Below are 144,179 nucleotides of genomic sequence, written 5' to 3' on the forward strand. Positions count from 1 at the left end.
CAAGATGATAACACTAGTTTCAGTCTTACACTGAGTAAAGGATGTGGCTGAAAGCCAAATTTGATGGATTATAATCGTATTTGGCAGTGAAGCAAACTGATGTATAAAAGGTTCACCTCAACACTCCTACAAACACAACTTAACCTTTTTGCTGGCATCATGCTCGGTCTGCAGAAATTTCTGTTTGTCCATGTTCTGGCATGCCTCGGACGACTTGGTAAGAACTGCAAGTCTTTGTTATTATACTCCAATTGTTTAATGGAACATTAACTTCATTTTGGTTTCCTTTATTCTACTTTTTTCAGCACATGGAAGTGACATCATAGATGGTGAAAAAGCCCCAGAGAGCTCGATGCAGTACATGGCCTCTGTGCAGAACAACGAGGGTCGACATATTTGTGGAGGATTTCTCATCAAGGAGTACTTTGTAGTCTCGGCTGCACACTGTGATAACTAGTAAGTAATCAAACATCTTCTGCTGTAATCTCTGACTCATGTCATTGAAACACATTTAGAAAATGTATTGATTTCCTTTCATTGATCACTCCTTCAGCAACCCCACACACGTTGTTCTCGGCAACCACAATCTCAAGAACGGCAATCATCAAAAAATAATGATTGAAAAAATGTTCAAGCCTAACTCTTATCAAAACATTGGACTTGGTGATGACATCATGCTGATTAAAGTAAGTACATGTTCATGTTCACAACAGTTTTACATGACATATTTGCGGTCTTATTATTCTAATTACATTGCAACAAAAGAGCAATCATATGAAAACTGGCATTTTTACTTTATGTTGTTTGTCTCCAGTTGTCTAAGAAAGCTCATCTAGGCCACATGGTACAAATAATTCAGCTTCCACCTGCTGAAATATACCTTCAAGAAAACCAAGTGTGTCAGGTGGCTGGATGGGGAAAAACTAAAACTGATGATGATAAACCTGTTGACGAGCTGATGGTGGTGGACGTGTCTGTCATTGACAAACAATTCTGTGAGGAACAATGGTCTGGTCTTCCTGCTAATGTTATCTGTGCAGGTGGATACAACACAACCAAAGGATTCTGTCAGGTATGTTTTCTGTCCTTTCAGTGTAAACTGGCTCCTTGATCACAAATATATAAAAACTGAATAAAAGCTGGTAAATTAAAATTCTTCCTCCTCACAGGGAGATTCTGGTGGTCCTCTGGTGTGCAACGGGTTGGCTGTTGGTGTCATTTCTTTCAACTATGAAAAAAACTGCAATTACCCCAATAAACCCAACATCTATACGGACATCTCAAAATACCTTCAGTGGATCAATGGGATTGTGATATCCAGAAAATATGATGAATAAACCTTCACTGAAAGTTTTGCTTGTATATTATTGAAATCTCAGCATTTCTAATTCTTGGTCAGTGTAACCAAAAATAAAAATATACCCAGCATTAAACATGTGATTTCCTCATTTATTTTGACACGTACATCATAACATGCACATTAAATAAATGCCGTTTAATCTTTTATACATCAGCCTTCATTGATATAATATGTATATGTCACGGGGTGCCGAGGCAGGCCGTGTGTGAATATAAACGGACCCATGCAGATGCAGACTGCGTAGTTGTGAGCGAGCTTTAAGAACCAAAGGAGTGGAGTACAACACAAAGAAGGGGTGGCGAGACACAGAACTGAAAATACTCTAAACTGGGAAAAACTAGAACTTAAACAACAAAACCAGAACACGAATGAGAGTACCTTTGCAGGGAGAAAGTCCAGGAAGACGGAGGAACAAACACAGACGAACCAGCAACGAGGACGAGGTAACACACACTATAAATACACACGCCAGGAATCAGGGGATGGGAAACAGGAGGGGAACACACCTGGAAGACATCACAGCTGACGAAGCAGGGGAAACGTAAACAGAACACTCACATAAGACGCAGACCTTCACAATAAAACAGGAACCTACACATGCAAGGACACAGACTAAGAAACGCGGACTTAACAAAGGAAAACATGGCAGAACACTAAGCAGACTAAACAGAGGAAGAACAGCACCAAAATCACAATAAAAGAAAACACAAAACGCTGGGTCAAAAGGACCCAGGATCATGACAGTATAACTATATAAGTGTACACCTACAATACAAATATAACTACATATACTTTGCCAACCAAAGGTCACTTTGCAGATGCAATAGAAATTAATTTAAATAGCTCAAATTAATGAAAATTATTTATTTCTCCACCCAATATAAAAATTACACACTCTGCTCTATTTTATTGTCATCTTCAGAAAACAACAGATGATTATCACCAGACACAGTCTTCTCAAAGTTTGCAGAGTAGTGTACACTTAAATAATATAAATTAAACATGCATAAATATACATCTGTAATGTTCTGTGTGCCGCATGTGTATATTCCAGCATATGCACAGTTACACACGTTATTTTAAAGTGAGTGGGGAGTGTGTTATGTAAATGATGCAAACAGATATCAAGAGAATTTGTGTGGCAGTAGATTGATAAGGGAGACTACGTGATGCTAGAGGTGAAGCAGGAAACTGCTTCGTGTAACTCATCACTGAATTCAAAGAAATGTTTGTTGATAGGCGAGTCACCAAAACCCAGATAGAAATATGCTGATGGCTGCAAATCGTTACACATCTGTAAAAGTGTTTTCACTGCATAAACCATAGCACACATAAGTGATATCACATATGATTGAATAACCCCAGCTGTTATGAAAGCAGACAGAAAGGACCCAAATCGGACACCAACAGATTCAGTTTACATATCGATAAGGAGTGGGAAGAAGTGCACGCCTATTTCATCCCACCACTTCGCCATAAGTTATCAGTTTTTAATTATCTTTATTGTTATAAACCTCAACAACAAGTATAAGCATACTGCTAATTACACATTAGCAAACATAAGATGCATAAAATACAAAATATTGTCACATTATCTTGTTTTTAGAGCTTCATGATTACATGAACACATCAAAGCAAGTGCCTCCCGTTTTGGAATGTTAATTTAAAAATCTGAATAAGTGTAACTACAGGGGTCCAACAAAGAATGGCCACGCATCATACTGATGTCTTCGGAAATTTATTTCTCTCTCTCTCTCTCGCTCTCTCTCTCTCTCTCTCTCTCTCTCTCTCTCTCTCTCTCTCTCTCTCTCTCTTATTGTCTTCAGACACCGTGAAAACTGAAGAAAACACAAAGTTTTCAACATAAATGTCTTTCATCTTATCAAAGTCTCTCGTGTTAGTGTCCATAAACATTCTTGAGCCAGCAGAACATAAAAAAATGCAAAATAATGAATATTACTAAAAATGTTCTCTTATTGCCAATGAAGAACATGTATGCAGCATTATATAAACAATATACATGAAAACAATTACTGTGTGGACCACATGCAGAATAACATTAATGTTGTGGCTGTAGGCGCATTCGTAGCTCTATATCCACGCTACTTCTGACCCACAATGCCGTGGTTGTGCTCTCAGCCGAACTCTGGTCATGTGACCATTACAAACTCTACCTAATACAAACTTTACGTCTTTAACAAACTCTTATTTTGTAACCACATATTTTAGACAAGTTTTTTAATCTACATGTGTATTATCTTATCCAATAAATGTGTTATTCTGTCGAACAAATAAATGAACTAAATTAAGCATGAATCTATTACAGAAACATATGTAATAAACAACTTTATTGTAACTGTCTCAGGGACAGTTACAATAAGTATGAAGTAGTAAATGAAGACATCCATCCATCCATTCATCAGTTCATCCATCTTTCCATTTCCTTCCCCTTATCTGGAAGCCCAGACTTCCCTCTTTCCAGCCATCTCCTCCAACTCACACCGGCGTTCCCAGGCCGGTCAGGGGTTGTAAGCTCGCCATCATGTCCAGGGTCTGCACCAGGGACTCCTCCCAGTGGGACATGTCTAAGACACCCCACCTAAAAGAGGGCATCCTAGGCAGATGCATGAACCACCTCAACCGGCTCTTTTTGCTGTGGAGGAGAAGCAGCTCTACTTTGAGCTCCTCTTGAATGACTGAACTCTGCACCCCCTCTCTGAGAGAGAGGCCAGCCCCGCCTCGGAGAAAACTCCATCGCTTGTATCCAAGATCTCATTCTTTCAGCCACTACTCAGAGCTTGTGACCGTAAGTGAGGCTGGGGATGCAGATCAGCTGGTACACTGAAAGCTTTGCTTTTATACTCAGCTCTCTCTTCATCTTTGCCATTGATCTCTTTCTCTTCTTTATATCTCATTAAAACTATATAGTTGTACCTCATCTTGAACAGCTCTACACTCAGACCATTCCTTTCACTCCAAGCACAGAAACACAAAAAGTATAATTTTCTTCTCTCTCAACAAAAATCACATCCAATAAACTGTCCAATAAAAGTCCATGAAAATCCCAAACACACTGTTTTTGTTGCCTGTGGAGTTTCTGACATATTCTACTGATTTTGTAAATTAAATCTCTTAACACCTAGTGTAACATATTTGATAAAAATTTTCCCCATGGAAAACCTTAATAAATTACACAATACATTTTTAAACAATTTCGTTAAAAGCCAAACATGATGGAAATTAAAATGTAATTAATTTTTTAGACAAATTTGTCAAATGGTTCAATAATATCTCCATTTTCAAAGAAATTTAATTTTCTGACAAATACATCATATTTCAGGCACTAAGGAGTTAAATGTAGAGAGATGTATAAACACACAGAGTGAAGAAGAAACATTCTGTGGCGGACCACCAGATGGCTCCACTCACACCCAAGTTGAAGGGAAGAGCTGGGTGGAGATTTTGGCGCTTACTGTATCTTAAGTTCTGAGAGACAGTGTGTGAATAAACAGTTGGAGTGAGACACAGGGACCTCTCGTGTCGTTATTTCTTACCTCCACATTGGTGACCCCAGTAGCGAACATGCTAAGGCTCGACGACGAAGCCAGCTCCGGCCTGGAAGCATCGGCTGCCGCCGGATTTGCTCCTCCGCCGATGGCTGCGTTTGCTGTGGCGCTTAAATTGCCGGATTTTTGGCTTCACGATCCCCCTTCATGGTTCGTGCACGTAGAAGCTCAGTTTGCTCTTCGTGGAGTTTCAGCCGACGATACTAAATACCACCATGTGGTGGCTTCTCTTGACCCGCTGTCAACCCGCCGCGTGATGCCGTCGACTGGTGTCCAGAAAGCATCCAAGCGTTTTCTGATGCTAAGTCAGCGTTAGCTAATGCTGCCCTTCTGGCCCACCCGTCCCCCTCAGCGCCGATTGCGTTGACCACCGATGCGTCGGACATAGCGGTGGGTGCGGTGCTGGAACAGCGAATCTCGGGTGTCTGGCAACCGCTCGCCTTTTTCAGCCGTACGCTGCGTGACAGCGAACGCAATTACAGCGTTTTTGACAGGGAGCTACTCGCGCTCCACCTGGCGACTCGCCATTTCCGTTTTTTTCTCGAGGGTCGTCACTTTACCGCATACGTGGACCACAAACCCTTGACGTTTGCCATGTCCAAGGTTTCTGATCCATGGAGTGCACGCCAGCAGCGCCAGTTGGCAGCCATTTCTGAGTTCACAATAGACATTCGGCACGTGGCTGGTAAATCCAATCATGTGGCTGACTGTTTGTCCCGTGCGCTGGTTTCTCCTGTCTTTCTCGGAATAGACTACTCCGCCATGGCTGCCGATCAGAGCGGTGACCCGGACATCCTCGAGCTTAAATCCACCCAGACGGGCCTCATACTGGAGGACAGACCCATGCAGGACGGTGGTCCTTTCCTGGTCTGTGACGTTTCCACTGGCCGCCCTCGCCCAGTGGTTCCCGTTTCCTGGCGTCGTCGGGTTTTTGACTCGGTACATGCTCTCTCTCATCCGGGGGTCCGGGCCTCTGTTAAACTGGTCAGCTCTAAATTTGTTTGGCCAGGCCTTCGCAAATCAGTTAAGGAATGGGCGTCGGCGTGCATTCCCTGCCAGCGTGCGAAGGTTCATAAACACATCAAGGCGCCTCTGGAGCAGTTCTTTATACCCGGCAAACGTTTCGATCATGTGCATGTCGATCTGGTGGGTCCTCTGCCGCCGTCACAAGGTTTTACGCACCTTTTGACAGTTGTTGACCGGACCACCAGGTGGCCGGAGGCAGTCCCCCTGGCATCCACTACTGCAGCAGTGGTGGCCAGGGCATTTTTGTCAACCTGGGTCTCGCGTTTCGGCCCGCCCGCGGACATTACGTCAGACAGAGGCCCCCAGTTCATTTCCGAGCTTTGGTCGGCCATGGCTGATGGACTGGGGGCTAAAGTCCACCGCACAACCGCATACAACCCGCAAGCTAATGGGATGTGTGAACGGTTCCACCGGTCGCTTAAGGCTGCTTTTCGTGCCTCCTTACAAGATGGCAATTGGGTTGACCGCCTCCCGTGGGTTTTGCTTGGGCTGCGCTGTGCGGTTAAGGAGGATCTCGGCGCTTCCCCAGCTGAGCTCGTGTTTGGTCAGCCCCTCCGCGTGCCTGGAGAATTCTTGCCTGAGAACCCTCCCCCCTGCTTCGATCCATCAGTGCTATCGCTCAACCCACTTTTGCGCTCGCTTCGGGTTCCTGGTCCTGTGCACCATTGCGTGCCTGACACTTTTGTTCCAAAGACTTTAGAGACTGCTAAGTTTGTTTTTGTCAGGCACAATGCCCACAAGACACCGCTGCGGCCGCTGTATGACGGCCCATTCCGGATTATCGAACCGGGCCAGAAACATTTCGTTTTGGATTTTGGGGGTCGAAGGGAGACTGTGTGTGTTGACAGACTTAAGCCTGCACATGTTCTTCCGGACAGTAATGTAGTGCCGGCCCAGGCCCCTCGCCGTGGCCGCCCTCCTTCAATGGGGTTGACAGACTCTGGTTTCCCCCGCAGGACTACCCCCGGACCACCAACGTTTGAGCCTCCTTCTGCCTTTCCTGCTCGCCTTCACCAGCCTCGTTCACAGGATGGGCCTTCCTCTGCCTGTTCTCTCCCTCCCAGGTTCAGTCGTTCGGGTCGTTTGCTTAGGCCCAGGGTCCTGGACTGAATAGAGACCTAACTGTGTGTTCAAGGGGGGGTATGTGTGGCGGACCACCAGATGGCTCCACTCACACCCAAGTTGAAGGGAAGAGCTGGGTGGAGATTTTGGCGCTTACTGTATCTTAAGTTCTGAGAGACAGTGTGTGAATAAACAGTTGGAGTGAGACACAGGGACCTCTCGTGTCGTTATTTCTTACCTCCACAATTCAATGCATCATGGGTCACCTGATCCAAAACTAACTAGATGCTTTAGCAAAAAGGAAAGTTTGAAGCCTAATCTTAAAAGTAGAGATACTGTCTGTCTCCTGAATCCAAACTGGAAGCTGGTTCCCCAGAGGAGGGCCCTGAAATCTGAAGGCTCTCCCTCCCAATCTACTTTTAAATACTCTAGGAGCAACAAGTAAGCCTGCAGTGTGAGAGCGAAGTGCTCTAATGGGGTGATATGCACTATAAGATGATTAAGATATCATAAAAAACTGATCACAGCTGCTGGTTTTTTATGTTATACAATTCTATACAAGTGTTTTCTTATTGTTCAGCTCCACCTTACATGTTGTGTAGTGATGCGCCACCTACTGGAATGGAAAGTAAATTTCATTGGAGTGTGGCTCCTGAGCAAACCACTCCTGTGGTCTTGTGTCTTTGACCTACAGTGATCCGTTTCCTGTATTTAAGGTTGACTGTTTGCTGATGCACCATGTGGATGCTCCCGTTATTCTAAGGTGGTGTAAAGGAAATATTAACTACTGCTGTTAGCTTCCTTTGACAGTATTCCTTCATTGAGTGTTACAGCATAATTCACCATGATTACACACAATCCAGCAGGTGGAAACCTGTGAACAGTTATTGATAGGCCTGAACTAAGATGAATGCTTAAGGTGAAGTAAGTTACTGTGTGTGTTTGTGTGTGTGCGTCAATGTTCCCTCTAATTTTTCACGTGTCTGAGCGAACACACAAACTCCCTGAGCGGTCCCTTGGACCACTGTGAGCGACATCAGACGTGTGCACTGTGGTCACGCCACCATCTAATCCATCCAAGTTACATGGTTTATTAAAATAATCAAATTACAGCATTTACATTTATGTTAGACTACTTTTAATTAACTGCTTTAGCCCACTTACAATGAAAATGTAAAAAAATCTACTCATTGACCTGTGCAGTATGTTAACACTATTGGAAGTAAAAATAACTTGAACTTTTTAACTTTATATATATATATATATATATATATATGTATATATATATATATATATAAAGCTCTGACTTGTATTATGAGTATGAGCATGTGGTCTGGTAGCTGCAAAGTTTTTTGCAGCTATTTTTTTTTTAAATGCAGCCAATGCGCTTTTAAACAAACATTTCAAACTATTTACAGAACAATCAGGTGTTCTGCATTAAATCTGATGCCACACAAATTATTTGTGCCACTCCAAAAAATTATTTCTGTCCACTATGAGATAAAGTAGAACAACAGCCTGATACCTGCAGGCCTGACAACAGCAGATGTATCACTCCTGTAACACCTGTAACATTCAGCAGTCGCCTCATTGTTCTGACACACACAACAAAACTATTGACTACACTACACACTAACTACACAAGATTTGCGCTAAACGTCTCAAATCACTCACATCTCAAAACACTGCCGTCACTGCTAAAACTTCCCCCCGTTTCTTAACAACTAAATGCCACGTTGCCATATCATTTTTTGATTGGTCGACATGGTACTTTTTTCGACCAATAGGAAAGAGGGGGAGGCGGGGTGGGGGGGTGGTGGTGGTGGAGGGAAGGGGGGGTGGTTTTGCTCACAGGCGGAGAGCGCTTTCGAGCGCTGTTTTTACCGTTTCTTCCCGCAGTAAATATAAACAACGATAGTATTCAGGAAGAAAACCAAACATTGCATATATTTTTATCATAACTGTGGTTTTACCTGACCTATCAACACAAAATCAAAACTGGTATAAAGTCCACACTTTTTCCGTCAGTTGTTCCGTCTGTCCTGCTCACATCGCCAATGGTTGTACATGTTGTCATTAACGTGGCTTCACTCCACATCAGCCACACCGCTTTGCTAGCTATAAAACCGGTGTTGGCACGTAAGGACGCTGTCATAGCCTGTCAACAACGTTGATTAGCTGCATATATACGAATGTGAATCTTATTATTGGCTGGACTATGGGATAAGGTGGCATCGTTCTAATCCCATACGGGAGCAGCCAGTCACTTACTGACTAACACTGTAAAACAGAATTGTTAAAGTATTCATTTTAATTTCAATTCAGGTTAGGTTTTTTTTTTGGTTTTTTTGTGAGCAACGCAGATTTTCTGTGTGTGTGTGTGTGTGTGTGTGTGTGTGTGTGTGTGTGTGTAATTATATCTTTGTAAGGACCAAAAATTGGAAGTTTACTATACTTTTGGGACCAAGCCCTTATGACGAACAAAATCCTGCTCCCCATAAGTTTAAAAGGCATTTTCTTGACTCAAAATGTGGTTTTAGCATCAGGGTTACAATTCATTCATTTTTAATGGTTTGGGTTAGAGTTAGGGATGGGTATCATTTAGGTTTTATCCGATACCGCTGTCAAACTGGTACTTTTGAAACGGTACATGCATTAATTTAATAACATGGTTAGCCTACGCAACGTAAATTACACAGAACAACATTAAGCTGCTCGCGCAGAGAAGAACGACTGCTGCTGCCATCATCATCCGTCATCATTTCTGCTACACTGGCAGGGCTAGGGGCCAGGACTCTACTCTTCGGGTTCTTGGGGGATGTTGCTAACTCCGGGGCCGATAACAGGCACCACACCCACAGTAGATGTGCTCGGTGTGAGGTCTTGCAGCAAGCTATCAAATACGGCGCATTTCTCGGCTTTTAAAAAAACGCTATGTGTCGCCAGGTGTTTCATCAGATTCGAGGTGTTACCTCCTTTGCACAGTATCACCTTAAAGCACTTGTTGCAGGCTGCTGAGTTTGCATCTTTTGCTGTGAAGTACAGCCAGACTTTTGACCGCTTCGCCTTGGGCATTTTTAATCTGTAGCTCTGCTCTAAAAGAACGTACGTACCTGGGCCCGCCTACTATCCTTGGAAACGCAAAATGATTGGCTAGAATCCAAAGTGTATGACATCTCAGGAAAATAAAGCACCGAAATAAAGCACCGAAATGTGCGCTGCTTTTCGGTCTGGTTACTACTGTTTATGATAGAACCAGTGCCATAATGGCACTGGATACCGGTACCCATCCCTAGTTAGAGTAAGGGGTTAGGGAAAGCATTATGTCAATTCCCACAAGGTATGAATACCCAATGTGTGTGTGTGTAATAATAAAAATTAATAATGTATACTTTATTGATCCCGGTGAGGAAATTATTCTTTCTGCATTTAACCCATTCACTTAGTGAAGCAGTGGGCAGCCACCAATCCAGCGCCCGCAATGCTACTCGATACTTTGGGATGAATACCTCATTAACAAGTGTTTTCAGCTAAGTCTCTCATCTGTTATTACCCCAAGAAAGCTCATCAATCAAGCTAAAGCATCATGTTGATGTCACGGTACTGGGTCTGTGAGCCAGTGGTTGAGTTTTTTGGTTTAAGTTATACTCTTTGAATTACTGTTTGCTGTATTATATTTATAGTTCCTGGTTTAGGTTTCTGTTCTGTTTCTGTGCCTCCCCTGTGTTCCTGGTGTCATGGCTCTAGTGAAGGATTAGTTCCATTCTCCTTATTTGTCTCCGTATGTTGTATGTTTAGTCTTAGTTCTGTGTCACTCTGTCAATGTCTGTGCATGCATTTCTACTGCATGTCTCCTGTTGTATTTCTCCACGTTCCAGGTTCCATGTTTCTCCTCACTGGTCTTCATGTTCCGTGTTTCCTCGTCTCAGGTTTCTAGTCACAGGCTTTTGTTCCTTTGTATTATTCTTTTCTCCTAGTTTAGGTTTTGATAGTTTAAGTCACTGCCATGCTCTGCTTTTGTTTGCATTTCTCTTTCCAGTAAAAATAAAACTCACTCACAGTTAATCATTAGTGCCTGCATTTGGTTTCACACTCCTCACCGCTCCACAGTTATGACAGTTATTCATTTTGGTGCTCATCTCATCCAAAAAATTTGGGAACAAAAAATATTAGTATAATGGAAAAAGTATAATTTGTTACTACTTTGCGCACAATACACGTCATTGATATATATGTTAAATAATTTGGTCCAACATTGACCAATATAATCAGTGAGTTTCATTAAATCTATTTATTTATGATCACAACATTGTTTTGTAATGTTGTTTGTCTCGTCTGCAGCTCAGTTTAAAGACACTGATCAGCTCTGAGTGCACTAAACTTACTCCAACACATGTGTTTCAGACTGAAAGAAACAGGAGCAACACTCAGTTTATTCCAGCATGGTTCACTAATGGGCCTGTTTCTATCATGTCCTCCGCTCCCTCCTCTTAAATTCTGTTTATTAATTTTAGGTCATATAAGTCACTCTGAGGATAAACACAAGCATCCAGCAGTCAAGCTTTCTGAGCTGATCAAAGATGAGACAGGTTTGCATATTTAGGAAAAAATAACACAGCGATGTTTGGTTACTGAGCAGCACCTTTTAAACGATGACCATTACCAGGTAACGTGGGCGTGCAGACACAGCAAAGATCAGAAGGATCCTTCCTGTTCAAGCATGTTTAGAGTCCTGTCAATTCTGTTAAATGCATATCAGTTCATATCAATACTATTTAGAATGTCCACTATAAATTTAAGTTTTGGAAAACGCACAAAGCATCTGTGAAATGGGTGTAAATCGATTTTTTTAAATTACCCAGACAGTTATGATTTTTCTTCCCTACCTGCAAATTTGCTCACCTGGTCTTCCCGCTTTTGTATGATCTCTGCATCCTCCTCACTCATTCTTTGCTCTAACAATCACACAAAAATGATCATAACAAAAATGATCTGAGCTATTATAAGAGCAGGTTGGAGATCTGCATTTGATAACAGTGCAAATCGCTGCTTAGTTATGTGAAATGATCATCATCAGTGAATGTGGGCAAAGCACAAGGTACCTTGGCATTATAACTGTGCTTCTGACTACATGTCCACTCTTACCTCTCAAGCTCTGTGCTGTCACACAAATGGTAAATGTAATAGTGAAGCAGAATTTATTACAGCATTGTAATTGACTGGGAGCTGCTGCTGACAGGTAACGGTTTTAAATTCATGTAGAAAGAAAAGTCGGGGTTTCTGTCACTAACTATAAATGTGCTGTAAACAGACCATGAAACTATAACAAACTATAGCCATAATGCTCATCAGCTCCTGGGCTGATAACTCGTGATATTTCAGCATGAGAATTTGCTCTAGTCTATATTAACTGTCGTTAATTAAAGAGCAATAAGCAGACATGTGTTAGGTCACATTAATGACCCAGCTTTATCAAAAGAGTTTGCACTTTTACTTGGTAACGTTTCAGGTAAAATGTGTTTTAAATGCACTGAATCATACTTGTTATTAATCTCTGGGTCTATTCCACTGAGCATGTCTTTTATCTTGTCTTCCTTTTCTCACCCCAACCAGTCATGGCCGCCCCTCCCTGAGCCTGGTTCTGCCGGAGGTTTCTTCCTGTTAAAAGGGAGTTTTTCATTCCCACTGTCACCACAAGTACTTGCTCATTGGCGATCATATGATTGTTGGGGTTTTGTCTGTATGTATTATTGTAGGGTCTACCTTACAATATAAAGCGCCTTAAAGCGTCTGTTGTTGTGATTTGGGGCTGTATAAATAAAATTGAATTGAACTGAATGAAATCTGCACCACTGATCGGTCTCTTCTTCTTTCAGTGGCACACTGCCACACTGCTGAGGCATGCACAGCCTCTGTGCGAGTGCACTGTGGCATTCTGACATGAAAAACTCTGCATGTTTAAACATGTTTTCATTCATTTACCATCTCCAAAAGACGAGTTGGTTAAATTTGACATTAGGATATTATTATTAGGATTACTGGAGATATTTAAGGGATGCTATGATGGAATTTAGAGGACCCCCAGAAAAGGTCTAAACTCGCAATTTATTATTATTATTATTATTATTATTATTATTATTATTATTATTATTATTATTATTATTATTATTTGTGAGACGTTAAAGTAGTGTAATGATAGCGACCACTGACAGATGGCGTCAAAATGGGAGGGTGGGGAGAAGCCATGGAGGGCGGGGCTTTCCGACATAAACGCAAACACACGCCGCGCGGCTCAGTGCTCAGTGCGTTACCCGCCGAGAAGCTGCCAACAAGGTGATCTCTCCCAGCATGAACATCGTGATTGTCTCCGTGTGCGGTGAGTTGTCTGTCCCTCGGACGGGCTCTGTGTGTGATCTTTGTTTTAAATTTTCCTCCTTCGCTTTCTTTCTTCTGTGAACTATCCGCGGGCCACAGTCAGGGTTTCTGTCTCACCTGCAGCAGGTGAACACAGCGGACACACTTTGACGCACTCCGATAGCCGGTGCTGTGCCAAAAAGGGATTTCCGGTATTTAGCAAAAAATGACTGCTGGAATTGAATCCATCATAAATAACTTGTTGTTTTATAATGGGCCAAAAAGATCACGAGTATAAATTCCGATCATCAGTCACTTTTACTGTAACACCTCCTCTCTGTGTAACAGAGGACTTCAGGGCGGGGCAACGGCACACAGAGACGCTCATCTAACCTGTTATCATTCACCGTGTTACCTGTTAACCTTATTAAACCTGCAAAGATCAGAATTTATGTTAAGATTTGCTCTGAGAGCGAATCAAAATTAAAGTTTCATTAAATAATGACGTCACTCTTGTAGTTACAGCATATTACAGTGCCTGCTGCGCTCAGTGATTAAAAACAGAGTAACAGACATCATATTTTTAATGATGGCTTCAGTGTTTTCAGTTCTTCTGCACACGCAGCTGTGATTTAGTTAATGTGAAGTGATTTCCTGGAAAGTCCGGCGCTCAGAGGAGGTGTTTCTTGCTCCTCCTCAAACAATCCTGTTTGTCCTGCTTTGACCCTCACATGTGTTTCATGTTGCTTCCTTTGGGGGGAGGGAGATGGTCTCCATCCTTCAAACAAATACACAAACTGATCAATCAGCCTGAATAATGGAACAATTTGACACTGATGACCAGTCCTCTTATCTTAACCCGCTAAATTATTATGAACAGCACATTCCTTTGGTTACTGTTTTATATTCCTGAGCCCTGTGTCTGTTTGCCTGAAGGGTGAATGTGATTGAAACAGGCAAATGACCAAGAAGAACCTGTGACAAATTTCTTTAAATCTGTGAAATGGACATATTTAAAGCACTCTGCAGTGCTGATTTCCCTTTCATGGAGTCTCACAAGTAAGAACAGGTGGAGCCTGGAAACAGCAGCCTGCCCTTTGACCTACAGATCATCGGTCTGCACAAAAACAGTGAACGTGAGGGGAAAGTCAGAGATCCGGCTGGGCTGTTGGGGGACTTTTTGTTGGGTGGAGTTTCAAATCCACGCTGCAGTAATGAAACCAGCTCAGCTCAAACGAAGGGAAAAAAAAGACAAACAAACAGCCATCAGAGCAGCTGACGTCACTCCGAGCGCAGGGCACGAGTGTCAGAGAGAGCATAAAATAAGATTTCTATTTTTTGTAAAGCCACTCTTTAATCAGGTGGTTACAGCGTCCTATCAGTAAGAGTTCTGAAAGATGTCGCGGTCACACGAGCTTCTGCTTTGCTTGCTCTTTCAGATTGTTATCAGGCTGCTAATAACGAGGCATGGCGAGGAAGTGAGTATGACTCATCTGCCTTTGTTACTCTCAAAGGTTTCGTGGTTCAGTAAAGTCCTCCTTTAGATCTCTTCATACCCTGTTTTGTGTGTTGATGGTTTAAGGCACTTGTTTTCACGTTGGTTGCTGACCGATCGTCTCTGATGTTCGATGTGGTTTCATTTGGGGCTGATCGCGGGAATCTGATCATGAATGGAAGCTAAAGTTTGTTAGAAGCCGTTTGTGAGCCTTGTTTCCTGTCACATGTTGACCTTTGCAAATTACAGCCAATCAGAACGTAGCCTGGACATTTAGATGAGAAATGGTCTCATCTTTGTCGTTTCTGAGTATTTTCTTCATGTTTAAGGGTAGTTTGTTCACATCATGACAAACTTCCTCTTTCCACTGCTTCATGCTGGATGAGTTCATCGGATGTTCTCTTTCTAACTGCGTTACCTGCGAGATTCACACGTTGACCTTTGTAAATTACATCTGAAGAAACGTTTCATTCAGCTGAGACTGAAGAAGTCACCTGGATGAGTGACAAAATGTTTCTTTCACTGAAAGCATCACGTCCAGATGAAAACAATCAACCTTTTGAGAATCCCAAATAGAGTGAAACACAAGGTCACCTGAACTGTGATGTATTAATGTGTCATTGGTGAGTTTAACTGCTTCAGATTCACCTGTTTGCTTTCCTGAGTGTTTCTGTTGGTAAAGAGGATAACAGGTGGAGGTTTGTGGTGTATTCACAGGATCAGCTGAGTTTCTGAAGCTGAAAGCAGACGAGTTTTCCTTTAACTGAACCTCGTTTGAGTTTGTTAGTCCCACCCTGGCTCTGAGGTTGTATCTGTGTGAGTAAATCCCTGGTGTTTGTGTCATTACGTCAGACGGGAGCTGGTCAGGAAACCACAGATTCAGATAAGAGTCTCTTGGACTTGTTTTCCCATTGCTGAGAGGAGCCAGCAACGGGAATCTGTTTTTTAACAGATGTAAGTGAAGTGAGATCCTGCAGTGGTTTGTGACTCCTGTGAAACACACAAACAAGTTATCCGGAATGTTTTCAGGATGAGGACTGGCTAACAGGCTGAGGTCGGAGGTTTCACTGACGGAGGAAGGAAGTTTGATGGTTTTTTGCATCATAAAACATGAGAGTGACTTTCACAGCCTGAAAAACTTTGAACCACAGACTGTTAGTCAGCTGATCAGAGCTGGATGTTTCCATGGAAACGTGTTTGTTGTGAGCTGTTGTTTGGGGATTTTCACTCTGTACGTTTCCTTCTGTCAGGACACGCTGTGATAAAAAAGCAGAAGGCTCGCCGAGGCTGGCACACTTTAAACTCTGACACAGTTTTAACGTGAGGCAGCGTGCTGGAGTGTGTTTCATAGCAACACACGAACACGTCAGGAAGAGGAGGAGGAACTCTCCTAATGGCATTCACCTTCGTGGTTAGAATCTAACAGTGGCAAGGCTTGCAGTGTACAGGTGAAAGTATGTCAGTGGGAGTGTCCTTACACTCACAGCAGAGAAACAGCTGAATGAATGAAGGCTCACGTTTGTTACAACAGCAGCACAAGGACTTTGCAGACATTTCTCACTGAACTTTCCCAGTGATGAAAAAATCTTTGAAACTCGTCTGGAGGAACAGCAGAGATGGTGTTTTGGCCGCCACCCTGTTGGCTTGTCAGTGACCAGAAGTGACCATATTTGGGTGAGAGGGTGGAACGCTAAGTTATCTTTTAATACTACCTAGGCTGGTTATCAGTCTGCACTTACAGACGTTATGGGAGCATCACACAAACACAGATACCTGCTGATTAGAGTTCAGTCACATCCAGGATAAATCCCAGAATTTCACTCAGCAAAGCTGGAGCTCAGACTTCTCAGTGTGTTAATACAGTAACCTCACGCCAGACATATTAATGGTCAGATAATGTCATTAAAATGCTCCAACAGCACAAATATGGTCGGGAGGTCCAGTTCAGGTGAAGCTAGCAGACAGCTAGCAGTCGGTTACTTACTGAGTTAAAACGTCGCCGAGACAAAGCACTGAATCGGTAAAGTAAAAATGACAAATACAGGTGACACAGTGGTTAACACTGTCGCCTCACAGCTGTGCAGCATTTACGTGTTCTCCCCATGTCTGTGGATTCTCCCCAACTCGGGCCAAAGATGGGTTAATAAGGTAATTGGTGATTTTTAAATTGGCTGCAGGCGTGAATGGTTGCCTTTAGGCCTGCGATCGAATGCCAACCTGTCCAGGTGTACCCTGCCTCTCGTCCTGTAACAGCTAAGATAGGCTTTAGGGCGTCTGTGACCCTTCAATAAGCAGAAGAAAATGGATGAAAAATGACAAATATCACAGTCACATATATACCAACTCAACAGTACAGCCTGCTGCTTCAGGGGCAGGTCCAGTGGTGGGCCCTGCACCTAACATGTTATCTAAAGAGCTTTGCAAGAAAGCTACTCATTTCATTTATTTCGGCTTAAAGTTCAAACTTCAGGAAACTTAAAGAAGTCCAGTCGCTTTCTTGCTAAGCTCCTTAGCCTTCCATGACCTGGATGATTGAGAACCTACAGACATACTAACATGTAGCCCTCGAGCTCAACAGGAAGAGACTGGAGAGTATCCCCGATGTTAGCGGCAGCACTTCTCTTCAGTTTTTAGAGCTTCTGTTTTATCACGCTCAGATAAATATTCCTAACTCATAAATACAGCTGCGATGTCAAGAAACCTCACATAAGGTTAAACCTCTGTAAACCACCCCTCTGAAGTAATGCATCATAAACAGCATTTTTTCTTTGGGCCTCAGCTATCAGACCTTTTAGAACCTTTATGATCTTTATAACTTACAGAGCAAATGTAGGGAGTTTTTCCTTCCCACTTTCACTAAGTGTTTGCTCATAGGGGGTGTTTCTCTGTATTATTGTAGGGTCTTTACCCATATTAAACACCTTGAGGCGACTGAGGTTGTGATTTGGTGCTATAGTACTAAAATTTAATTGAAGCTCAGCTTTTAGAAATGTTCTGGTAATCAAATCGAAGACCTTAAACACAGTATGTAGTCCCACAGGGCTCTATTAGTGTGTCCCTACAGTTTAAAATATAGTATCAGAGCACTGCTATAAATTTGACAGCTGACTTTAGATGTAAACATCTGGAACAGATCCAGTCGTTCCACTTTTGCTGCTGCGTTATACAGCAACAAACTGCCGTCGTAGCTCTGAGACCATCTTTAGGTGTTAGACTGGTCCAGTGTCAGAGTTCTAAAGTTGTGTGACCGTGCCGTTTGTTTACTTTCAGTTTTCGCCCTCGTGCTACTGCCTGGTCTTCAGCCTTCTGCAGCAGAGTCTCCATCAAGTCTAACCTGTAACTCCACACGGCTCTCTAATGGGTCGGTCCTGTTCCAGCTGTCACACAGGCCCAGTTCATCCAGCTGCGGCACCTGCTGGGAGGATCAGAACGTGAGTCCACCACACTCAACATGATGCCATTGCTGTTACTGCTGCACACATGCTCTCAGCGTTAGATCAGCCAATCACAAGAAATTACACACTTCACTTTCACAACCTGCTCCTATTGATCAACACCACGATTACATCATAGATTTTGTTCTTTTAACTTCCTTGTTTGGAGACCTCTGAGCTCTCCTGGTCCTTTGGTGTGTCAGCAGAAAAAAGGCATAAACACACTTTTATGACAGAACTATGTCTCTGGCTTTTACACTTCAAACATTGGGCAGGTCATTGGACTGGCTGTGAGTCTGACTCAGATCACAAAGAGAGACAAGCACCTCAGAGAAATCCACAAACAGACGAGGAATGTAAACCTGAGTGATCACAGGCACTCAAGGTGACTCGGCTGTTAGCAGCAGTGAGGGGCAGGGGTCACACAGAACAGGTGAAAATCCTCACACTCACAGCCGAGAAACAAATTAATTGATAAAGGCTAAGAGAAGAACAGCATGTTTGCTCCTAGGACACATCTTCAGGTACATTCAGGCTTAATGTTATGTCTGTAGCTCGTTTTCAGAATGCTCACTGAGTTTGAGGTGCTTCTGAGGCTTGAGCAGGACGATCTCTGAATATATTTAAGCATTCAGGCTCTTCTGCTGTGCTTAAAACTGTATGGCAGACACATTGAATAGCGTCGATTCCAGACGATGATTGGGAGGAAGTCTCAAAGAGATGCGGTCCAATGCAATGTCAGATCCTGCCATACATAAATACCTGAATGGGTATCAAATCTAGTCCTTCCAGTTATAGTTCCTAATGCCTCGGCTGCCATGTTTTGGGTGTGGCCATCCTCAATTGCTTAAGTGTTTTCTTTTGATTCTCAGACAAAGCAAAAATCAGCTGGCTGAGTGAAAAGTTGATTTTAGTGATCATGAAACAGATCCTCAGATCAGAGGAGAAACAGTAGCTGCTGCCAGTGATGGTGTGAGCCAGCAGGAAGCTCTGAGGTGGAGGTTTGTGGTTTTCACAGAATCAACTGTCTTTGAAACTGAAACCAGTTTTCATTAACCTGAACCTGGTTAAATGAGTCAGCCTATACTGTGAGGTTGTATCTGTGGCAGTAAATCCGTCACGTTTGTGTCATTTAAGTCAGACCGAAGCTGATCAGGAAACCAGATTCATGCTGTGTTTGTGTGATGCAGACAAGTAAGAGATACTCTGCAGGCAGAAGGACTGAAGTCAGACTCTGGGACTTTCTCCAATTGCTGATCGAATGCCAAACGCCTGTTTGTGAGCACACTGAAATATGACAACGGTGGGTCTGATCCCAGGCAGATTATCAGGAATGTTTGAGAATTTCTGACAGAGGCTGAGGGTGAGGTAATCAGACAGGAAGCAGGTTTGACTGCTGTATTACATCATAAATCATCAAAGCGACTTTCACAGGCTGTGGCGCAATGCGCTGTAGGGAAAAAGGAGTCGCCCGGCTCAGTCAAAAGACGGGTTAATGGGTTAGTTTAACTGCCGATTATAAATTGGCTGTAGGTGTGAACCCATTCAACCTCACTGAACGCTTGTGGGATCAGCCTGGGCGTGCTGTTTGTGCCAGAGTGGCCAACACAACCACACTGGCTGACAAACGCTAGTTGATGAATGGGATCCATCCCACAGCAGTGTGTGACCAGGCCACTGACCTGCATGAGGAAGAGGTGCCAGATGCCAACAAGCATTGTTACAGCAAAAATAATCAACCAAACACAAATCTCCTTACTTTTGGTGCCGTTATATACAGAGAGTTGTAGCTTCTTTTTTTTTTATTTCTCATCTATTGCTTATTTTCTCTATTGTGGCATCTATTTTGTGTTTCATCCACAAATCTATTCTGTATTTTTTTGGAATCCTCTTGACATTCCCCTTGGATGCTAGGACTCGGTGAATCTAAGTATAAAGTCGGTGAACAGAGTTTTAAAAAGAGAAAAAAAAGCAGGAGGACTTTCCCCAGATTTCCACTGGACTTTCCCCGTGAAGTGAAGCGGAAGAAGAAGAGCAGAAGAAGTTGTTTGTTTTCTTGGTCTACAGCTCTGATGTAACTCAGTCACAAAATTATTAACATTCTTTGCTTTGTTAACCTCTCAGTGAAAGCTGGAGGCTTCGTGTGGTTGTAAAGTTGTGGCTGACGGCATCGCATAGAGTGTGTGTGTGCGTGTGTGTGCGTGTGTGTGCGTGTGTGTACGTGTCTTTGCTCTTTTGTTTTTCGTTTTGTTTTCGTTTCTCGTTGTTCAGTGAAAACTGAAACTCGGAGGGTTCAGGCAAATGTTACACAGCAGTAAAGTAACGTTTTCACTTTTTAAACTCGATTATGGAAACAACACAGTTACAATAACAACATTTAGTGGCAACAGCGTGAAAAATGAAACAAAAAGTAAACCTTGCCGTGGAAGATCTGGAATCATTTGTCACCTCCAGTCAGTAATGTTTAGTCTGTGAACTCTTCACTCAAAAACACAGAATGACCCACTGGACCATACTGGGGTGCACTAATAGTTTTGGGATGTTTTATAATCAGATTATCGATCTGCTGCATTCAGGTCCTAACACTGAGTGCTTACAGTGCAGCTGAAGATCTTCTTATTGCCTTTAACTGTGTTTGTAACATCAGCCTGTGTCTCTGTTCAAACCAGATGCACTTTCTAAATCCCAGAGCAACAAAGTTTGACCTGTTGCTGGTGCTAGATGAAAGTTGAGAGAGTCTACCTCTGTGTTCTGGTGATCAATCATTACAACCTTGATTAGCTGCTGAAGAATTACAATAACCCCCTCCGTGAATCGCCACCTTATCGTGGTGGAGGGGTTTGTGTGCCTGTGTGATCCCAGGAGCTATGTTGTCGGGGGCATTTTGCCCCTGTTAGGGTCTCCCAAGGCAAATTGGTCCTGGGTGAGGGGCCAGACGAAGAGCGATTCTGAGACAGTTAGGGAAAGGTCAACAATGGGTGTTACCTGAGTCGGCCAGCTAGGGGGGTTTAGTGTCTGTCCAGGACATCTCCTGGCTGGGGATTATGTCTGCCGGATGGTGTGGGAATGCGTTGATGTTTTCAGAGGTTGCTGAGAAAGGGAGGTCTGAGAGTCTCTGTTAGACTGCTGCCTCCGTCACCTGCTTAACCGGGAAGGATGGACAGTAATAATCAAGCATTTTGTTTCTTTCGCAGAAAACTGTCATGGCACTCAACTCAGACTTTCTTAAAGGCTTTGTCCACAGTCTGACGGACAACTCGATCATCCTGGCTGACTGTCGTCCCCTGCGCTACATCCTGGAGTGCTCTGGGGTAAAAACAAGCTTCTTGCTCAGATTCAGACCTTTCTTCTGTTGTTTTATTGCATAAAGACTAAAACCTTCCACTGCTGAGCTCAGACCTGAACTATCAGTGTGCAAAGTTTAACGGTGATATTTTAACTTTACAGAAACAGAGTTCATCCATTTCAAAACACAGATTTATATTTCAGTGCGTGCAGCTGATTTCCCAGAACACTTCTGTGTCACTGACTGAAAAACAAACTGTCCATTTCTGTATCTTATCCGGGGTTTTTTTTTTTTTTTTTTTTCTGTTTAACTTTTATGACAGGAAATTTAAACATGTTATTTTTTTAAATTATGGAGCTGTTAAAAGCAAAAAAGGAGCAGAAGAACGTGAGGACATGGGGCGGGGTTACACATTGATTAACAGGTTGCAAATGTGAGCATACTGTTTCTTCAGTTTCTCAGTCAGAGGAAATATTAGCAGAAAAATCAGATCATCAACCACACACGAGTAGGGTTAGAGCAGGAAAGGAAAGGTTCAGGAACAAACAGCTGGAATAAACAGAAAAATAATAATATAATAGAAAAATCACAAAGGTGCTGAAAAGAAAGATGGGACTTGAAAACTATGAGAAACATGAGAAGTGACCTTCAAAGAAGGCAAGCAGGACACCAGGAGGATGTGCCCCTCTCATGGTGGCGACAGTGAAGATACTCAGCTTAAGGCTTCATAAAAGAAGGCTTCATCTTTCAAATGATGAAGCTCAGATGGTTATTACAGATTTTATAGCCCCTTCAGCCCCCTGTCAGGGTCACATCTGCCACTGATTCTTTTCTTTTTTTTTAATTTGTAGTGTACCCTGTTAGTGAGAGTTACAGCAGTGTGGCATCCAGCTGTCTGAAACATGTCCGGCCATGTTCAGCGAGAGCTACAGAGTTCATCTCTACAGTTTGACAGGGCGACTGTTTCCTGTTCCTTGTATGCTCTCAGAAAACTATTTTTAGCTCTGACCTCAACTTTTTTTCCCCTCAGATGCGGCAGGAGATCGACTGCGCAGGTGAGAGCTGTAAAGTATAATTAATAATTAATTTATACAGGTGTTTCCACACTCAGCTTAAAAGGTTTTTTTTTTTTTTATGTTCATTCGTTTTTCCGGCAGACAGGAAATGCTTTCTATCATCAGCTGTTTCATTCACAACATTTCTTCTTCTCTTCTAGTGAACTGCAGTTCTCACCTGGACCCTGCCTCACCTTCCCGTAAGTCACATGTTTCCTGAACAGGTTGGGGTGTTCAAGTCTCCTAACTCTGCTCTGACATGAACTGCAGCCTCACAGAGTGTCAGTAAACGCCACACCGCCTCAGCTCAGAGGAACACCTGGAGACTGTTTCTTTAAAGTAATGGATTACTTCGCATATGTACTCCCTGGAGAATCTAACTGGTTATTTTGCATTAATAACCTGAGTGTTAGTTAAACATCGAAGACTAAACCGTTCATATCTGAGGAGAGCAGACAGGAGAAGCCACAGATATCAAACTTCTGCACGTTTCTTCACTCAGTTTAAATCGATGATCTTATAAACTTTTTCCTGACGCCCGTTCACCTTCACCTGTGCCACATGACTTTGGTTTAGGAGCACAGGCGCGTGCATGGTCCACATACAGGACGTCTTTCCTGGGCAGGTTGTTTAAGTCTTAGTATAAAGCTAACAGCAGAGCGGGCTGAGGGTTATATCTTAGCATTCCTGGGTCATTTCATACGTAAGCTCCTCCCAGCAGAGCTTAATGAAAACAGGTCCAGACTGTTCTTTGCGTTCTGTTTAATCGCTAATTCTTGACAGTCCACCTTCAATTAAATTTGCCTCATTAACAAACACTAAACAAATTCTTCTTGTCCTTCCTACGGCCTCATCAGATCGCTCTGCTTTCAGCACACGCTCATTTGAAATATTTTTCGCCTCTATCGACTCTGCTGCGCTCTGTAGAAACGGAAGACTTTAAAAAAAGTCTGTTTCTGTCAGGGAGTCAGATCAGCGCCTCACCATCTGGACCACACCATCACCATCCAGCAGGATGTTTCTGTTCGAGCTGTGAAAATAATAATGATACTGAGAATACCCTCATGTTTTTGTCTCCTCAGCAAACCCCACCCACCAAGACAAGCCGAAGTGGACAACCGGAGCCATCGTCGCTGCTGGCCTTCTGTCGTCTGTCATCTTCATCATCGTTGTCATGCTTTGGTGCTTCTATAAGAAAAAATGTTCTGTGACGACCCCAACTGCTTTGTACACTCCAGCTCAAACTGTTTAAACACTGCAAACAAACCCGTTGCACGGCTCCATCATCAACAATAATAATAATAATAATAATAATGATAATGATGATGATGATGATAATGATAATAATAATAATTGACTGTTAAATAAACATTAAGTGTATTATTAGATATTCTCTTTAAATATAGATATGTTTAAAATGATGATGGAGCCAGATGTAAAGATAAACGTTTTGTTTTAGTCCAGGAGCCCCAAACAGATCCAGCTGTTTTTAAAAAAACAAAACAAAACAAAAAACACTTTTTTTGCTTTTTAGCAATAAGTTCGTAGATTTCGTGGATTCAGTCCGACCAGAGGTCAGGGCTAGACAGCTACCCTCAGGATAGACAGAGCTTCTAAACAGGGAACGATCACAGATGAATCTGAGCGAGCAGCCAGCTGTGACTTCACTTCCTGTCCATCAAAGCAGCGTCGACATCCCCGTGTTAATCAGAGAGAGGCTGTTAACCCTGTAAAGCCTGGATCATGAAATAATTACTCCAAGCATTCACATTTTTTAATCTTTAATTAAACCTGACAGACTTGTTTTTATTTAATATCAGTTTGTTTATGACTTTTACTTTATAAGCAACTGCACAAAAATGTTACAAACTTATTGTTCCGTTTATTACGGTTGCACAGGAAAAAAATCACGCTGATAAAGTAGAGGCCTCAAAGTCATGTTTCACGTGATCCATTTGGCATTACAGGGTTAACTGCTTCTTCAGTTCCTCACAGGTCATCCAAACCCCACCCCCACCTCAATCACTCACCTGCTGCACCAGCAGACGTTCCCGCCTTGAGCAGTTCTTATAGAAACGTTACAGGAACTGGGCATGAATTCATTTTAATGCAGTCAGGTTAGAAATTAATGTCTCGGTTTTCTCACTAAAAATTTCTGTATATCCTGCCCGCACCAGTTTTACTGCCGATCCAAACACACACGACAGTGGACTCTTCCTTTGTTTATCCAGTGTTTGGGGTTAAAGGTGACCTTCAGGTCCCGATAGTTTATGTTCTCGTGTTAAAACGAGCCTGGAGATCCAGTCTGAGGTTCTGCACAGAGATGGTTTCCTTGGTGAAACAGATCCTGGAGCAGCTTCAGGTCTGGCTCTTCAGGTTACAACATAAAGCTGCGTGTCTGTAAGCTCTGAAGACCAGTGGGTCGTACGTGATGCGTTTACTCACCATGTGCAGCATCATGTTACTCATGATGAATTCATTTATACTTGGATGTTCACGCTGTCAGTCCCACTGTGTCCAAACCATCACCTTCATCCCAACTTCACAGTAAGATTGTGCTGATGCACACCGCAGGTGCAGGTGCCCCGTGATTGTGTTCACGGCACAGCTCACACCTGATGATCCAGACTGACATCTCCTCACGAAGCTTCTAGTTCGGAGATGTCGTCTGAACGTTAAAAAAAAAAAGTTTCAAGAAAAGCTTCAAAAAAAGAAGCAGGTGTTACGACCGGCGTTTTTTCCGTCCTGTCTTACTCATCCTGGTATATGGACCTCCGTGTGTTATTCACCTGACGTTCGTAACCACATTCAGTGCCCCGACACACCAAGCTGACCTCAAACGACCCTGAAACCCACGCTGCCCACATCAGAGAAAAAAGCTTCATGGAGAATCTGGCCTCTGCTTAAATCTCACATGAATGTCGCAGGAGCTCTGCAATGTTCATGAAATCACTCTTTAGTTTCCTTTAAGATCCGATCCTCTGGACGTCCAGGTGGAACAGAGCTCGGCTTGGTGCATCGGGGCTTTTGGCTCCTGCAGCCAACAACAGGCTTCGAATGCCGAATCCTACTAAACGTTATAAACCCGACAGTCTGTTACATATCGCCGCGTAGGACGCAGAGCCATGGTTTATAAACGAGGAAACGCAATGAAGCAGATACTTCAGAAAGTAAATAGAAGTATCACATAAAGTTTTCAAGTCAGCAGCAGAGACACAAGCTGTGTTTCAGCTGCTCCGACTGGTCTTCCGCTGTGGAAGTTGGGAGATTTTAATCATATATTACTATAATATAATAAATATATATGAGCTGATGGTTTTCATATTGCACACACAGGCATGCAGTTTGTCTGGTTTTCTGCGTCAGGGCTCCTGGACTTAGGTTCCTATATTGTATAAACATTGATGTAAAAATCAGGCCAGCTGGTGTAAACATGGTTTGATTTTCTTTTTTAAATTCGTCTGCTCTTTGCTTTTTCTGTGGTTTGGTGTCATAGGTATGTTATGTTGTCCCTTCTTTGACAGTAACCGCAAGAACCTGCAGGGTTTCTCTCCTTTAATGTTGCAATGATTGCTTTAACCTCTAGGTGACGGTTGTTGTGATTTGGCGCTATATAAGTAGAATAGGATTGAATTTATCAGCCTCTGCAATGCGATTGGTGGATAAAGGTTTTGTCTGGTCTGATGTTCATTTTCTCTCATGTTTAATAAAGAAAAGCATCAAAATTGGTCTTTAAATTTGAAATCTGGCAGTGAATGTCTGCAGAACCGAAACTAGGAGCTAAAAGAGGCTGAAAGGCTTCAGTAATTAATGCAGCTTTAAAGACTGAAGAGAAACTCGTCTGCTTTTCGAAAATTGTTTTTTGTTTTTTTTAATGATCAGGCTGTTTCTCTTCTGCAGTGAATTATCACGTAAAGCTTAGAATCTAATCGTATTCTGATCATCTGAGCTACAAAAATTAATTTTAATGAAAGATGATTGTATTGATCTGTAAATCGGTGAGGGGGTTATTGATTATAGCTTTATGGTTATCTCTGTGCTTTCCTATAAAATAAAGTCTTTGAAAATGATTCCCTGGTGTCTGTCTGATGTTTATATTCTTCTCTGTGATGAAAGCTTTAGTGTTTTATGAGTTTCCCCTTCACATGTGTTTAAATGTCTTCAGTCAGGAAAAAAAGGTGATCACACTGAATACGAACAGGAAGTGATGACATCAGCATCACGAATGTCGAGTATGTGGCACACACTTTAAATAATGAAAGTTAGAATAAAAAGGTCGGGTAAGGTCAGCAGTGAGAGGCTGCAGAGCCTGAGGAGCTGTACATGATTAAAAAAAAACATAACAATGCAGTTCATTATCAAACAGGTAAAGTCATTGTGCCTGTGCAGTAACAGCAGTTCACTTGCGTGGCCCAAAACCTGATTTGGCCACTTCAAATATCTTTATCAAACAGCAATGTTATGTTTGTTGCAATTTCTGCTGCTCTGTTGGCCACATCCTTCATATGAAAAGACATAAAATGTCTTTTTTTTTTTATTCAAAGGGTAAAAGTCACTTTTGCCAAAAACTGACAGGACAGGAATGTCCTTTCTGCCTCAAAGTGACTTTATATCCTTCATCACAGATATGTTTGGCAAAGCTTTGGCAGATTATATGCCAACAAGTCATTTACAACACTTTTTGTCACAACACCGGCTCCCAGACACTGAGTGAATAAATTGAGTCACAGCACCATCTACTGGACATATACTCTAAGCAAGGCTGAAATCATGGGAAAAGCTTTTGAATGAAATAAAGTTTCCATCAGGTTCACTGTCAGGTTCTACAGTGGTTTCTCTGCAGGCATCATGCAGGTGAGCATTTTCACCTGTTCTGTTTCAAATGTTGGATCATTGCAGCTCCTTATAGTTTGTGTCATAATGTAAATGTTTAAAGAGCGCACAGATTCATATAAAGACTGAGGCAACGATGTGTAGAAGGATACAAATGTGCTGAAAAATATAGTTTCTGTGAGGTGTGTGAGGTCAATTTTGTGGGGTTCTGTGCAGATGCCTGCATGGTTGTAGGTCTGTTGTAACTGCGTGGTCTAGACTGCAGAGGCTGCGCTACAAGGCAGATGCCCTGCAGACGGACTGCAACAGGAACTCTGCTCTGTGAGTGTTGGGGCAGCACATCTTTCTACTTGTTCTACTTGTTTATTCAGTGAGCTAGTTTCAGTCATTGTGTAAAAGTACTGTTTATAAGGTTGGGGAAACCTGCAGTCAGCTGAGACTGAAGAAGTCACTTGGATGACTGATGAAACATTTCTCCCACTGAAAACGCTATGTCCAGATGAAGATCATCAACCTTTTGGGATTTACTTACATGGATGATTGAGCATTCATGAAGACATCTCTTTCTACTGATTTCTCTGAGTGGAGTTGCAAGAAGAAAGGTGGTCAGTCTGAGAGTGGCGCCCCCTGGCGGTGGCCCCTGGAGGCTGAGGGGCCTCTGTGGTGAGGAGGTGAGGTACCCGCCCTGTAACAAGAAGATTGTAAAGGTGAGCTGATAAAACCTGTCTGGTTAAACACCTTTCATTTTTCTGAGTAACAGAAACAGACATCAGCAGGTCACATGTCCTCAGGGAAGGACAGGTGTGGACCGAACCACTGTCAGGTACAGATGGGGGGGCAGCCCCGCCCCCTGCTGCTCCACCTGTTCTTACAGCACTGCACCATCTGCATGTGGATCAGAGATCCCTCAGCTGATGTTTCTCACAGTGTGAATCTGCAAGTGAAAGGTTTGTGTCTGCCTCCTGCTGCTGAGGATGCTGATGCTGAAGATGAAGAAGTTGATGATGAAGATGATGATGTAATGAAGATTATGAAAATGATGTGATGACGATGAGATGATGTGATGAAGATGATGAAAATATTGATGATGAAAATGATGATGATGATGTGATGAAGATGATGATGATGAGGAGGAGGAAGATGATGAGATGATGATGTGATGATGATGATGATGAAGAGGATGAAGAGGATGAAGAAGATGATCATGTGATGAAGATTATGAAAATAATGATGATGGCGAAGATCATGAAAATCATGTGATGATGATGATGTGATGATGATGAGATGTTGATGTGATGAAGATGATGAGAATGATGATGATGATGAAGACGATGGTGATGAAGTGGATGAAGATGATGATGGTGCAGTAGCTCCAACAGGCTGCTGTCCTCGCGCTCCTTCAGCCTCCTCCGTTGTTATGAGTCATCGCGCGCAGCGTCTGCGGAGCGGCGCGCTGTGATTGGCTGAGGAGGAGCCGCCTGCGCACGCACGGAGCCGCTCGTTGACCGTGGAAGAGCCGCTGCTGGCGCGTGAGGAGCAGCAGGAGTTGTGTGCAGCATGTCAGCCTGCCGCCGTGCGTGAAGCAGCTGCGCGCGGACAGATTCAGACTCTTCAGCTCGTTTCACAGCAAACATCCGGTCTGCACGCGCCTCCTCCTCTCCCCAACACAGGAGCCACTGCTGAGAAGACACGGATTTTATCTGCACACCGAGACACCGAGAGAGCGTCCGATCCGCCCAGCAGAGGTGACACACACGGACACACACACACACATACGGACACACACACTGATCCAGAAACGTCGGTCACACCTGCACCGGTGCGACACCGGGGCTCGTGCATCTCTGTGATTTTCCTCCAGCCTCATCATCATCTTCACATCATCGTCGTTGATCGATGGCTTTGATCCTTCTCTAATCGATGGTTTGTATTTTTCGACGCTGAAGCTTGATGACGTCCATGTGGGATGATGATGATGGTGATGATGAACTCAGAGGTGCAGCTGGTCTGCGGGGATTCAGGCTGCTCCGTGGCTTCTCCTCCCTGCGGAGGCCCTATTGGAGGGATGGCTGCTCATTCTGATTATCAAACAGCACCTTCATCATCTTCACCTTTCATTTAGCGATAATAAGCGTGCTGATGTTAACCTGGTGATGATCAGATAATCCTCTCTGGTATGATGCTTCTGATCAGGAGAGCTGCACGTGAGCTCAGACCTGCTGGGTGTGATTCTGTGGTCCCTGTTTGGTCACACACGTTTTACATGATACTTCATGAAGTTTAAACCTCTTTTGTTCGTTATAGTTTTCAATCATTTTTATCCAAAGATGCGAAAACACGACTATTTCCATTGGCCTCTGCAGCATCTGTGTTAGTCATTGCACCCCATACAACGAAGTGACTGTTGTTGTGATTTGGTGCTATAGAAATAAAATAAAATTGAATCATTTTCTTATTCAGCTGAAGAGACTGTCCCAGCTGTCATAGGCTGACAGGCGGGGCACACCTGCACAGGTATCACAAGGTTAACAGAAAGAGAGACAACCATTCACACCTACAGCCAGTATAAAATCACTATAGTGATTATTGATTCATTAAACCACCAATCGTTACTTCTTTAATGTGTTTATGACTTTAATGTTGCACCTGTAGATATTAATGGGATGATGTGTCAATTAATTTATATTTTAAAATCTGCAGAAGAAGAGGAAACAAAGTACAACGTCCAAAATAATTAAAGTAGCTGAGATCAGAAATACTTCAAGAAAGTATAAGTACATTAACACTGTATTTAAGTAAAGTACTTGAGTAAATGTACTCAGTTACATTATCTACAGTATGCTCTCCACAAGTGGTTGTTTTGGGGGGGGGGGGGGGGGGGGGGGCAATCATATGGCATTATGACATGCACTAATGGAAGCGGCACGAGATGGCTCGGGTTCACCTTCACCTGATGGATATTTCCAGTTCGGGCTGAATCCTCTGCACCTGCAGTTCTTCTCTTCCCGCTACACATAGTGCTTCCTCATGCTGTGATGTAACTTCCAGACCTTTGACCTCTGAATGGACCAAGCTGTGATGTGTCCTCTCCTGATGGTCGCCCTGATGGATCTGCTTGCTGTTTGCACCCTAAGGACTTCCTTTTTTATTCAGCTCCTTCAACCACACCTTCAAATCAAACACCTGGAATCATCTGCACATCTTTGACGATTTATGAGGAAATCAAGCCTGAATAAGAAAGAAGGCTGTTTATAACTGAGCCTGATCCACATGTGTGGAAGCAGAGTGTCTGTGGAGAGCAGCAGTAGGTCACATTTAAAGAACCTTTTCAGGTTTAACCAATCAGCAGTGAGCCTGAATGGACTGAAACGCTCATTCAGATCATGAAATCCACTCCATTAAAATCCACTCAGTAAAATTAGCAGACTGCAAGTTCTGAGTGTTAAACCCTTTAACATGTAAATCAGAGCTGCAGGTGCACCGATCTCAGACCGTATATTGCACCGCCTCACTCTGTGGAGTAGCAGGCAGATACTGGATGGAAAAAACGCTGTGTGCACACACCCACAGGCCGTAGAAAAGACTAATGCAGCTTCAGGTGTAAAAAATGAAGCCAGCATGGAAAATGCTTTAAAGCTGCCTTCTTTTTAATGGCCACCAGGGGGCGACAGCTGTGGCTGCAAACAGACTTCGGTCCTGTAGAAGTCTATGAGATCTCTGACCTCTGTGTGTTTTATGTGCTCAGCCACTTGTTTTACGTTGTACTGAATAAAACATGAAGTCATTGTTGGTTATTCTACGTTTCCTTTGTCTGCATGTTATGGACTCACCAGTGAGGCAGTCGCTTGATGTTGTTGGTGGTGAAGCTGACTGGTTACACTAGGTTAAAACGACGCTCACGCCACCATGAAATTTCCTCCTGTAGTCCACGCATGCATTTAGTAACGCTCTGCATCACACCTCAGAAACACCACTGAAATCATCAGTGCATCAGACCTGTACGAGGTTCAGGCACCATCAGAGTGAGTTTTAGGCGACCACAGACGTCTGCTGTTCAGGTGTTCTCTTCACTAAATGTTTAATCACCTTCAAAGATTTTCTTTACCCTTTTTCTATACATATATGGGTCTAAATAATCAACATAGTTTGGAATACTGAGTGAAAACACTGTAAGCAGACAGATTCTTCCCATCCCAACTGATCCCATCAAAGTAAAAGAGCTTTTGTACCACTGACATGCTCAGACTGTGACATAGGAAAATGTAAACCCTGCAATCTCAGGTGAGACTTAAAGAAGCTCTCAGTCTGGATGAATAGTCATGTTGCTGATTCTTGTGATTTTGTCCTTTTCAAATCTTCAGATGGCAAAGGCAGACCAGCGTTTCGGCCAGCGGGATGGCTCTGACCAAAACTTCGACTACATGTTCAAGCTGCTGATCATCGGCAACAGCAGCGTGGGGAAGACGTCCTTCCTGTTCCGCTACGCCGACGACTCCTTCAGCAACTCCTTCGTCAGCACCGTGGGCATTGACTTCAAAGTGAAAACGGTGTATCGCAACGACAAGAGGATCAAGCTGCAGATCTGGGTGAGGAAGGTTTGCTTGTCTGAGGTGCAGGAGACAGACTGGCGTGTGGAAACAGATGCTGATGTCACAAATTATGCACATGGTGTCCTGTTGCATCGATGTCTTCACTCTCTGCCTCTGTGATATTCTTTTTTTTTTTTAGTTATAAAGTAAAAAATAATAGAAAGAAGTTGGAAGGCTGGTGGTTAGATGTTAAACCTGGTTCGCTATGACGTCAGAGGACACCTGCATTGGTGTCAGTCCTCAGAAGCAGCCCCTCTGTTAGGAAAAAGTGGTTTCGCAACCACAAAATGTTTTAGTCATAAAATTAATTATTGATCATCAGATTATCAGTTTAAACTCTGTGTTTGTGTGTCTGTTTTTTTTTTTGTGGCTCTTTTGTTAATCAGGGAGTGCGATGGTAGTGTCAATTAGCAGTGACGAGTCAGCAGGAACTTCTCTTTGTTTATATTTTGTCTCATTTGCATCATCCTTACCTGGGCAGGTGGTAGGGTCCATGCAGGTAAGGCTGAGACGGTGAAAGGTGATGCAACATTACCGGGATTCTGTAACAGCCCTTTTAAAAGTTTTTACCAAACAATAACCTCTTTCCCTCATACAGACTCAGGGCTCAACACTGATGGTCATTCAGGGACGTAACACACAGTTTCTTCAATATCTCAGGATGTTGTTTAAAAGTGATGATAAAAGCATGAGATGCACCAATGGGTCAGTTGGACCTCGGACTTAATGCAAGCTTCTTATCGGTGTGTCGTGGTGACGATGAATGCTGAAGGCAGAGCTGGTTTACAGAAGGGTTTAAAGGGGGAATAATGATTTGATCCCAGTTGAAATGAAGAGTCTCTGTTTTTTATAGTGGTTTCATTTTAATGATGAGAGATGAATATCAACCAAAAATAAAAAAAAAACACATTACATAAAAATTATAAACTGACTTGCATGTCTTGTTGCCTTGTTGGCGAGCAGAGCAGTAAGATGTTTCTTGTTGTTGGTCATCAGGTTTGCTCACTTCTCAAGAGGGAAGTTGGCCCACTCCTCTGTTCTTGGCTATCAGTTGCCAACTCAAAGCCTTAGTAGCTTCACAGGACTTGCTTCTTCTTTAGCCACTCCTTTGTTGCCTTGGCGATATGTTTTGAGTCATTTTCATGCTGGAAGTCCCATCCTTGACCCATCTTCAGTGATCAGGCTGAGGGAAGGAGGTTCTGGTTCTAGTTTGGCTTCATACATCGGCCCCTCAGTGTGGTGAAATCATCATTTACCCTCAGCAGAAAAACAGCCCAAAGCATAATGTTTCTACCTCAGTGCCTGACTGTGGGGCTGCTATTCTTTGAGTCGTACTCAGCATTTCTCTTCCTCTAACCTCAGCAGGAGCCCGATTTTGGTTTCATCTGACCACAGGTCTTTCTCCCAAGCCTTCTCTGATTCATTTAGGTGTTCACTGGTAAACTTAAGATGGGCCTGAACATGAGCCTCCTGGAAGATTCCAATCCATTACAGTGTAACACGATACCATTATCAAGCTCATCCCATGGAGTTCTGGGCTGATCCACCACTTTTCCCATGATTATCCTCATCGCATGAGGCAAGATCTCGCATGAAGCTCCAGACTTAGACTGATTGATGGTCACTGAGATTTTGATTGATTGATTGATTGATTGATTGATTGTAATCTGTTTGCCACATGGCAAACAGCCAGTCTGTAGGAGGTTCTGGCTGGTTCGCAGAGAATCAAATACCTATTTCCCTCAATGAACATACAAATGTATTTATAACGTTTATGTAATGTCAGTTTCTGGATTTTCAAATGATATTCTGTCTCTGTGCATTAAAATGAAACTATCATAAAAAATAGAGACAGTTCATTTATTTGTAAGTGAGCAAACTTACACATTCCTACCCCACATATGACCAAGAGCTGTGGGCAGTGATGGCAGAATGAGACTGAGGATACAGGCAGCAGAAATGAGCTTCCTCTGAAGGTTGTCTGAGCTCACCAAATACAAAGTTAACCTCAGGTTACCCGCTCAGATACAGTCGCTGGAACAGTGACACATTTTCTCCAAGATCTCTCCTTTTTTAGACACATCTCTGTGCAAAAGTGAAGATGAACCATAGAGAAAGTCACAGTTTGTGAGCCAATCAGCCCCTCTTACAATGCTGAGCATCTCTGCTGACACAGCATCAAGTGAGCTGTTAACAAGGATGAAAGGTTTTCTAAGAGAGATCTTTCAGCTGAAAATGTTGTTGGGGAAATGGATGTCTGCTCATCTGCAGCCATTGGGGAAGTCTGGAGGTCGGGCCAGCTCCATGGACGCACCATGTTCCTCAACCTGTTCCTGGTGAGGTTTTGTGGTATGGCAGAACACGCTGTCCTGATGGGTCAGGAGGACGCTGACTGAGCTGACCCATTCTAAATACTGGAAATACTCCATGTGGTTTAGATGTTGAGCTGCAGAGCCAAAGTGCTTGAAGATGCACTTTTCACCCCTCGGCAGAAATTTGGAAACACTTTAAAGCACTTGTCTGATCGGATCTTATGTGATTTAACTTCCTGTTCAAAGGGAGTTCTTTCTTCCTCCTGTTGCCACGTCCTGCTCACACAGCAGATCGTCTGATTGTTGGTGTTTTCTCTTTATCTTACACTATAAAGCATCATGGGGCAATTGTTGCTGTGAATTGGTGCTGTCTGAATAAAACTGAATTGAACTGGAGCGGTTATTGTGAAATTAACTCTTTTTTTAAATTATTTTTTGCTTTCATGTCCACAAATAAAAACTGCATGAATAGAATCACGGGTCAAATGATCTCACATTAAGTCGAGATCAGACCACAGCTTTCATGCATGTTACACCAAAACAATCAAAAACCTTCCACAAACTGACCACAGACATCATCTAATGGTCATCTGACAGCCCAACGCTGATCTAAGGTTTGATCGAATCTTTAGCTGCTGCAGATCGCACTGATGCTTCCTGCACTGTGTTTTATTTGATTGGCTTGATTGATGTGGATTTTGAGCCTTTACTTGTTCCATTCGGGCAGTTTTTGTAAAATTGTCTGTTTATTCCTTCAAATTAAAGTTTAAAAAGCATCTTTTCCCTGCAGGTTAAACTTGTGCCTCCATCTTTGCTCATACTGAATCTCTCAGAGGGTTCAGTGATGTGTCTCCTCGTCCTTTAATGTCTCTGCTCTCGCTGCTTTAATACACTGCGACGAAACGTTACAATTCTGTGACGTCAGCTGTAATGTTGAATGTGCTGTGACAGAGCGCACGTCTTCATAAAGCGCAGTAATGATCAGCTGCATGTGTTTAAAGTGGATCAGCAGACTGAGCTCTGCTTGCAGCAAAAACACACTCACAGCTCCTTTTATCAGTGGTGATGTTGTTGCCATGGCACCGGCCCTTTACGCTCACACACACAGGCACACACACACACTCCGTTACTGTGTTGACTTTAGTGGCAATTAAAAGGAGCTCTCAGGGTGGAGAGGTTGAGACCTGGCGGGAGACGAAGGGCCCAGAAGGTGTTTGTGTGCGTGTGTGTGTGTATGTGTGTTGACATAATTGGAGCCAATCAGAGCCAGCTGATTTAAACTGAAAGCATCGTTGTGAGTAAAAATAGACTGAACAAAAACTGTTGGATGGAGCGCTATGACCAAAGCATCATGGGAGGTGTAGTTTATGGCTGTTAACTTCAACATATTAACACAGATTTTAGATCACTGGCTCTGCTTACAGACAAATGTAGTCACTAGGGGCGACACCTCTAGTTGTCAAAAGTGTGATTGGATAGAAGTTTAAGAAGAGATTGATCCTCCCGCTCAGCTGAGCTGAGTGCAAACCTCTGATGAGTTTATGGCCTCAGGTCTTTCGGAATAAAACGTCATATTTATTTTGGATGTTTTGGCTCTGTTAATGTCATACAGGAGTAGGCAGTAGGAGAGTGTTTCAGCTGTCTGCATATTTTTGAGGCTGATCATCCTCCATCATAAACACACACACACACGCCACAATCTGAATTAATTAATCGTATGCGAGCTCTCGCTGTGTCTCTCAGGATAAAGGCAGAATCAGGAAGTGTTGAGTCAGAGCTAAAATTAGCAGAGTGACTCGGGGCAGCTGTAGTGATACGGAGGATGAAGCGGTGGAGGACGGCGGCGTGAAAGTCACACTGTGGCGCGGCTGCTTGTTGCAGAGATCAATGGCCTGAGACTAGCTGAAAGAGTCTCTGGTGCTTTCTTAGATAATTTTTACTCATCGTCTTCAGTTTCCACAGTAATGATGTGTATTTAATCTCTCATATCACAAGTCAGAGTTATTAAAGCAGCACTGACACATATACAGTAGCACAGGGAGGGATACTGATCCCGTTAGCTGAATGACTGTTTTGCTTAAATATTAAAAACTTTTTATTCATCACCCTTTACTCTTCAGAAGTTGTTCTTTCAAGCCTTTGAGCTTCTGCAGAAACCCAGCAGGTGTCTAAAGAAACACTTAAGCTGAATCAACGCACTCATATTTTAGGTTCCAAACAAATTATCTATAATGAACCTGCTGTGTAGTTTATGTATTCGTGTATTTGTGAGGATGTTTGTTTCAGGAGTTTTTCCCCGCTGTGTCTCAATCCAGCATCTTCCTCTCTTTTTCTTCTCCTGCAGATTTACAGACAGTTTTACAGTTTTATTTCTGGAGCTTCAGCACTGATGGCTTCATCATGGTAGATTCATAGAGTGGACCTTAAATACGGATGCAGCCACGAAGTCTGGAAGTTTTGGAGTTTACTTTCGGCCTTCACCGTGCTGGGTTTTTTTGTTTGTTTGTTTCCAGACCATATTCAGACGAGAGGCTGGAATGCTAAGTTATCAGCTAATGCTCTTGTTATCAGTATGCATCTACAGACTGTATGGGTACATCACACAGACACAGATACCTAGAATTTCACTTCCTAGATGGTCTGTTAGTACAGTAACCTCACAGCAGCCATATTATTGGTCACATAATGTCATTAAAAAGGCTCTAACAGCACAAAAAGGGTCCAGAGGTATTGACTGGTAGCAGCTACAGCCACTTGTGTCACCATTTACATGTCAGTCAAAGAGGCCACGCCTCTAATAATGCAAACTTTCCAGGGGAGTTCTAAAACCACTCCCCCCATACTGTTGTTATAAAGGGGGAAATATCAATAGAGACCAGACAAGTTTGTGCATCCAGCTGTAAATATGTTTATTTTTGCTGTAAACCTTTAACATCGGAGTCTGAAGGGACTGACTCACTGCTGGAGCCTCTGCTGGACGTTGGAAGAACTGCAGATTTTAGTAGTTAAAGTCTGTTTGCAGCTGGCACAGTCATGTGCAGTGTTGGTCAAGTTACTTGAAAAAGTAATCAGTAACTAATTACTGGTTACTTCCCCCAAAAAGTATTCCTGTTACTTTACTGATTAATTATTTTCAAAAGTAATTAATTACTTAGTTACTTTTTAAAAATATGATTTACAACCTGAATAGGTAATAAAGAAATAGCTCTTTCAGCCCAATTCTACTTTTTCTGCATAATCCATCATACAAAATGTAATCAAATGGAAACGTCTCTTTTCAAAACTTGTTTTATTAGTTTTAATCTTTTAACTTTATGCATCAAGCAAAAATTAAATTATATGCAACATTCTCTGACTGGAAGAAATTTGTTGAACATTTAAACCTATTTTCTGCACATTCCAGAATATAAAATAAAATAGTTTTTTGTGTTTACACTCACTCTTTCAAATAGATGCAAGTAAAACACAGCAGAAAATAAATAAAATCAAAGACTGGCGGTCCTGTTGCTCTATTTTCACCTGTAAAGCAGGAGTGGGGCAGGCGGAGGTTTGCCCTGGTACAGGTGCCGCAGCGGTCAGTAGAAAAATCCGCGAGTTTCTCTGTGAATTTCCCATTCCATGGTAGCGCACTCGGTGCTTGCTCGGAAGTTTAGGGGTTTTTTTCGCTGTAAAGAGAAGTTTTCTTCCCATGCAGTGAACAGCGGACGCTAATGTTTTTGTCACTTTTTACGGAATCAAACTCAAAGTAAGGTCAGTACTTCCACGCTTTAAACGCTGCACGCTCATACTCTCTCCCGCACTCGATATATTATCCATTCTTGATCAGCACACAGCTGTTGCCACGAACGTTGCACTCGCTTACGTCACTGTCATGAGACATTCTCGCAAAAAAATCACGGTTTTAGTAACGCAGTAACGCAGCGTGCTTACGGGAAAGTAACAGTAATCTAATTACCTTTTTTGCAATAGTAATCCCTTACTTTACTCGTTACTTGAAAAAAATAATCGGATTACGCGTTAGTGCCCATCTCTGGTCATGTGACTAGCTGTGTGTTTGTTTTCAGGACACGGCCGGTCAGGAGCGTTACCGCACCATCACCACAGCCTACTACCGCGGTGCCATGGGCTTCATTCTCATGTATGACATCACCAACGAGGAGTCCTTCAACGCTGTCCAGGACTGGTAGGTGATTGGCTGGAAGCTTGTGATTCAGCTCAGAAAGTGAAACTCAGCTCAGGTCATGTTGCTGTGTGTTTGCAGGGCCACGCAGATCAAGACGTACTCGTGGGATAATGCCCAGGTAATCATGGTGGGCAACAAGTGCGACATGGACGAGGAGAGAGTGGTACCCCCTGAGAAAGGAAAACACCTGGCTGATCAGCTAGGTGAGACTCAGCTCTCTTTCACCTCAGGTGGTACAGACAGCAGAAGAAACGTTTCTTCTTTAGCTTGAGATGGTTGGAGTGAGAGAAAAACTGCCTCAGGGCCCCAAAAAGGAACTTAAAGAGAAAATTATATATGTATATATATATACATATATATATATATATGTGCTTACTTAGTTTAACTATTCAAAGAAAAAGGGATGGCTCATCTCTTCCTTCAGCAGCTCTGTGCTCAGGCTCATGGGACATGTAGTATGTATGATGTAGTAAAAAAGTAGAAAAACCCATAGTGTGATTAAAATACATACACACAATCCATCACCCTCCTCATATGATCTAACATTTACCTGCAAACACCTGAGCGTGAAGGCAGTGCAGGAGAAGCCTTCAGACTAACAGGGATGGTTTCTGCAAACAGTGAGGGCAGGTGTGTTTTCACCAGGTGAGCCCTGTCTGCCGAAGAACTTTCTTTAAATTATACCTGTTGGAGGAAATCTGATTATAAGTTTATTTTATTTTTGCTTTTTCTTGGTCTGAACATTTAGAAAGTACTCAGTTTAGCTTTAATTTTTCTTTATGCACAAGAACATGAAGAACAAGAATATGAAAGCAGGTAAAAGCTGCGGCTCTCAGCACTGATGGGGCGAGTAGCTTTTTATTCCAGTAAAAGCAGCATTGCACTTTATTGTTGATAGATTTTATTAATGCACCACCCTACGTGAATTCATTTTCGCACACCGTGTGCCGACTGCAGAACAAAGAAATGAATATCTGATTCAGAGCGCCAGCATTGATTTTTCTTTGTTTGATGGTGTCTAGCCTGAAAATTATTATTAATTAAAGCACACTCATGAAAACACCTTCAAACTTTTCATTCTTACATTATGTGGCAAATAAATTACTATTCTGGTTTTGTTTGTTAGAAATAAACATTATCATGTCTGTACTTTACTGACATCAGACTTCACTCCCAATGTTTTTAGACGAGCTCAGGTGTTATTCAGGGCCCGCTGTTCAGGTCACATTTATTCAAAGCTGCTCTGAGGTCAGTCCATCAGAGAGCTGTGCTGACACTGAGCCGAAAGCCTGAAACACCTTAAACACACAAATATGGGATGAGATGTTTCACTCCTCATGGTTTCTGTCCTAATGCAGATAATAGAGCTGAAACTGAGCCTTGCTGCAGCTCTATTAACTGTTTAACTCACCTTTCATGTAGCCTGAGGAAGAGAGTGAATCAGATTCTCCACATCAGCTAAACGAGCATCTGTTCAAGTGTCTGCTTCTCACACAGTCTGATTAAAAAAAAAACAGAAAATCATTTCCATGACACGGGAAAAACCTACTCGAAAAGAAATGAGTAGGACCTAGTGTCTGTCTGACAGCTCTTACATGAACCAATGTTCGCTCTCCAAACTTTAAGCTTTATTATATTAAGGATCTCTCTGGTATCAAATATGGAGTTTATTCCCTTTCATTTTTAAAACTAGAGCAGACATTGACACGTAGCTGAATTTGTCTGTTTTCATAAAGCAAACAGACTTTTCCTTACAGTTCAATATAAACAGCATCTATCTTACTAAAGCTCTAAAGCCACTTAAAAGAAAAAAACTCTTCTGGTTCTTTTCCAGAACCACCTCATTTTCAGGGTTTTTTGTCTTTCCTCTTGCATTAATATTCAAGAATGAACTTAAAAAACATATATCTAAATGATCTTTCTTATATAGTCCTTTTCTACTCTTGCAGAGCACTCAAAGCCTTTCATACAACATGTTGTATGTGCTTAAATGCTTTCTGTCGAACAGTCAAACTCAGGTTGATGCGTCAGACAGCACGTGTCTTGCCCAAGCTGCAGAGTGGAGCAGTCAGGGATCAAGCCACCAACCTTCTGATTAGTAGATGACCTGCTTTACCTCCTGAGCTACAGCCACCCCATCTGAGCAATACAATACATTGTCATCAGCATAAAGGAGATTTTATGTTTCATTCATTAAATTAAAGAAATAAACCCATGAGAAAGTTGTTTTCCTGCATAAATTGGAAGGTGGAGGTGTTGGAAAGGGTCCAAATCCAGGACACCAAGGCAGGTAGTTGAAATAAAGCCTTTATTTGTTGGAATAACCAAAATTTTGCAATCCAAAGAAAACCCATGGAGATGCAGGGCAGCACAACACAAAGCACAGATAAAAACCTAATCTGACAAGAACACAGAGGGAGACAGGACTGTTTATACACACTAGACGTGGGAAAATAAGCCAGAGTTAAACATATTCAAGACAATCAACAGACAGGAAGTAAAACTCAACAGAACCAGAAACACCGAAGTAATGAAACACTACTGAAAGTGTGAACTGAAACTGAGTACAACCTAAAAACTAAAACAAATATCCATGAAAACACATCTGCATTACCACAAACTAACTTCAAAATGCTATAATAATAAAATCCAACAGAAAATTCAGAGAATTCAGGCATATAAAACACTAGGACAATGACATTTCCACTGAGTTTAAAAGACTGTTTATGAGCTATACAACATGGCATCATCAGCATAAAGGAGCATTTTCTTTATCACTAGTCTAATGTGATCCACTGAGTCCGACGTCTCTAAATGTTGCTGTTACTGCAGTGGTTTTTAAGTAAAACTCTTCTGCTTCCTCCTGCAGGCTTCGAGTACTACGAGGCAAGCGCCAAAGAGAACATCAATGTGCGGCAGGTGTTCGAGCGCTTGGTGGACATCATCTGTGTGAAGATGTCGGAGCGTGTGGACGTAGAGGCGCCGGCAGCTCCTGGTTCCAAGACCACCAGACTGACCGACAAACCTGCCCAGTTACCTCAGAAGTGCTGCTGATCGTCCGTCATCCCCCAAGCTCTCAAAATAAGAAAAAGAAAAAAAAATATAGATTATCTATTGTAACATTCCTCTGCACACTCGCTCTGCTTCATGTTTGTGAGCGGCCATCCATTACTACGCCTTCTCCAGGCCCTGCTAACTAACATCTATATAACCACTTTTACCATCCCAAGTGTCCATGGGAGGCCCTTTAGCTGTCAGCGTACTCCATGCTAATGTGGATTTGGCGTGCTTGAAAAGGTTATTGTGCTGCTGGTGGTGATATCACTGTGACCAGTGACTGTTTTCAAGGATTTTTCTCTTATGCAGAAACAAAAAAAAAGAACAAAGGCTTGATTATACTAGAAAGTGACACAGTTACAGACAGGCTAAAAAAGTGACATGAGGTACTTCCGGTTTGTTCTCTTAGCTGTCGCATGGATAATTAGCATCTGATGATGAGCATGCACGGTTTATTTCATAGTTGTGTTAGTTGAAATGCTGACATTCATATGTGTGAAGTAGAGCCTTTTACTGTGGAATGAGGAGTCAGAGGTCAGGACTGTGAGGAAGACTTTTGGTAAGTGAAGGGAATTTGTGAGTCAGGGGTGGAGAGTGGACTGTTTCTGCCAAGAAAAAAATGCACTGAAGGTGTTTCCAACAGGATGATTAGATCTGCGCATTTTCTGTGCTGGTGTGACTTCAAGGTGGAAACAAAATATGACTAAAAAGCTGCACAACTGGTAACCACAGACTCAACTTCTTGCAAGCATGAAAGCCAAATCCAACAGAAGCTGATCCAGAATGCTGCACAGATGTGAAACATCCAGCAGGAAACCACTGCAGGTCAGAGGGACAATAGGACCCATCCAGTCCAGCTGCTGCAGACACCAAACTGCAGATGATTGTTAACACTAGTAAAAGGCTTATTTCTGCAAGCCGCTGCCTGCCACTCTGTAGTGCAGACTTCTTCACAGAGAAATAACCATTGGTGATACAAAGTGGGTGGCTCTTGAGTTAAACTTTCCTTAACTTAAAGGTGAGCGGTTAAAGCAACTACCAGTGGAGTGAAGGACACCTCTGACTGACTTATCAGGGGGTGGTAAATACATTAGAGGGCTACCTAAGCAACCACAGCCAGGAACAGCCATAATCTAGCTGCCATTAAAATGATGCAAGATGAGTGAATCACTTCCTGTGTGGACGCCCCTTAAGAAGTGTGCTTCATTCGCATGCATCACAAAGATGCCGTCCGACTTCTCTTTGTTACCCTGAAGATGCTCTCTTTGATTGCAGCACTGTGATGTTGACCGGGACACAGAGGGTGAATCTTCTTACTCTGCCTGAGATTAGACACGATGATTGACACCTGCTTGTGCCGTGCTGTAATGACACGTGCAGTGAGGCAGCAGGCCTCTAACTGCGTAACTCTGCGGGTCAAGTTTAGTGTCTCAAACACGCCAAATGCACATTTAGTTGGAGTGTGATGTCAGCAGGGTCACAGGTCAGCACAGCACTGCCTCTCCTCTCAAAGTGTAGCACAACGCCACAGCTGCTCATGTGTTTACAGTCCTCCTCTGAGTCATCACTCATGCTGCTTCTCTACAGCTAGCGTTAGTTCCTCTGATATAACATGCCTATAGCCCACAAACTCTTACTGGCCTTACTCAGACAGACGCTTTAAGGCTGCACCACCAACGCACAACTCTGACAGGGCTGCAGTCCAGTCGCTCGGGTCAGAGGTGAAGAGACAGCACCCCCTGGTGGTTTAACAGGGTCTGAAGATAACTACAGAAACTTCAATGAGAAGGAAAACACTTGAAATGGTGTTACAACAAAGTATTACTGAGACAACACATAAGTTTACGTCCAAGAAAAAACCTCCATTGGGAGTTCTGATCTGTAAAACCTCAGATTAAATCATTAATTTCAAGAGTCATATCGGATGAACAGCTGTGAGTATTGATCACACCTGTAACCAGGTGTGAAACGAAGCTGAAACTGCATTGTGATTTTATGGATGTTTGTGTGATGATTTCAGTCTTGGTTTCAGTGATGCTAAATCCCAGAGCTGAAGACATTTTCTCTGCTCACTCTGTGGAAACCAAACTGAGATACACAGATGCTCTTTGAGCATGTGCAAACCATCCACTAAAAAAAACTCTGAACTCTGACTCAAATTGTCTGCAACGGGAAGATTATTAACAACAAACAGAACAAATATAAGTCTGATGTGAGCGTGTGCAGGAGCACAAACAGTCCCTGTTTGTTATCTCTGTCCTCTCTAATCTGCAGCCTTCAACAGGACTTAACGTGATGCTGCTTGACTTTCAGCTCTCTTTGCATGTCCTTCATAGCTTATACACCCTTCCTGTTTCTGTCTGATGAAGCAGTCCTTCAGATCTTCACTGTTCCGGCCCTCAGTCAGTGTTTCTTCTCATTGACAGGAAGCCCCAAAACGTCTGCCGCTGTACCAGCTGTTTCCATTGTGTTGTGAAGGTGTGGAAGGATTTCTAAATGGACCAATGGGGTCCAAGACTTCCAAGGAATCAGAGGCCTCAGAGCCATTTTTATTTCTAAAGCCCAGTGTGGGTGTGGCTGCTGGAGCCTGAGTTCAGGTGCATTTTGCTGTAATGTAAGGCTGTGCTCAGAAGTGAGATGCAGAGTTCCTGCCTTCACAGAGCCGTGAGATTCTTTAAATACACGGCAGAGAATCAGTGATGACCCCGAATGAGATATGCTTTAAACTGAAACGCTGTCCTTCCTGTGGGACTGAAACTCTGGATTCACCTCTCTGACCTCTGAGCTTTAATTACAGAGAAACAGAGCACGAGTTATGAAGACCGGAGTTATTTAAAGCCACTGAGACCTGACGACACAACCCAGAGCTGCAGCAGTCAAACCTTCCAGTAACACACAGCTTTTCTGGTTCAGGATCAAGCCAACGGACTCACATTAATGAAAGCTGCAAACAGCAACAGGAACTCCAAAGTAACCGACATGCAGGAGGTTTGTTTCTGAGGTTAACTGACGACTGTCTGACCGTCACTGCTGAATGATCATCCACTCCCTTTGGTGGTGTGAGCGTGCTCATAAGGGCTCAGTTCACATACAAATTCTGCTCCAGACAAACGGAGACATGCTTGGAGCACTTTTTGGCATTATTATGAAACAATCTGAGATGGTGAATGAGAGCATGAGCAAAGAGTCGTGTTTGCATTCACACTAATCATCAACCTTCAGGTGTGAAGTAAACCTGTTTGAATTGCACTTTGCTGGAAGCTGAGTCAGAGTTCACGAGTCATAGAAGAGTAAAAAGCATCCAGGGTCTCGCCTCTGGCCGGTGCTGGAGTGCGTGCTTGCTGTAGTTTTGGTTTCTATGTCGTGAACAGACTTCCATGTCTGCTTTTTTCCAAAATCACAGAAGAACAAAGACAGGAAAGGGGATCAGGATCAGAGACCCTGGCCCGGGCCACACTGAGCGCTGCAGCCCTGCTTCATGGTGGCAATCAGCTTTTGCACCGGCGACCGTGCCGCCAAGGCCACACGGAGACTGATTTTTAGTCACGCACACACGTGAGTGGAACTGATGAGTGAGGAGAGCACGTCTCTCGCCCCCTTTAGCAGGTGTAGTCGCACAGCCGCCGTGTTTGCAGTGTTTCCTACATGAGTGTGTGTGTGCGTGTGTGTTCGTGTTGAGTATCATGATATTTATTGCGTGTTCAGTTGTATGGGTTCTTGTGATATTTTGAGCTCCAGTGCGTGTGTTCATGGAAGACTTGAAGAAACATTTGTTCTTAAATATTCTGATAAACTTATATCCTGCCAAACTGTTGTATAGCAACCACAGCGCACGTTGGTGTGTGTAACTCCCTGCCGTGTGTCTTCATATGGATAAGAACTTACAATAACATGGACATCGTATTCATATGATTATTTTCTAAGTGACTTTGTAAATGATAGAGGTAGATCTGATCCTGGTGTTGAGTTTATTTTTCTGCAGTGTAACCATGGACTAATTCTTAGAGAGTTCCTGTAAACTTGTTGTCTTACGGTTTGCTCCTGTTCGGGGAGAAGCACAAAGTGATTGTACAAAATATTGTGAATGTTTGTATATTATAGATCAGATTTAGTATAATAAAAATCACAATCTTTAATCAGAATGCGTGTCGCTTTTCCTTGGTAGAATACATACGTATGCAGTCGTCACCAGAGAATCTTTTAAAAATTACATAAATCTGCAAACAGTTCTGAAAGTTGTGTCGGACCTCTGTGCGATTTGCTCCACAGGGGTCTGCTGTACCACTCCTGTTCACTTCATAATCCTCTGACGGTCACAACACCTACAGAAGAACTCTGGTGGTTCTGCAGAGGTTGGATATCAGTGATGTCCAGGAGGACGGTACAGAATGTGAATAAAAGCAGAGAGAGGGTGGTCAGCTTCAGAACGAAGATCAGGATGTGTATGTGTTGGAGAAGTATCTGAGTGTTCACATCAACAACAGGCTGAACTGGAGGGATGACATAAGAAGGAGACAAGCAGGCTCTGTTTCCTAGGGAAGCCAAGATCCTTCACTGTGTGTAGCAAAATGATGGACATGTTCTATCAGCCAATGAGTTCTGCTGGAGAAGCAGCGTATTCAAGCTGACATAGGGCAAGAGGCAGGGTATAGGCTGGACAGCTCGCCAGCCTGTGGCAGGGCTAACAGAGAGACAGAAAACCATTCAAGTCTAGTTCACACTATGGGGATGAAGCTAGAGTACCCGGACAGACATGTAACCTCCACACAGAACAACCTCAGAAACATCATGGATTTGAACCCATGACCTTCTTGCTGTGAAGCAGCAGTAATAACCACCACACGTGGTAGTTATTATCTGCTTTATTGTTTTGGCTGCTGTAACAGCTTAACTGTGGATTTTCGCAGGGTTAGAAAATACAATAAAATGAAAATACAATCAGCCCAAACGATGCAACTTTTTACTTATTTTAATGACAACAATAACCGAGACTGTGACAAACAGGAGGCATCTATAATTTATTAATTATTATATGACTACCGGTGCCCCCTCCCCAGCATGTTTCTCGCACAAGCTTTACAGCTCGATTAGTGGGAACCAATCAGACGGCCAGTCTTCTGTGATTGACGTGACCTCAGCCAATCAGAGGCCTTGTTTTGACCAGCTGGGTAGTACCGGGTTACTTCTCTTAAACTTCGGCGGCTTCAGAGACGAAGGTGAGTGTTTTATTCCTCCTGGCAGTTAAAAACGGCTCACATCGTCCGTATGTTGGAGTCCAGGTGAAGCTGCTCCCAGCTGACGGACACACAGCCTCCACCTGCCCAGCCGGGGCGGTTGGCTGACGCTACTTCCGAGTATCTGGAGTAGCTAGCAGTCCGCTAACCGCTGGGATTAAAGTATGTTGAATTTAATAGCTATGAAACGAGCCGGCGGAGACTCCACCTGAAGCTCACGGAGCTCGGTGTGTTTGTGGAGACGCCGTCGGCGGTTATATGAAGTTTACTGCATCGGTCAACCCGTTAGCGCCTCCGTTAGTTTCCTAACGGGGAAGCTAGCAGTTAAATAAACTGGATTTCACATGAGCTTCCGCTCAATTTAAATCCTTGTTAACGTTCAACGTTGTTCTCGCGAGAGACGATGCCGAGTCACCAAAATCCCCTCATAAAATCTGATATTTACCTTTTACCGAAAACCCTTACTTGCTGAAATAAAACCCGAGGTACTTTTCAAAGCAGGAGGCGTTGTTCTTCAATTCGGCATTCATTTAATCTGTATATAGTATTTTATTATTGGCTACTTGATGCTGATTCTTTCTGTAAATTAGGAGTTTAGTTTTATGTATGAAGTGATTCCAATAACATCCATGATTAAATGATTAAATGAGGTTTTTGATTAAATAAAATCTGCACAGTCTGGATTCATGTTTCTCCCACGCTGTCCTAAAGAAAAGTGACCAGTTTATACCGATTATCATAGTCAGTGCTGATACATTTATTTCCAGTGAATTACTCATTGATAACTTGTTAATGTGTGTGTCTCACTGTAGAGGACTCTCTAAAATGCCTCAGACCAGCAAGTCGATGAGTGGTGCTGGTGCTGCCAGTCCAGCATCTGCGCCAGACCAAGGTGAGCCTCCGCCCCCAGAGGGCGCCAGGGCTCAGGTGGCTGCTGGAGACGGGGAGGAGGGAGCCACTGTAGACGACCAGGGAGACCCAGAGATTGTCAAATCACCCAGTGACCCAAAGAGATACAGGTGAGTGACACAAGCATTTATTCAACCCATGATGAGGGTTCAAATGCCAGTGAACTGTTAGAAATACTTTGTTCTGGCCCCCCAGGCCGTTATTTGTGTAAAGTCCTCCTGAAGGTTCATTTTATTTTTCATTTCAGAAAATTAGTGTTCGTTTCTGCATTTCTTTCAGGCTTTGCACTTTGTTCCTCTCAGTTTAGTCTGACGCCTCTCTGAGAGGAACGTCAGTGTTTAAAGTTGTTACCTGAAATCCAGGTGTGACGTTACTTGAGCGTTCATTGTATGAACTCCTCTGCTCTCCTGCAGATACATTGAGCTGAGCAACGGCCTCCGAGCACTCCTCATTTCCGACTTCAGTGGGGCCGACAGGGAGGGAGGTGACGGAGAGTCGGCAGAGCAGGAGGAAGAGCAGGAAGAGGAGGAGGGTGGGGAAGAAGATGAAGGGGACTCAGGTGAGGGCTCAGAGGAGGAAGAAGGGGACAGAGCAGAGGAAGAGCAGGACAGCGACTTTGAAGAGCTGGAAGAGGAGAACCCAGTGAAGAAGAAGAAGAGCTCTGAGAAGCAGGTGGGTGTGTGAAGGCTCATCCTCTTCCTCCGAGTGTCTCTGAACAAAAACAGTTTAACTGTTAACTGGGGCGATCGTGGCTCAAGAGTTGGGAGTTCGCCTTGTAATCGGAAGGTTGCCGGTTCGAGCCCCGGCTTGGACAGTCTCGGTCGTTGTGTCCTTGGGCAAGACACTTAACCCGTTGCCTACTGGTGGTGGTCAGAGGGCCCGGTGGCGCCAGTGTTCAGCAGCCTCGCCTCTGTCAGTGCGCCCCAGGGTGGCTGTGGCTACAATGTAGCTTGCCATCACCAGTGTGTGAATGTGTGTGTGAATGGGTGGATGACTGGTTGTGTAAAGCGCTTTGGGGTCCTTAGGGACTAGTAAAGCGCTATACAAATACAGGCCATTTAACTACATCAGCTCTCTGTGACAGATCCACCAGCAGTGACCCTTGTGTGTTTTCAGGCTGCAGCAGCTCTGTGCATCGGCGTGGGGAGTTTCAGTGACCCTGATGAGCTGCCAGGCCTCGCACACTTCCTGGAGCACAGTGAGTGTGAACGTCATCGCAAACATCACCTGAGCTTGTCTTACAAACGATCACCCATGGTTTTAATTAGAATAAAGCTTTATTAATGAGATGTGATGTGATGTGAAAGTCAATGAACAGTCATCATCAGGTGTCTGTTTCCAGCGTCAAACCTACCCACCCAAATCTACCCACTCTCACGGTGCGCTCACACCAAACACGAAGCAATCGTACACCTCGCCTCACTCACATGAATACAGCTGCGTTGGCCCTCACAGCCAATGGGACAAGGAGGAGTCCAGCCGACAGCTGGAATCAAATTACACAACCATGTTCCCTTTCAGTCGATTCACTCGGTACAACACATAAGTATGGGATATCCTGGCTGAAGAAACCTTTATTCACGCCTTTAAGGCAGATGACGTGTGATGACACGCGCACGGCCCCGCCTGCACATATAGCCGCTGTCATCACAGTCATCCCTCAGTTCTTACGCTCTTCACCTCGCTGAGAACACCTCTGCTGAGTTGGGCTAGCTAGCTGCTGCTAGTTAGCTCCGTTGTCTGCCGACTTGAACTTAGCTTAACTGCCCCTGTTGGTGTTAGCCTCCACCGCGCTGTTGGTGTGTAGGCTGCCCGCGGAGTGCTAATTTCAAGTTTTCCTGTGCAGCGTTTCGCTTTGCGTTTTGGAATGGACTCCAAACCGAAGCGAGCAAAGCAGAAATCTTCTGTTCGCCCCTGTCCTCAGGGATGCGGTTTCTCTTTGCACGACAGCGACCAGCACGATGCCTGCCCTGTCTGCCTGGGGATCGTCCACGCAAGGAGAGCGTTGACGGAGCCCGAAGCCTGTGCGTTTTGCCGCCAGCTCCGGCGCTCGACCCTGGAAAGACGGGTGACGTTTGTGGAAAAAGTGCTGGGACGCTCGGCTGTCGCACGGCATGACCCTCTCCTTTCCGAGTCTGGAGCCCCGGCTTCGTCCGAGTCCGAAGACGAGGATTTTCCGGTCGATGTCCCCGCAATTAGCTGGGCTGACCACATGGAATATGTTGACGGGTTAGCCGATGACGAGCCGGAACCATGCAGGAGCGCTGGCGGGCTTCAGCCTGGGTTGAAGCCCGCCAGCGCTCCCCAGGAAGACGATGACGTGCTGGACATCGGCCTGGACATCCATGGTTTGTCGGAGGATGAGCAGGAGAGCTCATTGTCGGCCCAATGTGCCGCCGCTGCTGCGCCGGTCGGCCATGATGACGCCTCTCTTTTCTCCCTGTTTCGCCGTGCTGCTGAGAAGCTGCAGGTGGACTGGCCCTCTCCTCCGCCAGCTCAGAAGCCGTCGCGGTTCGCGGGTTTTTTCCTCCCACCGGAGCCCGCAACGGCCAAAAACTGCCTTCCCATGTTCCCAGACTTTGTCTGCGAGCTAACAGCATCATGGGACAAACCTCTGTCTACCCGCGTCACTGTGCCCGGCTATGGACAGTACATGGAGTTGGACGGCGCCGAGGGGGCTGGCTTAGCTAACCCACCCCCTATGGAGCCGTCTCTGGCTGCTTATCTGGCCCCGTCCCATAACCATGGTGTCGGCGGCCCCGCAACTCTGCCGTCCAAGCACTGCAGATTCTCTGCTTCGCAGCTGGAGAAGATTTATCGGGCTCAGGCCGGCACTGCTCGCGCCATGAGCTCCGTCACCATGCTCCAGACGTACCAGGCAATGTGCCTAGTGGAGCTCGGATCGCTGGTTCCTGATGACAGCCCGCTGGCACCTCTTCTTAACGAGGTCAGAGTCGCCACAGATCACATCCTCCGTGCGTCTCGCTGTGCAGCGCTCTCCCTGGGCAGAGGGATGGCTTCGACAGTAGTGGCGCAGAGGCACCTGTGGCTGACCCTCTCTGACGTCCCGGATAGGGACAGAGCTGTATATCTGGACGCACCAGTGTCTGCGGCTGGGTTATTCGGACATTCACTTGAAGCCATTCAGGCTAGATTCGATCTGAGGAAGAAGCAGACAGAAGCTCTGCGCGACATCATCCCCAGACGTCAGCCGAAACCCAAGCCCGCAGCTAGCTCTCACAGGCACACCGCTCCTCTGCCGACTGGCAAGAGATTGGCGCCCACTGCTGAAGTGGGTGTGCCGCCAGCGAGAGCACATCCTCCGGCCCGAGCTCCACGCCAGTCGGCCTGGAGCAAAGGCCCACCCTGGGGCCCCCAGCGGGACCCGACGCCCAGGAGGAAGAAGCCTCAGCCCTCCTAGCTGTGGTTTCGAGTGGAGAAGGGGTCCAGCAGCAGGGAGATGCTGCTTTTACCCCTCTGTTGCCGCACAAGAGGTGCCGCTTAAGTTCTGTTCAGGTTGTCAGCCCCAGAAGGCGCTGCACTTTCCTAACACTGTCTCCCAAGCACAAAACCCCTGCACACAAAATGCCTGTTCAGGTGTGTTAAATGTTCAGGTGACCACATCGAGTGTTCCCGCTGTTTTTCATTGTTGTGCCCCAGAAAAGGTGCCTTCAACAAACTGTGTGAATGTACATGTTCCCATGTTACAATCAATAAAGAGTGTTGTTTATTCTCAAACAATCACAAATGCTCAGCCTGCGGGCAGAATGAGCCAGGTCAGGCAGGTGATGCAGTCCCCTGCAGACACACTGGGGGGCGACAACGCCCCGCCTACGGTGCTGCAGGTCAGCCGGCTGGCTGCTCACTTCCCTCAGTGGCGCGCTTGCGCCCCCTCTCCGTGGGTGCTGCGAACCGTTGCCATGGGTTACCGGTTGCAGTTCCGGGTCAAGCCGCCTCGTTTCCAAGGAGTCGTAAACACGACTGTCAACACCGAGGCGGCCATGATACTCAGAGAGGAAATAAAGGCGCTATTGCAGAAAAGAGCAATACGAGTGGTCCCCGCTTCGGAGACAGACAAAGGTTGGTACAGCCGCTATTTTGTTGTTCCGAAAAGAGGGGGAGGGCTTCGTCCCATCCTCGACCTGTGAGTCTTGAACACGTATCTACGTACGTACAGGTTAAAGATGCTAACACTCAGACAGCTCTTGAATGCAGTCGGCCCGGGAGATTGGTTTGCGACAATCGATCTAACAGATGCTTATTTTCATGTGGCTATACACCCGAAACACAGGCAGTTTCTGAGGTTTGCATTCGAGGGCGTAGCCTACGAATACCTAGTGCTGCCGTTCGGGCTGTCGCTCGCTCCTCGCACCTTTACGAAATGTGCCGAGGCAGCGCTAGCGCCCCTCAGAGAGAGAGGCATCCGCATCTTAGCCTACCTGGACGACTGGGCTCTCGCAGCTTGTTCCAGAGAGCAGGCGGAGACACAGCTGTCACTGGTTCTGTCACACTTTCAAAAGAGCTCACTAATCCCGAGTCAGCAGATTTCTTTCCTCGGTTTGGAAATATGCTCGCTTTCCAGCCGCGCAAGTTTGTCGGATCACAGAGTGGCCGCGTTTCATCGCTGCCTCGCTCAGTTTCAGCTGGGACGCAGACTGCGTTTCCAGACGATATTACGCTTGTTGGGCATGATGGCATCTATGATCGCCGTAGTGCCACTTGGACTGTTAAAAATGAGAGCGTTTCAACGCTGGACTCTCTCTCACCGCCTGTGTGCATCGCGTCATCCCCGGAGGAGGCTGCCGCTAACCGCGTCTTGCATGCTAGCTCTCCGTCCTTGGAGGGAGCCCAGGCTGCTGCATCAGGGCTCTCGGATTGGGAGGGTGTTGTTTCGCAAGGTGGTGTCCACAGATGCTTCCCTAAGAGGGTGGGGAGCGCTGTGCAAGGGTGCATCAGTGAGAGGGATCTGGTTCGCAGCTCAGCGCCAGCTGCACATCAACCACTTAGAGCTGTTAGCAGTGTTCTTAGCTCTAAAGCATTTCCGTCCAGTCCTGGAGGGCCAGCATGTCTTAGTCAGGACGGACAATTCAACAGTGGTGTCTTACATAAACAGGCAGGGAGGAACACGCTCTCTTCCCCTGTTGAGGCTGTCTCGCTCTCTGCTGTTATGGTGCAGTGTTCATTTTCTGTCTCTGAGAGCCACCCATGTCCCGGGCCACCTGAACCTGGGGCCAGACCTTCTCTCCAGGGGGGGTCCTCTGGTGAGAGAATGGAGGTTACACCCTTTAATAATCAGCCTGCTAGCAGCGAGTTCTTGGCAGCTTCCTCTCCGCAGGGATCTCCTCTCTCAGGCGGGAGGAGAAGTGTTTCATCCGCGCCCAGATCTGTGGCGCCTTCATGCTTACCTGCTGAGAGGCTAAACTTGATTGCTAAGGGTTTGCCACCTAGTGTGATAGCGACAATTCAGAGCGCTAGGGCCTCATCTACTAGAGGCTTGTACGCTTACAAATGGCGAGCCTTCGAGCAATGGTGCCAGGACCGCCACACTCTCCTATTTCAGTGCTCTATTGTGGATGTTTTGTCATTCCTGCAGGAGCTGCTGGATAAGGGCCTTTCATTTTCGACAATTAAGGTTTATTTAGCAGCTATATCTGCTTGTCATATTGGCTTTGACGGGGTGACACCAGGTGCACATCCCCTCGCCATACGTTTTCTGAAAGGAGTTCGCCGGCTGAGACCCGTGCTTAAGTCCAGTGTCCCTGCTTGGGACTTGTCTTTGGTGCTGGAGGCCCTTTGTAGCCCCCCGTTTGAACCTATTGAGTCTGTGGATATGAAATTTCTTTCATATAAGACTGCATTACTTCTCGCTTTGGCTTCGGCAAAGCGAGTGGGTGACCTTCATGCGCTGTCTGTGCATCCCGCCTGCACACAGTTTTCTCCTGATGGCCACAAGGTCGTATTGCGTCCAAATGCTGCCTATTTTCCCAAGATCATGCCTGCATCTTATAGCTCAATGGAGTTTGAGTTGCTGAGCTTTTGCTCCCCTCCTTTTGCATCTGAGGAGCAGAGGAGGATGCATTCTCTTTGTCCAGTGCGTGTGCTACGCACCTACATTGAGCGCACTCAGAATGTGCGTTTATGTGACCAGCTGTTTGTCTGCTTCGCCAATCCAAATAGAGGTAGATCTCTGTCCAAACAGAGGCTGTCCCACTGGATTATAGAAGCTATCTCACTGGCATACAGCACCAGAGGTCTTGCTTTGCCCCACGGGGTGAGGGCTCATTCCACCAGGGGGATGGCAACCTCATGGGCTCTTTTTAAAGGGGTGCCTGTAGCTGATATTTGTGCGGCAGCTAGTTGGGCATCACCGCACACTTTTGTGCAGTTTTATCGGTTGGACGTTACAGCCCCTTCGGTGGCTCATACTGTCCTTTCTGCTGGGTCTACCACTCACTAAGGAAGTAGTGGCCCAATTCCGGTTCGGTGGCTGCTCTGTGGGGCGTGTATATATGTCCCATACTTATGTGTTGTACCGAGTGAATCGACTGAAAGGGAACGAATAGTTATGTCTATAACTTCTGTTCCCTGAAGGAGAGGAACGAGGTACAACACAAGGTGGCCCCACTGAGCAGTTTGGCTCGGTGAAGAGCGGCTATCGAACTGAGGGATGACTGTGATGACAGCGGCTATATGTGCAGGCGGGGCCGTGCGCGTGTCATCACACGTCATCTGCCTTAAAGGCGTGAATAAAGGTTTCTTCAGCCAGGACACGCGAGGGCGTGATATCCCATACTTATGTGTTGTACCTCGTTCCTCTCCTTCAGGGAACAGAAGTTATAGACATAACTATTCGTTTTCAGAAGTGATCGCAAAGTCCTCACTTTCCTCCACGTGCTTTCATTGTTGAATCGTGCAGCTCCAGCTGCCCTCAAACAGCGTCACTAAACCCCGCCTCACCGCCTCACAAGAATCCTCATGACGCAGCACGAAGAGACTTTATTACAGACGCTGAAATATTTGAACAAATGCAAACTTGCCTCTGTTAGCAGTGCCTACTGTAAGTTATGAGTAAATAACATGAATTTACTGAAATCACTGGAGAAACTTTAATATTAAAATGCTGCCAAAATATTAGAAACATGCTTTTTTCACTTGTATGAGTACTGCTGGAAAAAGAAGCTGTAAACGTGGTCAGTTCAGCCTGTGTGACTTCGATCCAAGCCTCCAAAAACTCATCAGGGAGTCCTCACTATAAAAAAATGATTTTCCCTTTGAGAATTTTTTAAAAAGCTAAAGACTTCCTGTTGCAAAGGGAACATCTGGGTGCACAAATCAGCACAGTCTGACTCTTACGGGTTGTTCTGACGCGTGGTGACATGGCACTGACTTTTTGAGGGGTATTTCCCACGTAGCTGCTTTCACCAGCAGCCTGAAATAATCCAGACGTCACTGTGAGGAGCCTCAAACATCTGAACGTTAACACGTTAACCTGCTGGACCTACAGATGATTACGTAGTTTAAACCCAGGATTGCGAGCTGCTGGCAACTTGAGACTGGCCAGCAGAGACATGCTCTGACCGCTCTGTGCTTCTTCCTCCTCCCCCTCAGTGGTGTTCATGGGCAGTGAGAAATACCCGGCGGAGAATGGCTTCGACGCCTTCCTGAAGAAGCACGGCGGCAGTGACAACGCCTCCACAGACTGCGAGCGGACCATCTTCCAGTTCGATGTGCAGAGGAAGCACTTCAGAGACGCACTCGACAGGTGAGCTCCTCGGGTTTCCTGTTACCTGCTGTTCGTGGGATCCACTGTGAGCTTTCAGGCGTGTGAAGGCAGCGCCCTCGCTGCGAGCGGACGGAAGCTCTTTGGGCCATCTGGACCTCTGATGGGAGGTCAGCTGTTCACTGCAGACGCTGTGAGGTCACATTGTCCTGAGGCTGTTTTTAGAGCAGCGGACAGACGGACGGCTGAGGACACGAGCGATCTGGAGAATGGAGAGGCTGTTATACCCACGGTTTCCTGACATGTAGATTTTTGAATTTGTGGTTCAGAAATTGTTAAAAAGTTCCCACAGTCCTCTGTCTCTGGGTGTACACTGCTAAAAACAGCTCTATTTGAAATAAGCCAAATACTCTTAAATCTGACAAAATTGTGTTGTTTTGAGAAGAACAATCTGCCAGCAGCGGTTGCTTGGCTAGAATCCTTAAAACTAGCAAATGAATCTAACTGTTGTATGCCTTTAACAAGACAAAACTATCTAAAATTTATGCTTAAAAAAATTGGACTTGTTACAAGGAAGGAAAATCTTTACCTAAAATGAGCGTTATGCTTTCTCGATCAAGCTGTTTTCAAGAATTATTTGCTTACTCTAAGATTTTACACCTTAATTTAGATTTTCATATAAACAAAAAAGCATTTTTTAAAAACCTTTTTTAAAATATTTTATTTTTGGCCTTTATTGATAGGGACAGTGAAGGATCGACAGGAAAGCAGAGGGAGAGAGAAAGGGGAAGACATGCGGCAAAAGGCTGTGGGTCAGACTCAAATCGAGGCCGGCCGCTCTCAGCCGTCAAATACAGTTCGTAAATTGAAAAGTTGTCTCATTCTTCCAGAATAAGATTATTTTACTTATTTAAAGAGTAAGGTTAGATTCATTTGCTAATTTTAAGGAGCAACGTTTGCTTTCCCCATTGGCAGATTTTTTTTGTCAAAACAAAACAATTTTGTCAGATTTAAGAATATTTGGCTTATTTCAAGCAAAGCTGTGTTTGCAGTATACCCTGTAACTGGTAAATAAAGCTGAAGATGAGCTGAAATATCTTATTGAGAAAAAGCTAGACATATTTTTCTAGATTGAGCTTAATGTTCTTGTGCAAAACCTGCTTGTTAAGAATATGTTTTCTTTTTAGACAAAAAAAGAAAAAAAAAGTCAGTAACCAAGGTTTTTTACATTCTTGAAAATCTTTTTTTGCAGTGTCATCAGCTTATTTGTTTCCCATGTCCTATGTTTGGCAGAAATTTCCTTAACATTCAGGGACAAATGTTAACATTTCAAATGAAGAGGGTCACCGTTTACAAAAAGGAGTAAAAGCAGCGTAACTGTTACTCTTCGGCCGCCTGATCGTTGTAAAAATCACACACAGTTAGTGTCATGAGCTTAAACTGTCCTATGACACACTGAGCTCTCCTGCCAGACAAACTTTTGGACACAATATTTAAACTACACATATTACTGCCTTTCTCAGTCTCAGCTGACACACCAGCTGTAGCTCTGACATGCTCTCTGGATTTCAGGTGGGCTCAGTTCTTCATCTGTCCTCTGATGATCGAGGACGCCGTCGACAGAGAGGTCGAGGCCGTCGACAGCGGTGAGTCCAAACATGTTTAAATATTAAAATCTACCATACATTACGGCACCCTCTCGCGGTCTTCTCCTCCTTCTCTTTACATCTCCCTCTGTGATGTCACTTCCTGTCCCCTGATACTCAGAGTTTCAGCTGGCAAGGCCGTCCGACTCCCACCGGAAGGAGATGCTGTTTGGGAGTCTGGCTAAACCGGGACACCCGATGAGCAAGTTCTGCTGGGGTGAGAACACACACACACACACACACACACGCACACACACACACAGGCTGACTCCACTGGCTTTGTTTGATGGTTCAGTCTGATCAGGGCTCAATAACAGGGAACTTTTCATGAATGTGCAGTAACACATATTTAACAGATGTCTAAATCAGTGGGCTTGGGCTCATAGCCTGTAGTCTGCGAGGTCTGTTTTCAGTTCTTTCGCTGCACCTCTTGCTGCATTGTGTTTCCTGCCCAGGCAGACCTGCACACACTTGTTGGTTGTGGACAGATTTTTGTGTTTAACAGGTGTCGTTTTGTTCCCGTCAGGTAACGCTCAGACATTAAAGCACGAGCCCCGAGAGAAGCAGATCAACACCTACGAGCGGCTCAGGGACTTCTGGAGGAGATATTACTCAGCTCAGTACATGACGCTCACTGTTCAGTCCAAAGGTAACAGTAGAACCGCCGCCATGCCGGTCTGTCACGTGTTTTCACTCCGAGTCTGTGGGCAGGGCTTGTTGTGCTGATGAGCTGAGTTCAGCCTTGCACCTGTTTATTCCTAATGTGTCACAGAAAGCAGCAAAAACACAAAGTGCCAACAGCCTGGACTGAACGCTGTTTATTTATAGAGTAAAGTTCAGCTTTAAACTCAAACAGTGGATAGAAATGAGCTCTGTAACAGCTGGATCACAGTGTTTGTGTTCTTCAGAGACTCTGGACACGCTGGAGGAGTGGGTGAGGGAGATCTTCATCAGGGTGCCCAACAAGTAAAGACACACACACAAACATTAAAGTGATGTCACATGTCTGCATCCAATCGCGTGTTGCCGTAGACACCCTGAACTTTGTTCTGTGTAGAATTAATAAACAGTGATCATCAGAATCTTAAAGCTAATAAATAATGAGTTCTTTCATCAATGAAACCTGTTGTTCAGCTTCTTACCTGATCTGTTTAAAGTGATAAGGTTTGATATTTATTGATATTGATTAGTGGACAGAGTGCTGATCAGACTGATCAGTAGTGGAAATTACATCAACATGCCTGTGTTTGTTTCCAGCGGTGAACCTCGACCTGACTTCTCTCACCTGCAGCAGCCATTTGACACGCCGGCCTTTAACAAACTCTACAGAGGTGACTCATACTGATTATTGATTATTATGTCATGTTGTTGTTATTATTAGCAGCAATCCTTTGGTTATGAATATGGAGCATGAGCACCTGCTGCTTTCAGGTGTGTTTCCTGTCCCTGCTGTAGCACCTGGTTATCACCTGTGGCTCAGCCTCAGGTCGTCCTTAGTAAAGCTGAGAGAGGCAGAAATCTGAAAATTGTCCTAAACACCTCACAGTCAGGAGGAGACCCACTGCCTGATCAATACAGTTTATCAGAATCAACCTGTAATCACTAATGTCAATCTCTCGGGCCAATAAGAACACTTCCCCTCTCTGACTGGCCAGTCTTCCATCACTTGACAGCAGAGTTACAGGAAGTGAAGCCATTCGGTTTCCTACCACATTGTTTCCATGAAGACGTCCTGAAACTCTGATGGTGATGATGTTTCAGTGAGAAATCGGGATTGATGAAGACTGCTTGTGTGTTGCAGTGGTGCCTGTGAGGAAGGTTCACGCTCTGACCATCAGCTGGGCCGTCCCGCCGCAGGGGAAGCATTACAGGTGAATCACTTTCTGACCTTTAACCCTCGACTGTTCAGCGCAGCCGGCTGGGATGTATCACAGGATGAAGAGCAGGAGTCTCAGTCAGCTAGCACTCAGATTTCATTGCACAGCAATCACTGTTCACCATCTTGATTGTAATGCTCAGCCTGGCTATTGCACGTGGCTGTAGTCTAACATCATAGTCTCCATCAGTAAGACGAATCCTCAGTTTGAAGCTGTTTACTCTCCTGAATGAATCTGAAAGTTTTCCTTGTGCATCAGGAAATAGACCAATTCAGACGTGTTCTCAATCAGGAAATACTCAGCATGTTGCGGAAAACACGATGACCACTCACTTGCTTTGACATCACTGAACTGGTAACTGCTTTATCACCGCAGACCGCCGTCACACAAAGCTTGTAGTGTTGAATGTCCGGTTTGATGTTTGTGTGTGTGTGGGGCATGTGGCTCGGTCAGGCAAAACGTTCACAGCTGAGTGTGTGAACACGTTTGTTTGTGTTTCTGTGTCAGAGTGAAGCCTCTTCATTACATCTCCTGGCTCATCGGACACGAGGGGACCGGCAGCATCCTGTCACTGCTCAGGAAGAAGTGAGTCATGAAAACAGACGTGTGAACGAAGGAAGGCACTGCCCTGTGTGTGTGTGTGTTCTGTGTTTATAAGTGTGTGTGTGTGCAGATGCTGGGCTCTGGCTCTGTTTGGAGGAAACAGTGAGACCGGCTTTGACCAGAACACCACCTACTCCATCTTCTCCATCTCCATCACTCTCACTGATCAGGGCTACCAGAACTTCTACCAGGTACACACACATATACATACATACATGTCGGGTTTTCATATCTTGCTTTCCCTAGCCCCTTACCCTAACCATAACCTAACTGTAACCCTGACACTAAAACCACATTTTGAATCTCAAAAATGCCTTCAAACTTAAAAAACTTAAAATATATTAAACTTCTAATTTTTGGTTGCCACAAAGATATGAATACATGCTCACACACACACACAAAAATGTGTTTGCTGATGTAAAAGCTTTGGTTTGGGGCCTCACCGTGCTGCTGTTCTCTCTGCAGGTCGTCCACTTTGTGTTCCAGTATCTGAAGATGCTGCAGACTCTGGGCCCCCAGCAGAGGTCAGGCTTAAAAACCTAAGTCCCATCTGAGCTGCAGACGTCCATAGACGATGTTTTCTAGGTTAAATCTGGTCGTCACCATTTAAAAACAAATCCATTTAGGATTTGCAAGCTGTTCCAAAGGTGTGAATTTAGCCCAATTCCAGCTGTGACTTCCTGTTTTCCCTCTGAGCAGCTTCCTGTTGATTAGAGCTCTAACTGGCATCTGATTGGCTCAGATGTAGAAGCTAAAATCAGTCACGTTTGATTGAAAAGTGAAAGTTCAGCAGATGTCTCCATTACACCATCCACAATCAGATGTGTTGTTGTTGACATTGTATTTATGTATGATCGCGCCACCACACACCATCCACTCAGCGTCCACCGTCACTCATCTTTAAATCTACAAACATGTTTGTGTCGCTTCTCTTTATCTCCATGTAAGTTTCTGTATCATTGTGAGTAGCATGCTGAGATGATCCATGCAATGATCCATGAGCGTCTGATAGTCTGAACTTACTGTTCTCTCGTCCTCGGGCGGCGTGTTGCTGCAGCATTTAGTGAAGAAGAGGCATCCTCTCACTGAAAACCACACCCACACTGGACGGGAGATCTTTCTTCTACACATCACTTAACTTTTAACCTAAGTGGTCTATTTAGTATTTAGAGACTCAGCTGCACATGCCCACATTCCGATACACCTTACAGGCGTCAAACATGTTTTGCCCCAGTATATCTGCTGTTGCAGTGCTGGATGTTCATATTAAACCATAGTAATAATGAGGTCAGTGTATGTGCAGTAGTCTCTGTGAGCCAGCAACTCAGATTGCTCGTTACCTTGGTGACCTGACATCACCGCGTCACAGATTTCTTTCAGACGTGGCACGCTCAGAAATTAGAGAAGATTTACACACAGCAGAGGTTTCTGCTGCAGGTTCAGACTCTGGCGTGTTCAGATGGATCTGAGGAGGTTCAGGTTCACAGTTTGTTTTTTAGAACCTTCACACTGGCCGGATGAGTGGGTTGTGCTAACAAGCACCAGCCTTCTGCAGTCTTTCAGAAGCTGTCCAATCAGAAGAAAGTTGTATTGGAGTGGGAGGAGCTAAAGCATCACATTTCAGACAGGATGAACCACAGGGCTAGACCCAGTTTAACATAAAGAAGGATTATTTTGAAGTCTGAGAATAAAACTGTGGAACGGCTTTAATCAAACTAAAAATACTAACTCTCATTAGATAAACTAACACTAACAGACACACAGTCTGCAGTACCACATCCAATCAGAACATCCCATCTGTAATGAAGAGCACCATAATTGGATCGATTTATTGTTAATTTTCTTCTGTAAAAGATGCTTAAGCAGAACTTTAGTGAAAGGCAGAGTTCTTATCACACACTGAAGTCAGATGTTATGTGATGAGGGGACATGGCACTCAGACAATCATGAATTAAAGCATTGTGTTTGTTTGGTGTTCTGGTGGGAGGAGCCAGACACTTGTTGAGGAAGCTATGATGTCATCAAACTTTGTGAAAAATGACGTCCAGGAAAAAAATCTTTTTAAACATTAACCTGGGACGAAGTCACCGAGCTCTGAGATTATTTTATCTGCTTTTATTTCTTTTTCCTGAATGAAATCCTCTGTTTCTGCTTTCTTTATTTTTCAGGATCTATGAGGAAATTCAGAAGATCGAAGCCAACGAGTTCCACTACCAGGAACAGGTAGAGGTATTGCACCACAGACACACAGTCAGGCTGAAGTGATGTGAGCTCAGGAAGGAGAGCAGAGGCTGAAGGTAGACACTCAGAGGAGGAGAAGGCGCTTCGTCAGGGACAGCAGAGACAGAGTAGGACAGAAACGATAGAGCCAAGCGTTGTGTAACTCCTCATGATGAGCTTCACTCTTTACTGTCTTTCTCTGTGAAACGCTCACTTCCGATTGTGTTGGGCAGACGGATCCCATCGAGTTTGTGGAGAACATCTGCGAGAACATGCAGCTGTTTCCCAAACAGGACTTCCTGACCGGAGACCAGCTCATGTTCGAGTACGACCCCCAGGTGAGCATCACTGTGATCCGAATCTTGATCCAGAATCAGTGCACTAATCTGTCCTGTGTAGAGTTTACGCTCTCAGTGAACTGTTTGTGTTGTCAGGTCATCAACGCTGCTCTGTCCCTGCTGACACCCGACAGAGCGAACCTGCTGCTGCTGTCGCCGGAAAACGAAGGCTGCTGCCTCCTCAAAGAGAAATGGTTCAGTACCTGCTACAGCGTGGAGGGTACGACGCTTTAACCACAGCACAGTTACTCTGTTAGTCTGCGCCAAGGGGCGCGTAGCTAAAAGCTAACCCTAACCCTGAGGCAGGGGGAGGTCGTCATGGTGGGAGGGCATGAAGCTCTTATTATTTTCATCACTTGACTCACACAGACCTTTTTTATACACTACTATAATAACATCGAACTTCACCTTGGAGAACGTGAAGGTCTGAGGTAAAACGACTGTTTAGTTTAGTTTTTCAGCAAACAGTCGAACAAAATAACAACAAACGTTTGTGTGCATGAAGCTACAAAATTTATTCTGTAGACATTACTGATAGGTGCGATTTTAAATCATTTATGGAGTAAATGTCTGTTTTGAAACAGAGTAAAGCTGTGGAGGCAACTTTGAGTCCTACCTGTTTGTGTGAATGTCTCAAATTTAAAATGTCTGCTTTCAATAATAATGATAATGATAATAATAAATGTACAGCAGCCTGATAGCTTTCAAAATTTTAAAAAAGCCAGATCCAGTGTAATTTAGACTAAATGCAAATCAGCTGTTCATGTTTTCATGTACAGCTGATTCAGCTGTGAACCAAACATGCTTGTGTTTGGGCTGTGAGAGGAGGAACATGCAAACTGCTTCCAGCACTCCTGTTTCTTCATCATAATAAAGATGAGTGGAGAAATCTGCGGTCAAACCTGCGTCTTTGTTCATAAATGTCTTCATCATCGCCGTTACTGCAAACTCTTCACAAGGTGGCAAAACAGGAAGTGACCGGGCAAGCCAATCAGAATTAAGTGGTGTGAAGTTAGCGCAGAGTTTAAAGTTTCAGGGTGTCCTAAGCGGTGATCCTGTGACCTCTTCCTGTCTGTCGCTAAATGTAGGTGTGTTTGTTTTGTACCGTTAGATATCCCAGAGGAGTGGGCGGAGCGCTGGGCCGGAGACTTCGAACTCAACCCTGAACTCCATCTGCCTGCTGAGAACAAATTCATCGGTCAGTGTGAACACATTTGGCAGCTGAGTCCACGTCAAGCTGATTCAGGATCAGCTGAAGGCTGAAAGGTTCTGCATCTCAGACTCCTATAGCAGAGCTGGGAACAAGTTTCCAGCCTTCCGCTGAAGGAGTCAGAAGTTTAGATCTGAAATCAGTCAGGATTTAAGAATTTAAATAACAAAAAAAACCATTTCTACATCATGTAACATAAAGCTGCGACTTCTGTTTGATGCTTTCACTATACATCAGTACGTTTCAGTCATCACAGCAACATTACTGACAACCAATAAACTCGATCTTCTGGTTTTTTTGTCATTTCTGCAGCAACGGATTTCACCTTGAAAACGTTGGACTGTCCGGACACCGAGTATCCTGTGAGGATTGTGAACAGCGAGCGGGGCTGTCTCTGGTACAAGAAGGACAACAAGTTCAAGATCCCCAAAGGTGAGCTGGGCCAGCCAGGTCTGCTGATGGAGCTGAACCAGAAAAGGGAGACCAAAGTTTGGACCAACCAACAATTCAGAACCAAATAATCTCAAGTTTACCTCCATGTAAGACAAAAAAGCCATCACTGTTTAGCCCCGCCCTGAATCCTCTCCTGCTTCCTGGTCCTTTGCGACTCTAACGGGACCAAAATGAAGTTTGTGTTTTAGTGATTTAGATCTAACACCAGAAACTCATCAGGACAGAGTTTCCTGAGCTCAGAGGCAGCTGAGCAGGAGGGTCACTTCCTTATAGACTTCTGTCCAGACTGACTTCTTTTTACAACCAGAGGAGTCGCCCCCTCCTGGACATTAGAAAGGGTTACAGTTTAAGGAAATGCTTCCACCTTTATTTACAGTCTGTGTCTGACAGTGAGCGAGTGCAGCAGAGTTAGAGGAGAGTTAATGTGCTAGTCTGACCTCTGCTGAGTCTGCAGCATCTTGAGGCACTGAGCACAAAGATGACGACCTACAGAGTAAAAACGTTCAGTCAGTGTTTCAGTCCAACTTTAATTCATAAATAAGATCTATACTGGTTTAATCAGACAGACCAGTTTAAACTATCCACCTGAAACCAGCTCAGGCATTAAAGCTCGGTTTTATCAGGATGTGCCTGATGGGAAGCAGGTGGAACAGCTGCATCTTGTGGACACTTGATGTCATTACACTTTATCCAAATAAGAGTGATGCGGTGTGAGGTCAGCATAATTAAAAACTGTATTTATACCTACAGTTACACAGAACATGAGTCAGAGAGATGATAACAGCTGGAAACAGTCAGCTGTATCAGAATCTGTTTGGATAAATAATCACTGAAGTGTTTTTATTTCAGCCTACATTCGCTTCCACCTGATCTCCCCGATGATCCAGAAGAGCCCAGAGAAGTAAGAGCCACCGACACACCTGAACATATTAGATCCACCTGCAGTGCAGCACAGTGTTACCTGGAAATAGTGACTGACACAAACATAACTGCTACATATTCAGCATTTGTTAAATTTGAGCGGCACAGAAGGCGAGTGGGCTGAGCCTCACTAAAGTCTCTAAATCTGTCGATGCAGACACTGAGTTATGAACAGAGAGGTGAGCAGAGCGTGGCGATCACTGCTCAGAGTGAGAGTTGCGCTCGGTCTGACGTGGTTCAAATGGACACGTAAAGAATTCAGATATTAAGTTAGCAGTTTATTCACATTCTGAGATGATCACGATGATGAAGGTGACTCTCTCTCCTCCTCCTCAGTCTGGTTCTCTTCGACCTCTTTGTGAACATCCTGGCTCATAACCTGGCAGAGCCGGCCTACGAGGCCGACGTGGCTCAGCTGGAGTACAAACTGGTGGCCGGAGAGCACGGACTGATGATCCGGCTGAAAGGCTTCAACCACAAACTGCCTGTGAGGACACACACAGACACTCAGACACACACACATTTGGTATGAAGGTTATTCCTGCTCTGCATGAACCTGCAGAGTCAGCACTTGCAGCCCTGACAGTCTCCGTCTCTGCTTTTATCTTCTTAATTCTGAAAACCAAAGATTGCAGGAAGTGTCCTGCAGATGAGCAGGTACTTATTTAGGTATTTATACTAAATCATTATCTAAATTAACTTAAACTTCAATCATCACCAGTCATATCCGATAAACTACTGAAGGGTTGCCCCATAAAATAAAATCCCACCGTCTTTGTGTCACTGAATACTCACAAACTTCAGGAACTGCAAGTGCCGGTCTCTATAATAATTCAACTCAATTTTATTTATACAGCGCCTAATCACAACAACAGTCGCCTCAACGTGTTCTATATTGTAGTATAGAGACCTACAATAACACAGAGAAAAAATAATCTCCAAAAGATAAAAGTCTCTACAAAACACATGGGTGGGTGCTCTATGCAGGACTCATCAGCTTTTTCGTTGTGAAGGTTTGAATTTTGCTGAGAATAGTTCGATGTTGCTTGACTGTGAGGGTATCTGTTAGTTAAAGATGAAAGCACACAATAATGAAGTTGGTTTGATATCTGCGAGTCGGAGCGTTAAACATCGTTTCAGCTGCTTTGTTTTCCTTCCAGCTGCTGCTGCAGCTGATCGTGGATCAGCTGGCAGACTTCAGCACCGAGCCGAGCGTCTTCACCATGTTCTCAGAGCAGCTGAAGAAGACCTACTTCAACATCCTCATCAAGCCGGACAGGCTGGGCAAGTACGTCCACACAGGCCTTTTGGGTTCACTATCTAGAGGAGCCGGGGGTTGAACCAGTGATTAGTGGATGACCTTCTGATGCACAGCTGCTCCTGAACCAGTTCTGTTCTGTTTTAACAGTAAATCGTGTCACATTTTTATAAGCTGATCAGAAACTTTACCATCAAATAAACGATTCCCAATGATTTCCGTCAAGCTGTGTTCATGTTCTCTGCCCCGTGCTCAGTCTGAGCATGCTCACTGATGTCAGTAAATGGTAAATGGCCTGCATTTGTATAGCGCTTTACTCAGTCCCTAAGGACCCCAAAGTCATTCACCCATTCACACACTGGCAATGGCAAGCTACATTGTAGCCACAGCTGCCCTGGGGCGCACTGACAGAGGCGAGGCTGCCGGACACTGGCGCCACCGGGCCCTCTGACCACCACCAGTAGCAAACATGGGGTTAGTATCTTGCCCAAGGATATTTGGCATGCAGCCAGGAGGCAGTCTGAGATCGAACCACCGACCTTCTGATTAATGGCTGACCTGCTCTGCCACCTGAGCTACAGCCAGCTACAGTATGTGGGCTCGTACATTTCGGAGGGTTTGATCAGTATCGGCTCCCAAACTGAGCATTTCCCCTGAGGAGAGAGACTCCGTCTACAGCGGAGCTGTAGGTGGATGTGATCAGTGTGGTGTTTCCTCTGCAGAGACATCCGTCTGCTGATCCTCGAGCACTGCCGCTGGTCCGTCATCCAGAAATATCGCGCAGTCTCAAAAGGTCTCACTGTCGACGACCTCATGACCTTCGTCAGAGGGCTGAAGGCGGAGCTTTATGCTGAGGGGCTGGTGCAGGGAAACTTCACTAGTGCGGTGAGACACATACACACAGAGACTTGTTTTCATATCTTAGTGAGGACATCTAATTGACATAATACTTTCCCTAGCCGCTTACCCTAACCATGAAAAATGAATGACTAACCCTCAGCCTAAACCTAAATTTAACCATAACATAACTGTAACCCTGACACTAAAACCATATTTGGAGTCTCAAAAATGCCTTCAAACTCATGGGGAAGGGCATTTTGTCCTCCTTTTTTTAAACTCTATAATCTCTGCTTCTCTAAATCCTGATTGTGTCTTCAACCGCAACAGGTTACAAAGATTGAGGTGTGTTGAAACGCCATCAGAATCAAGTAGAAGAATATTTAGTTCAGGTTGAAGGTCTGATCTCACTGATGATGTCATTTCTTCCCACAGGAGTCCAAAGAGTTTCTGCGCTACTTCACTGAGTGAGTATCTGCTGCTGTTCATCAGCTCACAGAGACATCTTCAGTCCTCTAAAGGACGTCAGCGAGGTTTTACAGATTCAGAGCAGAGTTCAGCTTTCTGCTCTGATGTCACACCAACCTGTGTGCAGGAAGCTGCAGTTCCAGCCATTGCCTGCAGAGGTCCCCGTGCTGTTTCGTGTGGTGGAGCTGCCGCTGAAACATCATGTCTGCAAAGTGAAATCTCTCAACAAAGGAGATGCCAACTCTGAGGTCACCGTCTACTACCAGGTAAAACAAAAAACAAAAAAACACATCACCACAGAACTGCTGATTCCCGCTCTGTCCAATAGGGGGCACTCTCAAGCTCGTCCAGAATGAACAAAACTGTAAATTTCATGATGTTCATCCTGGTTTTGATAGAAGAGCTCAAGACAACAGATATAATTCTATTTTTTATATTTTTGTGGTTTCTATTTCAGTAAAATGCCTTAGTGCGAGTATCGGGGACATCACAGCGCCATGAGTTGCTTTACAGCATCCTCTATTTTGATTTGGGGCATGAAGCCAGCAGCAGTCTCCTGATAGTATCACCTTCAATCACAACCAGCTGCTTCCTGCTGGGCTTTAATTCTGTGTGTGTGTGTGTGTGTGTGTGTGTGTGTGTGTGTGTGTGTGTGTGTGTGTGTGTGTGTTGCAGTCCGGGCTGAAGAAGCTCAGAGAGCACGCTCTCATGGAGCTGATGGTGGTGAGTGTCGCCTCAAACACTGAACACAAGTTTAACATTTAGAAGCAAACTGAATAAATCCAGATCGTTCAGGTTCACAAAGTTCTGTGACTCCGCCCATAAGAACCTGTACCGATGTAAACATGGACGATCACCCCTCTAAGGTCGTCTCCCTGTGCACCTGCTGTGACCGCTCACCCTGTGATTTGACCTCAAACACGTTCACAGAGCAAACACGAGCCTCTGCTCTGGCGAGGAAGGAGCACAGGACTAACAGGAAGATATTTAAAAGGTTCAGAGGAGACCGCCTTCAAGGAAAGATCATCCAGGTTTAAACAAGTGGGGTTTTTAACTCTGGGTGAAGTCATGAAGCTTTTAGATCACACCTCATACACATTCATTTTATTAAGCTAACACCTGTTCACTGGTACGTATTCTGACTGAAACTACAGGAAGTGACCTTGTTACAGCTTCCTGTTTGAAGAGTGTGTGTTCGTGTTCACAGATGCACATGGAGGAGCCCTGCTTCGACTTCCTGAGGACGAAGGAGACGCTGGGGTGAGTGTTGCTCTGGTTAACTGTCATGCTGATTCAACCCACAGCATCATCATGTTGATAAAGCAGGTTTCATAAAACAGGTTTCCATAGCAACACAGTCACTGATAGTGAGAATCTCCATCAGTGAACAACTCTCCACCCTGAGCCAACAAAGGAGAAAGGAAAGGAGATCCCACCTTAACGTCAGCTGAATAAAATCAGAAACCTTTAATAACAAACGATCACATGTTCATATCTGAGTCACATGCAAAGAAACAGCAGGGGGCGCTAAAACGCCAAACTCGCCACATCATCACTGAGTTTTGAACCTGCTGACCTCTGACTTCCAGGTACCAGGTGTACCCCACCTGCAGGAACACGTCGGGTGTGCTTGGATTCTCCGTTACCGTGGAAACTCAAGCCACAAAATTCAGGTAAGGATACCTGTTTGACTTATGCGCTTGTTTTCAGGTGAGCCAGTTTAAAGCTTCTTTTCGTCCTCCTCACAGCTCCGAGTTAGTCGAGGCAAAGATCGAGGAATTCCTGGTGAGTTTCGGTGAGCGTCTGTCGGGTATGAATGACGAGGCCTTTGGGACTCAGGTGACGGCGCTCATCAAGCTGAAGGAGTGCGAGGACGCACACCTGGGGGAGGAGGTGGACCGCAACTGGTTCGAGGTGGTCACGCAGCAGTATGTCTTCGACCGGCTCAACAAGGAGGTGACGCTCATGTTTCTACATCTGCATGTTACTTTACAAGCATCCACCCATCCATCCATCTAGTCTCTTTACTGCTTATGTAATTCAGGGTTGCAGTGGAGGTGGAGCCTATCCCAGCTGTTGTAAGTTGCGATGGATGAATGTCCATCTTGCCAGAAGTCATGCTGTGAAGTTTTTCTCTCAGCATGTTCTACAGGCAGACTCTGGTTTTAACCAAACCAGCCAGTGACCGTGCCAGTGCTGGTGAATGGGCTACCGACCTCTCACTGTTACAGCTGGGATAGGCTCCTCCTCCCCTGAAACTCTGAACTGAATAGGTGGTAACAAAAATCGCTTAATGGATCTATTGCATGTTTGGCCTGGGAATTTGTTGCTGAAGGGCTGCGGTGCTGGTTCTGGTCCCAGACGCTGACCAACTGTGGTTTGCGTTGCAGATCGAGGTTCTGAAGACGTTCACCCAACAGGAGCTGGTCTCCTGGTTCCTGGAGCACAGAAACAACAGCAGCAGGAAGCTCAGCGTGCATGTGAGTAAACAAGAAGCAGTATTTCTCTCTGAGCTGCGTTTGTAAGGAATGAGACGTTTAAATAAGGTTGAGTTGTTAAAGTCACACTCTTTATTTTCCTTCCTGTTCCTGTCTGCACTCAGGTGGTCGGCTTTGGCGTGGAGGAAGGTGATCAGAGCGCCGCCTGCAGCCCAGATTCTGCTACCTCGTCCTCAGCCTATGGTGAAGTGAGCGAGCTGACATTTGTGCCGACCTCGTCGCCATCTCTTCAGGACGCCACGCTCATCACCGACATCAGAGCTTTCACCTCCTCCCTCCCCCTCCACCCCTACCACAAAATCATCAACTAGGCTCCGCCCCCTATAAATGAAACACCTACGGATTGGTCATGTTTCTGCTGTGCCCTCTTCTTTCTGTGATTGGTTACAACAGTGCTGCATTCACTGCCTGTGGGAACCGAGATGCTCTGAGAATCAGATTTCAGGTCAGTTTTGGACAAAGAGTCCAGAAAAACTACAATCATGGCACCTTCACGGGTCCGAAGAAGTTCTTCTCCTTGTAGCGTTTAACTGTGAAACAATGATTTTTCCCACAAGACATGAATGCGGCGTGATGACTCAGGGCTGTGGTATCAATAAAGTCATTTACTTGTAAACACACACATGTTCTTCCTGTCACGCTCACTCCATGCTTCAGTTTCCTTCAATAATAAAAACATTTTTAACTATTTTTTAAATGCCTTGTCACTGTCTCCTGGTAATGGTAAATGGCCTGCATTTGTATAGCGCTTTTCTAGTCCATAGGACCCCAAAGCGCTTTACACTACATTCAGTCATTCACCCATTCACACACACATTCACACACTGGCGATAGCAAGCTACATTGTAGCCACAGCTGCCCTGGGGCGCACTGACAGAGGCGAGGCTGCCGGACACAGGCGCCACCGGACCCTCTGACCACCACCAGTAGGCAAACATGGGGTTAGTATCTTGCCCAAGGATATTTGGCATGCAGCCAGGATGCAGCCTGGGATCGAACCACCGACCTTCTGATTAGTGGCTGACCTGCTCTGCCACCTGAGCTACAGCCACCCCTGCTTCCTGTTTTCAGAACCACACCATCACCGTCACAATGTCACTTTGCCAGTAAGAATTATTTGATTCTGGACAGTTGTCAGTTTACGCTCTGAACTCTGATAACATGCCTTTGACACTTCACAGGGTAATCATTAATAATAAAAAAAAATACAAGTGAGCTGCAGCCAGGACGGGATTTAGTGTTCATGCTGTACAAATATCAGGAGTTCATAACAGGTAAAAATGAATGACAGTTTTTAAGTAGGAACATGGAAGATGAACCACAGCTTCATCAGGTCAACATCTAAATCTTCACTGAGCTCAGAGCTGCAACTTCATCAGCAAATAACATGAAACATAAAAGAGATCAAAATGAGATCTAAATCTAAGTAGTTTCCATGGCTCAGATGCCATTAATCAATTCTTATAAGGGTAACACCAGGATCCTGTTTTCTCTTCTCAACAAACCTCTTCAACTCCCTGATGCTTTAGCACCACTCTTCTATTCATCTGAACTCCTTGATGCTGTTCTTCACTACAAAATTAATAACATCCCCCAGCAATTCAGTTTGGATGTTGTCCACCCTCTCTTCAGAACCTTTTCTCCATCTTGAGCCTTTTTCCACCTTTCATGTTCCTGATATATCTGATTTCCTATGCCTACAGGTCTTGTGAAATCTTGCCTCTCTTTCTTACCCCCACTCATCTCTGCTATCATTTACTCTTCAATTCAATTTTATTTACAATACAATACAATACAACTTTATTTATATAGCACATTTAAAACCAGCGGTACACCAAAGTGCTTTACAGTAATACAATAATTTAGAGAAAGGAAACATTAACAGGGAATAAATACACCAACAGGTGGAGAGCACTAATTAGCCGCAACGCAGTGAAAATATGTAAAAGAAAACACTAACACAACACACAGCAATAAAATAAAATAAAATAATTAAAACTACATAAAAGAACATTTGCAGGATACAAACACTAACTAGGGAAGGCTAAATTGAATAAAAAGGTTTTCAACTGCGATTTAAAACATTGAACTGATTCAGACTCACGAATAGCAATAGGAAGATTATTCCAGAGTTTGGCTGCAAAAGCACGATCCCCTCTGGTCTTCAACCGTGCCCTAGGTTGCACTAAGAGCAATTGGCCCGTTGATCTCAGTGCTCTACTAGGAGTGTACAAGCTGAGAAGTTCAAGAAGATAACTGGGAGCAATGTTATTTATAATTTTATAGGTAAGCAATAGTAATTTAAAATCAATACGGTATTTGATGGGAAGCCAATGCAGGTCAGCAAGGATAGGGGTGATAGAATCAAACCTGCCAGTTCCAGTTAAGAGGCGTGCCACCGCATTTTGAACAAGCTGCAGTCTGCGGAGAAGGGTAGATTGGAGGCCAAAATAGAGGGAGTTACAGTAGTCTAATCTAGAGGCAATAAAGGCATAAATAAGTTTCTCAAGGTCCTTACAGGGTATGTAAGGCTTAGCCTTGGCAATTTGGCGTAATTGGTAAAAGCTAGATTTAACTACAGTGGAGACTTGTTTGTCAAGTTTAAAAGAACTGTCCAAGAGAACACCCAGGTCTCTTGCAGTGTCAGAAAGAAAGGTAGCAAATGGCCCAAGTGAACCTGTTAGTTGGCCCCTAGGAATATGGCTATTGAAAACAACAATTTCTGTTTTCTTTTCATTTAAATTGAGTGAGTTACTCAATAACCAATCCTTAACTTCTCTCATACAATCAAAAAAGCAGTGTAGCGACGGTAAGACATCTTCAGTCAGATGAAAGTAAATTTGAATGTCATCTGCGTAGGAATGGAAGGAAATTTTATATTTTTCAAAGATGCGACCTAGAGGTAACAAATACAAAGAAAACAACAGACCCTTGGGGCACACCACAGGAAAAGGGGGCAACAGAGGAAGAGTAACTTCCCATCGTAACAGCGAAGGACCTTTCAGAAAGGTACGATTTAAACCAACTAAGAGCACTACCCTTAATGCCTACCATGTGTTCTAGCCTTTTTAAAAGGATATTGTGGTCCACAATATCCTTTGTTGTTGTGTTGTTGTTGTGATCTATAAATCACAACAACAGTTGCCTCAAGGCGCTTTATATTGTAAAGGTAGACCCTACAATAATAGATACAGAGAAAACCTAACAATCAAATGACCCCCTATGAGCAACCACTTTGGCGACAGTGGGAAGGAAAAACTCCCTTTTAACAGGAAGAAACCTCCGGCAGAACCAGGCTCGGGGAGGGGGGGCCATCTGCTGCGACCGGAGAAGGAAGACAGGATAGAAGACATGCTGTGGAAGTGAGACAGAGATTAATAACAAGTACGATTCAATGCAGAGAGGTCTATTAACACATAGCAGCTGTGTCCCAAAACGTAGGCTGCATCCTCCTGAGGCCGCATTTGAAGACCTATTACGTCACAGCGACGCGACGAGGGCTGTCCCAATTCGTAGACTCCTCCGAATCCGGCCGACAAATGCGTCCTCTTTTTCCCCAGATAGTAGAGATAGTGTCTGTCTCCCGAATCCAAACTGGAAGCTGGTTCCACAGAAGAGGGGCCTGAAAACGGAAGGCTCTCCCTCCCATTCTACTTTTAAATACTCTAGGAACAACAAGTAGGCCTGCAGTGCGAGAGCGAAGTGCTCTAATAGGGTGATATGGTACTACAAGGTCATTAAGATAAGATGGGGCCTGATTATTTAAGACCTTGTATGTGAGGAGCAGGATTTTGAATTCAATTCTGAATTTAACAGGGAGCCAATGAAGGGAAGCCAAAACAGTAAGCAAGCACGCTGGCTGTAATACACAGTACATTTGCACAATGGCTGAAACCAGCACCACTGAATGAACAATGGGCTGGGAGGTCAGCTTCTTAATATGCAAACTGCCATGGCCATTGATCAACAACCACAGATCAAAGATCATTGTGCTCATTGTGTGTTGTTTATATGGCTGGGGAAACCTACAGTCAGCTGAGAGTGAAGAAGTCACTTGGATGATGATGAAACGTTTCTCCCACTGAAAACGCTACGTCCAGATGAACAGAATCAACTATCTGGGAACAACAGAGAGCCTTAACTGAACTACTTTTAGACAGAGCAAGCTGATTTTTTTTTTTTGTGGTGGTTTGCACATGCTCATTGTGAATAAACCACTGATGGGAGATCAGCATGTCAGCTGCTCGCTCTGCTTTGACTGCTCTGAAATCAGTTATGATTTGCCCTTCGTGTGGAGACACAGCTAGCACTAGCATGTACAGACGTGGACAAAATTGTTGGTACCCTTCTGTCAATGAAAGAAAAACTCACAATGGTCACAGAAATAACTTTAATCTGACAAAAGTAATAATAAATAAAAATTCTATAAATCTTAACCAATGAAAGTCAGACATTGCTTTTCAACCATGCTTCAACTGAATTATTTAAAAAATAAATGCATGAAACAGGCCGGGACAAAAATGACGGTACCCACAACTTAATATTTTGTTGCACAACCTTTTGAGGCAATCACTGCAATCAAACGATTCCTGTAACTGTCAGTGAGACTTCTGCACCTCTCAGCAGGTATTTTGGCCCACTCCTCATGAGCAAACTGCTCCTGTTTTTTCCGGTTTGAAGGGGGCCTTTTCCAGACGGCATGTTTCAGCTCCTTCCAAAGATGCTCAATAGGATTGAGATCAGAGCTCATAGAAGGCCACTTTAAAATAGTCCAATGTTTTCCTCTTAGCCATTCTTGGGTGTTTTTAGCTGTGTGTTTTGGGTCATTGTCCTGTTGTAAGACCCATGACCTGCAACTGAGACCAAGCTTTCTGACACTGACCAGCACATTTTTCTCTAGAATCCCTTGATAGTCTTGAGATTTCATTGTACCCTGCACAGATTCAGGACACCCTGTGCCAGATGCAGCAAAGCAGCCCCAGAACATAACCGAGCCTCCCCCATGTTTCACAGTTGGTGTTCTTTTCTTGATATGCTTCATTTTTCCGTCTGTGAACATAGAGCTGATGTGCCTTGGCAAAAAGTTCAATTTTTGTCTCATCTGTCCACAGGACATTCTCCCAGAGGCTTTGTGGCTTGTCAACATGTAGTTTGGCATATTCCAGTCTGGCTTTTTTTATGATTTGTTTTCAACAATGGTGTCCTCCTTGGTTGTCTCCCATGCAGCGAACTTCGGCTCAAACAACGACGGATGGTGTTATCTGACTCTGATGTTCCTTGAGCATGAAGTTCAGCTTGGATCTCTTTAGAAGTCTTTCTGGGCTCTTTTGTTTCCATTCGGATTATCCCTCTCTTTGATCTGTCATCAATTTTCCTCCTGCGGCCACATCCAGGGAGGTCGGCTACAGTCCCGTGGATCTTAAATTTCTGAATAACATGTGCAGCTGTAGTCACAGGAACATCTAGCTGTTTGGAGATGGTCTTATAGCCTTTACCTTTAACATGCTTGTCTATGATTTTCTTTCTAATCTCCTGAGACAACTCTCTCCTTTGCTTTAAATTACTTTTGTCAGATTAAAGTTATTTCTGTGACCATTGTGAGTTTTTCTTTCATTGACTGAATGTTACCAACAATTTTGTCCATGTCTGTAGTAATCTTAAGTAAACATTATTAGTTTTTCTTTTCTTTTGTTTTTTTGAGGCAACGAGTTTTCATAGTTTTTTTTTTTTTAAGTTCTGGGAACTAATTAGACTGCAGTGTATTTGAAGCTGATGGTGTCTCTGGAGTCACAGTGAAAGATCCTTCAGAGGCTTGCAGTTGTGCATAAACCTGCCATTCGGCCACCCCTAACCAATACCCACAAGCAGAAACAGTTACAGTGGGCCCAGAAATACATCAAGATTAATTTCCAAACAGTCTTGTTCATTGATGATTGCCATGCAACCCTGGATGGTCCCAATGGATGGCAACCATGTCCCCACATGAATGTGACATCAGCATTGAGGTGGGGGAGTCATGTTCTGGGCTGGAATTATGGGGAGAGAGTTGCTAGCCCCCTTTAGGGTCCCTGTGAAAATGGTAAATTATATAGAGTTTCTGACTGAACACTTTATTTATGGTATAAAAAGTAGTGTGCCTTCTGTAACAAAATTATCTTCATGCATGACAATGCACCATCACATGCTGGAAAGAATACCGCTGTGCCATTGGCTGCTATGGGCATGAAAGGAGAAAAACTAACGCTGTGGCCCCCATTCTCCCCTGACCTCTGTCACGGTCTGGCTGGCAGACCGTGGGGAGGTGGGGAAACAGGACCCAAACGCCGGACTCTTCAGTGCAAACAGTGTTTTATTTACAAGGTGGTGAAGTAAGCAACAATAAATCCCCTAGTGTCCCAGACTCCCATGTCGTGTCTTCTTCCCAAGAAGTCCCAGTGTAGTGCGCTCTGCTCCAGTGTCTCTGCACTCCCCGTGCTCACTGCTTTCTCTCGTTCCACATTCCTCCTGAGGGAAAACAATAGAGGCAGCCGTTAACACACTATATCCCAGCAGGCATACACTCACACTCTCTGACTATGCTAGAAGACTGACGTGAAGTCAAACGCAATAATCCAGCGTCGGTGGAAGCTCCATCGCTCTTCTAAATAGCTCCCCCGACGAGCCCAGATGAGGAGCAGGTGTGTGGCAAGGACTTTAGGTGTGGCCAGTCCTCAAGCCAGGCCACGCCCCTCAGGCCTGAAGGTGCCTGTAACTTGGCCAAAGAAAACAGCAACACACACACACCTGCCTACATACGGATTCGGACAGAGATAAGAGGCAGTGCAGATGACACACCAAATGATAATAATAATGATAATAATAATAATAATAACAGTCATAGTCCCCACTGCCCACGGACCCCGAGTCCCCAGAGCCGGGTCCGTGACAACCTCACCCCTATTAAGAACCTTTGAAGAATCCTCAAGAAAAAGATCTATAAAGGTGGGAGCAGTTGTGGGAGGCTATTCGGACATCTTACAGAGGAATTCATGCATAAACTTTTTAAATATTCATAAATTCAATGGATGCAAGAAATGTGAAGGTTATATCAAAGAAGGGGTCCTATATTAGCATGTAACTTGACCTGTTAAGATGTTATTGATTTAAATAGCTTTTGGTTTCAGTAAATATGATCTGGGAAGGGATCTCAAAACTGGATTATAGATGGCAGACAGTTAGTGTCGTAAACCACTGCCTCTGTTCAAAGACCGCTGAGTCTTCATAAACGTATGACTCAGTGGTCCATCTGCATCTAAAGGACAAAGGTCACTCTTTCGAGGATGCCAATGTTCACATTTTGGACAGAGAGGACAGATGGTTTGAAAAAGGAGTAAAAGAAGCCATTTATGTCCACTGTGAGTGTCCATCTTTGAACAGAGGTGGTGGTTTACGACACCAACTGTCTGCCATCTATAATCCAGTTTTGAGATCCCCTCCCAGATGCCTTAACACCCACTAACATCCTGGGCCATCTGACCTCAGGAAATCACATGATAGGGTGGGGCCAGATTTCACAATGAGCTCACCCGAAACCTTGGCTGATTGTGACCTACACCCGTTTTCACACCTTGGCTCATGTGATTAGGTAGAGGATCATTAGGGGGTCCTTTGTTCCACTCGTGGGTTACTCCCATAGAGCTTTAATCTGGGACTCTCCAACATCTCCCACCCCATGCAAGAGACTCTGACAGCACTGAGCAGCTCCTTCAGTGGCAGGCTGCGGCACCCACGATGTGGGGCGGAGAGATTTCGCAGGTCTTTCCTCCCCACTGCTGTCAGACTCCACAACAAAGACTTTTGCAGCTGATCAAACCCACACATGTGCAATAAGGCTGCTATATGTGCAATTCTTTTTTTGACAAAGTTGTACTTTTGTGTTTTCTTACTCAGTTGTATATAGCATTTGTATTCTATTTTATTCTATTGTATATATTATTCTATTTTATTCTATTGTATATATTATTTTATTTTATTGATTCCAGTGTTTTCTCATTTCTGCTACATAACTTTGCACTTTTGCTGTAACGAAACAAATTTCCCACCTGTGGGACTAATAAAGGTCATCTTATCTTATCTTATTTGACCCTAGAACTGAAAAAGCTTTGAGTTTTTTTCTTTTTTGCAAAAACGTAGATATCATTGGGAGGTTTGTATAATACAGTTTGAATTGTGCTCTAATGGCTGATGACTTTAAAATTATAGGGACTGCCATTTGTATCATACCATTTATATAATGATTTGGAACGCAGTGTATACACTCTAAAAAAAGATCTGCTGACTTAACGTAAAAAAATTAAGGTAACAATTTGCATGGATCTTTTTAAGTTACTTCAGCTTAGCCACTATAGCGTAAATGCCACAAGAGTTCTCTAGTTAGGCAAACTCTATTCCTTACGTACAAACAACATGATTTGCTTTGTCCTCTACAAGCTTAATTAAGTTGAACCAACTTATTTTTAATTGTTTAAAAATTACTCCATTTAGTTATTAAAACTTATTTTTTTACTTTTATTCTACTCAGAAATATCCATGCAAATTGTTACCTCAATTATTTTGAGTACTAATAACTTACAATAACTTATAACTTACAATTATACAATAAATTACACATTGAAATTCCAGTTTTATGATCAAACTGTTTATTAGAACACCAGTCCACCATTCCAGAGTCATTGACATTTCAATAGCAGACAAAATTGTTGCCTCCATAAAATAAATGACATAAAACACCCCTGTAAATCTGTCTCAAAAAGACTGAACATTTTGACAGTCATGCTCTGATTCAAGTTTGTTTGTGTTAAAGTGATAGTTTAGGTTTTTTTAAGTATGAAGTACATTGTGAGTGTATTACACACAGTAGACAGCAGTCAGCACATTCCTGCCGACACGCACGATAGGCTCAGTTTGTTTGTGTGACTTTGGTAAATCTGAACTAACCCGAACTAACACCAAAGTCACCAAATAACACAATTACACTTACTGATCAAGGCAGCAGGAGACCAGCAACTCCTGTGTGCTGTCAGGTAAAATTGCTGTTTTTGTCCATGGACGCTGGTGGGCCAGAGCGATTGAAACAACAAGCAGTAGAACTTCTCTTTCCTCACAGAAAAGGCTGTCTGATAGCAAAATAAAGCAGTAAACATATTCTTGATATAATGTACATTTAAACTGACATCAGTTTTATTAGGATGGAGGCTCATCTTGCGTGCGGGTGGCCCCGTCTGCTTCTCCGTAGGTGGAGCTTACTGACTGCCATCTACTGTGTGTAATACACTCACTATACATATGTACCTCATACAGCCTCACTTCAAAAGACCCGAGCTATCCTTTTAAAGTGCATTATTTTGAACTAGGTGTACTGAATGCTCAACGCTCAACTTTACACCTACTGCCTACTGTACAGTATGTAACACAACACATTGCAAACAACAGTGGAACATTTCCCGTTTAATTTGAGGATAGCCTCACTCTTCACATTTTTTAGTACAACAGTTTACTTTTTAGTGACATTACCTTAGGACTGGCTTTCAGATCATCCAGCTCGAGGAATATCTTTTGAAACACTTCAAAAGTGTTTTTCAGTTCTTTTGGGTAGCTGAGGTTGAGTGCATATATCAGCCCCATTAGCAAGGCACAGGCTCTGGGTACATCCAGGTCTGCTAGGACTTCTGTTCCTTCAAGTATGATCCTTGCGCTGGCTGGATCAGACGTTGTGGCACCTCTGGTTACAATCTTCATCACTTCATTGGTAATATCCCCGCCACCATCCTGGTAGGTCAGAATCAATATAAATGTTTTAAGTAATCATACTTATACATGAGAGTAACACAAAATAGGGCTGCAACTAACAATTTTCTCGATTATCTGATTAGTTGTTTGGTCCAGAAAATGTCAGAAAATGGTGAAAAATGTCAATGTTTCTCAGAGCCCAATATGATGACCTCAAATGTCAAACATATTCAGTTTGCTGTCATGGAGGAGTAAAGAAACCAGAAACCATTCACATTTATGAAGCTGAAACCAGAGAATTTGGACTTCTTTTTCTAAAATAATTACTCAAACCGATCAATCAATTATCAAAATAGTTGCCGATTAATTTAGAAATCAATTAATAATAGATTAGATCGTAGCTCTAATACAAAGTATAGTCATGTCTGATTTACCTGCTCTTTGAAGAGATCCTCCTCCTTTTCCCTGAGATACACCACTAAGCCATGGATAGCGACCTCTCGCCTTCTCTCCACAGAATCGTCCTGTGAATAAGAAAAAGAATGTCGAACTGCTCTTCGAGGAGGATGGGTTTTTGATAATGTAACTATAGTCTTTAGTCTAATCATTATCTCACAGGAAATCCTTATGACATTAAAAGTTAAAACTATGTATATTATTTTTAGTGTTGAGTTTCTCCTAAAAGTTGCTTTATGTTTCCAAATCAAAGATATTTTTTCTTAAGTGATACAACTGCGCTTATGTATCTGCAGTTAACACCCAAAAGAGCAAAATTATATTTTATGTGCTAATGCACACTCAATGTAATGTCATTAAAACAACTAGTTTATGAATGTTACTTAAGATCTTTCCTGTGGCGTTTCTACAACATGGCGTTCGCTTCCTCGCCTGCGTTTTTTGACTGAACTTTGACACAGGCTGTTCTTCAGCTAGGGCTCAATTAACAAACTTCAATCTCACATAAAAATAACTCTAGGACTTAAACATCAAAATGCATCGATGTTAAACCGAATGTATACTCAGTAACCTACATTTGTTTAGTCATGAATGTAAAACGGCCCAGCCTTTTGCTGGTCAAACCTTCATCAACGCTGCAACGATTTCAAAGTAGAAAGAAGAAAAACGTGTATTACCCTGTCTTTGCAGAGTTAAAACTACTGCTACAGAAGCTCAGTGTCAATTAACACCATTTGGCTGCCACCGTAAAACAAAACTTAACAAAGACTAATGTTACGGTCGAATTACTTCACAAGTTAGCCAGAAGTGTAACGTTACTAGCTTATCACCACCACTCGCCGAGGAAGAGTTTAGTGTTGTGTAAAAAGGATTTCTTGCAGTGCGTGTTGATAGAGTTAAAGTTAGAGTTATTAGCTGCTGTGAATAAAACAAGGCAAAAAATTGTACTCACCACAAAGCTTTAACGTTTGATAACGTTCCATACAAAATGGCGCTTCTCCGCTTTCTCTGCCTCCGTTTCTTTCGATCAGTGGTCTGAGAGCACAACATGTCCGGGCAAGTCAGCCTTGTACTCAGCTTTTAAAGGACGCTTACGAGATTTTTAAGTTGTATTAACTGAATACACTTTCATGTTAAGTTAACACAGAAATGTCTGTTCAAAATCGATATATTACTGAGCTAAGACTGTTTTCTTTATTTTCATTTCGACCAACTCATTAAATTAAGTTATCAACTGATTACAATGTGTACATGCAACAAACTTAATTTTTTATGCAGAAAAAGCTATTGATTTTAAGCTTTACTTACTAACCCCATGAATCATTTTTTAGAGTGTATTCAGACTAAGATTTTTCAGCCATTAATATCCACTCATGCTCACAGATTTGCAAATCTGGTTACGAATTTCAATATGTACACATTAATTTCCACACACACTAAAATGGGCACACACATGTGCAACTAATTTTGCTACGATAATAGCTCCGCCCTTCCTACTCGGAGCAGGTTTGCTAAAACAAAACCAAGTTAAACCCCTTGTGGTGGGTGGATGCGACTATGATTTGAAACTGCACCTCACATCATTTCCTGTGAAAGGAGACTCTTTCACGCAGATGCTTTGAGCATTTGAAGGAAACCAAAATGTAAGTTGCGTTTGTCGCTACATAGTGCCTCAGTTATCTCAGCAGTCTCTCCGGGAAATGATTACCGTGCACCTATATTTGTGCACACAGTAGACGCCATCCTATTTCAAAACGAACTGCCAAAACGAAGCCTGAGGTGAGAATTTTGTTTATGAAAGTTTTTCTCTCTTCCCTGTTCCTGTAAATCGGCTAAATGTTTAAGTAGAGGCAAAGAGAATCATTCAACAATAAGTTTGTATATATTATTATTGTGCAAAGTTTTAATATTTAGAGATTGTTAAAAGTATCGTTTTTAATGTGAGCGTGAGTTCTGTAACTATAAACCGAGGTACCAGTCGATGAATTATCTTATTTTTAGGGAGGGGCTATACAAATGTTATGCTGACAGCAGCATTCCAGTCACATCCGTTTTACAGCTGATGGGTGAAGAAGAACTTGCAAATCTGAAAGTTTATTTTATTAGAGTCTAAATTAGAGTCTAAAGGAAAGTCTTTAAACACACTGAAACGGTAATTGGACACAGAAATATTGTTCACTAGGGGCGTTTTTCAATACCAAGTAGGCTAATATTAAGTCATTTGTATATGCAAGTTCGAACATTGGCAGTTCACTTTCAATTTCCTAGAACAAAGCTCAGCTCCAGTTTGTTTTTTCACTTCCCTTTTACAGTGTAAGCTGTACAATAAATCTAATCCCCAGATTTTTAAAAAACATTTATATAAAAATGTCTTCTAACTTTGGCAAAATAATTTGTAAAGATTTTAGTTAACTCTAGACTGATTTGTGCATTAATTTACATTGTAATTAACTTGGTTAATTGGTTAAGAACTGCAAACTACTATACTGAAATAGATTTCTGGTGTAGAAACTACATATTCTGATTCTAAAGCTGTCAACGATGATATGAATTTCCTCTGTAGATCTAAAGAACACCTCCCTGTCTTTAGCCTTATTCATGACCTTTATTGGTTGTCTTCCAACATCCAGAGATTTATGTGATGTGTTTCAAACTGTCTAACAAGCCCAATACTGTTGAGCAACAGCAGTCACTATGTGACTGAAAGACAGACTTTATCTGTTTTAATAACGACATGCATGCATAGCTCATTCTGCTTCAGATTTTACAATGATTTTATTTTATCTAGACAGTCTGTATTTAGGATACAATTGAATAAGTATAAATAATACATCATTTAATCCCGTGGTGTTTAGTTTCTTTTACAGAAAGGCAAGCAGAGGGGATCCCTCAACATCTATATCTTCACCTTTCTGTATTCATTCCTGGCTGAAGAGTAATTAAATAATATTACTTGTATTGTTAAATAAATATCTACTGTATTGCAAAAAAAATACTATTAGTAATGAGGAGTGGTGGAGGATTTTTTTAGAACCATTCCTTTAGTAAAAGAAGAAATAAAACACTATGAAAATGCCCCAATACATATAAAACTGTACAACTGGAAAATTGTAAATAAATAAAAAAAGGAAAATACTCTGCACAAAATTTCATCCATATTATATAGATCGATATTACTGCTAGATGTTTAAGTTTGAACCCATTTTAAATACTAAATTCTGTTTAATTTCCAGCATCATATTATAACCATGTTTGCAAAAAATATTGATAACAAAAAAATTAAAAGTGAATTAAAAGATTTGAGCAGTGGTTAAGTGCTGATAGGGAACAGGTTTATCCACAATGAGCTTGACCACAAAAATCTACTGGCCTTCTTGCTTGATGAACTCCTGTTAATTTGGTGCATTTTAACTGATGCGTAATTTTAGATGGAATGCCACCAATTTGATCTTTTCTGGACATGGCTTGTCTTCAATCTCCCAGATATCCACATATGGCATCAACATGCTGGTCCAAAAATACTGAAAATGCTCTCGCTTTTCTCCCTGGATTAAAAAAATCTTAAATGTTAGTTTTAATCAAAGTTGAGATTTTTAAACAAGTATAACACATTTCTAGATCAGGGAACTAAGGTTCAAACTAAAGATTCAATTAAAAATATACTGACTGCTCCAGTAAGAAATTAAAGTAAAAAAAAAATAAAAATCCAGATATGAAGTTCAACTTTAATCTCAGCCAAGAAGTGCAAATCACATTTACAACATCAACAACAAAATAAAATTTCCAAAAACACTTTTACATAAAATAAAAAAAACAAATAAAAAAATTGATAACAAAATAACATTTCAGAAAACACTTTAACAAGTCCGCAACAAATTAACAACAATTGGCTCTTGGCGGATTGTCTGAAATACCGGAAGTGACTCAACGATAGGGCTTTGGAGTTGACGTAATGCCGCAATGTATTGTGGGAGCGTGGCGCCATATATCTGGGCCACGAATCAAAACAAACACACTGTGTTGGACGGACTGTTGCTAGAAACATGCTTAAAAGCAGTTTAAAAGAAAAAGGGCGGTACAGAGACAGATTGCGTCCGGGTGCAAAGAGACGGTACTTGCAGAAAATAGCGTGCATTGGAAATGTGGACCCGTATAAAATACGGTGTTCTGACAAACCATCCTACTTTGGCAAAACGTCCTACCGTAAGTAGTTTATGCACATTTTTGCTGTCAGAGTAATTCCAGCACAAAATAAGTAGGTATGACGCTTTGCCACTGAACTTTGCCCATCAGAGTATGCTTGGAGCTCATATTCATAAAGCCAGGACGGTTTGCCACTTCATTTTATCCATTAAAGTATGCTTCACAAATTCACAAAGTTAGCATGGTTTGGCACTTAATTTTACCCGTCAGAGTATGTTTCTAAGATAAGATAAGATAAAACTTTATTAATCCCTCGGGTGGGTTCCTCTGGGAAATTCGGTTTCCGATAGCACAGCACTGACAGAAGTTACAGAACGTGAGCAGAATATTATATATATACACATATATAAATACAGAGACATATATAAATAAAATATACGAAAGGGATAAATAGAATAAATAAGAATAAGAATACAAGGGAATTGCACATTTCAAGTATTGAAGTCTATTGCACCGTTGACTATTAACAAAAAGTATTGCACAAAAAGTATTGCACAGTGAAGTGAAGAGGCACTACAGCTTAGTTGTTCCCCCCTCCTTTGTCCTCCTGTTTCCCCTCCCTCTCCACTCCAGAGAGGAGTTAAACAGTTTGATGGCGTGTGGGACAAAGGAGTTTTTAAGTCTGTTGGTTCTTGTCTTTGGGAGAAGCAACCTGTCACTGAACAGACTCCTCTGGTTGTTTATGGCCGTGTGCAGAGGATGCCCAGCATTGTCCATAATGTCCAGCAATTTTTTTTAGTGTCCTTTTCTCTGCCACTGTCACCAGAGTGTCCAGCTTCATGCCGACGACAGAGCCAGCCTTCCTGATCAGTTTTTCCAGCCTGGATGAGTCCTTCTTTGCTGTGCTGCTCCCCCAGCACACCACAGCATAGAAAAGTACTCCAGCAACCACGGATTGGTAAAACATCCTCAGGAGCTTCCTGCAGATGTTAAAAGACCTCAGCCCCCTGAGGAAGTACAGTCGGGTTTGGGCTTTTTTATACAGGTGCTCTGTGTTGCATGACCAGTCCAGTTTGTTGTCCACCCACAGCCCGAGGTACTTGTAGTTGTTGACCACCTCCACCTCCTCCCCCTCTATCTGAACCGGCAGTGGACCTGCTCTGGACCTCCCGAAGTCCACAACCAGTTCCTTGGTCTCTGAGGTGTTGAGTTGCAGGTGGTTTGTGTGACTCCATGTGACGAAGTTCCTCACCAGACTTCTGTACTCCTCTTCCTGATTATCCCAGATACACCCCATGATGGCTGTGTCGTCTGCAAACTTCTGAATATGGCATGATTCAGAGTTGTAGCAGAACTCAGAGGTGTACGGGGTGAAGAGAAGAGGGGACAGCACAGTTCCCTGTGGTGCTCCTGTGCTGCTGACCACAGAGTCAGACATGATGTCCTTCAGCCTGACGTACTGTGGTCTGTCAGTGAGGTAGTCGGAGATCCAAGCAACCAGGCAGGGGTCCACCTGCATCCTGTTCAGTTTTTCCTGGAGCATACAGGGCCGGATGGTATTAAAGGCACTGGAAAAGTCAAGAAACAGGATCCTGACCGTGCCTTTTCCCTTGTCCAGGTTTGAGTGGGCTCTATGTAGGAGGTACAGGATGGCATCCTCCACTCCGACGTCCGCCTTGTATGCGAACTGTAGTGGGTCCTGGGCATGTTGTACCTGTGGTCGGAGGAGGTTGAGGAAGAGCCGCTCTAGAGTCTTCATAAGATGTAACGTCAGTGCCACCGGTCGGAAGTCATTCAGCTCGTTGGGCCGGTTCCTTTTGGGGACCGGGACGATGCAGGATGTCTTCCATAGGGCGGGCACTCTCCCCAGTCGCAGACTGAGATTGAAGACTCGTATTCACTTCTAGCTCATATTCACAAACGTAGGATGGTTCGCCACTGAATTTTAGCTGTGAAAAGTATACTTCTAGCTCAGATTAACAAAGGTAGGACGATTTGCCACTAAATGTTAGCTGTTAAAGTATGCTTGCAGGTCACATTCACAAAGGTAGGATGGTTTGGCAGTGAGCTTTAACCGTCAGAGTTTTTTTCTAGCTAATATTCACAAAGGTAGGATGGTTCGCCAATGAATTTCGTGTTGTGCGCATATGCAGAAACAGCGGGTAGTAGGGCTGGGCCATATCATACTGTTCACGGTAAAACCAGTATAATGTTGGGCAACTATAAGAAAATGAAATATCGCGAAAGAATATGGGTAAAACGCACACTGCCTTTGTTTTCATACACACATGACGGAAAAAGCATGGCGGCGACGGAGAACAAGAAGGGTAAAGGGGATCGTTGAATGAAGCAGATGAACCAGAATTGGTTTGTAAAAATGCTGCAACTTCAGTGGTGTGGAACTGGTTTAGCTTTCGTCAGTCTATACACAACAAAGCACTATTTTTGGTAGCGCATGCTAGCGGGCCATCTTTATTACCGTGTTTTTTGGAAAATACGGCACACTTAAAATCAATCCTTTGATTTTGCTGAAAATCTTTATCACCTATTCATCATCTATTTCTTTATGCCTATTGGTCAGAGGGCCCGGTGGCGCCAGTGTCCGGCAGCCTCACCTCTGTCAGTACGCGCCAGGGTGGCTGTGGCTACAATGTAGCTTGCCATCACCAGTGTGTGAATGTGTGTGTGGATGACTGGATGTGTAAAGCGCTTTGGGGTCCTTAGGGACTAGTAAAGAGCTATACAAATACAGGCCATTTACCATTTATTTACCATATTCAGGTTGTAAATCATGTTTTTAAAAAGTAACTAACTTAGTAATTAATTACTTTTGAAAATAAGTAATCAGTAAAGTAACGGGATTACTTTTGGGGGAAGTAATAAGTAATTAGTTACTGATTACTTTTTTCAAGTAACTTGACCAACACTGCATTTGGAGGACTCTTCGAATTGGGACACCCTTCGTTGCGTCGCAGTGACGTAATTGGTCTACAAATGCGCACTCTGAAGCGTGCGGCCCCTGAATTGGGACACAGCTATAGAGAAGCATTTGGGTAGCTGGCTATGCAGCAACCCAAATGCTTCTATATTTTAATTCTCCCAGTTGTATGAAGATGGCTCATTACTAAGCAAGTTCTATTTAAACTAATGCCAAATAAATCATAGTACAGTACTTTTGAGCCTCATTTAACGTTGTTTCAATCAAGATGATGTGTTAAACTTCTTTTGTTAAATTTAGGTGATCCAAAATGAACCAGTCAACAACAAGAAAACCACCTCTGATTGAAAAATGGACCACAGAAGATGTTCACCAGTGGCTGATGGCAGAGGTCAATGTTCATCAAAGCTGTGCAGACAGATTTACTGAAGAGGAAGTGTCGGGGGCATGTTTAGTTTACTTCAATAAAACAGACATTTTGGACTTCGGAATAAAACACGGTCCTGCTGTGAAAATCACAGCTTATCTGGAAAGTCTGAAAAAAGCATCTAAGCATCAATCAGAGTTCCCAGAATATGTGGAAAAATGGACCAAAGAGCAGGTCAGCCAGTGGTTAGTGCAGCATGTGAATGTATACAGCAAATATGCAGAACGACTCCGAGAGGAAGATGTGTCTGGAGATTGCCTTGTTTGCTTCGAGAAGCAGGATTTAGTAGATCTAGGTGTGAAACATGGTCCTGCTAAAAAAATTATTTCAGCACTCAAACAACTTAACCAGACACCGGAGCCAACTCTGCAACCTATTACAGACCAAAAAGAAGCTGCCAAACCCACTGAACCAGGAAATGCTCAGGCCAAAGAAATAAACCGTCCAGAATCATATGAAAACACTGAATCCAAAAGGGATGAGATGATGGAAAAAGACTCCAAACAGATTCAGTTACCATTTGATAAAACTTCAGAGAATGAAGAAATTCAACAACCAAAGCCACAGAACACGGGGGTCAGGAACAAAGGAACTGTTGTGGTAAAGTTTCTGTTATTATTTATACACCACACTACATCAAATATTATATACATATTAATATAGCTTTATACAAATGAAAATTAAAAAAATAAAAATAAATGAAGCTGTTGGATTCTTAAATATTGCTTTCTTCCAGCAGACCACAGTGTCACCCGATGCATCCAGGATTACCGTGGAGATCGAGAACATCCTTGCTGACCTTTTGAAAGTGAATCTTAAAACATTTATTTTTCATTTAAGATCACACACTGAATCCAAACGTAAACCTATTTCTCAGAGTAAACTGGAGGATAAGGACAGCATGGACATTGCTAAATTAATGACTGACCACTATGGAAGCAAGGAAGCTCCACAGGTCGCAATACAAATTCTAAAAAAGATAAATGAGCTGGAACTTGCCCGTCAGCTGGAAGAAAGAATAAGTAAGTAAGAATCAACTAACTTTTCAATTCATGGTTATGTAGTGGCTGAACCCTGTTCCTAGTAAGAATGTATTCAAATAATAAAATGTGCAACTTAGGTATAAGCTCTTAGGTAAAAGCTATAAATTCCTGAGAGCTTTGGGATGTGGTTTAGAGTATAACCAACTGCACTCCTGTAGGAGTACTATACCACGGCATAGGGATGTTCGATATAACAATATATGTCGGATGGTTGTATGAAAATGTCTACCGTTTCATATTACGCTATCGTTTATTTCATGGTGTCGCAAAATAAACTAGTTATTCAGCCTGTCTGGGAAAGTATTCTCATCATTCTTGACCCCCTGTCTAGGTTTGTAATTTGTCAGTGCCTGTACTCCCTGTAACATTCGCTTGGTATTTCCTGTCTCACAGAGGTGTCCCTGGATTCTCTCTGCATAAGTGCTGCCTTTATTCCTTAGAGTGCAGACCTGGCCCAGCAAGGAGCACTCTGATCCCCTGTCCTGAAAGCTGCATCTCAGGCTGTCAGCTGTGAGGCACCTATGTGGTCATCCAGGGTTTCTGGTTGTCTGCCATATCCAGCAATGTAGCAATCAGAATTAATGTCTGAAGGCCAAAATAAATTCAGAACAGATTTATTTTCCCAAGTTGACCCAATCTTTGGTGCTGTTGTTGAGTCATCAGTGTTTTTGGTTAAAAACTGATGGCTGCTTAATGTTGTCCTACTTTCTATTCACACTTTGCTTCTAGATACGTTTCCATTGCAGGTCTATTTTAAGTTCCAAATATGGGTGAAACACTCGCATTTACATGGTGGCAACTGAGCACTGCAGTGCTGTGCATTAAAAGGAAACTTTAAAAGCAAATAATTTGTCTTATTTTTAATAATAAAATTATTCAAATTACTCACTGAATCGTTGCAGCCCCAGTTTAAATTACCATAGAAAGTACTTGTCAGGACATACTTGTATTCTATATACTGGAAAATTCAAAGTTTTGAGTGACAGATTGTTAATTTTTATTTCTCTTATGATTTTATGAAAATCACAATAATATATAAAATACATCAAGCTGAACCGTTAACCTTCAGAGTGATACTGTTTATGCTTTCTGTTGGGTCTGCGCTTGCAGGCCCCACTGGTTCAGAGACTTATCACCTGTAAACAAAGCAAGACAAACAGCGATCCATTTTAACTTGCAAGGGAAGTCTGGTCAGAACCAGGCTCTTGGAGCTGAACGCTCCTCACCTGTTTCTCAGCCAACTTCAAAGAAACAGCCTTTCCTGCAGCCTTTTATTCAGTGAATACAAGCACCACCCATTGTAAAAAAAAAAAAACAAACAAAAAAAAAAAAAAACCCTGTGGTGCGTCATAAAATTAAGGCTGTGTGTGTGTGTGTGTGTGTGTGTGTGTGTGTGTGTGTGTGTGTGACTTCCTGCTGATCACAAAGGGTCATCTCTCCTCATCCTGTATATGGCTTAATTCCTTTAAAGGTTCACCATACACAAGCATAGGTGAGGCCATAAAGGGCAGGAAGTAAACATCCTTACTAAATAAGGACACCCAGAACCTTACATGCAATGTGCCTGCAGTTAAACACTTGTAGCTATTGCATCCCCCACCTAGAGACAGTGGAGGAACAGAAAAATATCTAAACATGCCATTTAGACAAAGTTTACAAATTTAAGTACCACAATGGCAACATTTAACAATTCACTCTAACACTTTCTTTTTACTTTGATTTATTTTTCTGTTCATACAGGTCAGCTGATGCAGATGACTCTATCAAAAGAATCTGTGAGGAAAGAAGCAAACCAGGGAGAAAAGCTGAAGACTTTATTAAGTTGTGGTGGAAACTCTCTTGATAACTATGACAAATTTATTGTTGTTGTAAACAAGAGCCATCCAGAACAACTTCATTATCTTCAGTTTCTGACGAAGTTGAAACTGTTCTGCGTGTTAGACTTTGACCCCAATTCTGCTGCCTCAGGTGGATTGTGTCACTCATACAGAGAGTCAAGGGTGGCCAACCTGCATACACCACCACAATTTCAAGGACAGACTGAGTCAGTGATAAAGAACCTCAACCTCTACAAACAGACCAGCTGGGTGTTCTGTAATGGCCGACATGACTTGGACAGTGACTCAAACTTGGAGCTGGATTATAAGAACTGGCTCAGGAAATCCTGTAGAGACGTAGAACGGTTAGTTTCATTCATCTGCAACCCTGAAGTTCTCCTCCATGGAAGATATCTGATCATCTTCCTCCTACTTTCACCTGTGGACACTGAGAAAGACCCAGTCTTTGATATCTACAAGTCATTCATAAAGCACACTGAGGAGGAAAACATCATCAGTGTATGTGAGTCTCAGAGCACATATTTGAAATGGAGGGAACTGATCAGGGAGAAGTGTGACTTTGAAATTGAGCATCTGTCCATAAATGAACTAACCCTGAGTGAGATCAATGGCACCATAATGGCGATGGGACCATTCAGTCAGTTATCTGTACGGCTGCTTCCCTCTTCTGGTTCCAGTGCTGTTGTCCTGAAGCAGAGGGATGAAGATTTATTGACAGCTCTAGATGTTTTGTGTACGAACCAATGTGAAAACGTATATGATGAAAACAGTTCAGAGTTTCATGAATTTAGAATCAGTGTTGAAGAAGAATTCTACAGAGGTGGCAAAGTGAAATGGTGGAACTTCTACTTCTGTGACAAAGACAAAGAGAAGCCATTTATCAAGAGAGACAAGTATGAGAATGTGATGAAGCTGATCAGATCTCAGTGGAGAGATTCAAACGACATGTGTGTTCTGCTCAACCTGTTTCACCATCCTGGCTGTGGCGGCACCACCTTAGCAATGCATGTGATGTGGGACCTCCGTCATGAATTCAGATGTGCCGTGCTGAAAGACAACTCCATGCCCAAAACAGAAGTTGCCATCCAAGTTATTAAACTAATGAAACTTGAAAGTGAGAAACCGTCTCCAGTTCTGCTCTTAGTCGATGATTCAAAAGAAACTGAGAAACCTTATGACCTTGTGACCTGCATACATAAAGCTGCAGTAGATGAACACTTAAATATATGTTTGGGTGATTCGCCAAACTGCAAAGTTATCATCCTTAACTGTGTTCGTTCCCATAGTCCAAAGCAGCAATACAGACAGCACAATCAAACACAGAATCAGTTCATAACTGCTTCTTTGACCCCACAAGAGCAGAAAGATTTTGAAAAGAAACTCAAAGAGCTTGAAGAAACTCATGACAAACCTGAAAACTTTTACAGTTTCATGATCATGAAGAACAATTTTGACCAAAAATACATAGATGACCTTGCTCATAACACATTGGAGAATTTTGATTTCAGCAAAAAGGACTCCCAGCTGTTTGCCTTTCTAGCGTTACTGAACACTTACGTGGAAGAATCAGACATCTCTCTCTCTCTCTCTCGGGATTTTTTGGGGATGGAATTAATTCGCTGGACAAATTACACTGTTTTGGAAAAAATGAATCAGTATTCAAACCTTCTCATCATAGACAGGATTGAAGAATTGGGTTTATACGCAGGACTCCGGATACTTCATCAGACCATTGCATCTGCCTGTCTGGCTGAGTTGGAGAGAAGCTGCTACAAGAAAGTCAATGAAATTACTATGCAGATGCTTCATTATGATCTGTTCTTCAGTGCTAGATCCATTAAAGACCGACTGATGCTCTCAATTCAACGAATGTTGATTGAAAGGCAACGTAAGAAAGATGGAGATGGGAGAGAACTATTTTCTCCTCTCGTACACAAAATCCATAACCAGCAGGGAAGACAAACTGTCCAAGAAATCTTTGTGAAAGCCTCATCCAGATTTGTAACAAGTGCATCTATTCCTCAGGCACTGGCGAGATATTTGTACATCAATGAGCGTGACTACCCAGAGGCACTGAAGTGGGCAGAAAAAGCCAAAGACATTAAAGAAAATCCTTACACCTTTGACACAATTGGACAAATTTACAAAAGCAATTTAAAGTATAACATGGACAAAGAAAAGCAGGAAAAATCACACAACCCAGAAGACCTGCAGACAAACATTAAAATAGCCATCAATGGTATGAAAGCTTTCCAAAGAGCCCAAGAGCTGGCAGAGCTTGCAGACGAACCACAAGAAGAAACAGCTGATGATAACTCAGAGGACTACCCCAGAAAGTCATATAATGTTTATGTGAGCATGCTAGAAATTGCTTTCCTTGTCTTTGACATACTGAGTAAGTTGCCTTTCTTTGGGGAACACAACCCAATTAAGAAAATGTACCTCCAGAGCTTTCTTAGAGGAAAAATTAGGATGACAAGTGTTCACAAAGAGGACACCGAGATCAACAACAGATGTGTTGAGATCATCAACGAACACGAGGGATTTCTTGTCAAACTAAAATCTGAAGTCAAAGAGATATTTGATTTTCTTGACTGTTACTTTGCCTACATAAAAGTGAACTCTGAATTTGATGCATTGAATCATAGAACAGTCTCTGAATATTTTAAGAAGTATGTGCAGCTTTTCTGTACAACACCAGAAGAAATGAAAAAAGAAAAAGAAAACAAGTCCAACCTCAATTTGAAATTGGATATTGAGGAACGCAAAGTGTTTCTTGAAAAGAACCAAGCAGACACTTTCTCAGGAATACTTCAACATTTGGACAAACCTGCCAAAGAGATGGAGAAGATCACAGAATGCTACGAATTTCTGTACAAAGCTGTCAGCCAAAAACACAACATACAAATAAGAATTAATTACATTGTATCAAACATTGTTCTTTGTCATCTGAAACCAAAATCGAAACATGTCAAGAGTTACGGAGACCTTTCTGCTCTCCTTTCAAAAATTCTGCAAGATGTAGGACTATATCATCATCTCCCAGACGTTTATTACTTGGCTCTGCTTTTATTCTGGCCAAGTCCTACTGAGGAAAACACAGAAATCAGGACATATGTCACAGCCATTCGAAAGTCCTCCCACAAACGCCTGTCCAGGTTATTGCACAATAGAAGCACCATTGCTTACTTTTATTTAACTAAAGAGGAAGGACTAAAGAGGCTTGTCTCCAAACCCACACTAGATGAGAGCTTTCTGCCAAAGATTTCTCGTGATACCTTGGCACAACTTTGGAGGAACGGAGACATATTTAAGGAAAAAGCAATCATCAGCTGCCTACACAGGGTCAGTGGAACCATTGAGCAAGGAGAGGTGTATGCAAACTATGGTAAACAGAAGATTCCGGTGCGTCCAGCTCGCATAAGTGGAATCAGAAGTGGCTTTAGCACAGAAAAAGTGTCTTTCTACCTTGGATTTGCCATTAACGGACCAATTGCATATGATATTAAGTATGAAAACTAGGAAGGAGACATTAAAAAAGCAACAAGTAGGCCAAGAAACTGAAATGAAATAGGGTTAGCTGCAATTGATTACTGTTAAAAATTAACTTGTAAAAGAACAACATGTAGGAAGAGACGGTAAGAAAAACTGTAAAAGTAAACTTACACTGCTGCAACACATTCATGGACTATCCATATATATTTGTCTATAAATTTAGTCTGTTGATTTAATTCAGTGCTTTTCAGATAGTTTTGGTTCTGGTGTGGAATATTGAGTGGTCTCTTGGAACAGCATGTTGTAATTATGTAAGAAATATAAAGTTTTTTGTTCCCTTTCATTTGAAAAACATTGTAATTCTAATCAGATAAGATGACTGATGGGAGCAATCTGCTTTGGGGTTTGTTTGTTTTTTGGCACAATTATCTGACTGTTGTAAAAATGTGTAGAGATTTATATTATTGATAAATATTTTCTAAGCTCTGAGTAATAAAATAGAAAAATGTGTAAATTTTGTTTAAAGGTAAACAAAAAACAAGTCTTATCTGTCATCATCATAACTCAGGAGGTCTTTATCAAAACGTGAACATCTTTTTTAATGGATATATGCACTTGAATTTGGCCATCTGTCTTTGCAGTAATAAATGTCAGGATGTTCCTCCTGACGCCCAAAGAAATGAAATTTCTGTTTTTAACATTTGCATCCAGCAGAATTCCTGGACTTACATTCAGAGCTCATAGTGTTTGTATAATTTTGTCCTCCTAAAATGCGGAAAATCTTTGCTTCTGACATGATCCATTTTTACGTTTCAGATGTTGGTATATAAAGTTTGGTTCACAAAACATATTCTGACTCTGATTTAAAAATTGCTCCCCCTTCAACCAGAACATATTGTATTTCTCATTCTGCATCCATTCAAAACAGCATCAACAAATTTAAGTGAAAAAATGCTCAAAGGCATATAAATGATGACACTGGACACAGCGCGTTCGGGTGATGTTTACCAACTTTAATAGTAACCCGGAAGTTCCCCCACACACAGCCTTATGGGAACAGTAGTCTACCGCTACACCTCCTCCTTTTAGCTAAAGACATACTTCATAACGACTCAAACAGCTCACAAGAACAGAAATGCGGAGCATCATCAAACGTGAAAATTATACACATCCCTCATTTGTTCACTTACATTTAAACGAAACACATTATTGTAAACATCTCTAACAGCCTAACCCATCTTTGAATAGGGCATGAATGGATAACTTCAGAGAATTACACATCCAGTCTTTCAGGAGGTCTCACCACTTGACCAGATCTGGTAATAGTCCCTGTTGGTCTGAGGTGACTCCTATTTCTCCTCAGAAAACCCCTGTCTGTCTCTACCACATAAGATCTGGGAGCACTGGCAGGTCCAACTACTCGTCCAGTAGTTCCTTCAGTGGTAATCCGCACTTTCTGTCCTGACGATAGTTCCGGAAGCGGTCTGACTCTATGTCTGCGGTTGTAGTGTTTTGCCTGCTCACGCCTCCCCTCCTCATCTTTTTTGCGAAAAGCCTGTAGGTCAGGCCACTTTGGCACCAGCTTTGCCACAGCTTGTTGCAGCGAGGTATGCAGGTGTCTCCCCATAAGCAACTGCGTCGGCGAGAGCCCATGTTCCAGTGGGGTGGCCCTGTACGCCAGCAGTGCTCTGTTGTAGTCACAGTCCTTTTTCCACAAGTCTTTAATGGTACAAACAGCGCGTTCTGCCTCCCCGTTGGCTTGGGGGTACCTAGAGCTGCTCGTTTCATGTGTGAACTGGTACTCTTTGGCAAAGTGCTTGAACTGTTCTGATGAAAATTGCGGCCCGTTATCCGATACCACAGTCTCGGCAACTCCATGTCTTGCAAAGGCCTCTTTTATAGCATTAATCGTGACCTCTGCAGCTGTGTGTCTCAGTTCAGCTATCTCAGTATACCTTGAGAAAAAATCAATAATCAGGAGGAAGTGTTTCTTTGACCACTCGAACAGATCCATGCCGACTTTTTTCCATGGGCGGTCGGGAACAGGAGTTGCCAGCATTGGTTCACGGCACTGTAACCTATGTTTTTGACATGTTTCGCACCTGTCTACCATCTGACGTATTTGAGTTGAGATGCCCGGCCACCACACCGACTCTTTTGCTCTGGCCCTGCATTTTGAAACGCCCTGGTGGCCTTCATGCAAACGTGACAAAACCTCTGCTCTCATTTGAGGTGGTATCACAAGTCTCTCCCCTTTCATGAGAAGACCATGGACTACATTGAAGTCCATTCTGTATTGCCAGTACCCCTTTAACTCTGGATCTAGTTTACCTTTTTCTGGCCAGCCTGTCCCACATTGATACACCACCTTTCTACACAGGTCATCCATTTCCTGCGCCAACTTAATCTCCTCCAGCCTTTTATCTGTGGCTGGGAGATGGGAAACTACACAGTCCACGAAAACCTCCACCTCTTTTTCCAGCTGAAGATCCCCAGCAGAAGGAGGCCCCGCCAGCGGTGCTCGTGAGAGGGCATCAGCGGTGACGAGGTTCTTCCCTGGAACATGGACAATGGTGAAAGTAAAGCGCAGCAGCCTGAGGCGGAATCTCAGGATGTGTGGAGGCAGGTCGTCCAGGCCTCTTGTGCTCAGAAGAGGGACCAGGGGTTTGTGATCTGTGATTAGAGTGAACTGTAGGCCCATGAGGTAAGATGACAGTCGTTCACACGCCCACGTTACAGCGAGCGCCTCCTTTTCTATCTGCGCGTAGCATTTCTCTGTGTCTGTGAGACCTCTTGAGCAGATCTCAGAGAATGACTCGGCCTTTGTGTGGAAAAGTTTTAGGAATATCACCAACTACAAGCCTAAAACCCCCCACTCCACTGATGACTTGCTCTTGGCCAACACCCTTAACGACTTTTACTGCCGTTTTGACGAGCCATCAAGCAGCCTTCACACCTCCAACGGCCCCAACAGTAGAGACACTTTGGACACTCATTCCCCCACCTCTCCCCCATCCATAGAGCCATCACCACCATCAAACACTTCACCTACAACACCTCCCTCCACACCCCACACCAAGGAGGATTTCACACCACCTTCTCCCACTACAACTCTTCATATTCATGAAGCAGATGTGAGGAAGCAGTTTAAGAGTCTGAATGCTCGAAAAGCTCCTGGCCCAGACGGTGTGTCTCCTGCCATCCTCAGACACTGTGCAAATGAGCTGGCCCCAGTGTTTTCTGGCATTTTCAACTCCTCACTGCAGGCATGTCATGTGCCTGCCTGCTTCAAGTCCTCTACCATAATCCCTGTCCCCAAGAAACCAAGGATCACTGGACTAAATGACTACAGACCTGTGGCTATGACATCTGTGGTCATGAAGTCATTTGAGCGCCTGGTTCTCTCCTACCTCAAGACCCTCACGGCCCCCCTCCTGGACCCCCTGCAGTTTGCATACAGAGCCAACAGGTCTGTAGACGACGCTATCAACATGGCTCTACACTTCATCCTGCAGCATCTGGACTCCCCAGGAACCTACGCCAGGATCCTGTTTGTGGACTTCAGCTCTGCCTTCAACACCATCCTTCCAGACCATCTCCAAGGCAAGCTTACCCAGATGAATGTGCCTGATCCCATCTGCCGGTGGATCACTGACTTCCTGACGGACAGGAAGCAGCATGTGAGGCTGGGAAAGAATGTCTCGGACTCCCGGACCATCAGCACCGGCTCCCCTCAGGGCTGTGTTCTTTCTCCTCTGCTCTTCTCCCTGTACACTAACTGCTGCACCTCCACCCACCAGTCTGTCAAGCTAATCAAGTTTGCAGATGACACCACCGTTATTGGACTCATCTCGGACGGGGATGAGTCTGCCTACAGGAGGGAGGTTGAACGTCTGGTGTCCTGGTGCAGCCACAACAACCTGGTGCTGAATGCCCAGAAGACAGTGGAGATTATTGTGGACTTCAGGAAGCACACAGCCCCACTCCCCCCCATCATCCTGACAGACACCCTCATCACCTCTGTGGACTCATTCCGCTTCCTGGGTACCACCATCACCCAGGACCTGAAGTGGGAGCCCACCATCACCTCCGTCATAAAGAAAGCCCAGCAGAGGATGTACTTCCTGAGGCAGCTGAAGAAATTCAACCTGCCAACACGGACGATGATGCAATTCTACACCGCAATCATCGAGTCCATCCTCACCTCCTCCATCACCGTGTGGTACGCTGGAGCCACTATCAGGGACAAACAGAGACTGCAGCGTGTTGTGCGCTCTGCTGAGAAGGTGATTGGCTGCAGACTCCCATCTCTGCAGGACCTGTACACCTCCAGGACACTGGGGCGTGCAGCTCGGATCACAGCTGCCCATCTCATCCTGGACACAGTCTGTTTGACCTGCTCCCCTCAGGCAGGAGGCTCCGGTCCATTCACACCAGAACCTCTCGTGTCTGTGAGACCTCGCACCAGAACCTCTCGCCATAAGAACAGTTTCTTCCCCTCTGCTGTTGGACTCATGAACAATAACCATATGACTGTTCCCACCACTAACACATGACCCTGTCTTTTAGCAGTTCCTTTAATGGTGTGGTGATTGTGGCTAGTTGTGGCATAAACTTGGCAAGATAGTTGGCCATGCACATGAGACGGCGCACATCTTCCACACTCTGAGGCTGCGGCAGCTGCTGGATTGCTGTTACCTTGTTGGGATCAGCCTCAATGCCTTTTGCTGACACTTTGTGTCCCACAAAGATTATTTGACTTTTAGCAAACTCACACTTCTCATTCAGAGTGAGACCCTCCTTCTGAAACTTTTGGAGCACAAAGTGCAACCTCTGGTCGTGCTCCTGCCTGTCTCTGCCATATACAAGCACATCGTCGGCGTGACAAATTACCCCTTCAAATTTTCATTTTCATTTCATTTCATTTATTTATTTATTTCAAACTTGGTACAACAGTCCAAACCAACCAACCACACTTTCTATCAATAAAGCACTACAACCATGTGTGAAAAGGAGCAGGAAGAAGAAAATATTCTTATAAAACTTCCAAAATCTTCCAGCATCTGTTACATTCGCCTTTGGAAATGTTCCGGCGCCGATGCAATGCCAAAAGGAAGGCGGTTGAACTGAAACCTTCCAAAAGGCGTGATGAAGGTAGTGAGTGGCCTTGACTCTGGCGTGAGCGGAATTTGCCAGAATCCAGACCTGGCGTCGAGCTTTGTGAACACTTTAGCATCTTTCATCATCGCTAGTGTTTGATCTACTGCTGGGAGGATGTGCCTTTCTCTTTTGACTACTGTGTTCAGGGGTGTGAGGTCCACACATATTCTGGGGGGCTTTCCTGCTGGTCTGGGGATCGCTACCTTGCCTGAACACCACTCTGTAGGCTCAGTGACTTTGGAGATAACACCCATTTCTTCCATTCTGTGCAGCTCATTTCTCACTGCATCTCAGAGGGGAAAGAGGAACGCGTCTTGGGGCAGATAGGGCTATTGGTAAAGCTCCTTGCTCTATCTCAATGTGGTAAGGCTCCCTCAGCACGCCTAAACCTTTAAAAACGTCTGGGTATGCTGCCCTGAAATCTGTCACCGATTCCGTTACTTTGCTTACTCTGTACACAAGACCCAGAGCCTCACACGCTGGCCTGCTTAGTAGTGGCTGTACTAGACCTGACACAAGGTAGACGTCTTGAGAAACACTGCGCCCTTTCACTGCTAGCTGTGCCTCGAAGCAGCCTTTAACATTGAGTGGGCTACTGCCTGGCCCTAGTAACTTCTTTCTGGGTCTCTGCAGCTTACCATCTCTGTCTGGACTGTAGAAACCCTCTGGAATAGACGTAACATCTGCCCCTGTGTCGAGTTTGAAATATACATTTTCCCCATTTAACTTGACCTTTTGCACGCAGGGCTGTGACCTCTCAGTCTCTACTTCACCCAAGAACACACAATCCTCGCTGTCTGTATCTTTCTGATTTTCTGTCACTTCGCGTAGCGCTGCAGCTTCACTACTGCGACAGACCACAGCAAAGTGTCCTTTTTCTGACATTTTCGACACTGTACCTCTTTGGCTGGACATTCTTTCAATGAGTGTTTGTTCTTGCGACCACAGCGGCCACATTCCTTTTCACTTTGCTTGATTGGCTTTTGTTCTTTCTTCTGCCACGTCTGCGTTTTCCCACGTGTTGTATTTGTCCGTATTGTGTCCTTGTTCAGTGTTTTCTCCACTGCCGCGCTGCTGTGAAGTATTGATTGTTGTTTCTTTACCGTTTTGCTCTGCCTAACTTTCTCAATGGCTTTAGCAAGAGTCAACTCTGAGTCCATTTGCAGCTGCTCGGACAGTCTTTTGTCTTTTATGCCAACCCATATGGAAAAGATATATATAAATCTTATAAAGTTTGTATCTGTCTTGAGTGAAACTTGTATGAAAAGCAAGAGTGAAAACAGATATAAGATCCCTTGAAAAATTATATAAATGAAACTTGTATGTTTTGGATACTTACTAAAACAATATATGAAAGTAATGAGAAAGTGGCCACTTTCATGAGTAAATCATATACGTTTTTACTATTTCTTTTCCATATGGGAACCACAATTCTGTCCCTCATGAGTTTGTCTTTGAGTGCTCCAAATGCACAATTTTCTGCAAGTTTGTGCACAGCAGTGATGAACGACTCTGTACTTTCCCCATCCTGTTGCCGTCTGGAGTTAAACTGTGCTCTTTCAAAAATTACGTTGTGTTTTCCTACGTAATGTTTGTTAAATGCCTCTTTGACAGTTTCATATTTCTTTTTATCTGCATCGCACAGTGGTAAAACTGCCAAAACATCATCAGCAGCATCTCCCATAGGTACAGAGTGCGTTAACTTGATACTCATCTGATTTGTTATCGAGAGCGGTTGCAATGCGAAATCTTTCGAACCTTCTAATCCACTTTGGCCATTCGGCAGGATGAGAAAAGTCAAATGTTTCTGGGGGTGTTATTTGTACCGTGGTCGCCATCGTGACGTGTATACCTGGCTTCCTCGCGTTCAGAATCCAAGCTTTCTGGTGCGCCGACCCTGTCTCCTCCCGCCGACATGTGAGGCTCGTGCTCGACCGAGCGTGCACACATGCCTTGTTGCTAGCACCGCTCACAGCCTAGGCCGCGCTACACCTGCATGTCGGTCTTGTTCGGGTTACCGATGCGAAAACTTCTCTAGCAGTTAACTGCACCGTACTGTACTCGAAAATACTGTGGAGACCGCCGTTCGCACTTCTGACACCACGTATAAATGATGACACTGGACGCAGCGCGTTCGGGTGATGTTTACCAACTTTACTAGTAACCTGGAAGTTCCCCCACACACAGCCTTATGGGAACAGTAGTCTACCGCTACAAAAGGTGGACAATATATTGCATCTAAATTTGGTGTCTATAAATTTCCCACATTTGTTTATTTCTGTATTATTACTACTCAAATCTTTTAACCCTGTGGGGTCAAACTCATCATAGGTGCCAATGCTAACCCTAATCTAACTCTATATTTTGAGAAGGAAAAAAAAATACGGTTTAGGACACTTAGAATGCTTCTATTTTTCCCCCAAAGTTGATTCCGTTTATCTGGACATAGCATTTTCAGTGGGAGAAACGTTTCGTCACTCATCCAAGTGACTTCTTCAGTCTCAGCTGACTGCCGGTTTCCCCAACCTTATAAACAGTACATTTGCACAATAACTGAAACCAGCCCACTGAATGAACAATGAGCTGTGAGGTCAGTTCCTTGATCATATATATGAAAATTGTCATGATCATAGATCAACAACCACTGATCAATGGCCATGAGTACCATTCACAGAGAGTTGGCTGCAATCACAACACCTTGGAATTTGTTGAGAAGGTGAGAGACGTCATTATGGAGGCAGATGAAACAATGGTCTCATACGATGTCACATCCAGTGATGGGAATAATGGCGTTACTTTTTTCAGTAACAAGTAATCTAACTAATTACTATTTCTATCGTCACAACGCAGTTACCGTTACTAACAAGAAAATGCAGGGAGGATGCGTTACTATTTTTCAGCACACAGATGGTTGAAGCTGTCTTCAGCTTACCAGGAGCTATGGCGCAAAACAATCGTGCTGCTGATTGGCTGAGAAAGACTAAAGTAGTTGTGGTAAACCAATCACATGACCAATGTAAGATGACATAGTAACAAGATGCTATACACCAGTTTTTAAATTGTGTTGAAAGGCCACATAAAACCAGAGTCATGATAAAAAATTTAAAAAAAAAAGTTTTTCCTGAATACTATCATCACGTTTACTGTCTAAGAACAGCGGTAGCAAGCACTCTCTACTTACGACCAAAACAAAAAGAAAACAAAACAAAAAACACCCCTTTTCTTATTTGTGGAAAAATGTATCATGTGGACCAATCAAAAATTATATGGCAACATGTGGCATTTGGTTGCTTAGGAAGAGGGGGAAGTTTTAGGAGTGATGGCAGTGAGAAAGCGAAAGAGAGAGAGCGAGTTTTGAGATGTGAGAGATTTGTGACGTTTAGCGTGTTTGGAGTGTACAGTTAGTGTGTAGTTAGTGTTTAGTGTAGTGGATAGTTTTGTTTTGTGTGTCAGAACAATGATGCGACTGCTGAATGTCACAGGTGCTGCCAAAAAGCCACCAAAGGCAGATTGCAGTGTTAATACTAAGTCCAGGTGTAAAACTGGAGGAGTGATACACCTGATGAAAAAAGATGAAAAAAGTTTTGTGGTGTTTTCCTTCTGAATGAGAATTTTGTGACGACTGCTGCCCACTCAGGCTGTGGACCAATGATGCCACAAAGTGTGATAGTCCTGACCTAATTTATCATACATAATAAAATCAACCATGACGCACTGAAATGTTCAAAATGCATGAAAAAATATGTGTCGTGTTGATGTCAACTATTATGGCTGATAGATTTGTTTGTGGGGGTTTTTCACATATATTTTTGTCATTTCAGGTCTTATTCAGTCTAAATAGGAGCTCACGGTGTACATTTGAGTGATGAAGTTCACATATGTGGCATAAGCATTTCCACATAAACACTTCAATGCGACTTCTTTCGTGAACACAGTGAAAATCCATCACAGCTAAAATAGATGTTGATTTGCCATTAATATTTTTCTTTTATTATCATATTAAATATTTTTATTTAGCCATAATGCTAATAATAACATCCACATGTCCATCCACTTTCTTAGCCACTTATCCAGTTCAAGGCTGTGGGAGGACTGGAGCTGATCTCAGCTGACAGCTGTGTGTGTCTGGAGGAATGCAGGAAGATAAGAACTGTCTCCAGCTCATCTTACACATGATACTGAGAAAAATAATTTTTAAAAACTGTGATTATTAGATACAGAACCATGATTAATATGTGGTTTTACTGATGGTTTACACAGTTGCACAAAAACCTAAAACTGATAAAAACATAACACAACATATTGAACATAAATATTTACCAGTTACCATAACTTATATGTGGTTTCACTAAGGGTTAATTATGTTCTCTAACATATCGAGACTATCTCTCCATTCGGTTATGTCACGGCCGGGCTGACCTGGGCAAAAATCTCGAAATGCAGACCACACGCGGAGGAATAGGTGAGCGTGAGAAACAGAACTCTTTTATTTACAAGAACAACTAATAACGATTCAGACTGTGAGCTGTGAACAGTGAAGCTATAGAAAACTGAGAATGAGTACCCACAGCTCTAATAACATAAAGAGTACACAAATAACTACGAACAACATGAAACACTTGGGCAACTAGAATAATTCAGTGGTGGGGGGAATGTTCACAGGGCCTTGGAACAGGTGATGCAGCAAGGTGTCACAGGGAACTAGAACGACAGAAGGACAGAGGTAAAAGCGGTGTCCAAGGAGTCATGACGAAAATGAAGTATAAATGGATCTTGTCTTACTTGGCAGGTGGAGGCTTATACGCACGAGAGTGGGAAAGAGGTGAGGCGACGCTGATTCCAGGTGGGGGGGCTACATGGGTGCTGTAACAGATGGGCAGGCAGGTGAGTGAAAAGAAAGGGCCTTTTGCGCTGAGCTGTCTTGTACCGACCAGCGTCCAGATGATGGTGAGTTTGGCCAGCAGAGGTAATGACTATGGGTTGAAAGCACAAGATTAATCTCTCTAAGAACAAAAATACTCTTTCGCAGTAAGCTCTGTGATCACCAGCACTAACTGTAGTTAAACTGAAGCTTGGCAGAGAGTAGTGGTGAGTGCTGGTCTTAAGTATGTACGGCCCAATTGCCAGCAGGTGTGGAGATGCACAGAGACTATTATAAGATGAACTTGAGAATCTTAAAGGGGCCTATAAATAAAATGTATTATTATTATAATTATTACATATGGAATATGTAACCTGTCATGGCCGGGTGAGCGTGGCCTTTTTCAACAGAGTCTCTGTTTCCATCCCTGGTTTACTCACAACTTTCTTAAACTTAATGGCAATAAAAAATTTATTTTAATAGGCACCAAATCAAAACTGACTAAAGCTCCGACCACAAATAGTACAATCTGACAATAGTACAATAACAACAATACAATATAATAACATATAGCGAAATAAAATTTAAACATAAGGTAAATGAGGAAAAAAAAAACAAGCATGAAAGTATAAAAGCAAGTATGAAAGCTAAGCAAGGTAAAAATAGACTAAAACGGAATCATGATGAAGGGTACGCAGTTCTGAATAGATGGGTTTTGAGACATGATTTAAATGTGGTGAGAGAGTTTGTAGTTCGAAGATCTGGAGGAAGTGCATTCCAAAGTCTTGGGGCAGAACAACTAAAGGCTCTGAGTCCCGTGGTAGTCAGCCGAGCAGGTGGAACAGACAGAAAGGAAGCTGAAGAAGAGCTGAGTGTAAGAGGGGGTGAGTACATATGGAGAAGATGAGATAAATATGGAGGAGCAAGGTTATGAAGTACTTTGAAAGTAAGGAGCAGGATCTTGAAATTGACACGGAGGTGAACTGGAAGCCAATGGAGCTGTTTAAGAACAGGTGTTATATGTTCAGTGGATCTAGTTCTGGATATAATACGAGCAGCTGTATTTTGAACTAACTGCAATTTATTGAGAGATTTATGAGGTAGACCATAAAGAAGAGAATTACAGTAACCTAAACAAGACTTGACAAGAGCATTGACAAGTATGGCTGTACTGCTTGGAGTGAGTGAAGGACGAAGGCGGTTAATATTATGAAGATAAAAATAGCAAGACTGATATTATTTTTATGTGCTGTGAAGGAAAGAGTGCTATTGAGGATGACATCAATACTCTTAACCTGACAGGAAAATGTGACAACAGAGTTATCAATGGATAATAAAAGACTTCTGGTTGGAGCTTTAGTCAGTTTTGATTTGGTGCCTATTAAAATAAATTCTGTTTTATTGCCATTAAGTTTAAGAGAGTTGTGAATAAACCAGACCCTGATTTCACTCAACAGTCAGAAATGGATGTGGATGGGAGAGTAGTTGTGGGTTTGGAAGATAAGTAGAGCTGGGTGTTATCTGCATAGCAGTGAAATTGGATGTTATATTTCTTGAAAATATGACCTAGAGGTAGGAGATAGATGATAAAAAGTAAAGGACCCAGGAGAGAGCCTTGGGGTACACCAAAATTAACTGGAGTAGATAGTGATCTTTGAGTGAGTAATTGAACAAGCTGTGAACGGCCACAGAGATACGAGGTAAACCAGGTGAGTGCTGTACCATTGATGCCAATAGATGCTAATCTATGAAGAAGGCTCAAAAGCTGCTGTAAGGTCAAGGACAATGAGGATGGTGATGAGTCCAGAGTCAGCTGCAAGCAGAAGATCATTAGTGATTTTTACTAGAGCTGTTCCTGTACTATGAAATGAACGGAAGCCATACTGAAACTGTTTGTACAAGTTATTTCCATTGAGGTGTCTATGAACCTGTGCAGCCACTATTTTTTCAGAAATTTGGCTAGGAAAGGCAAATTTGAAATTGGCCTGAAATTATTTAGATTGGAAGGGACAGAACCGTTCTTTTTCAATATAAGAGTTATTATTGCAGTTTTAAGAGAGGATGGAACAGAACCAGATATAATAGAGCAGCATACAATATTAGTAATCAATGAACCAAGAGAGGTGAGTGAAAGTTTAACAAGATTAGTGGATCAAGTTTACATGATGATGACTTTAACTTAGTAATCATAGAAGATAGCTGAATTGTTGTAGGAAGTTCAAATTTGGATAGCGAAGATGACAGTTGAGTAGGAGAAAAAATGCAGGTAGAACAATTGACCATATCACAAGAAGAGGGCAATTGTTGATGAAGATTCACAATCTTGGTATAAAAAAAAGTCCATAAATTTGTTACAGACTGCAGCAAAGTATGAATGTATGGCAAAGTGGAGGTTTGACAATATTGTGTAATGTAGAAAACAAAGTACGAGTGTTTCCTTCAGCGGACTCAATAATAGAAGTGTAGTAAGCAGATTTATCATGATAAATAGCTACTTTATAATGCTGTATATGACTGAGATACATCTCCTTATAAATAGTAAGAGATGTTCCAGGCGGCGTCCAATAGCTTTAAGTTGGCGAAGTTCAGATGAATACCATGGGGCAGAGCAAGAGTATGGGCTCAAAATGTGGTCATAAATATTTTGTACTTGTAAATCAGTTTTGTATGTGTAAAAAAGATTTGTGTGTGTGTAAAAAAGATTTGTATGTGTAAAAAGAATTTGTGTGTGCGTAAAAAAGATTTGTATGTGTAAAAAAGATTTGTGTGTGTGTAAAAAAGATTTGTATGTGTAAAAAGAATTTGTGTGTGCGTAAAAAAGATTTGTGTGTGGACTTAGCCAAAAAAAACCCTGCAAGTTACAAGTACGAATTTTGACCCTATTTTTCTTCCTTTCATCTGATTGGTCAATGTCATGTCAATCACAAATGTAACAATCCAATCAGAGAACAGATGGGTTTGGCTGTCGGAGGGGCGCTTTTTTTGAACTGCAGGTCTTTGAAGGGAATAAATGCCCTTTTACATGCCAACCCAGCGTTTTCCTTCATCACCACGAAGGAAAACAGTCTGTGGTTGTCCGAGTTTGGTGATTTTTGTGTCACAGGTCTACGTGTTTAATACAGGGACTTCCACAGCCTTTTCAACAGCGCTGCGGAATTAGCATACATGTTTTTATTGAACATTTGAAGAACTAGCAAAAAAAACATGTCCTCTTATAGAGGACATAAATCAGAGATAGAAACGACAAGGAGCAGGTGCATCTAGTACAGGTAGAGCTGCTGCAAAAACCCACAGAGCCCAGCAGCCAGCGCAACAAATTCTGGATCCTTAGCTTTTAGTTAGCATTAGCTGCACATCCTGCGTCCGATGTGAAAGGACTTTTATGCTGCGCACTGTGACTCACAGCAATGGTCCCGGGTCAGCCCTGACTTTGTGTTAAACTAATCCTAAAGTAATGATGGTATTTCTAACCACTGACATACCACAACTTTATCCTTTCAACAGCTGCTGAAAGTTAGCGGACCTAGCTGCTATCGGATATTTATATAGAGATCCTCCAGCTTCAAACTGTATTACCCTTCAAGGACCTGCAGTTCAAAAAAGTGCCCCTCCGACAGCCAAACCCATCTGTTCTCTGATTGGATTGTTACATTTGTGATTGACATGACATTGACCAATCAGATGAAAGGAAGAAAAATAGGGTCAAAATTCGTACTTGTAACTTGCAGGGGTTTTTTTTGGCTAAGTCCACACACAAATCTTTTTTACGCACACTTAAATTCTTTTTACACACACAAATCTTTTTTACATATACAATCTTTTTTACACACACACAAATTCTTTTTACACATACAAATCCTGATTTACAAGTACAAAATATTTATGACCACATTTTGAGCCCATACAAGAGAAGGAAACCCTATGTACGGGTTATGACCAATGTTCCATCTAAGCTGCGCACGTGCGCAATTGCGCACTGCTGGCACGGTCTCTGCGCACAGAAAATCTGCGTTGCGCACAAAAAAAAATCTAACCTGAATTGAAATTAAAATTAATACTTTAACAATTCTGTTTTGCAGTGTTAGTCAGTGAGTGACTGGCTGCTCCCGTATGGGATTGGAACGATGCCACCTTATCCCATAGTCCAGCCAATAATGCGATTTACATTCGTATATACGCAGCTAATCAACGTCGTTGACAGGCTATGACAGCGTCCTTATGTGCCGACCAGAGATGGGCAGTAACGCTTACTTGTAACGCGTTACTGTAATCCGATTACTTTTTTCAATTAACGAGTAAAGTAAGGGATTACTATTGCAAAAACGGTAATTAGATTACCGTTACTTTCCCTTAGGAACGCTGCGTTACTGCGTTACTAAAACCGTGATTTTTTGCGAGAATGTCTCATGACAGTGACGTAAGCGAGTGCAACGTTCGTGACAACAGCTGTGTGCAGATCAACAATGGATAATATATCAAGTGCAGGAGAGAGTATGAGCATGCAGCGTTTAAAGCGTGGAAGTACTGACCTTATTTTGAGTTTGATTCCATAAAAAGTGACAAAAACATTAGCGTCCGTTGTGCTTGGGAAGAAAACTTCTTTTTACAGCGAAAAAAACCCCTAAACTTCCAAGCAAGCACCGAGTGCGCTACCACGTATTTCCGTACCACGGAAATTCACAGAGAAACTCGTGGATTCTTCCACTGACCGCCGCGGCACACCTGCACCAGGGCAAACCTCCGCCTACTCCACTCCTGCTTTACAGGTGAAAATAGAGCAACAGGACCGCTAGTCTTTGATTTTATTTATTTTCTGCTGTGTTTTACTTGCATCTATTTGAAAGAGTGAGTGTAAACACAAAAAAATATTTTATTTTATGTGCTGGAATTTGCAGAAAATAGGTTTAAATGTTAAACAAATTTCTTCCAGTCAGAGAATGTGGCATATAATTAAATTTTTGCTTGATGCATAACGTTAAAAGATTAAAACTAGTAAAACAAGTTTTAAAAAGAGACTTTTCCATTTGATTACATTTTGTATGATGGATTATGCAGAAAAAGTAGAATTGGGCTGAAAGATCTATCACTTTATTACCTATTCAGGTTGTAAATCATGTTTTTAAAAAGTAACTAAGTAACTAAGTAATTAATTACTTTTGAAAATAAGTAATCAGTAAAGTAACGGGATTACTTTTTTGGAGAAGTAATCAGTAATTAGTTACTGATTACTTTTTTCAAGTAACTTGACCAACACTGGTGCCGACACCGGTCTTTTAGCTGGCAAAGCGGCGTGGCTGATGTGGAGTGAAGCCACATTAATGACAACGTGTACAACCATTGGAGATGTGAACAGGACAGATGGAACAATGGACGGAAAAAGTGTGGACTTTATACCAGTTTTTAAATTGTGTTGATAGGCCACAAAAAACCAGAGTTGTGATAAAAAAAAATATGCAATGTTTGGTTTTCTTCCTGAATACTATCGTTGTTTATATTTACTGCAGGAAGAAACGGTAAAAACGGCGTTTTATAAGAAAAAAGGCTCGAAAGCACTCTCCGCCTGTGAGCAAAAACAAACTCCACCCCCCTCTCCCTTTCCTATTCGTCCAAAAAAGTACCATGTCGACCAATCAAAAAATGATATGGCAACGTGGCATCTAGTTGTTAAGAAATGGGGGGGAAGTTTTAGGAGTGACGGCGGTGTTTTGAGATGTGAGAGATTTGAGACGTTTAGCGCAAATCTTGTGTAGTTAATGTGTAGTGTAGTTTTGTTGTGTGTGTCAGAACAATGAGGCGACTGCTGAATGTTACAGGTGTTACAGGAGTGATACATCTCCTGTTGTCAGGCCTGCAGGTATCAGGCTGTTGTTCTCCTTTATCTCATAGTGGACAGAAATTATTTTTTGGAGTGGCACAAATAATTTGTGTGGCATCAAATTTGATGCAGAACAGCTGATTGTTCTGTAAATAGTTTGAAATGTTTATTTAAAAATGCCTTGGCTGCATTTAAAAAAATAGCTGTAAAAAACTTTGTTGTTTGCCAAACTGAATTACTTTTTTTGAAGAAGTAACTATATAATTAATTGCCCAGCATTGGTCATTATATACTGTATTTTGCAGACAGAGAGTTACAGGAGTCTCTCCCAGACCACAGACTCATAGTCATAATACAAGTCAGAGCTTTATAAAAAAAAGAAAGAAAGAAAGAAAGTTGTGTTTTCAAAATTGGAGTTCAAGTTATTTTTACTTCCAATAGTGTTAACATACTACACAGGTCAATGACTAGATTTTTTTTACATTTTCATTGTAAGTGGGCTAAAGCACTTAATTAAAAGTAGTCTAACATAAATGTAAATGCTGTAATTTGATTATTTTAATAAACCATGTAACTTGGATGGATTAGATGCCGGCGTGACCACAGTGCACACGTCTGATGTCGCTCACAGTGGTCCAAGATCGCTCAGGGAGTTTGTGTGTTTGCTCAGACACGTGAAAAATTAGAGGGAACATTGGTTATAACCCCACTTGGTCGAGGGATGTGGATACTTCTTTAAGACACTCCAGCTAGCCTGGCCACGCCCCACAGCTTACATATAAAACAGCTGTGCAGATGTAAAACCGGTGATCATTTGATCTCCACTTGTGTATGTGCGTGTGTGAAAGATTGAGTGTGGTACTGTGTGAGGGTGTGTGTGTGGCAGTTGTGTCTGTCTGTCTTGGCAGCCTCCCTGGATGCTGCTTATCCCCTAGCCCCTAACTACAAATCAAACAAACATTAAAAAAAACTACAAGCTCTAGCTGCTGGGGCCGGGTCTCGTGGGTTGCACACCTAGTGCTCGCCTAGTGTCCTCCAGCTGGCCATTCCACTGTCTCGCGGGTTCACACAGCCAGTGTGTCCTCGCTGCGGCATTCCGCCAGGCAAGTGAGTTTCTCTGGCCATCGTTTTAGTGTTCATGCTCAGCGCTCACTCTGAGTTGCTAATGCATGCTGTAATCCCCTGGTGTATTGCCCACGTTTCACTGGTTTACGCACCAGTCGGACCTCACTGAAGCAAGTGAGAGTTCTCTGGTGTGCAGAGCCGACTTCCTGTCTGGCATATTGCCCGTGTGTCGAGGGGTTTACATGGCCAGCAGGGGCCAACTTGGCAGCTGAGCTTCCTGGCTGTACACGAGTGTCTTGCTCGCAAGATCACTCTTGTTTTTCTTCATGTTCTAAACAACATAAGAGAAAAAGAGGGGAAAGACTAATAGATTGCTTATCTGGTAGATGGACTGATTGTGTTTTTCAGGTTTGGTTGGCCCCACCCCTTTTGTTATACCAGAACATGGCGGCCCTCGCAGGCCTTAATTTTGTGGAGTGTGGCATTTCCACACCTTTGGAGGATGAGAATGACAAATGCATCTCATGCCTTGGCTCTGAAGATACCTTATTAGCCAGGGAAGACCTACAGTCTTGTTTAGACTGCTTTATTTTGCCTGCACTGAGCTCGATTTTTTCCTTCTAAATACGCTGGGCTACCGCTCTCCGATGTGCCGAGGGCTAAAGCGGGGAGACGACTGCCTCACTGGTAGTGGTGGAGCACCCGTTGATGGCCTGCTCTTCCCCACCTGCTGAGGTGCCAGGTCCTTCCTTCAGCAGCCCTTCCCTTGGCCCTGCCCCTGGGCCGGTGAAGGATGAATATCGGGAGGAGGACATTGACACTGGGTCCGTCCTGTCTTCGACAAATCCCACCTGTCCTGTGAGCAGCCCCCAGCTGGTTCCCCAGGCACGGTGTGAGGCCAGGCAGGGTTCTCCGTAATTATGTACTGGGCATCCCGGGTGCTGGAGCTGGCCCTTTCTGAGGTCCCCGCGACAGTGACCTCTCGGTTTGATGATGTCATGCAGCTGCAGTGCCCTGTATTGCAGGGGGCCCAAGCCCAGCAGCCTGATTTTTGAGATCTGGTGCACAGGCAGTTCGATGCTCTTGCTGCCTTGCACCAGTGGTCTCCTGCCTGCAGACGGTTTAGAGCTAAGCATGGCCGGGAGCAGATTGCCTACGGCCCCCTTCCCCCAGCGGATCCAACCCTGGCCCCACTGTTCAAGGGTTGGATCACCGGGGATCACTTGGACTCACTTCTGGGGAGAGCCACATGCCCTAGCAGGGACGTTAGGGTGATGGACTCCCTGTTGGTGAAGCTGCACAGGTCCATGGCTACCCAGGCCTGTCTGTCTAACTCGACAACCATTTGTTGCTTCATTTGCGGCACCTGGCCCAACAGTTGCACACTTGTTCCGGGGACACAGATGGTGCGGGGGAGCCACTGGCTGCTTCGGCCCACCTGGATTCGCTCATGAAGGAGCAAGTCATAGCTACCGGCAGCTTCTTAGCCTCATTCTGGGTGCTGCCGCACCAACTCTGGCTGTCCTAGTCTCGGCTCCGGCAAGACAACTGACAGGACTGCCTGATGAGGGTGCCGGTCGACCCGGGAGCCATGTTTGGCCCAGGTTTACGCGGCCAGCATGGGCCCACTCAGCTCCAAGGACAGACCTTCGTGTCACATCCCTAGCTTGGCTCTCCACTTTAACGGCTGAGCTGCTGCTGCAGGCTGTGTTCTCCTGGCATATTCCCTGCCGTTCGCCGGGTTTCACACCAGTCGGACCCCGGTGCTTCTGATACATTATCCGGTGAATGTGAGTTCTCCAGCCTGCAGAGCCGGCTTCTTTTCTGGTGTATTGTCCACGTGTTGTGGGTTTACAGCATGGGCCCACTCACTAGCTCAGTGAGCTACCCTTTCTGGCCGACTATGAGGCTCCGCTCAGTTGTGGTCCTTGTGTCTTGCGGGACTCACTCAGGCCAGTTTTGCGTCTGTAGACTGATGCCACTGCCCAGTCTGAAGTCTGTATATATGTACATTTGCAATTAGTTTGTTTGGCACTGGGGTTTCGGTGGCCCTGTCTCCTCGCGGGGTGTTTTAAAGAATTACCACGTACATATGAAATATATAATGGAGTGGAGAGATAGTCTCGATATGATAGAGAACCAACGGCTACACTATAACCTTGATTCTCTGAGTTCTCCACCTTCAGGCCGCTCGGAGACGCGTTCCGATCAAACCATTATTAGTTTCACATCTGCACAGCTGTTTTATACGTAAGCTGTGGGGTGTGGCTGGGCTAGCCAAAGTATCTTAAGAAGTACAAAATGCATGACTTAAAACAAGAAGTTGCATAAAATAAATAAGTGTTGACTGACAAACACAGAGTTTTTAAAGAGTAAAAGGAAATATTCCTCTGTTTGAATTTGAAAACAATAAATGTTCATTTAAAAATGTGATAAAGACAAATCTAACTGAAGCATTACATAAACTGAATGAAACATGAAGTGAATTATATCCATATGTGATGTGAATGTGAATTCTCTATGTTAAGAATAACCAAGAAAATGTAATGAAGTGATTTTAAAGTTCAGAAATTTAAACATTTTGTAAGTCAGAAAGAGAGAGAAGGTATGTGTGGACATCCGATGATTAAATGTCATCAACTTTATTTGATGGCCAAAATGTGAAGAGGCAACATCCTACAGGAGAGGGAGGAGAAAGGGTGAGCAGGTATAAAAGTGGGGTGAAGAAGAGATCCGGGGTTCTTGTGACAAGATGCCCAGTGGAACCCCTTGGGTGATTATTATCAACACAGAACTCGGGGATAAGAGCATCTTTAGGCCTGGCTGTGCTCATCAATCCACCAACTTCTCCTCACCAAACTTAAGAACAAACTCAACATTAGCTCACAGTAGGTTAGTTAGATAAGTATAGTTTAAGTAATTTTGATTGTTGTTTTGTGATTTTTGCCATTATTTTGATTTTGCTTTGCTCTGCTAAAGTCCTTTAATAAAATTTCCGGCAGTTAAAGTCTAAATTGTGGAATGCACTTTTTAACCTTTAGTGAAACAGTAAAGGTAAAAGTCTGGGCATTATTCTTTATTAGTGCAAATAGCTCTTACAGGTTACCCTATCCATAATAATAAAATAGTCTTTACTTGGAGCCTGTTGTCCAGGCTACTAAAACCCTCCCAGAAATAACAAGTGCTGCGATCAATAGGTGAAATACCATTAACAGGTGGAGCTGATAGGATTTGACATGCAAGGCTATTCAGGTTTCCTCATATCATGGTTAGCAGGGAAGATACCTGGATGATTTCGAGGTAGTTAGTACTTGGCAAGTCCCCTTACCCTTGTTGGCTTCAGGTGAACTCTGCAAACCTACTGGGTAAGACTCATAGGATCAAAAAGCCAAAACCTCTTTCCTATATAGGGGTTCTGTGGGGCCTGGACATCAATAGTATAAACTGAATGGGCTTTGGGGTGAGGTTAAACAGTTCACAGGATCATGCTTTCACAATTTTTTTAAGAGCATGGAAAATAATAACTTTCCTTAAGATCTTTTACCTTCCTTAAGTATGTGTTTCAAAGCCACATCACTGAGCCTGCGAATGCAAATTACAAAAATATAGAGAAACATTTCAGGGTGAAAATGATCACAGATAATTATTTGTCTTCAGTAGCCAGGCTGAACTCTCGACTGTCATCTCGCCATGATTATTCAATATAAACTGGCAATACTGACACTGGTACTGGGATTTCATCAGCAAGGTAAAATTCTTTACATATTTTACACACACATTTGTTTTTGTATGTATATGTATTATTTCATTTTTCTCCTAGGCCATGCGATCATTGGAGGTCATGAGGCTGTGCCTCACAGTAGACCTTATATGGTGTTCTTGGAGCGCCACATGTCAGGTGGGCATATATATTGTTGTTCTGGCTTCCTTCTCAAAAACTTTTGTTTTTTGTTTTAGGTCCTACAAAGTTTTTTCTGGGACTTCATGATTATCATGATCAGAATGGTGTGCAGCACATGATGGTGCCTGGGAGAAATGCATTTCCAATGAAAGACTATGATCCAGATGATTTTAGTAAATATGATGCTTCTTAAGGTATATATAAGAAAAAATAAATGATATAATATGATTGTACTTTTGAAGTTTATCGTATTGCGTTAATTTAGTCTTTTTTTTCATAATCTTCAAGTTTTTTCTTCAGTTTTTTTTTGGCCGATGCTCAGTTCATTCAAGTAGCACTGAAATCCTGTACATACAGATTTTTAGTTTACTTTTTTCCCTCTTCGTGTTACTGAAGTTGAGTCCAACAGAATACATTACTAAAACAGACTGTTGTTAACAGCACTAATATCTATTTTTTCTTTAAAAAAAAAGGGGGGTTCTCTCTCTCTTCCTTAAGTTGAGCACCAAGGCAGAGTTCAACGACAAAGTGAAACCCACTGCTCTCGTGGACCGTGATGATAGATCTCTGCCAAAATCATGTGTCATTTCTGGTTGGGGAACAACAGAAAACAGTAGACACATGTCTGTCAAACTCCTGGAAGTAAATGTGACCCTGACTGACAATGAGCTGTGTGCTAACGTAAACATGTACTGCTCTGAGAGTAAGAGAGAACCTGGTCTGGTAAGTGGATTTTTGTACACTAACATGGAGAAACAAACTTTGGTCAACAACAGAAGTCCACCTTTAAAGCAGTCTAAACTAAATACTGTGTGTGTCCTTCCAGGGAGATGATGGTGGTCCGTTAGTCTGTGAAGATGGAAAGGCGTATGGGGTGATATCTGCCAGTGCATCAAATCCAGATGGCTCAACAATCCATAGTTATACTAAGATACTTGACTACCAGGAACATCATATGTGTGTTAGAGACACTGATTAGTCTAATAATACATGGTAATTGACAGAAAATAAATCAGCAGTTGTGATAAACAGAACATTTGGTAGTTTGTCAGATATGTGATGAGACAAAGCAAAACATCTAAAGACAATAATGGAGAACATTACAGAGGCTTTGGTTCCATGTATTTTTTTTCATTGTTTATTAAGTTGAACGCAAAACAAAAAGTCAACTGATCAGGAAACTAACTGTCAACAAAGAAAATAATAATTGCTTGAAACCCTCAATCTTCAAACAAAATCAGGTGCATTTAAAATCAACATGGACTTAACTGTGTTCATCATAAGTAATATTCCATGTTATTCATTACGGTGCTTTATTCTGCCATTAAACATGACACATACATTACTGTGCTCATAGTTTTAGAGCTAAAATGAGGGGGGAAAAGCATATTTTAAGTTTGTTTTATACTTTTATACAATAAACTGTTTTCAAAACAAACTTTTTCAATTGAATTAAATTTTATTTACAGCAGTCACCTCAAGGTATTTTACTCGAGGTATATTGTAACAGTAGTAGTATTATCATCATTGTTATTTTTTATTAATATTATTAGCAGTATTATTAGTAGTAACCTATGCATTTAAAACTTTAAACTCCTAAAGCTTTCAAGCTGTCGTTTGAACACATGTTCAGAGGGACTACTAAATTTGTTCATTAAGTACAAACAAATTAATGTATGAAGCTATTGATACATTTTTCTGTGAAAGATTCATACACACAGATATGAGCCTCTGCACTGTTAAAAAATTAGGTCCAGTGTTTTTAGGCTTTTCTCCACTTTATCATTTAGTTTTTAGAAAAGGAGACAAGAAAACATGCAATGAGCCTTCAGTCAGAACTGAACCCACACGCGGTCTCGTGGCATGTAGTGACCTGTTCGACCACTGCATTAAACCAAAGCCAAATACTGCTGATTCTGAGAGGGAAATCATTTGCATAGTGACCTCTTTATGACTCCAGACAAAAATGCTGTCCCACACCTGGGTGTGCATGTTTCTTTATTAATGTTAAATAGTTCATGATCAAAGTGTGGACTGTATGTGTCGTTTTACTTAAAAAGAAAAAAACAGCTCAAACAGCGAGAGAAACCTGGTGATAAACTGCAGATTAACATTAGACAACAAAAAAGATGAGAGATGCAAGAACATTTCCACATTTGTGACTAAGCCAGATACACGATACTGAGAAACAAACTGGACTTTAAATGACTCATTTACTGAAAAAGAAAATTAAATCATTATGATGAGTAAAAACCTGGATTAAAAATCTCCCAAATTAGAGGCTTATGTGGCCATAAAAGGGGATGCATAAAATAATAGAAAGCACATGAATGAGTACAGAAAACCCTTTCACTCAATAGTTGGTGTAGATATACAACAAAAATATGTTTTACCACATGCGCATTCAGATTTAATGTCATAACATTTATCTTTTCACTTAAACAGTGACTGTCCTGCAATAGTTGAACAAACAATAACATCATTTCTCAGCAACTTAATTTTCTATTAGAAAACCACAGAAGCGTTGTCTTTATTGAAAATAATTTTACATTTAAATTTAAAATTATTTGACAAGACAAATTTAAAGTGTCTACAAGACGTCTCACAAACACAGGAAGGTATCTGCAGCACATACTGTGGAGGCCCCCTGTAACAGTGTGCATACATACAAATTTCTTATTTTTACAGTCAAAATTATTAAAACTTCATGACTTGGTTAATTACAATACAGCACAGATAATGTTTAGAACTAGAAATAATCTATTACCAGTCAATATTTAAAATCTTTTCACAGAGATGGGGGCTACACTTTGAGGGGGAATGAGAATTTTAATGTGCACGTGGTGGTTACAACATATTTGGAAGCAGCTGCACAACTACATGACTAAGCTATAAATATGTGAAGGGAATGGTAACATATGTGTTACTTCTTCCCACTGCTTTTTGAACACCTGTTGTAATAGAAGACATTATTTTCCTTCTCATATATATGCTCTATTTTGTATATATGTACGCATATGCTCGAAATAAATGATCAATCAATCTATCAATCAATCGCCTCTGTTAATAAACATGGTGATGTGTGCTTCATGTAAGCACAGCTTAACGGATGGTGGCCAGCAACACTGAGACTTGGATCACAATCTTTATGATAGCTAATCATTCATAACCATAACTTGAATGTGTGGTAACTTCCTTCTCAGAAAGGAGAAAGATAAGACGAGAGAGTCTGAGAAAAAGGTGAGAGATTATTTTCAAAGGTAAGGACTGCTCAGCATTTTAGAAACAGAAAGTTCAAAGGTTACATGTAGAGCCCAGACCTTGTTAGATTTTTTTTAAATGATCTGTACACAGTGAGTTGCTGAAGATATATGGTTCATTCCTTTTGTAAAGCATCTTTAGAAATGTATTGAATTATAATTATGTTTTTGATTTCACAAGTTATGTAAAAGACAGTTAACCACTTGTGAGCTCAGCTGGTCAGTCTGTATTATTGTGACAAAGGTTAGACAGTCTTTTTATTTAGAACACGGTAGTGGAGTTTGTGAGAAGGACATGGCCAACAGAAAGATGTTTCTGTCTGCTCCTGCATAGTCATTTTTGCCACTTTTCTACTTTCGACTCTGTCATTGCAGTGACTCTGTCTCTGTGGGAAACATCTGACATCACACCACAGATTCGCACATGATAAAAGTTCTCTTTCGTATTATAATGATAATTCTAACTGCGGCTATTTTAAAAATGAAACAAGTAAACTCTGTGTTTTCGACTCAGGGTTCACTTTATTGACTGTTTGACCCAAAGGAGAGCAAAGTGTCCAACAGGTGTTCTAGACATGCTGTCAGTGCATTTTCAAAGCAGAACTGCTCCACATCTGGAAACACAAACTTTGATCAGCATGAACAACATGAACATTAAGATTAACAGAGGCTCTCATCAGAACTCCACAGAGATTTAGTGGACTGGTTTAAGACTTGGTCGGGTCTGTGCACATCCCCAACCTGACAAACAAAACTCATCCATGGCTTCCTGAGCTATACATCAGAATGAAGTTACAAACGAAGAGGAAATATGTTGTTTTTTGTCTTTATGTCAAATCCCCAGAATACATCCCATATGGAAAAGAAATAGAAAAAACTTAGAAAAGACTTGCATAAGATGTGGCCTACTTCATATAGTGAATCATATAAGGCTTATATGATTTACTCATGAAAGTGGCCACTTTCGCATTACTTTCATATATAATTTTAGTAAGTATCCAAAACATACAAGTTTCATTTATATAATTTTTCAAGGGATCTTATATCTGTTTTCACTCTTGTATGCTCTTCATACAAGTTTCACACAAGACAGATACAAACTTTATAAGATTTATATATATCTTTTCCATATGGGATGAAGCCCCATGTTTAATAATTTCTAAATTTATCAAAACATATTTAAGATTTAAAATTTCCCATAATAATGATCATGATACACTGAACATGTTATAGCTACACATACAGGCTAATGACGATAGTAAGGAGAAAATCTTTCTGATAACTATTATATTGATATCTTGTTGTAACTTAAAGAAAAAACATTACACAACAGGACTCTTTAATTCAGTGGTTTTCAGTCTTTTTAAACCCAAGGAGCAACTGCATTCATACCTATGAGCCTTCTTCTGCTTTACAATAACTCCAGTAACTTATTGTAAAGTAACTTACCCCAGTCTTTAAACAAATAAAACATAAATTGTTACTAGACTCAGTCTATTTAGATTAAAGTTTACCTTTAAAACCACTAACTGAACAAATAAAATTCATAATAAAAGTGTGAAGAATCACAAAAATGACAGCCTGTGATTATGTTATGAATTTTGATTTCATCGTTTGTTGTTGGATTAGTTTGTAAAAGCACAAACCTGAGAAGCAGGCAGTGTTAAAAAAGTGAGTGATATTCATGTGGAAAAATTACACCATGATACTTTCCACATGACCAGTCTGTCACTGGTTTTAATCTACTGGACACAAGGCCATATAGTTGTCAGGATTTCTAATCCAAAAAGCCGGGTATACAGGCTCAGTGAATTTGTTGCGGAAGGTGTGAATGTGAGTCAGCTTGTTTGAAAGCACCTGATAGAAAGACAGAGTGCCAGCCTGCCAGTCTAGATACACCCCAACGCGGTTCCACCCAGTAGCACTCACAGCAGAGGGAGTGCTGCGCTTATTATCATACCATGTAGTTAAAGCAGTGCTATAGTCACTTTCATTGTTTGGCAAAGCCCAGTGACCAAAGTACCAGGAAAAGGCATTAAATCCAAGTGCAGCAACAGCTTCCTCTCCCTTCCTGCTGATTCTTTTATATGCAGCACCAAGACCAAGCCAGTCACTGTAACGGTCACTCCATTCTACCTCCCAGTAATGATGGCCAGTCAGCCCCTCCCTGCACAGCACCTGAGGAACCTTAGCAAATCTCTCAGGAAGATCTGGGTAACTTTGAGTTTCTCCCGTTGTCACCTTCTTGTGGTCATCAGACAGAGTGAGGCTATAGTTTGCTGTGTTTGGGTCCAAGCTGAGATCACAGGCGTCTGATGGAGAGAACAAAACATACACATTTGGTCATCTTTAACATCTCTGATGCATTCAACAGCATCACAAACTCATGACATCAAGTCACATACCTGCTTTGCATGCTGGCAAAATATGGCCCTAACACCATCATTTTTATTCATTCTACACTGTTTAACCAGGAAGCCCCACTGAAATCAGCAGTGTCTTTTACAAGAGAGAGCATCAAAATTCAGTTATTACCATATAAATTTTTTTCTGCTGTGCTTATTTTCTAACAGTGTCACATTAAGGATGATGTAAATTTTGAGAACTTCCTCCTCTGTTCAGGACAGAAGGTCATCAGTCTGGTTTCTAGAGAGTTATTGACTGAAAGTAAGAAGGACTTACACCAGATGAAATCTGTTCTGTCAGTTACGTTCTCCACATCAGTGATGTCAGGCTTTGAGAAGTTCTCAGAGAGCAGAAGGCCCCTCTTGTAGTGGTAGATAGTTGCTCCTTGATACTTCTCATTAGCAATGGCTGCCACGAGGAAACAGACTCTGCTGCTCTTCTTCAAAGGTTTGACTATATCATGGAAATCTCTGGCCTTTTCTCTCATTTCGGTCAACACTTTATCTGACCAGTACCACTGTTTAGAGACACTGACTTCTTTAATGTGCAGCCCTTGATCCAACTTAAACTGATCCACATATTCTGCTAACTGGTGAAGGTAGGGATCAGCACTTTCCACTGAGGTGAAAATGAAGCACAGAGCATGATCCACACCTGGAGTGAGGACCTCTCGATCCAGCTCAGACTGATCTGGCACAATCTTTGCTCCCTCCAACATCTCTACACAGGATCTCATGACAGTTATTTCTCTCTCTTTGTTTTCCATCCACTTGCTTAGTTTGTCATGACTGAATGGTGAGCTCTCTCTGTCTTCAAAGACTTTTATCAGAGACCTTTCATCTTCTTTTTCTTCTCTGATAAGGGGAAGTTTTTCTGCCATCATATGCTTGAGTGCAGATATGTAATATTTGACCAGCTTTTGGAAACTGCTCATCATGTCATGCATTTGAAGAATGTGTTTCACTACATCTTCCTGCAGGGCATCATTGCATCTCATCACAAACTGGTTTAAGTCATCTAGAACATTGTCAGCTTTTCTCATTAACCCAATACTAATCCCACGCACCTGAGGAATCTTTGAAAGAAACTCTGTCTTCTGAGCAGGACTAAAATCTAAATTTTCCAGTGGCATCAGCCAAACCTTCATGGGAACAGCATCCTTGCCCTCTTCTCCCAGCAGCTTTGGGAGCTCTGCATAGGTCTTGACTGCGTCTGTGAATGATGCAGGGTTTTTTTCCAGAATGAAATCACCATAGAATTTGCAAGAGAACATTTCAGTGAGTTTTTTCTCTTCATCAGTCAGTTTGAGACTGGCACTCCCCTCAATGTCCACGAAAGGAATCTTCTTGATCACTGCTTCCATTCTTCCTTGGATGTCCTGAACTTTGCTAGCGTCTAACTTCTCACTATCAAACACAAAGAAAGCATTGGCCCCATAAAGGATCCCTGTGACTACGTGTGTTGCCAAGCCTTTCTCAAGAGCCTCAGTTGGTTGCATCTTCTTGGTTCCCAGGTTGGTCCTCAGCTGTTTGAAATTGGTGGTTGCATTGTACTGAAGGGTCACTCTGCTCTGATTGTGGAATTTCTTCTGATTATTCAAATATTTGGCAGATCCTCCGGCTTCAATCAGGCCACCCAAGATACTGATCTTCAGAGAAGCTTCAACATCCAGCAAGAAAGATTTTTCATCTGTGGAGTCGCTTGCAGTAATTTCAAATGTGCTCATGTGCTGAGAGGTCACTACAGTGTTCTCCTTAAGAGTTTGTTCATCCCACAGTGTGAAACCTGTAGGAAACACAGAGTCCCACCAGCATGAGAAATTCTTGCAATTCTTCAACAGATCACAAAAATATCTCTAACCCACATGTGATCTGGAGCCAATAATGGCCCAATCATTTTGAACCAGCTGGCCATTCTCAGAATGCTTTTGTGCCCACTACCATTAATAGGGGTCTTATTTGAGTGCATTGGTATGGATGTCATTGTTCCATTTCCCCAGTGTGCACATGGATATTGTTTTGTATTAGTTCTAGTGGATTATGCAACACAACATCCTGAAGCACAATATTGTGTTGCATATTTTGTGGCACAGGCAGTGTTTCAGGTCATCCCCTGACTGACCAGGCTCCCTTCTTCATCTCTCACATGTTAAAAGAACTGCACGAATTACTGGGCATTAAATCTGTTGGGATGAGTGTCTACCACCCAGGGCTGGACTGTTAATCTGGCATACCGGGTTTTTTCCCCAGTGGGCTGACACACTTTTGGGCTGATGGGCTGGGCTGAAGGGCACCAGCAGTACAAGCACTGACAGCAGCGCATTTGTTTAATTTTTATTACTGACACTGGATTGTGTCCACTGTAAAATTTCTTCATCTGACCAGCCCCTCCCCTACCTTCACTGTGCGCTCAGTATCATGCTTAGCGCCTGACAATTCGTTTTTGTTTTTTAGGAAATAAAAGTGAGTTCAGAGGTCAAATATGACATGATATTTAAAATCCCCATATATCACTCCCTATATGACTATATGCTGTCAATACTAACAATGGCAGTAAGAAACATAGTTTTAAACAGCTCTCCATAGCAATATTATCACTTTGACCACCAGATTAATCTATTAATAAGTAAGTAAGTAAAGTTTATTTATTAAGCGCTTTTCATAGACAGGCAGTCACAAAGCAGTGTACGCAAAGGTTAAAATAAACAGTACCAAAATAAATAATATAGACAAAACAAAAAGTTAAAATAAAAAATAAAAAAAATTAAAAAAAAGGAAAGAAAGAAAAAACCCCTCAATCAACAGAAGGCTTGTTTAAACAAAAAAGTTTTAAACTGCTTTTTAAAGGATTCCACAAAAGAGTCAACCAAATGTAGGTGTGGTGGTAGACTGTTCCTCATCCTTGGTGCCACAGACTGAAAGGCTCTGTGCCCTTTCTTCTTCAGTCGTGTACGGGGAACAACCAAAAACTCTGTGAGCAGACACAACGAGCAGCAGTGTTTTTTGTAAGAAGTCGGGATAAATAATCTGGGGATTGGCCATTTAGTGCTCTGTATGTTAAAACAAGAATTTTAAAATGAATTCTAAAATCTATTGGGAGCCAATGTAAAGAATATAAAATAGGATTAATGTGAGCTCACTTGCTAGAAAGTGTCAGTAGTCTGGCCACTGCATTTTGTATAGCTTGGAAGCGAGAAAGAGATGATTTGTCCAAGCTGGTAAACAGCGCATTACAATGATCTAAACACAATGACACAAATGCATGTGTAACCCTGGTTAGATTTATAGCACTCAGAAACATGGCTTTCCATGAATGCATCATAATTTTCTCGTCTGGCAATTTAATTTCTGGGCTTGCCCTGAACGCATCACCTGAAGTTAGGGACGGGGTGGGTGTGAAGGGGTGGTGCAGAGGAAAAAGAACAGCAAGGAAAAAACACCACGCTGCTGTGAAGCTAATTTTTCCCAGTTAACAGGAGAAGAGTGAGTTTTCCACTCACTTTTTTCCTGTTAACTGACAATTCTGTCTGTGCCACGTGAAGAACTGCCCCATCGTGGTCCAGTATGCAATTGCTGTTGTGGATGCCTGTGTGTCAGGACATCGACATGTGGATGTTTGCCGTACCAGTAGGGTGGTAGGAACGCCAAAAAACCCAAAAGGGAGTCCACCTGCGAGCCACCTTATTAATTAGTTTGCTACTTTTTTTTGTTTGTGGACCAAGATAAACTAATAATAACTGAATGAAACTGACGTCATAAGGGAACTGAAGGTTGACAACCAGTAAATAGTGCTGTGGTACTACATTTCCTTGTTTTTTTCCTTTTCTTTGGAGGTGTTGAAATATTGTTTTTCTGGTTTTATTTTTGTGATATATTTGAGGGTTTTTTTTTAATTTTACTTAAAGGTATTCCTACTTTAGCAATAAGGCAAATGGAACTGAACTAGACATTTACATAAAGCTGATTTCCTGTTTCATAAATCTGGTGGTCCTGTGTGTTGTGTGGGTTGGAGGCCTTATTTACTCTTATAGAGTCTGCTACTGCCAACCTCCTTCCCAAATCTAGTAGATCAGTGAGCATGAATCTGAGTAAACCTGTGATAATTCTGTACTGGAAGGCCCTAGGTCTAAGATTATTTATTTTTTTTGATACAAGCCCTAGATTCAGATATTGTGGATATTATACTTAGGGCCAGCAGTTTAGATCTCTTTATAATGTAGAGGAAAACACGTCCAGGTTACACATGAACAATTTTTTCCAGTTCAGCTAAGGAGACCATATATTGCGGTTTAGAAATGTTCCTTAAATGAAAGAAACAGGAACAAGACAAAGATTTTCCGTGCAAGTCAAGGCCCAGAGAAGAATCAAATATTACTCCAAATTTCAAATATTTGAATTAGCATAAGGACAGAAAGAGGCAAAAACCTGACTGATTTTAGAATATAATTCAGGAGGAGCTATGATGATGGTCTCAGTCTTGGTCGTGTTTAAAACAAGGTAATTGCTAGAAAGCCAGTCAAATTTTTTGAGCTATCGTTTTTACAGACAGAAAGAATGACACACACACAAATCCTAACAAAAAACATAACATTTTTGGTGGGTAAATAGTTACCATAGTGAGTGTTGAATGTTACCTGGGATCAGTTCATCTTTACGGGCATCATATACCATCCCCAAGGTGAAAGGTCGGCCAAGGGCAGCCACTACCTTGTTTTCAGAGGCCATGTCTCAAACCTGAACAAAGGACAGAACAACATGAGTCAAAGAAGCAATATACAACCTTAAATAATTAATTACAAACTTATGGTAGTATGAGCCTCTGTACAGTGATCTGCATCACAGATCAGAGCGATATAAATCAGTTTGAAACGCCTCTCTCTGACCTGGTGAAGGTGTGCAGATCAGCTGAGTCCTGTGCGAGTCTCCTTGATGTGTAACTGGAGCATCCAGATGATGAGTGATGGAGCATGCTTACTAATATACTGTACAGTGCCTCATCTGACTCCTCCCATTACCTGTACCTGTAATTATTTTGGTTTTTTTATTGCTCCCAAACAATTCTCTGGAAGAGGGCTACAAATGATTTTACGAATAAGCTGATGACGCAAAGCAGAGATCTGCCAGTGTCATTGAAAAAAAGTGCAGAACTTTTCACTGCTCTAAATTTAACTGCCATCAAGTCTCTGTTGTTTCTTTTCTATTTTGAAACCCAGCCACATAAATGGGGGACAACAACAACAACAAAAAGGAAGCAAAAATACAAATTTGACAGTTATACATTCTAACAACCTTTCTAAAATTGTGTATATACTGTATATTCTGTGTATTTATTATCTCACTCTTATTGCCTGTTTATGCCCTGTCCTTATCATTAACATCATGCTGCTCTGTTGTATCCTAATTGCCCCTTGGGGATAAATAAAGTCTTTCAGATTCTGATTCTGTATATGATTCTATGCAGAGTCCAATAAATGCACTGGTATAGTGCCCATATAGATCAGGTAAGGCTGCCAAATCTTAACAAAGGTTTTATAGTCATTTGTGAGACTGTAAGTGATCCTTTCAAATGGGCACAACTATTCATCTCTGAGATCCATTTAAAAGTAGGCAGTTGGAAGTCAGACTTCCACATAATGGCTATGCACTTTCTGAAAACGCATGGAGCCAATTCCAGGGACTTCTGTTGGCTTTTTCTTAATTGTGTACCAACGTTTGTAAAGTTTCCTAATAAACATATTTGAGGATTTAATAGAAAGGGTAATAATGCTGGAAAAGTCATGCCAGAATGTTTTTAACCACGTACTGTGCAGGAACCCTCCTCAATGTCACATCTAAAACACAGACTACATAACTTTATATTTATGTAATTTTTGTTGCGTAATGTAAGTTTGATGGAGAAATTGTAATGGGCCAGTCTGTATCTGCAATTAATGGTTGCAATTAGACATTTTTGAAATTCCGACCATTGTTCTGCATCAATTGTTACATCTGAATCAGAATCAGACTACTTTATTCATCAGTGAGGAAATTATGTGGTTACAGTTGCTCCAAGACAAAATCAGTAACAGAGTGAGCTAAAATAAATAATACAACATATTACACAGTTTACAAAATATAAGAAATACAGCATCTCACACAAGTGAGTACACCCCTCACATTTTTGTAAATATTGTATTATATCTTTTCATGGGACAACATTGAAGATATGACACTTTGACACGATGTAAAGTAGTCAGTGTACAGCTTGCTTAACAGACTAAATTTGCTGTCACCTCAAAATAACTCAACATACAGTCACTGAATTTTGTATGGTCTGAGCACTGACAGGCTGACCCTCCACACCTCCAACCTCTGCAGCAATGCTGGCAGCATTCAGACATCTGTTTTCAAAAGACAACCTCTGGATATGAAGCTGAGTACGTGCACTCAGCTTCTTTGGTTGACCATGGCCAGGTTTTTTCTGAGTGGAACCTGTCCTATTAAACTGCTGTATGGTCTTGGCCACCGTGCTGCAGCTCAGTTTCAGGGTGTTGGCAATATCCTTTTAGCCTGGGCCAGGGGTCGGCAACCTGCGGCTCTTTCATCCTTACACTGCGGCTCCTTCATCCTTACACTGCGGCTCCACATGGCTTGGGAAAATAAATTATAAATATTTAACTGAAGTGTATTTTATTTGTGTTAGTTCTTTTTTTAAATTGTAGTACTGAATTGGAAGATTTCTGTGATCTTATTTTTTTGTTTTATTGAAAAAAAAAAAGACCACTTGTTAGAATGTAGAATACAGACTGAAGAAGTTCCACAGTTGGTAAAATCTGGGAAATAACGCGTAGAGCATATAATGTTGGTAAATATGAAAAGTTTGTTTTTTTAGAGTTTCAGTATTCTGACCGCTTTAATTTTTTTTTCTATTACACACTTTAATTTGCTGTAATCTGTATTTGAAATCATTGAAGTTATCATATTTTCAATTTGCACTAAAAGAAATTCAGAGTGGCATGTGAAAATTAGCTTTAACCCTCTCAGGCTCAAATTAAGTTTTTGTTGCTAATGCACAACCAAGTCCTGCAGTGGTACGTCTGAGTAAAAAAAACTCATAAAATATGTATATGGGGTAATCAGGTTGTTAGTTTTTAACTGTTGCAAATCGCCAACGCCTGCCTCGAGAGGGTTAAGAGTTTTTTTTTTAATTTTGTAAAAATGTTAAAACTCTAAAACTGAAATATTTCCTTTATAAAACTATTCAAGTAACCATTGAAGGTTTATTAGTATGTTTGCTCTAAGTATAGAATATTCTGAGTCAGATTGTTCCTCATTCCTAATACAACTTCCAGCAACTATGTCCTGATAAGGTGAGAGAGTCTAGAGAAATTAAAAAAAAACAAAAAAAAACTGGGAAATTGTGTTTGTACACCTTGTCAGAGAGCTGGTTAATATTTATCCGGCATTTGATAACAACTTCTGTGGAAATGTAAGGTGTGTGTTTATTATCTAAAACTGAGGTAAAACATTAATCCAGCACAAGGTAATTCTAACAATTTGGCTTAATTGTGGTTTCAAATTCAGAAACAAAATTTTCAGAAACTTTTAAAAGCAGTGTGATAGTAAAGTGTAATTGTTGCAAAGACCAAAAAAAAAACAAACTATCCAGTATAGCTAATGTAAAACTGAATCTCTCCAAGCACCTGCAAAGAAGGTGCTCCCGTGTCATGGCCGCCCCTCCTTAAGCCCCTGGAGGTTTCTCACTGCTAAAAGAAAGTTTTTCCTTCCCACTGTCACTAAGTGCTTGCTCATACCGGGTCATCTGATTGTTGAGGTTTTCTCCATATTATTGTACCTTACAATATAAAGCGTCTTGAGGTGGCTGTTGTCGAGTTCTTACTAGGGCTCCAGCTATCGATTGCTTTATTAATCAAGTAATCTCTCGATTATTCATCGAGTAATCTGATAAGAAATATTTTTGTCTTATTAACGAGCAATAATAAATATTCAAAAGAGAAAAAACACAGGTCCTTAGAATGAACTGCTCATTGTTTTTATTTTAAAAATTGCAATGTTTTAAAGTGTAACTGCATACAACATCTGTCCAAAAAATCCTTTGATAGCATTTACATGCCATATTAAAATTACATTTTTAAAGGAAAACATTTTCTTTTTTTGCAATATTTTATTTTAAGTTTAAGTTAAGATAAATTAGTGAAGCATGAACAAAACACATCTCCAAACCAAGCCACATAAAGGGACAACAACAACAACAACAACAAAGAAGGCAAAAATACAATATTTGACACTTATACATTCTAACAACCTTTGTATATGATTCTATGCAGAGTCCAATAAATGCACTGGTATAGTGCCCATATAGATCAGGTAAGGCTGCCAAATCTTAACAAAGGTTTTATAGTCATTTGTGAGACTGTAAGTGATCCTTTCAGATGGGCACAACTATTCATCTCTGAGATCCATTTAAAAGTAGGCAGTTGGAAGTCAGACTTCCACATAATGGCTATGCACTTTCTGAAAACGCATGGAGCCAATTCCAGGGACTTCTGTTGGCTTTTTCTTAATTGTGCACCAATGTTTGTAAAGTTCCCTAATAAACATATTTGAGGATTTAATAGAAAGGGTAATAATGCTGGAAAAGTCATGCCAGAATGTTTTTAACCACGTACTGTGCAGGAACCCTCCTCAATGTCACATCTAAAACACAGACTACATAACTTTATATTTATGCATTTTTTGTTGCGTAACGTAAGTTTAATGGAGAAATTGTAATGGGCCAGTCTGTATCTGCAATTAATGGTTGCAATTAAACATTTTTGAAATTCTGACCATTGTTCTGCATCAATTGTTACATCTGAATCAGAATCAGACTACTTTATTCATCAGTGAGGAAATTATGTGGTTACAGTTGCTCCAAGACAAAATCAGTAACAGAGTGAGCTAAAATAAATAATACAACATATTACAAAGTTTACAAAATATAAGAAATACAGTATCTCACACAAGTGAGTACACCCCTCACATTTTTGTAAATATTTTATTATATCTTCTCATGGGACAACATTGAAGATATGACACTTTGATACAATGTAAAGTAGTCAGTGTACAGCTTGCTTAACAGTCTAAATTCGCTGTCACCTCAAAATAATTCAACATACAGTCATTAATGTCTAAACCGCTGGCAACAAAAGTGTGTACCCGTCACGGTCCGCACCTCTTCTCAGGTGCGTGGGCTGAGGGCGTGAACTCGCAATGAGTTCCACCCCAGCGAGAGCGAGAGAAAGAGAGAGAAACAGTAATGCTACTGATCAGCTACCTGCTGATCCACCGGGCCACCGTGACAGTACACCCCTAAGTGAAAATGCCCAAACTGTCCCCAAAATATCAATATTTTGTGTGGCATTATATCCTCCACGCATTATTTCCCAGATTTTACCAACTGTGGAACTTTCTCAGTCTGTATTCTACATTCTAACAAGCGGTCTTTTTTTTTTCTTTTTTTTTAATAAAATCAAAAAATAAGATCACACCAATCTTCCAATTCAGTACTACAATTTTAAAAGAGAACTAACACAAATAAAATAACCTTAACATTAATTGAAGTGTAAGGTTTATTTATTTACATTCCACATTTTAAAACAACAGGGTTGATCAAAGTGCTTAACAATCAGCAAAACTCCAGCGAGACATTCAAAGGCAATGCAAAGGGGAAAAAAAGTTAAGAAACAAGCAACAAACACACCAACAAACATCAAAGGTCACAAACATTAAATACTTATAATTTATTTTCCCAAGCCATGTGGAGCCGCAGTGTTGGGATGAAAGAGCCGCAGGTTGCCGACCCCTGGCCCAGGCTAGAAGAATATTGCCAACACCCTGAAACTGAGCTGCAGCACGGTGGCTAAGACCATACAGCAGTTTAACAGGACAGGTTCCACTCAGAACAAACCTGGCCATGGTCAACCAAAGAAGCTGAGTGCACGTACTCAGCGTCATATCCAGAGGTTGTCTTTTGAAAACAGATGTCTGAATGCTGCCAGCATTGCTGCAGAGGTTGGAGGTGTGGAGGGTCAGCCTGTCAGTGCTCAGACCATACACCACACACTGCATCACATTGCTGTTGTCCCAGAAAGAAGCCTCTTCTAAAGATAATGCACAAGAAAGCCCGCAAACAGTTTGCTGAAGACAAGCAGACTAAGGACATGGATTACCTGTGGTCTGATGAGACCAAGATAAACTTATTTGGTTCAGATGGTGTCAACAAGGCTGTGTGGCGGGAACCAGGTGAGGAGTACAAAGACAAGTGTGTCTTGCCTACAGTCAAGCATGGTGGTGGGATGTCATTGTTTGGGGCTGCATGAGTGCTGTTGGCACTGGGGAGCTACTGTTAATTGAGGGAACCATGAATGCCAACATGTACTGTGACATTCTGAAGCAGAGCATGATCTCCTCCCTTCAGAAACTGGGCCACAGGAAAGTATTCCAACATGATAACAACCCCAAACACACCTCCAAAAAGACCAGTGCCTTGCTAAATAAATTGAGGGTAAAGGTACTTGACTGGCCAAGCATGTCTCCAAACCCTATTAACCCATCCTCAAATGGAAGGTGAAGGAGCGAAAGGTCTTTAACATCCATCAGCTCCATGAAATCATCATGGAGGAGTGGAAGAGGATTCCAGTGGCACCCTGTGAAGCTGTAGTGAACTCCATGCCCAAAGTTTTTTTTTTTTAAAGTTTCAGTATTCTGACCTCTTTTTTTTTTCTTTTTTTTTACACACACTTTAATTTGCTGTAATCTGTATTTGAAATCATTGAAGTTATTATATTTTCAATTTGCACTAAAACAAATTCAGAGTGGCATGTGAAAATTAGCTTTAAGAGTTTGTTTTTTTTAAATTTGTAAAAATGTTAAAACACTAAAACTGAAATATTTCCTTTATAAAACTATTCAAGTAACCATTGAAGGTTTATTAGTATGTTTGCTCTAAGTATAGAATATTCTGAGTCAGGTTGTTCCTCATTCCTAATACAACTTCCAGCAACTATATCCTGATAAGGTGAGAGAGTCTAGAGAAAAAAAAAAAAAAAAAAAAAAAAAAAAAACGAATAAAAAAAAAATGAAATTGTGTTTGTACACCTTGTCAGAGAGCTGGTTAATATTTATCCGGCATTTGATAACAACTTCTGTGGAAATGTAAGGTGTGTGTTTATTATCTAAAACTGAGGTAAAACATTAATCCAGCACAAGGTAATTCTAACAATTTGGCTTAATTGTGGTTTCAAATTCAGAAACAAAATTTTCAGAAACTTTAAAAGCAGTGTGATAGTAAAGTGTAATTTTTGCACAGACCAAAAAAAAAAAAAAAAAAAAAAAAAAGCCTGGAGGTTTCTCACTGCTAAAAGAAAGTTTTTCCTTCCCACTGTCACTAAGTGCTTGCTCGTACCGGGTCATCTGATTGTTGAGGTTTTCTCCAACAGGTGGCTGTTGTCGAGTTCTTACTAGGGCTCCAGCTATCGATTGCTTTATTAATCAAGTAATCTCTCGATTATTCATCGAGTAATCTGATAAGAAATATTTTTGTCTTATTAACGAGCAATAATAAATATTCAAAAGAGAAAAAAAACACAGGTCCTTAGAATGAACTGCTTATTGTTTTCATTTTAAAAATTGCAATGTTTTAAAGTGTAACTGCATACAACATCTGTCCAAAAATTCCTTTGATTGTATTAACATGCCATATTGAAATTACATTTTTAAAGGAAAACATTTTCTTTTTTGCAATATTTTATTTTAAGTTTAAGTTTAAGTTAAGATAAAATAGTGAAGCATGAACAAAACACATCTCCAGCCACATAAAGGGGGGGACAACAACAACAGCAAAAAAAGGCAAAAATACAATATTTGACACTTATACTGTCATGATCCGGCTGTGTGCAGGCAGGAATTGGACCCAAACGCAAACTCACTGGAAACAGGACTGAACTCAAAATGGCAGCTTTTATTGCTAAACAGAAAACTCTGTTTAGCAATAAAAAAACTTTATTGCAAAACCTAAACTGGGAAGGATCTAACAAAACACACACAGGGAGACGCAACAAAACGAAGCAAAACCAAAATGTCCATCACAGGAGCTCAGAAAATAGTCCAACATAAAATGTCCATGAAAGGCACGGGGGCCCTGGAAACCGGTCGAAACAAAACAGGCAGGCCAAGGACAACCATGGGTTGCAGGGAATAGAATCCAGAAACATAGTTCAGGGGGCCGACCCCGGTTCCAACAGTACAGGAGCCAAGGGGAAAACAGTTCTGGGGGCCGACTGTGCGGCCGGCAGCAGCGGCGACATGGAAAAAGTTCTGGGGGCTGACCATGCGGACGGCAGCGGCAGCGACATGGAAGCAGTTCTGGGGGCTGACCATGCGGACGGCAGCGGCAGCGACATGGAAGCAGTTCTGGGGGCTGACCCTGCGGACAGCAGGACCAGACGGTAGCGTGGAGGCTGCAGGACCAGACAGCAGCGTGGCAGCTGCAGATGGTGATGCTGCAGGCCAGATGGGCCCTTCGGACCCTCCAGGGAGACAGGAGACGGCTGAACAGGCCCCTCGGACCCTCCAGCAGAGGTGAGGAAGTGCTGGTCAGGCTCTCCAGAACCCCCAGCGGACACGAAGAACTGCTGGCCAGGCTCTCCAGAACCCCCAGCGGATGAGGCAGTGGAGAGCCGCGGAGTGCTGGATGGGCTCACTCGAGCTTCCAGCAGGAGCAGATGCAGGGCCAGAGGGTATTGGGACCCCTGGCTGAATGTTAAGCTGACCAGGTGGGTGAGTGTGTAGCTGACTAGGGGACTGAACAGAGGGCGACTGCACAGTGGACTGAACTGAGGGCGACTGCGCTAATGGTTCAGGTGCAAACGGAGCTGCTGATGACAGAGCAAATGGCTGTGCTGCTGGTGACGGAGCTAATGGCTGAGCTACAGGGAGCAGAGCAGGAGAGTGAGCTACAGGGAGCTGAGGAGGGGACCAAACTAGTGGCTGCTGAGCGGCAGGAGACTGGACTAGTGGCTGTAGTGTGGGTTGTGGTGAGAGTGGATTGGTGGTTGAGTAGATGACTGAGCTAAAGACTGAGCTAGCTGATCAGGTGACACTGGAGACCGAGCTAGTGGGAGCCATAGCTGGACTGGCCATCGGGCATACCGGGCATTTGCCCGGTGGGCCGCTGGCGATTTTTTGTTTTTGTGGGCCGATGGATCTTCTTTTTTTTTTTTTTTTTTGGAAGGGTATAAATAATGAAAGGTGTTGGATTGGCCAATTGGTCATGATCGACTCTGGGCTGGACCAATTACAGCCGAGGAGGTCGGATGCACCCTCCCCCTTGTTTAGCAATCTTATAGAGATTGACAGACCACGTGACTTTCGCGCATTGCAAAACGTTCATTCTCCGGTTCCAGTACCTTCTTGGTTTTTCTTTGCCCCCCAAAAAGGAATGTACAAAACGAAGGAGAACAATGCCGGACCGTACAAAGACAGACTCGACGAAAAGGCAAAGAAAAGATACGAGGAAAAAATCAAAGGAGTGAAAGGGTTAGACCCTTACGAGCACACAGAGTGGACAAAAGACGTTAGCGTGCTGCCCAACTTTCACCACGCTCATATTTATAATTATACGGTTCTTGGAGTGAGTGCATACACTCATGAAGTTTAGTAACTTCAGGTCACTGCAACAAGCACAGGTACAGTTTACCGACGGATGGGTACAGGACCTTGAAATGCACCGTGTAGAACGAAAGACCATCATACGAACAAAGGTAAGTTTACCAGTCTCACAAATCGTCATCATAAATACACATTCATTAACCGTTTATTAATAGGAGTAGTGGAAATAATTTCTGGTACGCATTACAGAAATGTAGCTGTGACAATAATATTGTATGCTGTAATCGCACTGGGCAATTAGTGATACAAAACAACTGTTTTATCCTGTGAATAAAAGTATAGGTTTTTGTCAATGTACCATGGTAATAACAGAAGCGAAACGCAATATTGTGTCAGGACAATTCACTATTTATGCACAATAAACAAAGGAGCATAGCGCGACCATTTCTGTTCAGCGCCAGACTTGCTTGTAACCTATATCACCAATTATGTTAAGAAAAATGACGTATTAACTACTACAAAACACTGACCTTTGATTTGATTTGATTTGATTTGATATACCTTTATTAGTCCCACAAGGGGAAATTTCATAAGGCTGCCGACCTATTGCACGCAATGGCGGCGCCATCTTACCCTCCGACCATACATACATTACACAAAAACATCACATGGGGAAGACAGGTCAGAGAGGTATAACAATGGAAAATGCACCACATGAGGAAAGATAAGGAGAAAAAAATAACTCCCCCCAGACTGAGCTCCAACAGGGAGATCAGTTTGAGAACAGAAAAAAACACCTCTGCACATAGCACATGAAAAAAACTCTTAATACACCAAAGAAACACATGACAAGCAACAGGGATGGGTAAAGGGTGAGAGACAGCCAATGTAGACAGTACATCCGGGCCTGCAGCCTATGCGCTGGTCTCCATGATCCACCGTCAGCATCGGAAGGGAATAAGCATCGAAGGCGTTTGGAGGGGGAGGGGGGATGAGTGTGTGCATATCAGTGTATATGTATGTGTGTGTGTGTCCAGAGTTCAGCTGAGACAGTGTCCTTCGCCCTGCTAGGCTAAGTAAACAGTCTTCCAGCCAACCCAGGTGGCCTTGCATGGAATGGGAAGGAACAGACTAAACGCAGTCGTTATCAGGGTGTTTTTGTTCGGCTCCAGCCTTGCGACCGCAGCTGGCGCCGAGAGGGTATCCGCATGAAGTGATGTTGCTTTTTACTTTAGTGCGAACAGCTCATATGAATTTCAAAGCAGTTCTACAGTCAAACACTGGTCTCTCAATCTCCCGTTGGAGAGCCGCGAGCTTCGCCATACTTGCGTTCTGTGATGTTGTCATTCTTGTGCTCAAGGAGCCGATTATGAGAACTCACAGCAGTGTGCCTCCCCGAGATGTCATCCAATTTGCTCAGAGATGTTATTCCGAGCTAGCCCTTCCGAGATGTAATCAGTCTGCACTCAGAGATCTTATTCTGAGTATTCACAGCAGCCGTAAGCTTCTCCAAGATCTTATCCGTGCTGCACTCAATGAGCCCATTTTGAGAAACTCACTCCCATTGTTTCAATTCCAGCGGGCAGCCTTGTGGAGGTTTGAACAGCCGGTTCCGCTTTCTTAATTCTTCGATAAGTCAGGGCCAAGCCAGCTCCGATCAGCAAGAACCCTGTTACCATGGTTCCGAATAGGTAGATATCTTCAGCACTCAGGCTCACCCAAGCCCAAACTTCTCGTTGAGAAAAGGGTGTCAATTGCATTTAGGGACCAGTTGATCCAATCCATAATTCCTCTTTTAGGTTTTAGAGAACAGACTGTGAGAGAGTGTTCCAGGGAAAGTAATACAAAAAAACACGAGACTAGACAAGGACATAAGAGGCTAAGCAGGGAAGCTAAGGGAGAGGAGAGGAGGAGAGGAGAAAAAGTGCGACCGCCTTCGTCAAGAGCAAGAGCAGAATTTGTGGGAATGCTTGGAGCAGACTAACATGTGAGCTGGAGTGTTCTGGGACGTTATATTTGGTCTTTGAATGACTGCAATCCAGGCCATCCGTCGGCTCTTTGTTACTTCGGAAACATGGCTTAAACAATTTCTCTTCAACGACGTAATCCGATAACAACCGATCTCTTTACCCGTCGGCTTCCCGTGGCTGTCATGCGACCGGCTATTGCAGTTAATAATACAACAGCTTCTTGCCATTTTTTGGGTTTCTTTTTATTGCTGTGTGACTGAGTTCAATTCAAAGCCTGCGTGCGCTAGTACCTCTTGCCACAAGTTCCCAGAATCCTTTGCGGTTTTACCCCTGAATGACGTCACATTTTCAATCTCTATAATACCTGGTGGGCCGGTCTCTAGTCAAAATGCCCGGGCCGATTTTTTTGTCCCAGTCCAGCCCTGGTGAGAGCTGAGCAGGAGATTGAACTATGGACTGTGCTGCTAACAGAGCTAATGACTGCGCTATAGACTGAAAAGCATACAGTAGTGATGGTGGTGATGATGATGGTTGTGGACTTAACGCTCCTGAGCCTCTGGAACACAGGGAGGACTGCTGGGCGGGCTCATCAGAGCCTCCAGTGCAGACAGAGACGGGTGCAGGTGCCTGCTGGACACTAGCCACTCCCACCCGAGGAGTAGGTACGGGTGCAGGAGTTGACTGGTTCACGGCTGCCCTCACCCTGGGGGCAGGGACCGGCACTGGCAATGGCTGGGCAGCTGCAGTCCCTACCCGTGGAGCTGGTACGGGTGCAGGGACCGGCAGAGCCTCAGCTTCCCCTACCTGAGGAACTGAAACAGGTTCAGGGGTATGCTTGGCCCGAGCTGCCCTGGGAGCAGGTACACGAGGAGGTGAAAGAACAGGCTCAGTATAAACAGTCTCCGAATGGGCAGACTCAAGGTGAATATCCAACGGGTCCACAAAAACAGACCTGTCAAAAATAAATTCTGCCTTTCTCCCACCACGTTTTGCAGTTTTTCTAGGTTTGGTTTTGATAGGGTTTGAAAAACATGATTGTCATTTCCCAGCTCAGAGGGAGCAGAGCAGAAAAAGTTCTCCCAGTCCACATCATCATCCAGCAGGGACACACCGAAAGGATCGGGAGTGAGTCGTAACTCACCACCGAGAATTGTTCTTTAAAGTCCGGTTAAAGGCGGCATGTGCGCCGCTTTCTCCGGGAAGAGGAAGCGGGTGGAGAAAACAGTTGAGCCTCCAGCGTGCAGAACAGCAACGCTGAGGCTGGAGCGTGGGCATCTGAAGAGACGCGGAGAATTCCCACCTGAAGTGGCCGCGGCTTGGGTGCAGGCGAAGCAGCAGGTGGGGGCTTTCGGCAGCTCTGGGGACCGCCGAGAGCCAGCCAAGTTCCTCGGAATATGTGCCCATAGTCATGAGTGCGCCACGACCTCAAGCGGAGCTCCTCCTCCAGCTGGGCAAAGGCACCATCCTCACGCTCGCGCAGCTGGAAGCAGTTTGCTGGGTCCGTGTAATGGTCGCGATCTTCTGTCATGATCCGGCTGTGTGCAGGCAGGAATTGGACCCAAACGCAAACTCACTGGAAACAGGACTGAACTCAAAATGGCAGCTTTTATTGCTGAACAGAAAACTCTACAAAACCTAAACTGGGAAGGAGCTAACAAAACACACACACAGGGAGCCACAGGGAGAAACACAGAGCATGAGAGAGATCATGACACTGACACAGAGAAACACAGGGCTTAAATACACTGGGAAATAACGAGGGGAATGAGGACAGAAGGGGAGCACAGCTGGGAGAAATCGGACATAACGAGACCCAAGGGAAGCGAAACTCAATACATTCATGTAGGACACAGACCTTCAAAGTAAAACAGGAAATGTAACACAGACGCGGACTTGACTGAGGAAGACAGAGCAACTAAGAAACACAGAGACCAACAAAAAGGAGACACAGAGGGCAGCTACTAAATACTCAGAAAACTAAACAGAATACAAGAAACCCAAACTAAGACACTAGACTATAGAATAAACTAGGGCAACAAAGAGAACTAAGATCATAATACAAAAGCCCTGAGACACAAGAAACTCAAAGCACTGGGTCACCGACCCAGGACCGTGACATATACATTCTAACAACCTTTGTATATGACTCTATGCAAAGTCCAATAAAGGCACTGGTATAGTGCCCATATAGATCAGGCAAGGCTGCCAAATCTTAACAAAGGTTTTTGAAATTCCGACCATTGTTCTGCATCAATTGTTACATCTCAATCAGAATCAGACTACTTTATTCATCAGTGAGGAAATTATGTGGTTACAGTTGCTCCAAGACAATAACAGTAACAGAGTGAGCTAAAATAAATAATACAATATATTACAAAGTTTGCAAAATATAAGAAATACAGTATCTCACAAAAGTGAGTACACCCCTCACATTTTTGTAAATATTTTATTATATCTTTTCATGGGACAACATTGAAGATATGATACTTTGATACAATGTAAAGTAGTCAGTAACATAGCCGATTATTAGAGATGACTCAGGGGGTGTTGATTCATTTAAACTAACATAATCATCCGGCTGCAACCAGGTTTCTGTAAGGCAGAGTAAATCGATTTGTTGATCAAATATTAAGTCATGTACTAACAGAGACTTGGAAGAGAGAGACCTAATGTTTAATAATCCACATTCCACTGTTTTCTCTTTGGTACTGTTGAGGATACTGTATTGTTCTTTCTTTGTGATTTTTTTTATGTTTAAGCCGTTTTTTGCTGGTTTTTAGTGTGTTTTTTTCTGTTCAGGAGCTAACACAGTCTCTAAGGCAGGGCTCTAGACCAACTTTTTGCCACGGTTGCACTGGTGCGCCTAACTTTTTTTCTTAGGTGCACCCAAATTTTTCAACTGCATCGCTTAACCCCACTGTTTTACATGTTCACTTTTTTTTAAATTGCTGTCCATACAGATAATATTGAATTGTAAATGATTAACTAACAATCTTTTCAACACAAAGTTTGTTATTTGGAGCACAGTTCTACAAGAAAGATAAGTTACTGAAAAAGTGCTTGTCCTTAAAGTGCTTTGGCACTCTTTGGCAATATTGTAGTGTTAAACTTAATCATCACCTCAGCCTCCTCTGATGACCTGTTTGCTGCTGCCTGCCGCTGTGGGGAGAGGGGACACTTGGGCAGTGCATTTATCCCGGCATATAATGTGTTTTCTGGATACACTGCGCTTTTTCAGCATTCAGAGGTTGATAGCTCCATGTCAGAGCAAAAAAAAACTTAATGAAAAAGTTATCAATTGTTCTTTTCATTTTTTCTCATACCCACAAATACATCGACTTCTGCCAGGCTTAGGCTACTCACTAGGGTTGGGTATCATCACTGATGTCTATAATCCATTTGATTCCGATTCTTATGGCTTTTTATAGCAGATAACCCCCTTAAAAATATTCTGCAGTAGAACAAAAAACTGAGGAAAACCATATGAACATTACCTGATGCTGCTGAAGTGAAGCAGATTAAAGTTACAGAGGTTTTATTAGAAACACAGCTAAGAGCTTTGCAATTTGGAATAATTTTAAAAAGTTTAAATTTCTTCGGTATTGACCAGCCAAAATGAGGCTTTCTTGTGAGAGAGAGAAAGAGCTGTGCAGGAGGTGTGATTTTTATCGTGGTGGGAGCGAAACAGTAAAAGTAAGAGGGAATTCAGGACGATGTTTATGAAATGTGAAGCGTAGTTTTGATCTTCTTTTACTGCTGGTTCAGTCAATTTTGGTTGGAGAGACACAAAACCTGCAGCATCAGAATCTAGCTCAAAAAAGACTTAAACACAAAGTGCGGACCGGACGCATCAGAATCTGTGAGCTGTTGGCTTTCAGCCCAGACCACGTGTCCACGTACGTGGAGATCTCATAAGCTTATCTGTCAAGAAGTAATGCAGCTGTCACTTCTAAGTAGGCTGGAAACCTGCCTGGATCGTAGCTGGGAATCCTAAATCCTGGCTCCAGTATTGATTAGGGTTGGGCGATTGAACGAAAGTATCGCCTAGTTTTTACAAGGGCGATTTATTTTTTTTTATTTGCCCATGAGTAAGTTTGCTGATAATGATGGAGCTAATAGAAGCAGTCAACAGAAAAAAAAAATAATAGCGCTGTTTTAACAGCACCCTCTTTCATCTGCGAGCAAATGCACCCTCCTCAGAGTGCGTCCAAATGCTTATTGATGGAGCTGCAGAAGCTGGTGATAGCCTAGCATACTCAGCCGGATGGTGGACACATACATGCTCATGCAAGTTAGTTGTGTTTGAGTACTTTGCTCGCACTATACGTCTGCACAGGTGGCACACCGCTTTGATTACATCCTTAGGTTTACCTCTTTCATCTGGTTTAAAGCCAAAGAAATCCCAAATTGACAACTTTATATTTTTTTTAGTGCTGTCAGCGTTAACACGCCGTCATCACAACTAACGCGGTTAACAATTAACCCATCTGGAGTTATGTGTGAAGGTGTGCAGAGTGATCAGCAGACATCTATGAGATTGCTGGGCTCCTGAGATAAAACAAAAGTGAGCAGCTGCTTGGTGGATGTTGAGCAGAAATGTCCCCAGCTTCTCACAGACAGTTTCAAAATGTGAACATCAACAAAGACGAGCAGATAGTCCAATTTATACATACACACTGGAACAAACTTCCTTCAGTCCTGCTACCGATCACAACTGCATTCACTTCCTCTTACAGAGCTCTTCACAATAAAACAGGATACTTGTGAAAATGAACCATATATAATGCAGATGCTCATTTAAACTTATTAAACATTATTATTGTTGTTGTACTCTTCTTAAAAGGAATTCCAACATTTTTCCAAATACTTTAACCATTAATATTTTACATTTTAACATTTTTAATTTTTCAACACATTTTAATTACTGACAGTTTTAACCTGGTCACAAAAGCATATGTTGATCAATTGAAATAAATAAACCAGTTAAAGAAAAACAGGAAACTGTAAAACCCCTCCCCAGCGTCATTGAGAGGCTCAATAAAAGACTGGATAAGGTTGAAAGCCACACATCTGAGTTGGAAAAGGGAGTCACTGCTAATTCCGACTCTATTACCAGTCTGGAAAAAGTACAGACTCTGGATAGGGCACACCGGACCCTCCGCAGCAAACCAACACAAGATGACCAGCCACCAAGGGCATTTGAAATGTCATTACTTCACAGAAAAGGAACTACTCCTTAGAAAGGCAGCCGAGGCTGGGGTGATAACAACCACAGACGGGGATCATATTCGCACACTGCCAGACTTCACCCAAGCTGTGAGTGTAGCTGCCCACTTGGAATTACCACTCGTGACCAGTGTTGGGTAAGTTACTTTAAATTAGTAACTTAGTTACATTACTAGTTACTTCTATCAAAAGTAACTCAGTTACTTCAAGTTACTCGTTACTTTCAAAGTAACTAGTTACTAGGGAAAGTAACTTTGGTTTTACTCAGAATTCTCTTGTTAATGTGTTGCTTCCGTAACTGGATACCCAGCAAGATTTCCAGTCTTCTAGCTTGCTTACTTGCCACAAGTGCACTGTACCACCTACCAATAGAAAGGAAAAGATAATGTGCATATTTCCACGAGAGAAATCCCACACTTGGACCGTCGTTGACCGCCGCCATGATTCTAGCCTGCTTTTTACATCCAACACAAAAACTGCAGTCGTGGTGCTTTCGATTGTACTCAGAACTCGGAAATTCTGCCTTCTGAATAGGAAGATGTAGGTAACACCAGACTGCAGATGAGCTGCATACAGAGCTGGACTGGGACAAAAAATCGTCCCGGGCATTTTGACTAGAGACCGGCCCACCATTATAGAATGGTGAATTGAACTATCAGAGTTATACAGGTAAGTGTACTTCATGGATTAAGGTAGCGTATAAACATAACTAGTATTGTCTTAACATATTTTGTTTTATTTAATTCTCAAGGAGCAGTACTAATTTTTGGATTGGTCTCTCAATAACTGAAGGTTTAGAAGGGGCATCTTGCTTTCTTTGAGGCTTTCTCTCCCCAACTCGTACTTTAACTCGACGGACTAAGCCATCATGGTCTTGAAAGGTCTCCACAACTCGACCTAGTTGCCAATGGTTTCGTGGGAGGTTGTCGTCCTTGATAACGACGATATCATTGACCTTGAGGTTACGCCGAGGTGAGTACCATTTTTGCCTTGTTGATATGTTGAGCAGATACTCTCTTTTCCAGCGGCCCCAGAATTGTTCAATGAGATATTGGACTCTTCTCCATCTTTTTGTAGCATACAAATCTTCCTTCACGAACACTCCGGGGGGTGGAAGAGCCACCTTTGTTTTCATCATGATGAGATGATTTGGCGTTAAAGGTTCCAGTGCATGAGGATCATTAATTCCATCAACTGATAATGGGCGACTGTTGACAATAGCCATGGCTTCATATAGCAGCGTTCTGAGAGAGGCATCATCAAGTCGACCTGGGCACTGTGCGAAGGTAGCATTCAACACATTCCTGACCGTTCTTATTTGCCTTTCCCAGACACCTCCTGCATGGCTGGCGGAAGGGGCGTTGAAGACAAATTCGCACTGTTTTTCAGATAAGAAGGTCTCCAATTGCTTGGTGTCGCGTTGCTTAAGTGCTTCCTTGAATTCATTCCTGGCACCAACAAAGTTTGAACCTTGGTCGCAGTGTAATTGTTGGACAGCTCCTCTAAGGCTGATGAAGCATCTCAATGCATTGATGAAAGAGTCTGTTGACAAATCTTCAAGCATCTCAATATGGACAGCTCTTGAGTACAGACACGTGAAAATCAGACCACATCTTTGTGTTCTTTGCGTGCTGTCTTTACAATGAACGGGCCAAAGCAGTCCATGCCGCTAAATGTGAAGGGTGCTGAGGCTTCAAGACGTTCTTTAGGGAGTTCAGCCATTCGCTGGCTCTCTGTAGGTCGTCGAAGTTTCCTGCAAAGCACACAGGTGTGTATCATTTTGGCCACCAGCTTGCTCCCACCAATGACCCAGAATCCATTTGCTCTAAGCTCCATTTGTGTCTGGCTTCGACCTTGATGGCATGTCTTAGCATGGTAGTGGGACACAATCAGCTTGGTTATGTGACTGTTGCTTGGTAAGATGAGTGGGTGCTTCACTTTGTGGCAAAGAGACGACCACTTTAATCTCCCACCAACACGCAAGAATCCATCAGACCAGATGGGGTCAAGACTGAAGAGAGAGCTTGAGTTTGGAAGGTCCCTTTTGGCTTGAAGCGTTTTTATTTCATGAGGGAAGGCGTGCTGCTGTACGATCTTTATCACTGCTTCGGCAGCCTTCTCACGCTCCTCGATCGTTGCATGTTCAGTATGCTTTTGTTGAGACCTCAGTCTTTTGATTCTTGCAACCACCTTTATGAGTTTCGTCCAAGATGAAAACTGATTCAGACGATCGAGAATATCATTGAAGGTACTGACGTCAGTTGCGAGCACCTGAATTGTCTTGACTTCGGGATCACCAACAAGTAACTCAGCTGGAGTGCTGGGTGTTAGACGTAACTTGCGTTCCCAGAGAAACTTTGGTCCTCGCAGCCAGTTTGTAGAGTGGATGTCTGAAACATGGAGCCCTCGGGATGCATGATCCGCTGGGTTTTCTGAGGTGTCCACATAATACCATTGCTTGGGATTGCTGTTGTCTCTAATGAGTTGAACACGGTTTGCAACAAATATGTGGAACCTGCGAGCATCATTGTTGATGTAACCAAGTACCACTTGGGAATCGGTCCAGAAGAACTCATCATCAATTTTCATGTCAAGCTCAGCCTTTAACAGGATGCTTACTTTTGCAGAAACCACCGCCGCTGCGAGTTCAAGCCTCGGGATACTTGTGACCTTTGAGGGTGCCACTCTTGCTTTTCCCATCACAAGGCTGCAATGAACCTCGTCCTTGTCATTTTTATATCTCAGGTAAGAACATGCACCATATCCTACGCAGCTGGCGTCCGAAAAATGATGTAGCTCTACTTTGACAATGTTTTGGAAGTCGTGTGGGTGGTAACATCTTGGAATCGAGACCTCATTCAACTTGAAAAGACCATTTATCCATTTCTCCCACCGTGGCTTCACATCTTCTGGGAGTGGGTCGTCCCATCCAATGCCTCTGTGACAAAGCTCTT

The 144,179-nt window shown here is 42.8% G+C and overlaps 6 protein-coding genes and 1 long non-coding RNA gene across 7 annotated transcripts; 5 read left to right on the forward strand and 2 right to left on the reverse strand.

Moving 5' to 3' along the window:
- Positions 1-159: 159 nt before the first annotated feature.
- Positions 160-1,337, forward strand: LOC134621262 (trypsin-3-like). The gene is made up of 5 exons (XM_063467691.1): positions 160-217; positions 306-456; positions 554-686; positions 815-1,072; positions 1,170-1,337. The coding sequence occupies exons 1-5, from the start codon at positions 160-162 to the stop codon at positions 1,335-1,337; spliced, it is 768 nt and encodes a 255-aa protein (XP_063323761.1).
- Positions 1,338-28,986: 27,649 nt separating this feature from the next.
- rab3b (RAB3B, member RAS oncogene family) lies at positions 28,987-45,748 on the forward strand. The gene is made up of 5 exons (XM_063467254.1): positions 28,987-29,216; positions 31,833-32,057; positions 38,437-38,555; positions 38,634-38,758; positions 41,425-45,748. Exons 2-5 carry the CDS (start codon positions 31,833-31,835, stop codon positions 41,607-41,609), a joined length of 654 nt encoding a protein of 217 aa, XP_063323324.1. The 5' UTR covers positions 28,987-29,216; the 3' UTR covers positions 41,610-45,748.
- Positions 45,749-46,666: 918 nt separating this feature from the next.
- On the forward strand, positions 46,667-70,494 carry LOC134620902 (nardilysin-like). The gene is made up of 31 exons (XM_063467253.1): positions 46,667-46,828; positions 47,659-47,865; positions 48,169-48,427; positions 48,872-48,953; positions 55,364-55,517; positions 57,048-57,121; positions 57,243-57,338; positions 57,648-57,770; positions 58,030-58,087; positions 58,379-58,452; positions 58,923-58,992; positions 59,506-59,583; positions 59,672-59,792; positions 60,067-60,125; positions 61,770-61,824; positions 62,055-62,159; positions 62,256-62,379; positions 63,271-63,357; positions 63,682-63,801; positions 64,672-64,723; positions 65,080-65,230; positions 65,904-66,031; positions 66,724-66,886; positions 67,274-67,305; positions 67,434-67,572; positions 67,982-68,029; positions 68,514-68,566; positions 68,896-68,979; positions 69,055-69,262; positions 69,697-69,786; positions 69,909-70,494. The coding sequence occupies exons 2-31, from the start codon at positions 47,672-47,674 to the stop codon at positions 70,113-70,115; spliced, it is 3,288 nt and encodes a 1,095-aa protein (XP_063323323.1). The 5' UTR covers positions 46,667-46,828; positions 47,659-47,671; the 3' UTR covers positions 70,116-70,494.
- A 5,669-nt stretch (positions 70,495-76,163) lies between these two features.
- On the reverse strand, positions 76,164-81,084 carry LOC134620833 (uncharacterized). The gene is made up of 4 exons (XR_010092146.1): positions 80,981-81,084; positions 80,007-80,096; positions 79,357-79,611; positions 76,164-76,308 (listed from the first exon to the last, which is right to left on the reverse strand). It is a non-coding gene; the product is annotated as an uncharacterized LOC134620833 (long non-coding RNA).
- Positions 81,085-81,674: 590 nt separating this feature from the next.
- On the forward strand, positions 81,675-94,301 carry LOC134620693 (sterile alpha motif domain-containing protein 9-like). The gene is made up of 4 exons (XM_063466958.1): positions 81,675-81,807; positions 87,410-88,133; positions 88,276-88,558; positions 90,320-94,301. The coding sequence occupies exons 2-4, from the start codon at positions 87,420-87,422 to the stop codon at positions 93,937-93,939; spliced, it is 4,617 nt and encodes a 1,538-aa protein (XP_063323028.1). The 5' UTR covers positions 81,675-81,807; positions 87,410-87,419; the 3' UTR covers positions 93,940-94,301.
- Positions 94,302-114,503: 20,202 nt separating this feature from the next.
- LOC135932324 (mast cell protease 3-like) lies at positions 114,504-115,693 on the forward strand. The gene is given in 5 exon segments (XM_065469774.1): positions 114,504-114,561; positions 114,634-114,780; positions 114,783-114,891; positions 115,194-115,437; positions 115,541-115,693. Coding segments are annotated over 5 exon segments (711 nt in total).
- Positions 115,694-119,711: 4,018 nt separating this feature from the next.
- Positions 119,712-125,104, reverse strand: LOC134620758 (neoverrucotoxin subunit alpha-like). Its single transcript, XM_063467044.1, has 3 exons — positions 125,014-125,104; positions 120,657-122,165; positions 119,712-120,286 (listed from the first exon to the last, which is right to left on the reverse strand). Exons 1-3 carry the CDS (start codon positions 125,102-125,104, stop codon positions 119,712-119,714), a joined length of 2,175 nt encoding a protein of 724 aa, XP_063323114.1.
- Between the last annotated feature and the right edge of the window lie 19,075 nt (positions 125,105-144,179).

Source organism: Pelmatolapia mariae, linkage group LG23 (assembly GCF_036321145.2).
Source record: "Pelmatolapia mariae isolate MD_Pm_ZW linkage group LG23, Pm_UMD_F_2, whole genome shotgun sequence".
Lineage (NCBI taxonomy): Eukaryota > Metazoa > Chordata > Actinopteri > Cichliformes > Cichlidae > Pelmatolapia > Pelmatolapia mariae.

Excerpts from the sequence above, each read along its gene's own strand:
- LOC134621262 (XM_063467691.1), top strand. The coding sequence starts at position 160 with ATGCTCGGTCTGCAGAAATTTCTGTTTGTCCATGTTCTGGCATGCCTC. Across the intron at positions 687-814 it reads ATGACATCATGCTGATTAAA|TTGTCTAAGAAAGCTCATCT; the intron begins GTAAGTACATGT and ends GTTTGTCTCCAG. Across the intron at positions 1,073-1,169 it reads CAACCAAAGGATTCTGTCAG|GGAGATTCTGGTGGTCCTCT; the intron begins GTATGTTTTCTG and ends TCCTCCTCACAG.
- LOC134620693 (XM_063466958.1), top strand. The coding sequence starts at position 87,420 with ATGAACCAGTCAACAACAAGAAAACCACCTCTGATTGAAAAATGGACC. Across the intron at positions 88,134-88,275 it reads TCAGGAACAAAGGAACTGTT|ACCACAGTGTCACCCGATGC; the intron begins GTGGTAAAGTTT and ends TTCTTCCAGCAG. Across the intron at positions 88,559-90,319 it reads TCAGCTGGAAGAAAGAATAA|GTCAGCTGATGCAGATGACT; the intron begins GTAAGTAAGAAT and ends CTGTTCATACAG.
- LOC134620902 (XM_063467253.1), top strand. The coding sequence starts at position 47,672 with ATGCCTCAGACCAGCAAGTCGATGAGTGGTGCTGGTGCTGCCAGTCCA. Across the intron at positions 59,584-59,671 it reads CTGTCACTGCTCAGGAAGAA|ATGCTGGGCTCTGGCTCTGT; the intron begins GTGAGTCATGAA and ends GTGTGTGTGCAG. Across the intron at positions 69,787-69,908 it reads GCAGGAAGCTCAGCGTGCAT|GTGGTCGGCTTTGGCGTGGA; the intron begins GTGAGTAAACAA and ends GTCTGCACTCAG.
- rab3b (XM_063467254.1), top strand. The coding sequence starts at position 31,833 with ATGGCAAAGGCAGACCAGCGTTTCGGCCAGCGGGATGGCTCTGACCAA. Across the intron at positions 32,058-38,436 it reads GGATCAAGCTGCAGATCTGG|GACACGGCCGGTCAGGAGCG; the intron begins GTGAGGAAGGTT and ends GTTTGTTTTCAG. Across the intron at positions 38,759-41,424 it reads ACACCTGGCTGATCAGCTAG|GCTTCGAGTACTACGAGGCA; the intron begins GTGAGACTCAGC and ends TTCCTCCTGCAG.
- LOC134620758 (XM_063467044.1), bottom strand. The coding sequence starts at position 125,104 with ATGGCCTCTGAAAACAAGGTAGTGGCTGCCCTTGGCCGACCTTTCACC. Across the intron at positions 122,166-125,013 it reads TAAAGATGAACTGATCCCAG|GTTTCACACTGTGGGATGAA; the intron begins GTAACATTCAAC and ends TGTTTCCTACAG. Across the intron at positions 120,287-120,656 it reads CAGAACAGATTTCATCTGGT|ACGCCTGTGATCTCAGCTTG; the intron begins GTAAGTCCTTCT and ends TCTCTCCATCAG.